The sequence below is a fragment of the Poecilia mexicana genome, unplaced genomic scaffold, assembly GCF_051168715.1.
Source record: "Poecilia mexicana isolate PSO_F unplaced genomic scaffold, ASM5116871v1 scaffold_6, whole genome shotgun sequence".
Taxonomy (NCBI): Eukaryota; Metazoa; Chordata; class Actinopteri; order Cyprinodontiformes; family Poeciliidae; genus Poecilia; species Poecilia mexicana.
The window spans coordinates 24475434-24619152 of record NW_028263375.1 but is presented as its reverse complement, the minus strand read 5'-3'; the positions used below and the strand labels follow the sequence as shown (position 1 = coordinate 24619152).

Here is a 143719-nt window from a genome sequence, read left to right as displayed (position 1 = left end):
CGGTCCGGCCGCCGGCGCTGCTGCAGCCGCAAAACGGAGCGGAAACCCTCCTGGAGGCTGCAGATGTGGAGCACTCAGAGAGCATCTGTCTAATCTCAGCTCAGTTTATTTCTGTTCAAGAGTAATGTGTCTTTTTTTTCTCTTTTTTCTTTTTTTCCCTCCCTCCCCAAGCGTCATCCAAACACTCCCGGCTTGAGTTGCAAAACTGTTTACACGGCGTATGTGAGGTTTTCACTTCAGGTTTATTAGTCTGACAAAACGTTAGAAGTCGTTCTGTAATCAGGCTTCAGGCGGGGCGGGCTCCTCTTTGAATCCGATTTGTGTCGGAAAACACACTCGCGTTCTGTCACACACACCGTCTTAATAAAGCCTGATCAACTCGGAGGTCCAGGTGCGGCAGACGCAGCCGAGTGAGACCGCTCGAATCGGCTTAGACGAGATGTTAGGAACGGTATACGTGACGGCAAGTGTTTACACGAGCTGGGCTTTTTTCACATTTTCTCACAAGATTTTGTGGTAATAGGCCAACGCAATGGAGAACATTATAGTCAGCTGGAAGAAAAACTATACATGGTTTCACGTTTTTTAATGGAATTTTTTTTTTTTTTTTTTTTTGCTGTATTTACTGCAAGTTTGTGTGATATTTCTCCACTAACTTTTCACAGCTAAACACTAAACTTCTTGCTCTTTATACTTAAAAAAAGACTAAACAAAGGTTCAAACCTATCGTATATTAAATGTCTGTAAATGTCAATTCTCAGTTGTGTACAATACTGAATATTGATGCCTTCACCACTTTCCACATTTTTGTTTCTGAAAACCACGTCTTTTTTCCTTCCACCTCTGAATTATGCGTCGGGTTGGACTGTCACATAAAATCCCAATGCTCTGAAGTTTGTCACAAAAGGTCAGAAGTCTGAATCAGTTTTCCGAGGCTGTGTGTTAGTACCTGTCACTTCTGAGAGACCAAAGGCTGACTGTAGGCGCAGGTAGAAAGAAAATGAGATTTTCCAAAAAGACTTTTGTTTTTCCACATTTCTTTTTTTTTTTTTTTTTTTTTTTTTTGAACACGCCTCGGCTAAAGGAAACATTTCAAGATAGAAAATCGGCGTGAATAAACCTGACCTCTGGACTCCTGCCCCTCCTCAGGCTTTACACACATCTTCCTCCCCTCTCACTTTTGCTCCCACTGATGTCTGGAAGCAATCATCCCTGCCCCCCCACCACCATCCCCAACATACCAACAGTTACCATGAAATCCTCATCTGGCCCCAAAAGGCATGTTTTATATCTTAATATTCATGCATATGACAACTCTGAAACCACAGCGCCCAGTGGGACTCATTCCATAGCTACATACCAACTTTATGTCATTCTGACAGAAGGCATGTAGTAAAATGCTTAAAAAGAATCTGGGATACACATTAGGATTTTTGATGCTCGTCTTTTATTATTTGTGAAATGGTTAGTGTAAAAACATTTAAAGAACGTGAATCCCATAACCGACTCACACGAAGCCTGTTTTCCGATTCTTGCAAAAGACTTTCCACTTCATTTGGTGTTTCTCTCTTTTCTGTCCTACGATTCTGCTGACATAATTTCTTATACTTGGAGTTAAAGGAGCAGTCTGACTGTAAAGGTGCTGCGGTGGTGGGGCGTTACCACCGAGGCCTCAGCACTTGAGATCCTGTGTTTAGACTAACATAAAATATATTAGTGAAGTGGAAGGATGGTGAAATTAATAATAATAATAAAAACTTGCATTTTTATTCTGCTTCCCTGAGCCAAGACTTGCTAAAATCGTTTTTTTTCCTATAATCATAGCAGCAAGTCTTTTTTTTGCAATTTGTGCACAGGGAGCCACCAAAGATGACATTTATGTTGTGTTTAAAAATATTTATGAAAAAAAAAATTGCATAGGCTTTCCCATCCCTTGGCATGACGAGCCTCTTTGATTCATATTTATTAGAAGCATTTGCTAATGAGGAAATTTCCAAAGTTAACTCTGTATTTTAGTTAGGGGTAACATATTTAAGGGGGCTGGATAGTAACAGATTACATACTTTTCCTTTATAAAAGCTACTTCTCGTATCGATTCTTCTTCCCACCTGTAAACTATGTTCTGTTGCTCTATCTCATACTGTAAAATACATTAAATGCTTTGCTCATGGCTAAATTTAAAAAGTTTAAGGGAAATTAATGCTTTTGCAAGGCACTGCCTACTTAGATACAAGATTTATCCAATCTTAGCTACTGTACAAGAACTGAGATAAACTCTGAAGAGGTCAAATCAGAGACTGTTGACGCTCCAGATAAGGACTGATATTTATTAACCTAAACATACGTTGTTGTACTAAGAAGCTACATTATGCAGCAAAATACAATTTGTAATTTCTGCTAGCTGACCTTAAATGCTACGCAGCTCTTTTCTTATTTAAGCAGCAGCATGCTATGCAGTTTTGTGTTTCCCTCCTTTGAAAGAAACATAGTAACTATCTTAACCTGTCAGCAGAGAATAAAGGCCTTTCAACAGACGGTTCTGTTTTCACGCTTTATATGTTTTGTTTTTTTTTTGTTGTTTTTTTTCCAAAAGGTGTTTTTGATTTCAAGGTCAGATTTCTTAAAGAGCTTCTTACGTTTTTACCCTAAAACATAACCTTTCACATCCCACCGCGCACTTTGCAACGATAACTTACAGTTGCAGAATAAAACGGATCAACACAAATGGATCTAAAGGTTCCTGGTAATTTGATCCAGCTGCGTAATTTTCAGATTTTCAGGCGGTACGTATCTGATGAGCTTACAAAGGAATCGGCTCGATCAGCTCAGGCTTCACAGAATGCTTCCTCACGGCGTGAAGGTACGCTCGACGGACGACATCAAAGAGACTGCCGAGATAGACGCTCGTCTGATCGCAGATAAGGGCGTTCAGCGGGAAGACTGAACAAAGCTTTGTGGAAAAGTTCAACTCTGTGAACTTTCTGAAAGACGAGGAGAACGCGCTTTCGCAGCTGCGGCAAAATGTGAGAGTGGATTCAGTCGCATGTGAATTTTTGCCAATTGTCTGAGTAGAATAAACGATAATTACAAAGCCTTGTGTTAGTATTGAGCGCTGTTTGGCCACATTGCACATCTATAATGCATTTCAGGAAACTGAGGTGGTCAGTCTGGAGGCTCGCCCACAATGCGGTCATTACATCTCCACTCCCTTGCCTCCATATGTTGTTCTCTTTTTAGGCTAACTAATTCAATCTTGGATTCAGCAACCAGCGCTGGAAGGTTGCAAACCTTTTTCCGACAGACCTAACTGAGGTCCAGGCGGGAAAACTAAACGATACGGAAACACGCCGACGCGAGTAACAAGTTGATCTGTCTGACTTGAGATCGGAGGTTTTCATCGAGCGTTTTAGTTAGCAGTTCGCAGAATCATAAACGATGCTTGTTCTGAAAACTGAAAGGGTTTCTGCTCCGTTTTGCGTTTCGTTTATAGTGCTCCGTCACCTGTGGGTCTGGAGTTCAGCAGCGAGATGTTTACTGCAGGCTCAAAGGTTCGGGACGAGTCAGAGAAGACCTCTGTAGTCCTCACCTACGTCCTCCTACAGTCCAGGTGTGCCAGACAGCAGAGTGCACACGTTACACCTGGGTGGCGAGTGAATGGGAACAGGTGAGTGGAGTTTCTTTTTCTTACCCAGTTGATTTTTCGACTATCTGCACAGTCTCCTAAACGTACAGACAGAACCTTAATTTTCCATCAAGGTTTTATGGGATAGACCAATAAGAATGAACAAAAGAATTATGCAGCTCAGCCACATTGGATGGCAAACATGGATGACTTTTTGCTGCGTAGTTTTAAATAAAGTCAGTTTTGTGTTTGGAATCAATAAAACAGCGCACGTTTCACCGTCTCGACTTGCAGTGCAACGCAACGTGTGGGGAAGGGATGAAGAGCAGGAAGGTGAGATGCGTCGGCCCGGGCCTCACACCTGCCCACGACGACCGCTGTGGACCGTCCACCAGGCCTCCATCTCTCCACCACTGCAGAGAGGAGCCCTGTCTTTACACGTGGACAACAGGGGAGTGGTCACAGGTGGGAATGAAAACTGACGGCCGTTTCTTAAAGCCTGTGCAGTTTCAGTTCTTGCTGTCAAAATTAGGGATTTGCTGAATTTATTTATTTTTTTTACGTTTGTGTTAAAACGGTCCCTAAGGTATGAGGCAGACAATCTGTGAAAACTATGAAGCTCCTCTGCCTCCTCCCTGTGGTCCCACCGCCATCTACACACACACACTAGAGGAAGAGGTGTATTAGCTGTTAATCACGATCGTGTACGATCGCTCATGGCTCTGTGCTATGCGTTCCAGATAGTTCCCCACACCTACTAGCCTCTCTTGAATGCTAAGGCTAATTAGCATGGCCACCGATGAATAGCAGAGAAACAGTTTTCCTGTAACGGTAAGTTGTTTCTCCTCCATCAGCACATGTAGCAGCGTGTACACGAGGTGATTTGCAGCGCCAAGACCTTCCTCCTGACTCTGATTTTTTTTTTTTTTTTTTTTACAGCTTATCTGTCTCATCTAAAACTTTCATGACACAGTGACAGTTTTAACAAATACGTAAAAAAAACCCATATTGTTTATGATGGTTACATAGTACAGATGTTGTTTTGGTATTTGTCCACCCAAAACCGTGAGATAACTCCTAAAACATTTGATCTCAGACTTAATCCAGACCCATAAAAGGCTCATGTAAAGGAGCGCTGGCTCTTTCCTGTCGTCATGCTGTCATGTATTTGTGTTTCCCAGTGCTCCGCCAGCTGTGGCGTCGGCTACCAGCAGCGTTTTGTCTCCTGCTCTTTGATGCCCTCCTCTTCGCACTCCCAGCGTTTCCACGCTCAGCCGTCCTCCGCAGGCAAAATCTGCCCTCAGCCTCACCCGCCTGCCACTCAGCCATGCCTCCTCACCGAGTGCCCTCACAGCTCCTACTGGAAAGTCGGCCCTTGGACCGAGGTGAAGCACAGAACACTAAGCGGCCAAAGAAAATCAGTCCCACTTGTTCCAAATTATCCAAAGATGTTGTCCCTTTTCTTCCCGTTTTGGGTCTGTGTCCCAGTGTTCGCTGACCTGTGGGGCAGGAGTGATGGAGCGCAGGGTGGAGTGTGTGACCTCCAAGGGGCAAATGTCTAAACACTGCCGTCCATCAGACAGACCTGAATCGCAAGCTGCGTGTCAAGAGAGACAATGTGAGCTTCCCGCTTTCAATTCGTAATAGTGTTGAATTTCTGCAGCTCCTCCAGAGTTACCAGAGGATGATTAAGAAGGAGGCCTTTGCTCAATCTGTTAGCTTAGACGGATGGCCATGTTTTGTAAGGTTTGCAGCTATGTCACCGTTAAACGACGGTGGTCTGTGAAGTCTCCAAAGCTCGGGATGTTTTTTTTTTATACCCTAACCTGCTTCAAACAACTTTGTCTTCCATTTTCCTTTGTCTTCAGGATTCAGTTTGTTCTCTAATGTTCTCCAGCAAAACCTCCGAGATTTTATTTAGAGTTAACAAAATAAACGGGTGTGAATTACAAATGAGCTCCTCAGTTTTCAGATTTTTACTTGTTAGAACTTTGTAAACTCGTGCATCGGTTTTGTTTAGCTTTATGCTGCTGCTCTTCAGAGTTTGCAAAAAAATACACAAGTCAGTTTTATGTATTCTAACCCAACTGCACTGACAGGGTTGTGTTAAAAGTCAATGCTCTCTCCCCCTTTCCTTTCCTAAAGATTGAATTTGGCTGTTTCTTATTTGACTGAACCATCTTGTTCTCCTTTCCGAATGTCTTCACTGCCTATGTGGAACTTTTCGCGGGACGGGATTAAATCGGGTGTGCCGTGTGTACCGAGCAAAACCGTATCCGATTGTGTTTACAGAAATCCAACCACGCTTCTCCTCGGTACATTAGGCAGAACGGCGAGGCCCACTTAAAGCCTCCCGAAGTGATAATTTAGCGAAACAACAAACAGCGAGTCAGCAGTTTTCTATCAAAATGCCTTGCGGGGGGACTCTGAGCGCCCACCGGGGCGGCTGTAATTGTGCCGTGCCAAAGTTTGCAGGTTAGCTCAATCGCGTTCCACACGTCTCAGCAACGGCACGCTGGGCCAGTCGCCTCCAACCGGGCCGCTGCCAAGTCCGGCGCCGGCAAAACTAGAATGATATGCTCGGGTGACGGCCAGTTTTGTGGTCATGCTTTAAGTAGAATCAACTAATCAGCTCGATATGGGCTCTCCAGCAGAGACAAAAAAAAGGAGCCACAAGTCACAATCTTTTTTTTAACAACTCCTCCCTCAGGCCAGGCGTTCACTTCTTGCCGAGACATTCAGCTGAACCAGGGTGTGAGGATGGACGGGGAATACTACCTGAAGGTGAAGTTTCGGACTCTGCAGGTGCGTCTTTTGCCGACAGAAATCCTCCTGCGCACGTCGCGGCTCCCGGTCTCACGATCCGTTTGGTTTTAGATCTACTGTGCCGAGATGCAGACGGATTTCCCGAAGGAGTACGTGACGCTGCGCAGCGGTCAGACAGACAACTACTCTGAGGTGTACGGCCACAGGTTTGTGACGTAGCTACGAGCTTTAAGATCCGGTTTTACGGAGCTGACCCTAACGCCTTTCGCCCTCCCCAAACAGGCTGATCAGCCCCTTCGAGTGTCCGTACAACGGCAGTCGCAGGCAGGACTGTGACTGCAGAAACGACTATTTGGCAGCAGGGTACACGCTCTTCCACAAAGTTCGCCTGGACCTGAACTCCCTTCGGATAATGAGTTCGTAATTACTGTGTGACTGCCATACACCGTCTGCCGTAACGAGACCACACATCGCTGTTGGTTTAAACTCTTGCACACCTCATCCCAGAGTGCCAATAAGGTCCAAAGGCCTCACACACTCTTTCTGGTGAAAATAATAATAATAATAATAAAATAAAAAATCTTGAACTTGCAGCATCCACATCACAAGGCTTCTACCGTACAAACATGTGAGCAGGGAGGATCAAGGAATGCATGCGTGCCTGTACAATATGTGAGCTCTCACTCCGGTACTCCCAACTGGACCATCATCAAAGACTTTTTCATATTTTCAAGCAGCCAATCGCACACTCACACTCACACACACACACACACACACACACACACATATCTTCCTCCTCTAAATTTTTACTGTCAGCTTCAACTGTTGGTACGCCTTTGATTAAAGGATAAGGATTAACACAGGATGTACGTATTTGTCTTTTCGCTTTTTGCTCACGTACTGAAGGAGGAGACTGGAGTAGCTTCAGGTTGCTTTGTCCCGTCTGCGTCCTTGACACCATGTTCCCACCTTTTTCTTTTCTTTTTTTTTTGTGCATGGTACTCATTTGGCTTTAAGGTGGCTCGAATCAGATCTGAGGCAGGAAAATGAGTTCAAGATGAGGGAGGCGGGGGTTTGAAGAGGCGCTAATTGAGTGTGACTTGCATATCAGCACAACTTTATGGTGATATAGAAAGTACGAAAGAATGGCAGGAGGAAAAACAAGCCGAGTTGATTGAAGAAGGAGTCGAGATTAAAACAAACTGGTTTAATGGAAACAGTGTGGTTCCTGTATAGATTGGAAAACTGTGGAAAAGCAGCTTCTTCCGGACTTTCCGGTGCCGTTTTCCATGACCCATGTTCCAAATTTGAAAAATCAAATTCTCTTGATCATACTTATTTAATGATTCGTTTATTTTCATATTATGTTCCCCCCCCTTCTAGATCAAGTGTTGACAATCTCACGGTTTCTACAAAACAGTTTCACTATTCAGTCATCGATGCGACTCACGTGATGAAATAAATACAAGAAATCACAGAATATCTGTGCACTCTCACGGTACGCAACGAGAATATGTTACACGTTTGATATTTCGAGATTGGGAATGTCAAAATTTCAAACTGAAATTATGTGGGAATCCTGAAATAATGACTGTTTTTCTACTTAGACATTTTATGCAAAGGTGTTTGTCTTCCTATTCTGATGAAAATTGAAAAAAGACTTAAGAAACATAACATAAAAAAAAACAACCAGTTCACAGAATTGTGATGTATTTTTAATTTCACTGACCTCTCCAGACACAGCCTTCCAGCTTCACTTTACGAACTGCTGAGTGGAAAAATCTCTTACATGGAGCAAACACATCTGGCAAAGTGACATCAGTTATCTGTGTGCCTTTTTTTTTTTTCTTTCCTCCCAGCAGATGCTTACAGTCTGTTCACTTCGACTGTTGCACAGTTTCACTCAAGATTTCTGTCTTTTCTGTTCACCAGTCACAGACCTCCGGTTTTCCCAGACTATTCATGGCCGGCCTGTGCCGTTTGCTACAGCAGGAGATTGTTACAGTGCAGCCAAGTGCCCACAGGTTGGTCAAGTTATGCCTCATGGAAATGATGTTGTGTGCAGAGGGGGGGGGGGGGAACCCCACCTGCCTCCTTACTGATTACATCTGATTTTACATTTTTGTCACATTTCATTGTCTCAGATCATCAAGCCTATTATAAGGTCAGAAAAAGATAACCTAAGCAAATGCAACAAGCAGTTTTCAAGTGGTTATTTGAAAAGCAGTCCTAACCAATCAGACCCAGTCAAAAAAAAAAAAAAGAAAAGCCTTCATTGTTAGATCATTAAATAACTGATTGGCTGCATTTTTGTTTATTTTCCACAACCCACACTTGGAACTGATTACTTTCAGGCCTACAGAATTAAGAAAATGATTCAAATCTGTCAATCTGAAATGCTTACAAAGATATTTCTAAGGTTTTGGGATTCCATCGAACCACAGCTGTTATCCACAAACATAGGAAATATGGAACAGGGGGAGCCTTCGATAGGGACGAGCTGATTACTCCGATAGAGCACGGAGAATATCTAAAGCATCGTTTCCCTCGTCTGCCTTAGCACAGGTCAGAGTTCATAAAATAAAAAGAGGAGATGAGGCAGTAATGGCAAACCCTCTGTTGGCTGAAAAGAACACAGATACTAAGAAATATCTGTGGACTTTGTGAAAATATCCTGAGAACTAACAAGGCAGAACTGGCATCCCGTTCCATCTGGTGTGAAACCCACACAGCTTCAACACGCTGACGGTGGCAGCGTCGGGGGCCCGGCGCCGCTTTGCTGCTTCAGCACCAGGACGACCTGCTGTCATCGACGGAACCGTGAATTCTGTTCTCCACCAAAACAAACACTTCAGATCTCAAGTCTGTGCAGCAAAAACAATGATGCAGGACACACCAGCAGGTCTGCCTGTGAAATCTTCAAAAACAGAAGGTTTTTGGAGTGGCCTAGTAAAAGTTCAGATCTCTGAGGTTGAGAAGTCGTGCTGTTCATATTTAAAAACAATCCAGTGTGGCTGAATCCCTCCGTAGTGATGTGAAAGACTCATTGCTGGTTATCGCAAATGCTTGATGGTAGTTGTTGCTGAGGGACAGTGCCTGGTTGCTTTGGGTAGATTTTCCTTTTAAAAAAGAAAGTCCTCATTTATAAACTGCCATTACCCAGGATAGATTCGTGAGATATGATTTTTTTTTGATAATCAGAAACATTCACACGGTTTTCATGCATTCCCCTCCACATGATATTTTACGTGAAACAGCTTCTCTGTGCTTTTTAGGGCCAATTTAGTATCAACCTGATTGGAACGGGCCTTAAAGTGGCTGCAAACACCAAGTGGACATCTCAAGGGAACTACGTTTCGGTTAAAGTCCACAGATCTGAGGTAAGAGCTTTCATGCGACATCTGATGTTGGTTTTTCCAAGTACTCCCTTGTCGTCACTTTTGCTACCCAAGTCACATTTTTGAGTGCGGGAATGAAATTCCATTGTGCCTTGTTTCTCTTTTAAGCATCATGTTATTTCAGTCTGCTGGTAAACCCACTGTTATTCATAAACTGTTCATTTTTGCACAGAACGCTGCCCTTTTGCCCACTTTCTGCTCTCTCATTCATTTCCATGCGTAGGACGGAACGAGAATTTACGGCCGCTGCGGCGGTTTCTGTGGGAAGTGCATTCCCCACGCTCATCACGGTCTTCTCCTCCAAGTTCACTGAGAGCCGAGTCGAAAACAAATCTCTAAATTCAACTCTGATGACAGTGGGCCAGGAACACACAATAAGAGTCATTTGTTGGATCCAGTCGTCGGCCGCGAGCACGGAGGAGGGGCGTCAGCTGTGACATCTCCGGTCCCCAGACGGCAGCTAACGGATACACTAATGCTGCATGCCGTCACTTCCTTAAAACTGAAGACGGGCCAGCTTTATTTGCTTGCCAGCCATTTTGCTGTGGCACTTTCTTGTGGTTTGGAAATGTATTTACCGATGTCATTATATTACCAAGGGAGTCGGGTTTGTAGCAGGGTGCAAGAACTAGAAACAGAAGGAAAACGGCTTTGTGTTCTTTTCAAGTTAAATGTTTTCATCTTAAAACAGTCTTTTCTGAATTTAACTTCTGTTCCTCCTGGCAAACACGTTGCAGGAAGCGTTATGCACTAAAATATTAAGAAATGAATGGTTCTCTTACTGTAACCACTTTGAGAAAATGTAAAACCATTGTAACTATTATCCATATGTAACTGGAGACGGTAAATCTCTAGACTTTTTCAAAGTAACTAAGTACGGACGATGTTCCTGACCTGCCTCGCATCAGAGGTCAAAGTTTAGGGGAACATTTTTTTGAAGAACTTTACATTTTGATTGCAATGCTACCTGTGTGTCCCTGCTACAGCCTGTGATCTGTCTTTATTATCATTGGTACTGCTGGTAAAAATGTTTAAGAAAAAAAAAACAGATTAGGATTTAAGAACAAAACAGACAGAGAGTCACCTAAAACACACACAGCTTCATCTCTGTCTCTCAAGATTTGCCTGACTTGACAGATACATCTAGAGCACATGTGTCAAACTCAAGGCCCGCGGGCCACATGTGGCCCGCCATGTCATTTTATGTGGCCCCCCAGCGTTTTATAGGTCCATGATTGACTTAAAATAGGTTTTGAGCACGAATTGACGACAAACTACATCTCCCATAATGCATTCCGATTGTTACCAGCCAACATTACAGCTTCTCGCCACTAGAGAGCAGCAGAGTCACCTTAAGCTGCTTATTGATTTTACCAGCGAATAAAACTGAGACTTCGACAAGCTAACATCAAAACGTCCAAGAAAAGAAAAATCGATTTACAAGTAAGACTGAATGAAGATGTGTGTGAGTTGGTGTCAGGGCGGCAGGTGGCGCTAGACTTTTTTTGTTATCCGTTATCTTGACCGACAACATAAAAAAAAAAAAAAAAAATTGGCCCTGTACTATTTTTATCCGTGAAATTATAATCATATTAACATCGGCTATTTAGCCGCATTTTATGCGGTTTAGTGAATATTCACCGTGAATCCTGATACCATCACAAATTAAGCAGATAAATGCATCTACATTTTTCTCCGTAGTGACAAAAAAACCACTGATTGAGGCCCCAATAACTTTTAATAAATTAAATTAAGCGACTTCACTTAAATTAGCATCACTTCACCCGCTGGGGTCTGAACGCACTTCCTTCTGGTTCAAATCTGCAGAAAAATCTGCGCTAATTCATCAGTCAGTTGGATCTGTCTGATCCAAACAGATCAACTGAACTCTGAGTGTTTTACCCTGCGGGGTCCGGTGTGCGCTTTAAGGATTTTTTTTTTTTTTTTCGCTTCTCCGAAACGGACAGATGTCACGTCTGCAGCTCCTCCAGAGCACCGCTCTCCTGGGTAACGTGAACCCAGAAGGCTCCATTTGTTAAATCCGCTGGATGAGTTACTCCCAGCGGTTTTTAATTCTTCGCAGTGGCGTAACGTAACTGCCTCCGCAGTGGTTGAGCAGTGGACTGCGCATCATGTTACAGTCTAATTAACTTTTGCATCGTCATTTATTTCCTCAAGATAAACTACCAGCTCCTCACATGGATTAACACAAAGTTGCATTCTCTTTAGTTTTCTCTGGTCTGTAATGGAGACTTGAATTTAACGCGCCATTTCAAACAAAGGTTTCGAATGCGCTTCCTAACCAGAAGCTCCAAAGAGTTATTTAACAATATGAGGTGTTTAATTTATTTTTAACATTGTATTTTCATACATTTTATGCTAGGGGTGCCCAAGTCTAGTTTTCCAGAGCTACCATCTGCAACTTTAGATGCGTTCCTTCTCTAACACACCTGGATCATTTACTCATTATAAGGCTCTACAGAACTGAGTTGCTGCTAATGAGGGAAGTCAACCTTTTGCCTGGGGTGTGTTTTAGCAGGGATGCATCTAAACGTTGCAGTCTGAAGGACTGAACCTGGGCACTCCTGATTTGTACCGTCAATGTGGCCCTTTGAGGGTGGCCAATATGCTGAAGTGGCCCTCGGTGAAATTGAGTTTGACACCCCTGATCTAGAGTCTTCAAGCTTTGCTGATACAGTAAGCTAACATTAGCATATTTATTTTGATATGGCTTGTTGATAATTCAGCTTTTAACCCGAGTGCAGGTTCTTTTCAGTGTTCATCCATTTTTAGGTCATCCTTGGCCATAACTATGTCTGTCTATGTTTATATTGGGGTGTTGGTCACAGAGTCGCCAGTGATTGGACACCACCTACTTTCAAACCACTTGTTTCGAACTCTTGTCAGGAAACCGTAACATTTTGTCATTTCAGGACAAATGTGAAAATCGTCACGTCTTCACAACATGTGGACGTTTCTGAATCTTACTGTATTTTTTGATTACAGCAATATTTTGGTTAGATTCAACCAAATTTAGCTTTATGGTGACAAACAGTGTGAAACTATGAAGGAATGTGGAAAAGTACTCAAACCCGTTAAATATGGCGGAGAGTCTGTAATGATGTTCGCCTTTTTCCACCCAGCGCCTTGGAAATAGCTTAAATAATTAAATTAAATGTTAAATCAGACATAAAACTGACTTTATTCTGTCTGTCTCAGTCACCAGATCTAAATCCTGCAGATGACCCATAAGAGGGGAACCCTGGACTCTGATGAGTTTATTCAAAGAGGCCAGAGGTCCTTCTCTCTGTGTGCTCCTCCTAAAAGGCCTAAAGATTATGCCCTGATAACAAAAGATGATTTATTCACGTCTTTACCTTTGGTTGCTAATAAATGCGCTCGACACCTCGCTACTCTCAGAGAGTCACCGAGACGTGTTAACGGTGACATGTTAGCGGTGACGTGTTAACGGTGACGTGTTAGCGGTGACTTGTTAACGGTGACGTGTTAGCGGTGACGCGTTAACGGTGACGCGTTAGCGGTGACTTGTTAACGGTGACTTGTTAACGGTGACGTGTTAGCGGTGACGTGTTAGCGGTGACTTGTTAACGGTGACGTGTTAGCGGTGACGCGTTAACGGTGACGCGTTAGCGGTGACTTGTTAACGGTGACTTGTTAACGGTGACGTGTTAGCGGTGACGTGTTAGCGGTGACTTGTTGACGCATTAACGGTGACGCGTTAGCGGTGACGCGTTAGCGGTGACGCGTTAACGGTGACGCGTTAACGGTGACTTGTTAACGGTGACGCGTTAGCGGTGACGCGTTAACGGTGACGCGTTAGCGGTGACGCGTTAGCGGTGACTTGTTAGCGGTGACTTGTTAGCGGTGACTTGTTAGGTGACGTGTTAACGGTGACGTGTTAGCGGTGACTTGTTAACGGTGACTTGTTAACGGTGACGCGTTAACGGTGACGCGTTAACGGTGACGAGTTAACGGTGACGTGTTAACGGTGACTTGTTAGCCGTTCAGGTAAACGCCTCTGCTGTGAGAGGAAACCCAGATAATTTCGTAGAGTATAAGCTCAGTGTAAGAGTGTTATTTCATTGCACAAGTTCTCATCTTTTTACTGTACATGACACACTGTCAGGTGTGACATCTCAGCCACTCCGTTTGGCCTACTCCAAGTCCTCACAGCCCTACCTCTCACTCGCAAGCCTCTGTACTCTGAACTGTGTTGTAATATATTTATGTTCAACCGTATTTATTCTATACTGACCTCTGAACATGTTTGTAATATGATACAATGACTACTACCAGCAGAGGAGACGCTGTCTGCTTTGCCAACAAGGTACTCTAATGACGTATCGCATAACCACTAACTTTAAAGTACTGTGCTTTTTAACTACTGGAATTACCTCTGATCTAAAAATGGAAAATACTGAAATTTGGAGTAACTCTTTCTGCGGCGGAGCCTCTTTTTGTTTTAACCGGCAGAGTTAGAAATGTCTTGAAATGTCTGATCCCGATGCGGGATTCGTAGATACGCCAGCCGAACTCGCCCCCACGGGAAATCATCTCCTCCCCGCGGGCGACGTGACCTCCTAATCCACAACTGTTACCGTGACAACCATCATGTAGCTTAACACGCTGGCATGCAGATGCTGAGCTTTTTAACCAAAGTTGGGAAACGGATCCAGACTCTATTCTCTCCTCAGACAATGCAGCTTCCTCCGATTTAAAGAACGGCCCGACAACGGTAAAAGTCGGCGAGCAGCTAGAAAACCTTTGGCTGTCGTTCAGTTTTTTTGTTTTTTTTATGACAGCCAATTGTGCTATGAGATCTGTATCAGAAGTTTGAGAATACTTTATGCACTATGTGCCATTAACTTTGTAGAAATGTAATCCTGTATGGTTTTTTTTTGTAATAACCATTACACTGTAACTTATATATATGTGTGTGTGTATGTTTTTAATATTCAATACTTGAATTGTAAACATTGTGTGTTGTATTCAGTGGACATTGGTACTGAACAGAGAAATGTTGACTTTGCTTGCCCTGCTTTATCCAAAGATGATTTTAAGAATCACATGTATGGTGCAGTATGTATGGAAGTATATAAACGGTGTGTATGAATGTATGTGTGGATGATGAGGGGTGATTGCTGCTCATAAGACATGCATAATTATGGTGCTATGTACGGTTACTAATCATACAGCTACTGTACGTGTCAATATACTAAAACAGGAAGGAGAAACGGAAAAATAAAATATGCATTTCAGCAAAATAAAAAAAAAGGTTGACTTAAGTTTTCTTTTCACAAAAAAAGTAATCCGTACATTAAATATACTATTAAACAAAAATGAACTATCATTTACGATGCATTCTGTTACACTACTTTTGCTGTGACGTCACTTACTCAATTTTTAATGCTTAGTGGTCGATTGACCCGGTGTGGATGAATGTTTAGTGCTCCAAAGTTGTAAAAAAAACGACCAATATTTTGACAGAGATGGTCTTTTATTTGCAGAAATAATCAGACAATACGTCTCCTTTTAGGGACTGACTTGCTGATATGAGAGAATCTTCATCAGTGAAGACAGAGCGTCTGCATAATGAAGCATAAGAGAATTTGACGTTGCCGTTACGTCATTGCTGCCACTTTTGAGTAGGAATTTGTGTAAAAACTGCAAACAAAACGATACAAGGCTCTTTACTTTTATTAAGCCCTTCAATGTGAACACTTCATTGAAAAACCTCACAGATTACAGATGTGTGCTTTCCGCCATGTTTCTGCCAACTTTGCACATCGTCACAGACCGAACGGAGAGAGTGCGAGAGCAGCCGTTTTTTTCTATCTGAGCTGCTCCACAAGTTCTCAGATTTAGCTCCTGACTTTGACTATACCGTTCCGATACATGAATGTGCTTTGATCTGAATCATTCCCATTTAGTGCTGGCTGTGACTTTAGAGCGATTGTTCTCCACAAAGCGACTGAAAACAAACACATCCCAGACTTTTCACTCTGGCACATAAATCCACTTGCAAAGAAAGGTGATGAGTCAACGTCATTTTGTGGATTTAGCAGAGTAGTTTTATACGACAGAGAAATGCCAGGCAGATAGAGTGTGAGGGGGGCATAAGAGACAGATTCAGAGATGTATAACTCAAGAGACGACAGTGTCACGAAACCACGATGATGATTAGGTGTCAAATTACAGGGTTGACTCTGAGAATCTGATGTCAAACTACAGCAACAATATTTTTAGTGTCTACACAACATTGCATGAAAAAAAAATAGGATACATTTTGTGATCCGACAGCAGTGTCTCTTCAGTCCAGGTTTAAAAAGAGTACAGTTGGTCAGCACCGGGTCCTGCTGCGAACCACATTGTGACTCCATGTGGATCCACTTAGTGCCGTGGACCGAATTTCAACAACTTGACTTTCAAGCACTTATTTCCACTTAGAGTCACATAAAACGCAACAGCAAATACCCTGCAAAGCAGTTTCTCTCTAATCTAGATACGCTCTTGAGTTCTGAAGTTGTCCTTACTACTGGGTGACTCATCCGACTGTAATGCCAAATCAAAGGCCGAGGTAAGCCCCAATGTAAGCGTTGGAAAATTGTCCAGGGAAGAAAAGTCGGATCTTAATGACTTAATAACAAAGGTGCAGGTACTTTAGGAAAAGATAAACAGTTTACGTACCAGGCACTTTTCCACGGCTTATTGCCTCAATATTAGGGCTGAAACGATTCCTCGAATGATTCGAGTACCTCGATTACTAAAATTCCTCGAGGAAAATTTACCTGCCTCGAAGCTTCGTTAATTTATGTTTTTAGTTAGCGCACCGTGTTCCGGCCGGGACTTCATTTGCGTTGTGCGGAGCTCTCACTTCCGCCTCTGAGTTGTTGACAAAAGCTAAGTCTCAGCGGCATAAAGTCCAATCTTCAAGATTGGCCCGTGGGGATTTAATTGATTGATGATAATGCCCGACTTTTTATCGTTTTTGGGGAACCAATAAGCATCCTTAAAATGACTGGGGGAATGCCTGGAGTACGGCAGCATTTCTCCTCCGGGGCTGCTGGTTGAAAGCGAACGGCGGGAAGAGCGCTGAGGTGAGCGGATAGCCTGAACAGGGCGGGCGGCTGAGTAGCTGATGCTTACCGTGTAAATGTAGCTTTACCGACGAACCGCACAATACATTTCATATCCCGGTCTGAAGAAACGGGTGGCGGAGCGCATCATACATGGCTGGTAGATGAGTTTCTGAGTGTGACCAGTGAAGGTGTCGTAAATATCCCGTATTGCTTCCCCCCGTGTTCGTCCCCGGTCTAACGGTTCGTCAGTCCGCTGGTCTATTTCCTCCCCTCCACCCCATCTTACGTTCGTTCATTCGCCCTCTCCTCCCACTCCAGGCTGCATTTCCCGTATTTTCAAACCCAAAGCGTGACAGGTTAGGTGGCAAGGTGAGTTTAATTAATCTATTAAACTCACTGAAGATTAAACTAAAAGCTGGATTGTAGACATTTTTTATAAGCATATTTGTTAGCCTGCCTCTTTGTTATTAAATTCAATATAATTTCAGATTTTTCTATAACTTTTCTTCTGGTTAACTTAGAAAGTGAGCTATTATTGTTACAGGTTAGTTTTCTAAACTACAAAAAAGCAACTGTTAGGGATGCTCAAATATGAAAAATTGGACTGATATTGATATCTGATAGTAACACCGGTATTATGCCAGATTTACCAATATTTCATTTTGTAATTTTTTTTATCCGATTACTCGATTAATCGTAAGAATAATCGCTAGATTACTCGATTACTAAAATATTCGTTTACAACAGCCCTACTCAATATAACTTTGATAGTAAATGAAAACAGATCCTGGGATTCCTGGAGACTTGCTTTGATTTCTGACCAAAAGGCAAAGGTTCCAAAAATTGCCAGCTATGCTCTTAAAAGCATTTTTTTTTTTTTTTTGCAAAAAAATAACTTTAGACTCGTTGACCCACACGCCGATTATAAAAAAACCCAACAAAACAAAAGCAGCTTCCCATGGCACCTCATGTTGTGAGTATAAACCAAGCATCTTTAATGACTTTACTGAAAAACAAAAACCTGCACTGAGAGTCCTCATAAAAGACACTAATGATTGATGTTTACCATGAAGCACAGTCTGTTTCAAGGTAACGGCGCAGGCATTCCAGTGCGATCTGCAGCTGTGACCTGCTCTCAGGAGAACATATACAGAAGAAGAAAAACACTATTCCCACTGATGCCGATATATAAACATCAGCATATATGCGTGAGTGTATTTTTTTGTTTTCACTTCTCGTTGGGTATTAGGTGTTGTACTTATGCAACATCTGCGGCAAAAGATAATGGGAGAAAAATATATGAGAGGTCAAATATAAGTAAGTTTAAGATTCACACCCCACTTGTGGAAAAAAAAAACTCCTCAAAGGTAAAATGAATAGTCTCACACATTGGGTAAACAGTGACACCTTGTGGTTGTTATGTTGCTATGTCATTAAATATGTTTTTAATTATTATTTTTATTTGTCTCAGCTTTTTTTTATTTATGCGCAAAAAATAAGGCAAAACAAGTTAAATCAATATTTGGTGAGAGTAAAAAAAAAACCTCACATCTGATGTTTGTTAGAAATACTCATCTGATTCTCTGTTGAAAAAAGAAAAAAAGATTTAACAAGTGACTTTGTTTACAGTAATATATTTTCAATAACTCAAGAAGTTAACATGTTGATGTATTGCAGCGTCTTGCATAGATCTACTTATGTCATTGTTTTGTCATGTTAAGCTCCACACTTTAGTGTATTCTGTTGGGGGCTTTCTGTGACAGAGCAACCAAAAATAGCAAATGGCTGCAAAGTGAAAGGAAAAGGTCACATAGTTTCTGAGGCTTTGGAAAAGAAAAGTGAGAAAATTATGACCTATACTTTACTTGAATACTCTTAATATAATTTGGTGCACCTGTCATATATTGGGCTCTTAAAGTACATTTAAGACAAACTTGCACTCAGAAGGTACAACAGGGCAAAAAAAACAAAAAAACAGGCAACACACTGGCAGGGAATACAATTGATTGATTGATTGATTGATTGATTGATTGATTGATTGATTGATTGATTGATTGATTGATTGATTGATTGATTGATGCCGCATGCTGGACTCTGATCACCTGACAATATTTCTTATTCCCTCTCCTGTTTGTCTTGCAGAGTAAATAATTACGGCCACACTGTACTCGTATTCTGCTTTATATTTTATAATCTTAACACTGTTTCGGTTTCTGTTAATAAACTAATCTGGACTGGTGTGAACATTTCGGAGGCTTTTGGCTGCAAACCATGTTCTCATGTGACCAGCAGATGGCGGTAGAGCATGCGCTTACCTCAGCAGTTTCATCATGCAGAAAGAACAACATTAGTGATGCAGGGTCTCAAATGTTAGTCCTGCTCAAGTTATTTTCGTGGGTTTCAGATCTCTCCTGGAAGCAGTCATTTGTTCCAACGTTTCCAAAACTCTCAATCATTTCTGGAGTAATTTCACAGATACATAGATGGAGAGGCATTTGCATGGCACACACACAGATGCACAACTACCGTCCGTCCTTTCTTCAAGCCCTCGCACACATCCCAACACTGAAACAGCTGGCCTTCAACAGTATCAGCTCCACCTTCTGATGCAGCACGCTGGCACCAAAAGCCCTGAAACAACATAATGTATCAGCTACCCTGCAGCCTGCTGGGCCATCAGCAGTTTGACGGTGTAAAGAAGCTGCTGGCGCTTTGCCTGACCGGGCCTTATAGCGACCGCACTGTCTCGCCTCGCAGGCCGGCACTATTGAGAGGAAGCAACGTCACCTTTGACTTTAACCGGCTGAGACGGAATGAGGTCATTTTTAGGCATTAAGTTACACGTCTACACAGCGTCCATTTTGGAACAGCTGCGTGAGACGTGTGGGGCACTGCAGGCTCGGCCCCGACGCTGACCACCTTTCTGGAGCTGCACTGTCGGAGATTGGCCCGGTGGTGTAAAGGGGAGGGGGCTGGAGTTAGGGCCCTGGGGTGTGCGATTTACGTGCCAGTAGCCTTCATGCACATGTGGTGTGCTTTAAAAAAAACAACAAAAGAAAACAAAACATGGACTTACTTTTTTTTTTTGGGGGGGGATCCACGAATGCGAAACTGAATCACGACACAAAACTCAAAGGCATGTCTGATCGTTTTTTCTTCTTTCTTCAATACATCCCAGCTTCCTTAAGGCTACATTTGAATGGTCATTATTGTGGTGCTGAAGCCCTACATTTGTTTTACATTTTCAAGTTGTCTCACCAAAGTACGCCATAGAAACCTGCCTAGAGTCACTTAGGAAATGTGCACATAACGACCAGTGGCAGTGTTTTTGTTCGAGAAAATACTTTCCCATTGTAAAAAACGCTGGCGCTGTTAAGCAGCCTGGAAAATGTTGCCCCATGTCAGCACAGTCAGACTGACAGAGGCAAAGGCCAGACGCAGCCGCAGCTCCGAGCTCTGGCTGCTCTATTGTGTGCAAACCCAGCAGGCAGGGCTGTCCGTAACACTAAGAGGTGGGGGTAATTATTTCTAACAGCTTAACACTTCAACCGACTGAGCTTTCGGGATATTTTTACACTAGCTCTGTTAAACCTACATAATGTCCCCCTTTGTTTCAGCAGGTTCCACTTAAAAATAGCTTTCGGGTGACCGTGTGTACAGTAAATGTCACATGATGATTTGAGCAGGCAGACCAAACAAGCAGATTACAAATACTCCCCCCCCCCCCTCAGTGCGTTGAGAGGTGTGCAGCAGGGGTGAAAACATTGTGACATTCTGGATGTGTTCACTGGAAAAAGTTTGCAACAGGAATGAAAAAGATGTTTGTGGTCATGAAAGGATTCTTGTGAGCATAGCTAAAAAGAAAAAAAAAATTATGTCAGTTTTCCCACATAGGCTGTGTTTCTTTTTGCGAACTAAAGAATGGAACGAGTCTGAAAAAGCAGTTGAAATTTCTTTGTATAAAAAAAAACAACAAAAAACTAAATTAAATTAAACAAATGCAGTGCTTTGCTGAAAAAGGCGCTCTGGTCAGATGAGTCCAAAACTGAGTTGTTTCAAAGTTTATCTACGTGTAAATTCTGAAAACTAACAATACCTATCACCCCGAACACATCATCCCTGTGGTGATACACGGTGGTGGCAGCATTGTGCTCTTCTGCAAACTGAACACTGGGACAAAGATTTACCTTCTGTCACTGAAACATACAGCCAAAGCAACAATGATGTGGATTAAAAAAAAAAAAAAAAACGCATTCCCAATCGGGAACAGCACATAGGAATTGTTCACAGGGACTCTCCGTTCTATCTGACTGACCCTGAACTATTTTGGAACAAAAACTGGGCAAAGAATTCAGTCTCTAGACGGGGAAAAACCTGAAGCTGTAACCACTGCGAAAGTTTAAATCAATGTTTCTTTAAAATGGTGTGCTTGCAGCCTGATTTGACCTCATTTGAAGATAAAAAAAATAAAATAAAATCATTGCCCCGTGTGTGATTTTCGTCAGAGAAAGACGAGTGAGAAACAGAGAATCAATCTGGTCTGACAGTAGCAGACGAGACCATTTGGAAGTCATTTGTGTGCTGTTCTGCGCTGATCCATAACCCTCTGCTGACAGGGTTGGCTCACATCAATCACTCCTCCGCTGCTCTTCTGCTCCCAGCGTCAACGTCTTCTCCAACTAAATGACAGGTTCTGGTTCCTCGTACGAGCGGGACGTGCAGGCGGGCCCTCGTCTCAACGAGATACCATCTCTCGACAAGGGAGAGAGGTGGGGAAGGCCACAGAGATCGAAAGTATGTTTTCACGCTTGAGTATTTGGAACGTTTGGCCGTGATTATCAATCATTCTCTCTCGGCCCGAGCGTTCACTCATGTTCAACACGCCGCAAAGCATCGCGCTGCTCTTAAGTCCCCACCGATTTATTCCAACGTGTTTAAATCCTGCCGTCTTAGTTTTGTCTGGAGCATACAAATACATAAATGAATGGGATTATATAAACATATACGGCTTTGTGAAAAATTAAGAGGCCACTTAATAGGAGAAATGATCCATTTCTCTTATTTTACTTTTCATAGGCGTGTGCTTGAGTAAATTGAACATTGTTCTTTTATTCTATGACACGTCTCCGAAATTCCAAGCACAAATTTTGCATTTATATGCGGAAAAAGAGAAATGGTCAAAATAACGAAAAAGATGCTGAGCTTTTCGATCTCAAGCAACGCAAAGATAAGTTCAGACTCATTTAGAAACAACAATACTAACGTTTGAACTCAGGAAGAGTTCAGAAACCAGCATCTGGTGGAATAACCAGGAGGTTTTCAAACTTTGCAGCAGGGTGTAAATTTCAAATTCAAAACCTTCGGGCTGAAGACAAATTACAAATGTGCGTTTCCCCCTTTTGTAACTTAAAAGTTTGGCATGATGGGTTGTGCTGTGGTGGCGCGGGGGTTAAGCACAACCCACATGTCTTCCCCCTTCTCTCATTACCCACTTTCCTGTCAATTAACTATCAAATAAAGGCCACTAGAGCCAAAAAAATCTTAAAAAAAAAAAAAAAAAAAAGTTTGGCATGATGATCACTGGAATCTAAGACTTGCAGGAAATTCACTTGAAATTGCAGTTTTTGTGTGCCACTCCTCTGCTATCTGGGTGCATTTGTGCATAGAAAACAACAAAAACAAACTGAAAGAAATGAATTCGACGTTCAAAGCCTGAAGCATTGTTTTTGTACTTCTGCTTCTAACGTCTTTATAACTTTTCCCTGACCTCTTGATCTTGATGATGCTGTTTTGTCACTAATGTTCTCTAAAAAACACTTCTGAGAGCAGAGCAGCTGTGTTTATACGCCATCTAATTTACTCACAAGTGGACTCTAATAACCAATAAGGCGACTTCTGACAGCAGTCTGACGTTATTTAGTAGTGTCACGTTAAAATACTGACCAAAACTCTGTGCATCTTCCATTTTATTTCCGCTCTATTGTTACTACACCGCTTTGTGTTGATCATTTATATAACACCTCAATAAAATGAACTGGAATTTGCATCTGGAAGGTGTCAAAAAACAACAACCCAGAAGTCTGTGTGTGTGTTTCTCTTTTTTATTATGTACGTTTGCTGCAAACACACTCACACACAGATTCACCCACACATTTGCACAATGTGTCTATTAGCATGGCAAGAGGGGCCACTCACAGCAGTCCGTTTCCTGATGGGGGCCACTCAACGACAGACAAAGCCACTTCAGTGGAGCTATAAAGCAGCTAATGACAAGCTTTTAAACACTCCACTTGCTATTCTGAGGAACTTTTTTTTTTTTTTTTTTTTTTTTAACAACAGGGATCCTTACATCCAAATGCATTTATTAGTTTTAAATCACGTCTGAGCTGAAAGAGTTTGCGCAGCTTTTCTCTTTTATGCCCCAAACGTCTAAACACACGAAGCAGAAGTTGTTTAAAAGTAATAATTTTCTGCATTTTGAAGTGTTTCTTGGCTGCATATGGATGTAAAAGCTTTAAGTAGAAAACAAAAAGATATACACTCAATATGCTCCTCCTCCCCCCCACAATAAGGGCGTAAGATCCATCAATAACTCAGTAAAATGAGCTATAAGCTTTTTCATAGCACTTCTCAGCTCAAAGCCGCGAATCAGCTGCAGATGCATCATCTGAGAGTTAAACTGATCCAACAGCGTTCGTGTTTACACTGTAACAAATGTGTCCTCTTGAGAGATGAAATGGCTCCAAACCCATAATTTCAACCGCTGATGTTCTGTATAATTGGGGAAAAAAAAACAGAAGAAGAAGAAGGAAAAAAAAGGAATCATGTCTGGTGGAGAGTTTTGAGTTGTGCAAACAGACATAGATTAAATAAAAATTACACGTGGGATGTGGATCAAGGCCCCCACTAAATAAGCCTTGTGAAGCGAGCATGTTAACAAATTTCTGGCAAGGAGATTAAACATGTAGCAAGTTCTTTTCTTCCTCTTTTTTTTTTTTCCACCAGAAATGGTCGGTTCTTCAAGCAGAACCTCGTTCAGACTCACTGCCTTTTCAGAAAAACGTGATGAAAGCCAAACAGTGTTTTTTTTTGGGGGGGGGTACTCAGGTTCAAGACCAACCAAGTGTTGAGACCATATTTCAGAACTCTGTGTCTTCATACCCGATAGTTCGGTTAGGGACTAACTTGTCAGATGTCGTTAAGATTATCAGTACAAATTTGGTCTCCCTTCAATGTCGTGATGGTGGACTGAAGATACAAGTCCACCCAGTTAGTTTGGAGGTGGTGAAGAGTTACCACAGGCAGATTGCCTACAAACATTTGCAGAAACAACTATATTATGATTACAGCAATGGCTTTGTAACGGATTTTGCTTTGGTTTGATCTTGATATGTATCGGTCTAGGTGGTCTCCATTCCTACATTATCAAACATCTAATCATTCATTTTGTTGTACATTCTTTGTGCCACCTTAATAAACGAATAACCATCAATAGTATTTAAAAAAAAGTAATAATAAAAATTAAGACACCGTTTACTGATATTGCACATAAAATGCCACCCAATTAGTCAGAGCAGGAAAGTATCTGGTTTTAGCGCTCCATCTGGTGCTGGAGCTCGTACGACATGCTCTGCCCAGCTGCTTGTGACACATTTTTCTTGGCACAAAGTGAAGCGTCGGCAGGCTACTTTGACCAGACTGTCTGTCGGTCGCCATAAGGATGCGACTCGCCTTCGGATTAATTGGCCCAGAAAACTCGTTAAGACGCGGAGTTTGTCGTGTTCCTAATTGGAAAGCCGCGTCGCAGCTTTAACCTTTCGTCAGCTCGTCTAAAGCCAAGCAGGACCGTAATGTTCGTAATGTTGCCACGTCGGCGCGACGCAAGCCTGAAATGCTCTGCCGCTTACTTTTGTTCCAGTTTTTCCCTCTTTGTCACGTGGGTTGCCATGGCAGCAACAGATAACACGTGCAAACACAGTTTTATGGTCAAACGTATTGTGATCGCAACCTCTTTTTTTTTTTTTTTTTTTTTTTTTTTTCTCCTTCGGCAGTTTTCCAGTAAGGAGGCCACACAGAGAGGCTGATGCTTTGTTTGATAAGCACGCCATAGTCAAAGCAAGACGCTGTGCAGTTGGCGCTCTGTCTCACTTTTACACCTCTCTCATCTTGATCCTATTGTTTGCGTGTGGGGATTGACTGACACGCTGTTACCCCCGGCATGAGTCCACACGCAAAATAAGGCAGGAGGGATCCTTCACTGTGAGGCCCGCAGGCCAAGAGAATGGCTTCAAACCATCCACAAACGCCCTCTTTTGGGTTCCTACCTTATTGTTTGAGGTGATACATTGTCGCCAACCCTGACAACTGGGAAGGATGTGCAAATCTAGTCTAATGTTAAGAAATCACAGTTACTGTATCAGACATAGTCATTGTAATAATGTCGATTGTGCCTTTAATGTTTGGGCATTATCTTAAGTAACTCAAATCAGAGTTGTTGCCTCTCATTCGGCATGAGTCCCTTTTTTGTTTTTTTTCCCTTTTCAGGAGAAATGCAGACAAACGTCTGCCCCGCTGTTGTAGGACAAGCGGGGATCTTGCAGCCACACAATTGCGATATCATTAAAGTTAAAATGGAATAAAATTTATTGCAAACTGGTGTTTTTATAAGCTTTTGCTTCTGTTTTTTCATATTTTGTTTTATGTTTCTGATCATTTTTAAGGTGCAGTTGTTGCAGAGTGTGGTCAGGGACTGAAGACTTTCCCATCGTGAAATGACATAGATGAGTGCTTGGCTTTAATTAGGACGGGTTCTCCAGCATTTTCCAATCCCACCATCGCCAATTCTCATGATGTCTGTGTTTTAAAAGAACAGCTCCAATACACAAGAGGTAGTATCAAGCCAATTCGCTCCCCAGGAGGGAAAAGGAAGAGTTCAGAGGGGGAAAAAAGGATGCCAGGGACACAGCTTAAACAAAATCCACATACATGTTTACATATGTGATGGTGGATTAGAAGTATTTATTGGTTTTTAAGAAAACTTGAGGATCCTACGACTCTTGTCTTGCACGACGGCCAAATAAATGCAGGTTCTGTCCCAGGCTAATTGCCAGTGGCCTTTTTGTCAGACTGTACTTAAATTTAAGGGGAAACAGCAATTAACGATTTATGTCAGGTCTTACACACTCCTTTAAAAATCTTTCAAAACAGTTAAGACCAAATTTATAAAACTGATTCAGCTACTTTTTTTATGGAGTCTTAAAAGTGCCAACAAGGGTGCTACTGGTAATTTGCTTTTGACAATTATTCTGTTACACTGTTTTTTCTTTTTTTTTTAATGTCTTGATAGAAAAAAAAATTCCTCAAATTAAAATGTGGATTCCTACAAAATGCTTCAGTATGTGATTATGCTGTTAGGAAATTATTTTCAGACTTCTTCACCCGGGGTGCCAACATTACTTTTTTTTTTTCCTGCCTGCAGCTATCTGGCTTGTTCATCTCGAATATTAACGCCCTGTAGTCAAAGCACACAAAAGAAAGCCTGCAAATGTGCATCATCACCAGCAGGGAGTTGAATTTACCTCTTTCAATGTCAGACTGTAATTTTATGTTGGCACACACACGCATACACACACACGCATACACACACACTGTCTTCACAAGAATGTTGGGGAAATGTTTGATCTTTCCATGAACACCGAGCAAGATGCTTATTAAAGCAGGAGGTGGAATTTTTCTCCCATCTGATTTATATCAGGTGCAAGTCCATAGATGGGTAATTTGTCTGATAGGAGCGTTTTTATTACAGAGTCCAGCCTGCAGCAGAAATGATAGGTCTCCTTTTAAAGCCGCCTGGAGTTTGTCCCTTTCTTTTGTCTCCAGCTGATTATTCTGGAACGCTTTTCTTTAGACTCGACTCCTGTGCATAAAAAATATGAATACTAATTTTCCAGATTACTTTCTTTGGTAAAAAAATTAATTTTGAGCTCAGCTTTATGCTACCAGTCGTGAGTTTTGTAAATTGTTGTTTTCTTTATTGGCGCCATGTCAGTTGCAGAAATATTGAAGAAGATCAAGACAAATCTCAATGCGTAAGCATGAGGATAAAAACACTTCCTGACCTACTGTGAAGGTAGATGTCGAGGTCAAAGGTCAAATCCCATCAGTGTGTTATGTGGGTTTTCTGTAAAATAAGAGAAATCAGATGATAAATTGACTTTGATTTGATAAATGAAAAAAAAAAAAATCAAATCTAGCTGTAAGGTCTGATATGGGTGTTGCATGTTTTTGAGAACCAAGTGGGTTCATGGAAAAACAACGCTTAAAGTAAAAAAAACAAACAAAAACAAATCTAAAGCAATATTTTCATATATTATCTAAATCTGCTCATCTAGGAACCTTTGTGTCTTATTCCTCCCAGAATGACTGCTGAACATACCACTTTAAGTCAATATGCCACTGACCTTCAACAGCAAATGCCCACATTCCTTTTGCGATAAATTAAAAGCGATCAGAAAATCGTGGCTTCGACTGATTTAGTGCATTGTGTGCGTTAAGCTTCAGGGGGAAACGACTGAGGTCAAAGAGTGCAGAGTCCGCCCAAGAATGCTAATAGGTCATAACAATAAAGTCTGGTTTTGGATAAATCTGATATAAAAAAAGAAAAAAAAAAGGCCACAGTGCTGGCCTTTTTTTTTCTGATGTTCTGATTCGTACTCGGCCCAAACTTGGCAGCTCCAGACAATAAGAGGACTTTAACAAGAATGATCTGACATGAGTAGAAATACTTTCCATGGGTAATTGACTCCTTTTCCTGGACACACGCAATCCAACATCAAAAGGGTATATCCTCTAGGCTCCAAGAGCCACTGATTAAACACATTTCAGAAGTATTTCCCTTCCACTTCCTGGACAGATCTGGCATCAACCGTGTCAGATGTGTTTCGTTAAGTTGTAAAATGAATTTCTAAGTCCGGCGCGGAGTGTGTCCGAGAGTACAGTAACTCGGTGGAGGACATGGGAAGAGATGCCACTTCAAACAGCAGTTTTTTTTTTTCTTAGGAAACACCGAGACTTAGACGGAGCAGCAGGGGAAAACGGAGCATCGTCTTACCAGCTTACTGCCTAATCCCCCGCTGGCTGCAATTGAAATTTCAGTCGTGTAAAACAGCAGAATCGGAGCGGGACCCGACAAAAGATGACATTGGTTTGTGAGTTTTGGGTGACGACGCTCAGGGGGGGAACCCCATTATGAAGCTGTCACACAGCATTAGGCCAAACTTCAAACACTTTCATGTCTGAATTACCATTCACCCTTTGGAGATAATACATAGTTGCCTTTGCTAATCCTTTTCTCTATTGATTTTTTTTCTCCCTTCTTTTAATAACTTCTTGCAAGCGAGCAGATTCCGCGTACAAGAATGCCGACACGTGGGCGGCTGGAACAACAGGACGGGTTTAAGGCAGATGAGCTGCCTACTGTACTTGTCCACGTGCGTACGGGATCTCCTATGACATCTTTATTGATTCCAAAGACGATATGTGAAAAGCGCTGTCATATAAAAGAAAGAGTTAAGTATCCAAAAGTCACTCCACTCAACCATAAGTAGGTCAAGTTATTACAGTTTTGCCTGTGACAGCATGTCTGTTCTACTGCCTCTGTCTTATTTTCTGGCAACCTATCGTCATTTCAGTACTGTAGATTATTTTGATGTAAATATGAAAATCAGAAAGAAACTTTATAAATGTTTTTTTTTATTTTTTTTTATGTGAACCTTTTTTTCTTTTTAGCCTATCCAAGCCAAAGCCAAGCCAAATAGTGTCACTGTCGCCTCATGATTGTCTGGTTCAGGGTTGGAAGTAACTATTTAGATTTATTTGGTCTTAAACCCTAAACGGTTTAAGCTAAGCTACAGCATAATAACAAAACACCATGCAGATTCCTTCCAAGTTAATTCATATCTCCTAAACTTTTCACATTGTTTTTGTTAAAAAAAAAAAAAAAAAAAAAAAAAAAAGGATTTGGATTTGGTAAGCAAATATTAGACGTGCTGGCCTTCTGTCCCGCCTCCTGAGTGCGCAGCATTACACGACTGTATCCACACGGTTCGACATTGAGCTCGTAAAGATGTTAATCTGGTTTTCATAACGTGTAAATAAGCGGTGTATATTCAAAAGCTCTTACTACGCTGATGTAAAAGCACGCAATTTTATGTTGTTTGCTAAGTAAAGCCAGATGGTTGGAGTTAAGCAACAAAGACTTGCCAAGCTGCCCAGCCGGCCAGTGTTCGGTCGTCCTGTTTTATCGCTGCCACATGAACCTGTGGCGGCACGCAAGGTTTAAACAAGGATGAATGACTCACTAATGTCTGGTTTTACGCATTAAACCGACATGGCGTATGTCCACATGCTGTCTTTTCCACTTCTTTTTTACAAATAAATGAAAAAAACACTGTCTGTTCTTCTGTGAACACTAATAAAAATATTCTGTCACATCTGTAAATATTCAATAAATACTACTGACAGGTTCATCCACAGCCCTGGATGGATGGTTTAAAAGTTACTGTGATATGCTAAATGTGATATGCATCATATAAATTAATTACACACAGACTGAAGTTGTCAAATCTTTATTTCTGTTTGCTATAATTATTTAAAGCAGTATTTGTTTTCTTAGATTAGAACATTTTACATCAATTTGTTTCCATACAGATGTAATCGGTGATGTGTGGTTTGGTGCACTTGCCGTTAAATTTGCATAATTTGAGAAGCTGGTGAAGATCAGCTCATTTCATGTTGACATGCTGGGCGTTGCAGGCTACTCCTTTTTTACTGACTGTTTAGAGCGAGATGGGTAACTATTTATATTTTCAGCATTTCCCCACCAACATGGTTAAGTCTTTCTGAGGTTCCTACTGTGATTAGATGGAACTACAAATTATAGCATAGCCGTTGCAACTTTGTTATTTTGTTTGTCCAATTTTGGTATTTGACTCATTTTTTTTTCCTTACTCGGTGCATTCCTTAGCTTTAATATTCCTCATGTTTTTGTTCTGTGTGTACTTAATTTGCAGCCGTTAGTTGTGGCCGCTCTTTGTGGATCTTAGTTCCTGTTTTATTTTGCAATTGGACAGTGAGCTTTGATTTTAATTCATGTTGTGTTGTTGCTCCTGTTTTTGAACTTCTTTGTAAGCTTTTGGTCTGAATCTTGATTAACTTTAATGCTAGGTCATGGCCTGTTTATGCCATAATCTATTCTCTGTGTCTTTGTTTCCCTGGTTCCTTTTGCCATTTCTCCCATTTCCTCAATTACACTTCAGTTATTTGCTTTTTTCTCTCAGGGTCGCAGCCTGTTTCTAATCACCCACTTGTTCCTCATGCAGTCAACACTCTTCAAGCCGTTCAGTTTCTGTCGTTCTTTGCTAGATTATGCTGCTGCTCTCAGTCTGGTTCCTGTATGATTTTAGTGTTTTCTATAAATCTTTGAGTTCAATAATTAAATACTACCTACAACACTCGTCTATCTTCTTCCTGCTATACAAAAACAAAACAAGAAAACAGAAAAATATGAGGCATTTATCTTGGCAAAACAAAACTTTTAAACAAACGAGAGTTAAAAGAAACGATAAGTTACAGGAAAAAAATTACAGTCACAGCAGAACCTCTTTAAATGTACCTTATTTTTATTTACATGGATCTGATCCAGGAGTTGTCCCGACTGATCCGGCCACATATTTTAGTTTCTCACAATGATCTCCTGTTCCAGCTGCTGTGAAGAGTAAAAATATGTCACCCAGACAGTCAAACACACCAGCGATGCTACAGTGAAACACGGTGGTGGCAGCTTTTCACCACAAATAAGCTTTCAGAGGAAAAATTCAACTAGAAGTTAAGAAAATTAAACAAGTTCAATAAAAACAAAAAGTCTTCACAACATATTACAACTGAAATCATGCGATGTAAACAGTCCCACGGTCTCTCCGAGAACATTTTATCGCTTTCTTTTTCGCACAATATGTGCATTTCTGCTTGATTTTCACTTCATTATTTCATAATAATAATAATAATAATAATAATAATACATCATTATTTCCCGAACGAACATAATCACACGATTAGCTTTCCTCACATCCATTTCCTGTGACTTAACACTCAGATGTTCTGTGTCATGACATTCTTCGTCCTCGGCTTCGGCACCGGAGACACTCGTTGCCCCTCGGCAGCTGTGGACAGCTGTGGAGACTTCCTGTCCGTCCCAACATCCAGGTTCTGGTAACAGGCCCTTGGTGAAGGCTGTGGACTTGGGGACAGCCAACTCTCCACGCCGTGTACGTTCTCATACTCTGTGACGGGCTCCGCCTCCCGCTTGTGTACAGAAAGCTTCTTGAACTCCACTCTGTCGCTGAGCCGCATGCTAGTTTTGGCGCGTCTGTACAAGAGGCACAAGACGATAATAACGACGAGCAAAATTAAAATCAGACCTGCTCCTCCTGCCAGGACGCCCAGAACAGTTTTGGACTTAAAGCAAAGCATTGGGGCTGTGCATGTGGGCCGAACGGTCTCGCTGCTCTCCTTGCTCACTTTGTTTTCCACGCTGCAGAAAAAGTTGCTGCCTTCCTTTATGTTGCTCAGTGATATGCTGACAGTTTGTCTTGTTTCACTTGGTAAGATCTTTTTATCGTGCGTCCAGGAGAAAACCAAACCCTCAGGCTTGGAGACTTCACAGTTCAGCTTAACGACGTTGGTGCCGCAGCTATAACTGAGTCGAGGTTTTGGTACCTTTTCCATCACACAGAGCTGACCAGTCCAGGTTGTAGCCGGGGTGTTGTTAGCATGCAGGAGGCTTGCTAGATAAGTTCCTGAACTTTGCAGATTTACACTCTTCAGCAGCAGAGATCCAGTTGCATTGATGTCTTCTGGTTTCCCATGGCTCACTCTATTTTGTGCTCTAAAGAAAATAATGGTGGAGTTATGAGTCCATCTCAAAGTATGTGACTTTGTCAGTCCTTCATAATTAAAAGGCAGAGGCACATTCTCCCCGACAGCAGCGTATATGTCACAAGCTTTGTTGGTACTTGCTGCTGTGAAGCCGACGAATCCAAAAAAAAATATTTGACCGAGCGCGACAGTGAAACACGCCATCGTCCGTTTTGGTCTCCCAGAGTCTTTTGGGTCAGGATGGTTTCCAAGATCTGACCAGAACAAAGTCTGATCCAAATGTCTTGTTGTTTTTGAAGGCTGAAATATATGTCAGAGGAAAATCACATCTCCACCACTAAAAGGGAAGTATGTCTTACACAATAAGGAAATGGTTAGGCAAGAATCTGTAGTCATTTCCAAAAATGGTGTGTCAAAATCATGTGACAGCTAAGATTTTCTGCTTAAATGTCACATATCTATTTTTAATTTTTATTTTTTTACCAAACATAACATGACTCAGTGAATTACTAAATTCACCAGAGTTTTGTTTAACCTTTTGTCCAGCCAAGTCAATTGCATATTCACCCTACGGTTTAGCAGACTGTTTAGCAATGGTTTTACATTTGAAATTAAGTTGATGAAATGAAAATCTGGGTTTCCTTTGAATTAATTACTTCCACTTATATAGGAGGATTGATAAAAGGTGTAAAACAATGTGCTCTGCAGCATGGGCGGCCAGATTTAAATGATTTTTGTAAATAAAAAAAACAACACAGAACTGTTCTGGAAGTTAACAGAAAAAGAAGCCAACAAGACATATTTCAGAAAAGTAATATACATACAGATCATGAAATTACTGAAATCATACAAATCAATATCTGACGTTTATCAGATGCCATTACTTGTAGTATTTTTCCTGGTTATTGGTTTTGGCTGTACAGATAGTATAAAATACCTTCCATTTCAGTTTTTTTTTTCATGAATGTCTGTTCTGATAAAATAAGTGGCTAAAGATTAACTGTGGCCTTTCATAAGACTGTTACACATATATGTTAACATTACTGACTTGAATGAAGATGAAGAATATTAATGAAACGGTCTCTTGAGAAATCAGCTCTTTTACAAACATTTGGAAACTTGTATTTTACTGAAGATTTATTCATCGACAAAGGCTCCAGCTTTCTCAGCTTTTGCTCAGATATGATCGTGATTTATCCTATGGAAATGTACAGTTTGACTTTTAAACCCTTCACAAAGCGTTTTCCTGTAAACCGTAGTCACTGTTGAGCGAGCTTTCCCAAAAACTCCTCCAATAACTCCACCACCCCGTGCTATCTCCAACCCCTCCGAGTTTCAGCCCCTCTTGGCTCGAGCTCCACCGGAGCGAGTTCATTTCGCACCCCCTCAAACTATAATTTCGCACAATTAGCAGTGATTCACGCTCTTTCTGTAACTCTCAGCGCCATCGTCAAAGCATGAACAACACCTGTTTCTTCGAGCTTCACCGTCATTTCGCGTTTTCCCTCCCTGAGGGGACGGATTGATTGAGGTGTCAGCCTTTCGAAGGGGGGAGGACTGAGCGCTGAATGTAATGAATTCCTGCTTAGCACCGTTGTAAAGATTTTATGTAAAAAAAAAAAAATTAAAAAAAATCCCCTTGACCTAGTTACAAAAAAATATGGAAAAGAATGTAAGGATGAGGCTCATTTAAAACTCTACTTTTTCTTTTTCACTGTCCATATTATTGCAAACAATGCTCCCAGTAGAGTATCAGTAGACCTTGAAATACTTCCCCGCTCTGCACCCTACATCACTGTGAAACACGCCTAAAACCCAAAAGTCACCCTTGTGACCCCACAGCATGTGTTTTCCTTCAAATTCTTTGTCTCTGGAGCGGAGCCAGGTCCATGAAAACGTATTATTGCCCTAATACGTACAGACCGCTCAGCGCTGAAATAAATCTGGGACATTTTATTTGGAATGTTAATGGAAGCACTCAGTGAAAGTTAAATCATACTTCCTGCGTCCTGTTACACTGGAAATATTTCTCCACGGCCGGACAAATCTGGTGTTTGCATCGCGGTGCTCCGACATGAAAGGCGATTTATGTAATCAAGAAGAAATATAATGATCGACAACTTTTCCCCTCCGTCTCTACGGAGTCGCGAACTATCAAGCTTCCACCAAGCAGTGGCATTTGTCGAACAAAACTTTTTAGGGGACTAGAAGATAAACAACTGTAAAAGAAAGTCTGTCCTGAAGCCGCTGACTTCTGCTTTCCCCCGGGCGCCGTCTGGCGGCGTTACCTCACGGCGTGACAAGAACGTGGTTGCATGCTGACGCTCCACTGACGACATTGTGGCATCATGTGACCTTCCACTTTTTCCAAGCTCAGTTTTTATTTTTTATTTTTTTATTAATTTTATCTTCTCGTCACAAATAGGAAGTGATTTTGAACATCTACTCAGACTGTGTGAGTCATTAAAAACGTTTCTGTAAAAATAGTTTCATACAAATGCAAGCCAGTGTGCTGATGAGATCAAATCCTTTTGTAAATCCTTAACCTTTCCTCTTTACTGGCTACGCAGAAACATCTAAAAAGGTTAATTGGCTGGCTACCTTTTTTTTTTGTCCCTGAAGCTCTGAGGCAGGGAGTCCGTCTGGCTAGCTGATGTTTAATTCAGGGGCCCAGATGGGGCCCCGACATCCTGGCTGTGAGATCTTCAACTCGCTCTCTCACCAGAGCGGCTGGGGCTCTGGACGGCCCCACGGGATGAGTGGGTCTGGACGGTTCCCTCCGCACACCAGAGACAACGCAACCCGACGGTAGTTTTGTAGTTGGTCTCTTTGAGGATCTCGTAAGATCTGTTTCCGATTAGGTGGAAACTATGTTTCCAGAATTTGTGAGTGTTTGGGACAACAGTTACTCACGGATATATAAAAACACCTGTAGCTGCATATTGAAGAGTTAAAACATGAAATATACCTTAATTTGCATTAATACAAAGGTGAAAACCAGCTTAGCAGAGTCTAATATCTACAGTCTTCCATCTTCTCTCGGGGGGGGGGACAGCCAATGAGCGGCAAGGAAAAATAAATGGCACTTCCTGTCATTGCTGACTTGTATCTGGCAACATGAAGTAGGCAAAAAATAATCTTCTGCAAAGGCAAAAACAGAAGAAATCCTCAAAGGGACAAAAACTTTTTCACAGCTCTGTTAATCGATAAATCAAGCTTGAAAAATACAATCACTGCGAAGAAAAAAAAAAAATAGGCAACTATTCAAAACTTGTGCAGTCCCTTCTGATTCAACAGGAGTGTGCGTGTGCTTAATTAAAGGAAATATATTTATGTAAAGGTTGCAGGTTCAGGCGCAGAGCACAGGTTTACATAATGAGAGCATTACCATAGTAATCTTATCATGCAACAGTGTGTTCACAACATAATCACGTTAGCTCCGTCATTTCCATAAGGCTGCATAATCCCCCACCCCCCACACAAGTCTAGCCTATTAACCTCGTGAAATTTGTTTAGGTTATGCAAGAGGACTGACATTAATTAATTCAAATGTTTTTTTCCTTCTCTTTGGCATAAAACAGCAGGATTAGACTACACTCCTTTTTTTCCAGGTTAGCGATATAATCTTTTGAATCCTTGTTTGCCTTAATAACACCAGTATAAAGCAAAGCGAGGCTAAGGGTTAACCTTCTGGTTTGTTCTCATTCTGCTGTTCTTTAATCAAAAGTAATTATAGTAGTTTGTGTTTACAAACGAACCAGTTGGACACACACTACGAAAAGTCTTCTTAGTTTAAAGTTATGTTAACGCCCATAATTTAAAGAAACAATTTGTGCTGCTTATGCACAAATTCTAGGCTGGATTGGTTTAGGCTCCGCGTTGTTGACGTTGGCATGGATACGTTTTTCCCAAATAAACATTTTTTTAAAAATTACTTAATTTGCTCGAACACTTCTGGCTTCTGGTTTTGTTTTTGTTTGTCAGCCCAACGTTGACATTTACTTGAGTTGCATGTGATTAAAAAACATGTTCTTAAAGCCGAAGCAGAAAGAAAAAAAAAACAAGCACGCACACACACACACACACACACACACATCCTTATAATATACGACTTTGTATTGGCGTCCAATCATTTTACTACTTTTATTTATGACTAACCACAATCATTGGAGTGACTCATAACCTTAACCAAAACTTAATTCACACCGTCCCGCTAAACCTAACTAGTAAACCTGAGTAAAACAAAAACAAGTGAGAACCAGGAAAATGTCCTCTCTTCTCAAAAAAGACCTACTTTGTTTGGTTGAAAGCATTTGCATGTTTGCAAGAGCACAAAGACTAAAGCATTTCTATCCCTCAGACGCCTAAGCATATCGTTTTTATGATTGCTTTTACCCTTTGCCACTGCTTCATAACTTTGGAGACGACATTAAGAGATCTTGAAAAGCTTTCACAAATCATATTCTTTTATAAGCAACAGTCAGTACCTCTACTTCCCCGACACGGCGTGCGGACAAAACCCAGGCCTTTCTCTTTCGACTGGGTTCAAGAGATCACAGTTTATGTTTCCTCTTGCGTTACACCAGGCTCTAAATTGTCTGGTTTTCAGGTTGCTGGCTGGCGGGTGGAAGGAGGGCCGGTGTTCTGGGGCTTCAAACACAATATAAGCTGCTCCTTATCATCGCTGACCGCTCCGGAGCCGCCACTGAGGAGGAAGCCACTTATATCATCTTTGTTTTGCTAGGGCCCAGCTGTTTTCGCTCACTCGGCCCGAGCGTCTATCTGCCGATTCTGGCGATCTTTGATGTGCGGCGGGAGGCGCTGACCCCGACCCCCCTACCAATCGGCCTGCCGGAGTTCAAGTTTAAACATTTGAGGGGGATTGTTTTTGTTTCCCCGGGGTATCTGCTCTCTGTACGTGCCCCCTTCACAGGCCCGTTTGTAACTGAGGGGGGGTTACGTGAGACGTTCTGTGGCTGACCGCAACGCTTCGGACATGAGCAGCACTTCATTTAGTTAATGTACTCACGTTGAGTTAGGTCCAATTACGGCGAGGTCCAAACCCAAACTCTCATTTTGGCAATTACTGTTAATGCAAACGAGATTTTTTTTTTAGATCCTTCAAAGCCAAACCGTAAACTAATGTAAGATAGAAACGTGGAGCAGCTGGAAACAATGAGAAAACACTTATTTGCCTAAAGAATATCCTGTTTGCTTTTTTGCTTTCAAGACTAATGACCATTCAACCCTCCACAGATGGTTTATAGCACACCGTTTTTAACTTAATGATGAAAACCATTCGCGATACAACACAATTTCTTTTCGTTTGCTCGCTTTGCCATTTTTAATACGGAGGACGAGCAGCGAAGCAGCAAAGCTGTGGTGACTTAATGGACGCTGGAGGAGACGTTAATCTTCCCGGGCCAGAAGTATAAAAAAAATAGCAGGTTGACGAGATGCAATAAAAATTTATAACCAAATCATTCTGAAAAGTCTGGAGAAGACAGCATCCGCCGTATTTATTGTCCAGGCCCATTAACGTTAAGACTGCAGCGTTGCCCTTTTGCTTTTTCACAGCGTTTAGCTGTTGTTAAAAAGCCCTGGAAAAATTCTCAGACATATAAAACCATGCTGTAATTTGTTCACTGTTCCAGTTTGTATTATTATTATTATTATTATTATTATTATTATTATTATTATTATTATTATTGCTATTATCACTACTATAATTGAGCTTGCTGCTGGAGATGACCTGCAAAACTTTGCTAAACTTGTAAGTAGGACAGCATTGAAACTGAATACTGCCTTCCTTTCCTGGAAACACGGAGAAAAGAAATCTCTGATGAACTGAAGGATCTACATACCTTACCAGAAAACTACAACATGTGGCGATACAATTTGACATTTAATTTAGATTCTGTCCTTTGACAAAGAGGAAGCCAAAGCAATGACTTCATCGCTGATGTAATGTGACCCATCACCTGGTTCTGGACAACAGTCCAGCTCCAACGTTCTGGATGAACGACAGCTGTCTTTATTTTTTATTTTGCTTACTCATTTTATTTTTTCTCATAACTACAATCTGACGTACTGAAAACAAAAGCGTGTGCCACGTAGTCCACCCCTCATTCTGCTGATGTTTTTACGGCGACAGCAGTTGACTTTTTGTTAAGGTTTCGTTTAGTTAAATTATGACATTTTTAAACAAAAACGCACTGGTTGAACATACAAGACTCACAAAACCGTATATTTTGGCCGGAGCCCTGAGCTACATCTGTACATCAAGCCTCTCATCAGTCTTCATTCCTCCCTCTGTCTTCCACCTGGCTCGGATTAGCTCACATGAAGACCGGATGCCATTTTCTCCACCTTCTTTGAGCAGCTTTGAGCCTTTTGATCTGGCTCAGAGTGTGAAAAAAAAAAAAAAAAAGATAAAGGGAAATGAAACCTACTCACACACCAGCGATAAAGCTGTTGGTCATGTATGTCAGTCGAATCTGATAAAGCAATAGGAAAAGCCTGCTAATCCGAGAGAGAGGCTAGACGTTTTTGTCTGGGCGTGGACACAAACGATCAGATCTGGACACATCTATTCGTGCACAAGAGAGATTCCTCGGAAACAGAGATAAGGCACAAGGAAAGCAGCAATTGGGGATTTTTTTTTTCTTATTCCTGTTCTTTGAAGTGCTTGCTCAGCAGTGGCTGAATCAGTTTCTTCACTTTAAGGATGAAAATGACAAAATGTCTTCAGAGAGGAGTTTGGATCTGATAAAAATAAGAAAAGAAAAGAAAAAAAAACACTACTATGCACTTTTCAGTGTTCCTGGATAGCCTAGAAAAGTACGAGGTTTGATTTGAATGTTTCAAAGTCTGGAAAAGTATAGAAAAAGATAAAGAGATTTTGGAAAATGTAAAAATCTTTGTTCCCTCTTTGTTGTTTCCTTCCTTCTTTCTTTCTTTGCTTCCTACTGCAAGTGTTTTCGTGATTCTTATTTAAAGTCTGACTGTAGAACATAGTCTTAGACATTTTGCTACATATCTCTGTTTTTTTTTCAATGTCTGCCATGAATTTATCATAACATTTTAAGCAGAATAGGTTAAACAGATTAACACTCGTCAAGGTTTAATCTTGAAAAGTCCTAAAGAGAAACATTTCAGAAGACTCCCTTCTGTCCATCTACATAACCACTACTTTTCCTTTTCTATTGCTTATTAATAACTATAGTCTTACTGTTCCAAACATAATATGCTTTCCTTCCAGGTCTTCCTCACACAAAGACAGCAGGCCTTCAGTATCTTATCTATACAGACCAGATATTCATGCAGCAGAGACGATTTTTTACTTTATTTTTATTTTTTTTAAAGGAGATGATTCTCATCAAGACGAGGTTTGTCTTTGCTTTTTTTGGTGGGGGGTCTGCTGTCAGACTCACCAATTATCTAAGCGGCTTAACGCAGCCCGCTGTGGGTATATGCATCTCACAGTGTAGCTGTTTGTGGACACAGACAAGCAGAAATGACAGCAGGAAGAGTTACGCAGCAGGTCAGTACGGCGCGCATGAAAACCAACATTCTGCAACCGTGTGACCGCGAGCCGACCGTCCGGTGTCGGCCCAACCGCGCTGTGCCCGTAACAAAAAAGGTTTTCTGAACCCTGAACTTTGCTGTTGTCAACTTTACAGACTTACATGGAAAGTTGTGAACATGAGTTTGTACAGTTATTTCCTAGAGGCGGCACTAAAAGACACCAAAGAACATCCCTATGCTACTTATTTGTCGTAGCATATAGTACTTAACTAAAGGCACTTAACACTAAACGGTGAGCAGTTTCTCTGCTCCTGAGCCTTGAAAATCTAGAATACACTTTATGGAAATGTCATGACTAATGTGCGTTACGCCCCTGGAAAGGATTAAGAAGAATAAAGATAGGAGATCTATCATTTTCATTGGTGAGCTAATGACAGACTACATTTTCAATTTGCATGTCTGCCAATAGAAAAAAAAAGAATGTGACCTTACAGAAAGACTCTTTTGGATAAATGACATTAGATTGATTGTTTGCGGCTAAACTAATTTAAACAAATAAGTTTTCTTAAATATGTGAGTTTTTTTCAGCTGTTACTGAACGGTTATGTCGAGAGCAATTTGGATTTGGAACTCACACAGCATCAAGCAAACACTTCCAAGTTCATGACTACCAACACGAGTTGAAGCGTAATCCGGGGAAAGCAGGAGTTGAAGAAGCTTTCAGCTTGCTGGGCCTGTGATAACATTTCCCTAATCCTTAAAATAACCTCTATGGCTTTAAAATTAGTCTACAGGGATTAGAGGTTAACTTTAGTTTTTCTTCAGAAGGTGAAAACGCAACTTAGATCTCGAAGTAGTCAAAACGAAGAAGAAAAAGAAATGGCTGTGTGTGCTTGCAACAGCGCTATGAAGTAACCTAATCCTTTGAATTAATTGTGGCTGCAGGGGCTTCAAAGTGGTAAAGTGCACCAAAGGGTGACGTTTAATTATGCGGTTTTCAACAACAATGTCGATGGAAAAACACATAAACAGTCAACTATTGATAACAAGGTAGAGAGAGGGTTCCCAGAAAAGTTAGAGATGACTCTATTTTTCCTTCACCGTTTACAGTTTTAACCAGAGAAACACTTGAAAGCTTAGGGTTTTTTTTTTATTTGTTTTGTTTTACGCGCTGCTGATCCTATTCAGTGTATTAATTCAGGTACACTGAATAGGACTTTAAAGCAAAATACAGAAACACAACTAAGCAAAAACTCAGAAACTAAATTGTTTGGGGGGTTTTTTTTTGTCGTTTTTTTAAGAGCAACATTACCCCAATATCCTTCAGTGTATCTTTATAAACTGGAACTATAAGCCACACTTTCATCTGATAGGTATTCACATTTCCTGTGTGTGTAAGGTAAATGTAATCCAAGCATTAAAAATGTGGATGGCATAGACTTGAAGAAAAACTGAATTGGAAGCAGCGTGTTTGAGGCGTTACCTTAAAAATCGCCCGCGGATCTGTCTTTAATTAACTCGGACAATGTGATTAACCCATCAAAATGTCAAAAGGTTTTGATGTTAATGTTTGTAAGCGTCTGAATTTAAACAAAATAAAAAATAAAATGAGGCCGGTCATTATTTTTGGCATTTTGCAAACTACATGCAATAACATGGGCACTTATAAAAGTTTGTGATAAAACCGAACTACTTCTCTATGTATAGGTTCAAAGCTAATATTACTCAGCGCGTTCATGGCCCTCTATATCCCAGTTTGCAGCGACATTATCCCTGCAGGAACCTGCTTTGACCTTAACTAAATAACCTTTGTTACCTTTGAAGTCAAAAGGGCAAAGAGAAGGGATGAGTCAAAGATCAGCCTCGTGTTTAACATCAAACCCAGGCAGCTCAGTGGAGACAGCCTTTTGTTGTTTCTGATTAAACATGACACCTGGTGAAATCAAACCACTTTGTACATTTTCTGTTAGACACTAGTAAAAAGGACTTGGATAAGTTTTAAGTTCTTTTGGCTATTATCAGGTTGAGAGGATGTGTGATGAATAAACTTGGTTGACAGCTAAATATAGACCATTACTGGAAGCTTGAGTTTTAAAGGCACATTCTGACCAATTTATTTTTCATATTGATGGACAATGGAATCTAAATAACTGCGACAGAAACTCCATCTTTATGTAAGAAGAGAAGACGAACGCAAGTAACTCCTAAAAAGATAGCATCGCACTTAAACTACATCTTGGCAGTTCTCCACGAACTGAATGACCCCCCCCCCCCCCTCTCGGCTCTGGCCCACCCTGGACACTTCCTGTCGGGCCACTCCTCTCCAGTTTAGCTGCAGGGAATGCTGGATCTCTGCGGAGTCTGGCACAGTTGTACTTTAGCGTCATGCAGCCTGGTTGGGTCTAAATGTGGTGGTGGACGAGCAGAGGTGGGTTTGATGTTATCAAAGGTCCTGGTTGGTAATGGTTAAGGAACAGAGGAAGGGCCCTGTCTGGAACGTGGGCAGCTGCTCCCTGCCTAATGACTCTCTGTCGGCTGGTAATTGTTGCCTTGGCTTATGCTCAATGCTTTGTACATTCCAGCAGCCAGTAGTCATGATCAAAGTGGTCCTTAATTTAGGGATGCCTTAATCCTCTACATAATAAATGAGGTTTGATGATAAAAGATGCTTGGTTTCACAATGAATTAAAGTCCTCATCCAGAGCCTCCCGTTCTTTAGCAGTCAGAAAGCTGAAGATTTCCCACTGAGTGATGGAGTCTCATCTGGATCTAAGCCACATTGAGGCTGCCGGATGGCCAGTCACGTTTTAATGTCAATGATGCATACTTAGGTGAGTGGGAAGATTTCTAATCTGTGCAAACAAAATGAGCAGAGGTATTCTTTCAACGTCAACATGAAGAGGCAGCATTGGGATTTCATCACATAATCCTAGGCTGACTTCTTTGTGTCTTGATAAATTACATTTAATTGTTTAACAAATCTGTAAAAACAATGCGCATAGCTTCAAAAACTACAACACACGTAGTTTGATCCCAAGATTGCAGTCCTAAAACAACCTCTCCATCTTATTTGCCAATATTGATCAAAAGTTGCAGCAACATAACGTGACTCAATCTAATGATACTTTATGCAAACACTCAGTCTGCACTGATGAAAGACAATTGAAGTGGCTCCAATTGACAAAGCAATCTGCTCCCTGATTAATTCACGTAATTTCTTTTTCAATCACTTGGTGACAGTCGCAGATTTGCTGTAGTTCATAGAGACAGTGACCAAGTGTGGCTCATACTTGGCTTTTGTAAGCACAGTTTTTTGATTAAATATTTCAATGTAAAGCTGCCAATCAAATTCAAGTAGGTATACCAAGAGAAAATGCTACAATAAACATGACTGTAGAGCTGCAGATACATACAGTCTGTATACACAGATGTTGACAGTATGACCCTGTACCAGTTGAGGCACCTGTTTTCACTTACACAACATACCAGATACCAGCCTGCACGTACGTGAGCCAATAGAAAGTTAGAGCATACAACCGTATATGATAGCATTCAGCTTGTTTTAAGCTCTTGGTCTTGTTAATAAAGAAAACCAATCATTTACCATTTCTTTTTGTTTAAAGACATGCAGTTGTTTTTGAAATACAGCACGAAACATTAAGCAAATGTAAAAAAAAAGAAAAAAAGTATGACTTCCAACTAAACTTAACAATGAAAGACAACTGCAAAAAGTCATGGAGAGCCACAGCAATTACTGAAATTTGTTTTAAAAGTTGATCCTGACCCCTATGAGTGCAAATTAATACTGACTGGTTTAATTCTGTTTGATGGTGTGTTAAAAAAGTTTCTCATACCCAAGGTGTGACATACACAGTTTGATTTATTCAGCTGGAGAGAAGAAAAAAAAAACATGCTGGTAGCATATGACAGCTTCAACATCATGTGCTTTTCTTGCATGTAGATAATAACAGGAAAAATCATTTTCTTCAACAGTGAAAACCTGGATAAAATAATGAAATACTGTGAGAAAATATTCTGATTTATGGGGATCTTGCTGCATTCTGAGGAGAAGTAGCATCGCCCCAAAGACAACGCCCCAAGAGTGAAGCTTAGAGCTGAGAACATGTTAACCTAGACATGTTTTTCAGCACAGCTACTGTATAATCGAAGGACAAAATCTACAGAATTAAAACAGAAGGTTGATCATACATATACAATAGTAACAAGCACAAAGTTAAGGAAACTCTTTCAGTTTCACGAAAAGAAAATAAAGCTCCTGGAATGTCCCAGCTGATGACTGGACATGAATGAAATACAAGGGAAGAACAGAGTGTGCTCAGATTCAAAATATGATGCCAAGTTTATTTCCCTCTAAATGTTGCCTCCGTTGTCATTTCTCCATAACAAAAGACAAACAAACAATCTTTCTGGAGTACCGGTGTGTTTGAAAACTAAAGACTTATTATCTCGCAGACCTCGGTTATGATCTTTCCTTTGGCAGCGACTCAAACTGACGAACAGCAGCAGCGGTGGCTGACTGGCGACTGGATATTTATGTGGAGCAGAACAAAGCAAACAAATGTCCTTTTGATGTTCTGCAGCGTCAGACGTGACATCTCTGTATTTATAAGTTTGTTTACATGGTTCTTGCTAAATTTCCGCAGTGAATTAATGCAAATTCGGTTTGGTCAGGGGTTAAGTGCATGCACAAAGTCCAAATTGACAAGTCAAACAATCTGTCCCTCCGACAATAAGGTCATTAAAATCAGCCTGATCACCATCCAGTGGTGTGGAGTCGCTGCAGCCAATAGGGACGGTGAAGGTTGTGTTTTGTTTGCAAACTTCTGACCGTGGAGCAGGGGCCCTCGCTTCGGTTCTTAACCCGAAGGTGTGCACATTAAACTTTGCTCGGCTAATCCCCGCTCCGCAGAGAATAGAGGCGGATTAAGACTTTAACTCCTTCAGAGAGAAAAGAGAAAGCGCCAGCTTCTCTCTGCAGGAGCTCCCTTTGGATTCATTGTCCGGTCACGGAAGCCAGCTGTCAATGTTTCTGGGATGACGAGATGAATGAGCAGCACGTCTGCTCCCTCTGTTTACCTCTCGCTGGGTAAATCACTTTAGGGCCGAACAGATCCACGCGATAAACGAAACACATGGAGCGACTCTGGAGCTACAAGAACAACTTATTGTTTGTATATGATTTGGATATACAGCATTATGTTGTTTTCCTGGCTGTAACATTTGGTAGGAACACTGGTAAAATAATAGAAACAAATGATACTGGGATGGACAACTAACCTCTATGGGGCGTACAATGACTACTAGAGATAGCTACCAGCAACCATCCCACAGCCCTGTAAGGACAAGTGGGTATATATAATGGATGGATGGATGGACGGACGGACGGACGGACGGACGGACGGACGGATGGATGGATGGACACCATATTCCATGTGTTACACAATGTCTTTGTTCATATAGCAAACTAAGTCAAAAGAAAGAAGCAATGACTGGATTTTTAAGATGACGAAGAGCTAAAATGTGATGCATCTTTGATCTTGAATTAGAACGTAATCAAATGAGCGGCGGCTATATTTTCTCTTCAAAGCAGGAGTTTTGACAGCTTGCTGATCTGATGTCTCTTGGTGAGAATAGCCATTGTGTAAACTCAGCACTCCTATTTGCAGGCAGAGCAGATGCAGCTCTAACAAGCCCTTGAGGGTGTGTCGAAACTTTTCATTTCCCAAAGCCCTCAGAGAGCCCTTCAAACTGTCTGGCCCGCAAGCGCCTATTGAAGACAATTGTATGTCTCTCCAGGCGTGGATGTTCCTGCAGATTTACCCCACTGTTAGATCTTGGGATATTTAGAGAGACTGTAACAATGAAAACTGCAGAAAACGAATAGGGAAGCATCTTTGGTTGCTTGTAATGCTTGGGTTAGGATAGTTACATTTGCAGGAATCAAAATACATCCCAGCAATGTGGCCAAGCTAGCAGAGAAAATAAAGATGAATAGCCTTCTTTTCAGACAGGTACAAAGTAATGGTTCCTGTCACTGAGAAAATGAGAGAACTAGTGAGGTCAAACAGAAGCCATACTGATGGAAGACTGTTGTTGGTTTTGCCTGAATAACTTAACTTAATGAATCTGTTCATATGCAATTTATGAGATCATGATGCGTGGTGCATGTAAATTAACAACTTTATTTTAGTGGACATTTTAAACAACCAACGTAAAATGGGTCAAATATGACTTTCTATCGCACAAACCCTTGCTGTCTGGTTAAGTGGATGAATTTGTGGCCTCGGCCCAATGTCTGATCCAAGAATGGCATCAGAATCGGGCCCAGTATCAATATTATAATGGATCATCCACATCTATGATGATGATATCGGGATATTCGTGATTGTCATTTCTAGAAAACGTCTTAAACGTAAGTAGAATCAGTCAGTTCTGCATGCTTTGCATTCTGACATTAAGGACCTGTTAACTACAAATCTTGGATAATTGCTGCAGTTTTCCGGCAGTTGAACAAATTCAAATAATCACGAGGACTTGTCGGGACAAATTCAAGTAAATCTGAAGTGAACTTGACAGAGTTAATGCCATCCACTTGGACCGTTTCTGAAAGACTGAGGATTTTTTTTCTTTACTGTAATTGTGTGTACTCTCAGCTTGGTGCGTAGGTGGTCCGGTCTTCACACCTGCCTCTGACTACTAAGCCTGTGAGCTGCACAGCTGCACCAAAGCAATGTCACTCACTTAACACCATGTCTTTACAGCATCTCTGTGACCAACATTCCCTCTGTGGGCTTACATGTTGCTGAATATGCTGAGTCTTCACTCACTGACTGCTCATAAGCCCCTCTGTCATCAAGCTGAACCCCTTGGTTATAATACCTGTACTTCAGATCAATTAGCAAAGAAACAAATGTAATCCGTTAGGTAATTTGCCGCTTCTGATCCTCTATGTCTCTTGCTAAATTCTTCTTACAGCTACAACATTTTCTCTGCCACCTTAGGCCCCACATGGTCACTGGCTTGCCAATGAAATAGCAGAACATAAAAGCTATATGAAGAGATGTCAAATAGAGTTACTGTGTCGTAATCTAAGACTGTAAAAGCTTCCACTGATGGAATAACCTAGTGACGATGGTACACTGTCAAGGCATGTATTTGTCAGGAAGACTTCTTCTAGTTGAGTCAAACTTTGCTAAGTGGGATAAATGACAGGAATGGATTAGGGTTGGGAGAAAAGCTTAGTACCAGCTGTTTTCTTGCAGTTTCCAACAAATCTCTGAAATCTGTGGATGGCTTTTGCTCATGCTGACCCGAACGCCAGATCCGCTGTCAACGGCTCTCAGGAACAAACATGTTCACCTCAATCGCGTGACGTCTCTGAAGGGTCGACATCATCCACTTTTCCCGGACTTCTGTGATTCAGAAAGGTGTTGCCTCGAGGTTAAAGGAAGTTAACTTTGCATTGTACTCAAGTGGAAGAAGAAGTGGCATCTTCAGTAAAGAATTCACTCTGCACGATGCCAAGACGTTTACTCCTGCTACAGTTTAGTTTTAATGTCCTGGAACATGCCTCGGGGCATGTCACTGATACCTTCAGGAGGGTTAACCATACGCTTCCCTTCCCCCAGATTCCTTTTAGATTCCTTTTCTGCCCACTGTTTCCAGTGCAAGTGCTCTCCATTTGTCTCGTAGGATCAAATGTCCTACCGACTGCTGTGTTGACTGGTGAGCCTCCTTATAAGGTCTGATCACAGACCACAGCCCTCAGAGAGCCTTACCAGCTCTTTCCTCTTATTTACAAAGACATTCGGTGCACAGGGGCATGGAAAATTCGCCCTATCAGCCTTTCTTCAAAAAGCCCTTGGAGTACTTTTATCATTGATCACTTCAAATGTGGCGCGACCCTGACAGCTCAGTCTTTGCTTTATTTCTTTATATGTCAAAGAAAATGAATCTTTCTCTACGTCTCACAATTTAACGCACTAAAGTTTACCAACCATCGTTGCTTTTTTTTTTGTTAGGATGCATCATATTCTTGAAAGAAGTGTTCCTTACCTTTGATCTTTTTCAAAAGTGCCATAAAAAAATCCATAAACTTGAATGTGTTTTGTTAAACTTGTGAGAGACCAACGCAAAGTGACATGCTCTTGTGAAGCGGAAAGAACAGAATTATTCTTTTTTAAAAATCCACAAAACATAAAGGATGTTAATGTTAAAACACTAACATTTTTCAGCTCAAACCATTCCGTCATAGCTCTGGCCTTATAATAAGTCTGGCCTTCCGATAAGTCTTATTATTCTGCTTGAAGGAGAACTTTACTCTGGTCTGAAGTCTTATGTAATTCCCAACAGATTTTTTTTAACAGGACTTTCTTGTATTTAACTCCATCCACCTTCCCATCAACCGTACCCTGCTTCGCTGCTGATGCTGAAGAAAAGCATTCCCTCATCACAGCAGGACACCACATTGTCATGAGTCAAAACGTTCAGGTTCAAGTTCAGTCTCATCTGACCAAAGCATCTTCTCCCACATGTCTGTTCCTTACACGGGTTGTGACAAATACAAATTCTTCTTCCAGCTCTTTTGTTGGTGTCTGTGACTAATAGTCACCAAATTGGTTGTTCGGTTTGGAAACTTGAGTGTTCAGAACAAAAACTGCTTAAACAAAATTCGTACTGAGGCAAGCAAGATTGTTGGGAAAGCCCAAACTCCCCTTAACGACATGTTTTTATTTGTCACAAGCAAGGCTCATCCTGCACTGCTCAGACCACACTTGCTTTAAATCTGGAGTTTCAGCTTCTTCCCTCTTGGCAGACAATTAGGATTAAAAGCAACAGATGGAACAACTCATCCATACCCACAGCAATCAGGTCTCTACATTTGTGAGTCTTTTTATGTATTTTTGAATTGGCGCTTGCGTGCTTTGTCTGTTTTTTAACATTATCTTACGTATTTTATGTTGTTTTGTATGTTTGAAATGCTCTCACTGCAGAGATGTTTTCCCCCAATAAAGGCACCGGACTGAACTAGTTGTTCTGTCAACAAATTTTCCCACTTGAGCAGTGTGACTCTGCAGGTCTTCCCAGGCGGCCTCTGGGATTAATGCAAAGCCTGTCATATATCTTCAGACGACAGATTGAACAACAGTCAGATTAGAGGGATAACAATACACAGTGTTCAAATTTATATTAGTAAGCTAGTTCAAAAGTCACTTTTCTTCTACTGCCCTTTTCATGTAAAAGCCCAATGATATGCATAGAAAATTGTGGTTGGAACATGAGAAAATATGAAAAAAAACAAAAAAAAAAAAACCTGAAAACATTGGATTATGATTTTTTTTTGGGGGGTTTCCCCCAAGTTGTGTATGTGTCTCAGTAAATTGATAATAAATCAAACTGTCTAGTGTGTCATTTGCACAAACACCAGGAGCATTCGAGTTGTCCTAAATTTAGAAACTTTAGAAGAACAGTGTCGTAACACGAGCTAACATTTATTTTGCGAGCTGGCCCTGTTACCGTGTGAAACAGAGGCATTTCCTGCACTAGAGGGCAGTTAACCTGAATCTAAAGGTTAATCTATATGTGGAAAAAAACTTCAATATGACTTTTTTTTAATTTTTTTTCCTGCTTAGATTTGGACATCTGAGCGGTTGAGTCAACATGTAGTTAGAGAGGGCCTTTATATGAACAGTACCTGCATTCACCCCTGCTGCCTCCCCCATGCCATTTAAAACACATTTTTTCCTACATTTGGCAACAACATGGCACTGTAATATCAAATTCACTTAGAGAATTTTGTGAGTTAAATTTTAATAAAAAGGACACGAGTCAAGTTTCCTCTGTTTTCAATTACATGCTCAGTTGCTTTGTTTTCTTTTTCCCAAAACGTTTTTTCCCATAACCTCTCGAGGTAGCTAACATGCTTTATGACTTCTTCAAGCTCCGTTTTATTGGTGAACCGCTTGTGGAACTTGTAGGAACAAGCTTGTGGGACTGTGCCACAGACACGGTTTATTAGACGAGGCTTTGCATTTTCATTAGCGCGAGTGCCAGACCAAACCCAGCCGGCCAATTAAAAATAATGTACGGTTTTGTTATGATACATGCTAGCTCTCTAAACTAACACCTTCATTTAATACTTAGACTGAAACGGACCGCCCTGATTGGCATTGATGATATGCCAACGAGAGCAACATTATTGGACACTGGTCCCTCTGCAGCCATAAACTGCATTAAAGTTAATGCAGTTTAAATAAATATATACTTACGTTTTGTTTCAGATAAAACTTTTCAATAAGAATCTTTTAGCAATCTAGTGTTTTTTTTTTTTTTTCTTTTGGTCACATAAACACCCTTCAGGGCAAAAAACATGTAGAAGATCATCCTGATTGACATCTAGTATGAAAAAAATAACAGTTTTTTCATACTTAATGGATATTTACTTTACTAATTACTATTACATATCTACTTTCTATTTCACTGCCATGCAAAATCCACAACTTTAAAAAGGATATTTAAGGATTTCTGTTAAAGGTTTAGGCCATAGTTATTTAATTTATTACCAGAGATTACACAAGTACTACTTCAGTGTTGCAAGAAATATCTAATTTAACTTAATCTCATGCTGTGCTATGTCATGCAGACTCTCTGTCTGCATTAATGAAGATCTATTCTGCTTGCACAATGCCTGCAGGGTGCCAGGCCAACTTACTTTGATTAATTCAATTAATAATTAATACTTTGTACAAAGCACTGAACTCTTAGCCAAGGATGGTCAAGGAAATGATCAAATATGGAATGAGAAAGAAATAATTTGTATTTCTTTCTTTGTCTTGATGTAGCAGAGTTTACACCCTTCATCCCAATACACACTCGCTACACACACATACACACACACACTGTTACAAAATTGACATTATTTTCCTAATTAGAACCTTGGGAAACAGAATTTTATATATGTTATCCTACACAGGAAAATGAGACAGAGTGGCATAAGGTTTACTCTGAATTCCTATATTTGCAAGAAGAAATGGTAAAGAACTGACTTTTCCTGCAAAATTCAATGAACATCTCAGCAGAATAAGCGTTTCAATGAAATCACCTGAACAAACAGGCTAGTGTTGCGAAGTTTGAATGTTCATTGTTGGCTTTGTCTGTGCCTTGGTAAAGGTCCCAGACATGCAGGGATGCAGATAATAAGGGAGCGGAGTCAAACGGCGAATAATCAGATCTGTGTGCGTGAGTTCAGATCAACAGTACCGTCTGTCAGTCCATCAATCCTGCGTCAGTGATGCCAGACAGTAACAATGTTACATCCCGTACACATTATTAGTGGCATGGAGAGAGAGATGCAGCTTTATCGCTAACCAAAGCCAGGATACGACGCATGTTGAGCTCTGGTTTTATTTCTTCAGTATACAGAATTTTACGCAAAGAATCAAAAATCCATCCATTACAAGACCCATACACGCTGCGTCCCATTAGGCAGAACCCGCCCGCTTTGAGTCGGAGGTTTATGACAGTGAATTTACAAGCCTCTCGTGAACATACCTCTGCAATGTTAACGTGAGGTAGAAAGGTTTTTAGAAAATTCATACGTGCTCCTTCGAATGTCTGTTTCCAAGTAAAACCAGCCAGTTAGCGGGGCAGGGAGGCAGTAAGCAAGGCCCTGGGGCTGAGTGGGTAATTGCTGGCAAGTCATGAAGGCCAAATGGAATGTTTATTCTCCCCCCGGGTCGGGAGGCGTTACGACGGCGCTGCTCAAAAATACAGGACAAGATTCTGAGAGGGTGCACTTCCTTGTTGCCATCACTATTTAAAAGATAATCTCTCTAACCGTGTAAAAGCCTTGACTATCAGTTCCACACACCTTTTGGAAGAGGCAAGTAGATGGCAATGCAAGTGACTTAGTGGCCCCATCCATACAGGCCACAGAGTCATTGCTAACAACATTCCAGGTTTAAAATAATAGGTTGTAAATTGTGTACCAAGAGATGGATGCAGGTAAACAGTCAGGCTATGAACAGCGTTGTTTGACAATTCCTCCCATTCTTTGTGTAAACCTCACAAATCAGGTTGCAGAGTATGATCTTAAAGCATAGCTGTCAGCTGTGCAGACTGTGGCCTAGCCTTTGGGCTCTTGACCCCTGATTCTGTGGGGTTCATGGAGTGGTGAACCCTGAGTCTCTGAGGGCAGACCCTCCAAAACTGACTGGGAACTGTCCAGACACCCCGAAGGCCTAAAAGAGACATCAGGTCCCCTGTGAGTTAGAGCTGCCAAGACCCTATGGGAGTTTTAACCAGGACCCTATGGGAGTTTTAACCAGAAGCCTTTTTTTTGTTTTTTTTTTTTGTTTAACACCTCCAAGATCTTTCAGGAAAAAATCCATCATCCCTCTTGGTTCAGGGGGGTTTACAGAAACAGCCCAACTCAGAGTGTCTTCCCAACCTATTCAATCCGTGATATGTGAGATGCTGCAGCGGTTTCTTGGGAAAACCTTGACACCCAAACACAAGGATTTCTTGCCTAAGAACTCATTGGCCGTCAATGTCTGCCCACAAGTCCAAATCCAATCTCCATAGTAACCAGCAGATGTTCAATGGTTTCAATGTTGCGCCGAGCTTTAAGTCAGATATTCATCAGGATGGAGATTTTTCATTTTAATGTCTGTATGAAAGGATGTTAGCTGCCTGAACGACCACAGCGTTCAACTATATTCAGAGCTGTTTCCTGCAGGTAAATCAGAAATGCTCTAATTCAGGCGACTTGCCCCATCAAGTCATCCCCGGAGCAGTTGACCATTCAGCTTCTCCGCCATTGAAAGCCCATCCTTGTCTCCACTGAAAACTTTAAAAACCAGCATCTCAGCTCATGGTGCGAAGGATAAAAATAGCTTTCTTGCACCAAGAGAGACTGCTAACAATTTAAAACACACACCAAAAAAATGTAGGTAATGGAGACAAAGGTATGCTTTTAATTACTCAGCTTGTCTAATTTACTTAATGCTCATTACTGCCATGTATTTTTGTTCTCTATGCATATGTCTCTCCACTTGGCCACTGGTTTAAACCTGTTGTATCATTTTTTTGTCTTCTTGTCAATTATGCATGTATCAATTATTGTACCTCAGTTTATTTAATAAGAAATAATTTAACTCCATTAAGTTATTAAAATCTAGCTTTGTTACCTTAAAAGCTTTAATCACGACATGTTAGGCAATCATCATCATCACTACCTTCCCCCCGCCCCCTCTCAGTGAAAATTCACTTTAGCTAGTTTAATCTTTTTCTGTCTTCAGAAAAGACGCTCACTGTGTTTTATAAATAAAGCATTAATTCTCCAATCGCAAACAAAAGTCATCAGTCGTGGCTATCGAGTGATTTGTGTGTTTGTGTGATGAAAGGTGTGTGTATCTGTGTATATCTTTAGGTCAGAGGAATGTGCGTCTGTGTGTTTCTCAGTAAGCCTGTTGCCCCTATCCACCCCGGTTCACGCTGATGACCTCATACCAGAAAGATGCACTGTGCTGACGGGAAGCTCAGATTCTTGCACCACACAGACAGCCCTGAGCCGGGCCAGCCTTTCACAACACCGCCTGTTCCGCTTTCCTCTTGCTGATGGTGTGATCTGTGGATGTGTGGCCTTGTGTCCATTGTACCAGCGGCAGGTCATTCAAAACTCTGGCTGAACTCTGCCCCTACTGTCAAACAACACGATCTGGCTCATTTTGAGAGTCTTATATTGGAGATCTGAGAAGCTCTTAAACATTATCTCGACATAATTGTAAGGCCCGGCTTGAGTGCATGTGTGCTGTTGTAATTTTGCTGTTCTTCAACAGTAAAGCCCTGCATAAACCATGCATTTCTCTCTTGTGGTGCATCAATGGCCAATAAAAACAACCGCTTTATTCCCACAGTAAAAGTAGTGAAAGCTTCCCCTATGCATTACAAAAGAACATGATCCTATCAGATCTTTTATTGGGATTACCAAACCCCTATTTAACTATGTTGTGTTGCAATTATTTGTGTGTGGAGAAAACTGTGACTCATAATTACATCAGATGCAGATAGTAAACAGAAAGCAGCAGCACAAGTCATCATGATGTAGGCAGAAACTTTTTGAATAATCAGACTATTGAACAACACAACACAATCAACCTCTGTCTTTCAAAACAAAATGTCCTCAACAGGAGAGGGACAATAATTTGTTTAGTATGACAACAAATTGTGATTTTCTTTTGTGATAGAAAGAATCCAAAGTAATGTGAAGATGCAGGAAAAAGGACATGTGACAAATTTGCAAATATCGAAGTGCAAATAGACGAGGATCCGCTGTGAACTGCAACTTGTGATTGACAGGTGACAAAATGTGAGAAAGGGGGATAAAAACGTTTACAAGGCACTGTGGGCGTGGCTTGTTTTTTACTTTTCAAAAATAGCAACACTAAAGACGAAACCAGATCATTCTGACATCGCCAACACTGTATTTATGTTTATATTTCATTTACATGGTTGCTAATTGCATTGAACTCATGACATCAGTCACTGCAAGAAAGGCTTTCTTGAACTTTTTTATAATACATCATGGTAAATTATATTTTAATATGAGCTGTGTGCACAGGTATGAGTCTTAATACCAACATTTACGAGGATCATCTGGAGAGCAGATAAAGATGCATCACTTTTGTGCTTTTTTCTAAAAAAAAAAGGGAAGTATTGGTTTGTTTTGTAATAATTAATGGCATAATGTATCTATTACGTTATTAAAACCTTCTAGTACTCATTTTTTGATATATGTTTTGTATTTTGTTGACTGAAAACAAGATTGTGGTTTTGACGATCTTATAAAAACTAAAGTTTTCCACCACTAGTGATCCACTTTATATTTTTGAACAACTTCTATCTTTCTTTGTACCAAAATACATATCTTGTACCAAATGTACTCACTGAGGCTGAAATATCATGAGTTCCATCCTTACATGGTTTTAGATACAGCATCAAAAGCCTGGAAGGTGCTACACTACAGACTTCATCGTCTTCTTTTTGGATGCTGTTATTAAGAAAACTCACTAATCCACTTATGTCCGTTAGAAAAGGGTCACGGAAATCCGTCATATGCACACTCAATCCACATTTACTGATCTCAGAAACGTCCAAGAGAGAAGGACAAGATTAACGGCAGATTGTTCTGGCAATGCGGTGCGGTTTCCTGAGGGCAGAAGTCAACTCCGATTCAGTCAACAGGGCAATGAGATGACACAACACGTCCGGCTCAAGTGTCTGCAGCTCTGCTGGCCTGACTCAGAATATCTCCCAGCATGCAAAATTGTTTCCTGTTGGCTCCTGGGTCCAATCAAATGGCAGTTTGCATCAACACATAATGACAGCTTTTCCCTTTTATTCTTGATACATATCATGGTTTGGGAGCAAACTATGATATGTATAGTGCTAGCTTCAAAACCTTGACTGATTATGCATTAAAGTAGTGGGAGGGGGGAAAGTGCTACGTCTTTGTGGTATGTCTAAAACAAAATAATAAATTAACAAACTGTGGTAGAAAACGTCTCTATCTTTCACTTGGGCTGCACTCGGATCAGGAATTTGGGTTCACTTCCTTGCCTTCTGTGTGTGACGGTAATTATAGACCTTTATACTTCCTGAGTTACAGGGCCCGTCTGCAAGAGAAAACTGCTCATTCATTTATATTCAGCAGTGCTCTTCTACTAATGGCTAATAAATGCACTGTAGATTTCCCTGATAAATGAGGGGCTAGGAAATGTGTTTATTAAAGCATCACCTACAGTTTGCCTGCGCGTCCAGAGTGCCAAAACCATTTAGTCCTGAGGGAGCAAAAGCTTCGTATCTTCAGGGCTGTGCTGCATGACTGAAAAATGTTGGGTATCAAATGAACAGGCACAACCCAGGTGATGTGTGTAAAAGTAAATCCTAGCACTTTTCTTTTTTTTTTCTGCTGGAATGCAGTCTTGAGAAAACATTTTTTGCTCACCTAGCAAAGGTGGGGGGACTGAAAACGACATGGAATGAATGCAGGGCCTCAGAACGGCCTGTCCAGCATGTGCTGACGAGAGCCAGAGACCGAGGCCCTAATCCGCAGTCCAGAACACCAAATTCTGCACACGTGAGAAATAGTGTGTGCCCAGGCACAAACACCAACGGAGAGCTGCTGATGCTGCTGAAAACTCCCCCCAAATTTTCTGTATCCAGCGAGGTAAAGAAACACGGCAAACGATAAAAGGCTTCGAATTTCACGGAACAACGGTTTTACCTGAGTCAGTCATTACGGACTGGTGTGGTGTTTATAGAGCTTCATTCTTCAGTTTAGCTTTTTGAGTCATTTTCTCCCCTGAAATTACCTTCAGTAGAACTTAAGTGTTACATTTATTTACATAACTTTTTTCCCCCCTTGTGTTTAACTGAGGTTTCTCATTACACACAAAAATCGGTGCATGATGAATCCTTTTTGACATGATCAAAATGAGGACAAAAGTTTTTAAAGGTTGTATGTATTTATTTATTTATTTATTCCAGAAATAACTGTGTCTGGACAAGGCATGTTACCTTTCTTCAATGAAACTGGGTTATTTAGTGAATATTGAGAATAACAAAAATATAAATGTATTTTTTTAATGAATAAATTGGCTAATTACATGGTCCTTTTTCACAGTACTACAACAAACCTTGATTTATTTTATTAGGATTTCATATGATAGGCCAACACAGAATCGTGAAGTAGAAGAAATACTGTAGTGTTTTCAACGACGATGTTGGGGACACCGAGTTAAACCACAAATGAAGACCCTGGAGTTTAGTTGCAGCATGTTTAATTGTCTTCATGAACATGTGGTGAAAACTGAAATGACAAAAAAATACGCTCTATCTCAACATGTATGACATATATACCCAAATTAAGTGGTTCAAGTTCGCTAAAATAACATTACAGGAAAATCAACAATAATATCCAACTAAACAGTACCATATAATGTAATTTACGGCGCTCCTGCATGACAATTCAGAGTAGATGGAATCTGATAACATTTCCATGCTGCCTCTTGCATGTGAACCTTTGTTTTTGAAGCAAAAACGGGATACCGGAAGTGCGTAACAGTAACCGGAAGTACGTAACCGGAACCGGAAGTAGAATTTACCGATAATGTATTTTATTATACAAACTTATTTAAAGCATGAATTGTTTGTCTAAACAACTTGCAATTATTTTTAATTACACCGAAATACTTTTAGAATTATTTATTTAACCTTATGAACTTACTTATTTATAAAAATGTCTTAAAGACAACACAAATACAATACTTGATTTTTTTTTTTTTTTAAGAAAACACAAACACAAATCTGAGGAGTGCATTTGTGTTTTAATCATAATTGAAGGGAATAACGTGAAAATCTCATCTGAATCTAGAATTTTACTTGCGTGGAAATAGCCTGTTGCGTTTTGTTGTGATCCATAAGGAGGATCCAGAAAGCAAACACCTGTTGCTGATGAGGAAAAACTCTCACTGGAAAATGTATTGCTAACTCTAATGTCAAATGACGACAAAATTGTAGTCATGAGTCAAAACAAAACATGTTGCAAATGGAAAAAGTAGCATCGTTCTGTTCGCTTGTATGCATAATAGTCAAGCTAGTCATGCCCCAATAATATGTTTTGGAAACACAGTGACACCTTAGTCAATCTATTTGGTAAAAATAGATTAGGTTGATCCAAGACCATGGTTGTGTAATGTTGAGACATGCAGTAAACTACATTTACTGATAATGTCTAATCAGTAAAGTGCATAAAAAGTTATCTTGAGCCCAAAAAACACACCAACTTTATCCTGACCATTCATCCAGGTACCCACATGCCTCAGTAGGCAGGAGATCGGCCTTTGAGATGTCTCACAGGAAACTGAACAGTGGGTTTAAACATTATGAACATCTGCTGACAGTTTAGAGTTTTGTAGAGGCTTCCAGGAAGGTAATGATTGGATGATGACACACAAGGAACTGGAATATCTTTTGTTTCTCTAAGATGAAGTCATGAAGTCACTCCCTTTTCGCCTCTACACCCCCCACCTTCCCACCCTCCCTACATGTTGCATTTCTCTGTAACCAGACGAGTGCTTATTTGTTGCAAACATCTGATCAAATGCCCAGATTCAAAGCACACTGACGTATAGAATCTTACAATCTCAGCCATGTGCCCATTTAATAAGCCTGCCTCGTCTTTGTGGACTTTTTTTGTCAATACTTTTTACTTGCTAATAGCCGTTTGGCTGTCTGAGGAAAGCTTTATTGCTATGGTGTGTGACTGGCCAAAACCCTCCAGGACCACAGGCCATAAAGTATCCTCTTTATTCATCAGGAATAGCTGTCCTGTGGTACGAGTGGGAGCTGTGGCCAGACCCCGTCTTCCTCCCTGTGTTCGATTCCATGAATACATTTTTTGATACTTATGAAACACTATTTCGTATGCAGGTTATGAAGAACCAAGGATGTGTGAATCAGAAGTGGGCGATCCCGCTTTTAAAACAGCTGTCTTAATTTCAACCCCACTTTTTTTTTGTCAGCAGTTAAAGCAGGCCCACTTTTGTGTCAGTGCCACAAAAATAAATAGCCAAACCATTTTATTTTTCCACAAGTGTTCATATATTTTTTGGGGGGGATGTTTTTATTCTTTTTTTTTTTTTTTTTTGTGAGATAGACTAATATTACTGTTGACAGAAAATTATGCATGATTTTCAAAGGTTTGGGGCCAAAAAACATGTGTCGACATTTACCCAAATCAATACTTGACACGTCCAGATTTTACTAAAATTACAGCTGCAAGATGGAACTTTCTGCTCCCTCTATTGACAAAAATAACTCTCAGCTCAACCAGAATGAATGGAAAGCATCTGTAAACATCCATTTTCCAGTCTTTCCATGGATTCTCTGTTAGATTTCGGTCTGAATCTTCATTGGTCCATTTCAACACACACACACACACACACACACCCACACACACACACACACACGCGCGCACACACACACACACACACACGCTCTGATTTAAAGCATTCCTATCTGTGGTGCATATTTCAGGACATATTTATGCTTTAAGGAGAAGTGTAAAGTTCTTTCCACCCCCAACAACTCTGACCAACTTCGTATCTTTATAATACACACCAGAGCTATACAGGTGAAGATTTCAACAGATTTTATTTACGGGGCATCATCATCACGGATGTTAAAAATGCACTTTTTCTTGGCTGCATTGTTTTTCTTCGGCTTCCTAATTACGCACTGCTTCGCGTTGGTCTACCACAAAAATCCCAGTTGGACGCATGGACGTTTGTGGTTGCGATGTTGCGTCACGCGAAGAAGCTCAAGAGGCGTGAATATTTTTCTCAGAGCCCTGGGCTCAACCGCGCCTCGTCTTCCCAAAGCGAAGCGGCGAGCGGACTCATTAAAGTCCTCTCTCTCTCGTGGACGCACAGGGAATTCCTCTCTTCTTAGTTCTGTTGTGACCCAAATAGAAGACCACACCTTTGGAAGTGGAAACCTGAGCTTCGCATGTAGGAAAGGATAATCCTCAAAGTGAAACCATATGACTGCCGCGTTTTTTTGTTTTTTTTTAGTTGCAAAACGGCCAGTGGAGGGGGAGGAGGGGGGGATGAAGGTGTTGGGCGAACCCAGAACTATTCTCAGCACACGGTCTTGTGAATGTTTATTATGGTCTCGCACGTTTAGTCCGACGGAGCATGGGTTATTTCTCTTCTGCAGCTCTAAATACTGTACGCCGAAACCTCACTGTGAGGAGAGATTGGATTCAGACAGACTTCTACCCAGCCACAGGTTTCTGTGTTTACATAGTTTACAAATGCATTGAAAGACTCCTGTCAAACAGTGTTGAGGGGTAAAGCCACCATGTGAGTTCGGCTATTGCACAAGCACAGACTGCGCTGCGTGGTCGTTTGGCAAATCAAAATATCTGCTCATAGTGTGTGAAGGTATGTCAGTGTTTAGCTGTCTGGGGAAAAGCTATGCTGGTAGTGTAACAGGATTATTATTAAGCAAACTACAGCCCGTTCAGCTCTAATGTTTTATGAGGTGTACCTATTTTTAATCCATAGCTTAAAAAGAAAAAAAAAAAAAATTGTAGTCTTCGTCTCCTCCCACACTACAAAACTTGCAGGAGAGCGCCCTGACATTGAAAAATTAATTTATAATTTATTAGACAAAGGACGAGCTGATTATATTTCATTGGTTGTTTTTTTCTTTTCTGTTCTCTAATTTGAAGATCAACTTACAGCTTGGTCCAACAGTCTGAAATGTGCGTTCTCCCAAAAAGTTTCCCTGCTTAATTTTTATAATGCAGTGATATAAGAGCTGTACGGGTTTGTCATAGAGAAGAGAGAGCTGAGCCAAAAGCCAAAGCTCCCAATTTACTGCTTGATCTACGTTCCTACCTCATCTGCAGTCACGAGCTCTGGTGAGGAGTTCTGGGCACGTCGCACCAGACCCAGAGACCCAGTGGAGGACCCAGGACACTGGAGGGACTGTGCTTCTCAACTGGGGAGACCTTGGGATTCCCCCAGAGCAGCTGGCCCACCTGACTGGGGAGAGGGAAGCCTGGGCCTTCCTACTTAGGCTGCTGCCCCTGCTATCCGATCCTAAATATTCCAGACGAACGAAAGAGAATAATAACTATGGATGAACAGTACAATCAGTTAGCATCACGTCAAAGAGAAATGTTGCTGGAGTAAGTGGCAGCCACAGTAATCCCTGATCATGCTTTGTGAAATGTGAAGTAAATAAACTATTACTTTGCTGGAGATAAAGTGTTTTAGCTGATCTCTCCTTGGCAACAGTAAATAATGGGTTGTTCTACGTGAAAGCAAATACGACTGTCCAGTCCAGATGCTTGTACAGTTTAGCTCTTTGGAAACTCCTTCCAAAACTGTGAGTGTGAGCAACCTGTGTGTTCCAGTTCTATAATCTGACTCTCAGGGGAATGAAACTTAAGATAATGCTAACAAAAACCAGAACATAACATAACAAAAAAGAGAGAGAAAGAAATAGAAGGAGAACAAGAAGATAACCAAAAACATAAAATCCAGAAACTGAAAAAACAAACAAATATCCCATGAACAATGGCCCACCCACTGAAACTCAAACGTGTCTGTTATTCCTCTCATGCATCACTGCATTTGGAGATGCTCGTATCTGCACCTTACTGTGGCTCTCACAGTCTCTCACAGTCGCTTTGCCATAACTCATCGGTGACATTCAATTTGTCAGTGCAATATATAGAGTCATTCAATAATGCCCGACTACAGATGTTCCACAGTCCCCAGCTGGGAATTGTCTTGTTCTCGCTGCTGCTTAAATTAAAAACAATCCAGAACCAGAGCTGGATGAACTCATATCTTCTTGGCTGAATATGTATAAACTCCCATATTCACAGTATATACAGTTATATTTATAAAGCCTCTCGGTTTGATCTGAAAGTAAATTTCTTTCATTGGGAAAAGAAACCTTCAGTCGACACATTGTCATTTTGTAATTAGTAGCCTTTTTTTCAGGTTTAACCTGCTTACATTTTAACTATCGTGTATAGCTTGTCTTCCACTAAATATCTATTTGATTTTTGTACCAAATTCATCTTTTTGTCCTTGATAAAAAAGGCTAAATTTATGATGCAAAATGTGTGAAAAAGTCAGCCGCCACATTTCTACCTCAGTCTGTAAAGTCATCTAAATGTCCGGTAAACACTTTTCCTCCAAATCCCAAACACATGCATTGTCTCAATTATCAATTCTATGATTGACAAAATAAAAAGCGGGAACATGTGCGAGCGCTCTTCTTGGGTACACCTGTTCAACTGCTTGATAATACAAAGAAGTGAACGAGCCAATCGCATGGCTCTGTGCACTTTTAGACACTATTTAGTCTGTTTTTTTTATTGAAAAAGTAGTCTATGCAACTGATCTACACCGCACCGTTCCTTCAGTAGTACGACCATAAGACAAAGGTACGGTCAGTTTTTATTGTTTGGAGGACATAAAAACGTCGTCGCTTGCGCTTTGGGTGCTTTGGTTTAACCCCAAGTGTTTTTACAGATGATGTGGAATTGATGGGTGCTGGCTAAAACTGCAATCAATTCAATGTATTACCAAAAACAAAACACAAAAAAACAAAACAGGGTAAGAGGATAGATGGGGTCAGTGCCTGTATGTCAAAAGCAGAATCCACATAATCTGCTACTCGTTCATCCCGATCCAATCATCAGGTTCAGTCCAACCGCAAGCAGAGAGTGAATGTTGGTCAGACAGAGCGAAGGGTCCATCCACAGAGTCTGTGAAGCAAAGCAAAGATTGCTATTCTATCCGTTGTTCTGCACTGCTTCAACGTTTCAGTTTCCATTTGTTCAGAAACAACACTCCATATCCTGCGTTTCTTGGGATTTGTGGGCTGATGACGGAGCGAGGGTTTTGGACCGCTCTGAATTGTTTCAGCTGTGGTCTGTGTTCAACCAAATGGGTGCAAAACCTCAAAGCAGTGAGCCAGCATAAATCTTTACAGAATGTCAGACGATGTTATGTTTCCGATTTCACTTTATGACACCCTACGCCTGGTATGCTTTGTATTCCTCAGAGAAGCGATACGCAGAGTGTATCTTGGAGGGGATTAGAGGAACAAAAGTGGTTTTACAGAAACACAACAATGAAAATACTACACCTCTTTATTTTTTATTTTTATTTTTGGTGATACTTTGCTTTTAAGCTACCAAGCGGTCTGTACGTTTTTATGATGTGGGTGTTACCGTGGTGTAAACAGTATCGTTTTGTTTCTTTTTGCACTCTGATACTTGTGGTTTCATTTGCAGATGTTTAAACAGGAGACTGCAGTGCAGTCATTACACCGCCTGTCCGCACTACAGACGCTGACACACTCGGCTCACGCACAATCATCTATTGTGTATTTTCACTGCGGTGTGCTTTGTTCTCTCAGGCTCATCTACACAGACGCTGTATTTCCTCCCCCCCCCCCCCCCCTGCCAACCAATGATAATATCGCTGACAGCTGCCGGTTTGGTACAGGAGCGAGTCGAAGCTCCACCAGCAGCATGAGACAGAACGGTGAGCAAACAAAGTCTGCAAAGTGACTCACGTCTCTTCAACTTTCATTCATGACACCGCTTCAACCAGCTCGTCTGTGCTCGTCTCATTCGCAGTGACTTCTGTCTGGCACTTCGCTGTGTTGCCGCCATAATAACAGACTATAGCGAGGCTTGTGTATTTTTTTTTTTTCTCAGACGCCAAACGGTAACGTTATCCAGGGCTTTTCTGCCCAGAGGGTGCTCATTAATCGAAGCTCGAGAGCAGATTTTATGTAAAGTGTTATATTACAAAATCCAATGCCATGTGTTCCAAGTGTCAATTTTGTAAATAGTTTAAAAGTTTGTATTTCCGTATACTAGTTGCTTTTCCTTCTTCAGGTGTTAGAATGAGGCTTGGAAGCTTGAGAAAACCTTAATGAATTAGTCATTTTTACTGACGTTATAAGACAAAACGCTGGATATGATTTGTCCAGATAAAACAACCTGATGAAGCAAAGTATTTATGGACGATCTGAGGTTCTGGAGCGTTCAAAGTGTTTTTAGGCTTATATGACAAAGTTTCTCTACACATACTGTATTTTTTCCCCCTTGTTTTAAGAAAGACAAGTCTATAACTCAGTGGTGCAGAGAAATCTGCAGAGTTCTCCCAGCACAGACGCTAAGTGCAAATTTAAGAGGAAGTGGTGAAACCGTCCAAGATTTATGGCGACCCCTGAAGAGCCCGCTGCCCAGCGATCTTCACACAATGACGTCCTCAAACAAGAGTACATGCTCAACTGGAAGACATGTTAACTCTTAATGACTGATCTGAAGTGTTTAACCTTCTCTTTTTTGTTTGCAATTAGACATTTAATCATTTTTATTTTCTGCTTTGTGGCAGGTACATATGCAATCAAAAGCTTTTGTGAGTAGAAATGGTTATTTCCACTCATGTTTATGTCATGATGTACCCTATTAGTCATTCAGCTGTTTTTATTTCTATCATGAAATGGTCACATATTGATGACCAGTCACATTTTTGGTTATATCTGGAGAGAAAGTTGAACAAAAATATTTCAACAAGAAAGTGTTTTTGAGCTGAAGACAAAGCTAAGAGATAGCTTCTGCTATCCCCTTTATATGAAACAGCATTAGTGAATTATTTTTTTTATTTTTTTTCCATTTAACAGCTTCTGACATCAGTCTAAGAAAAGTTTCTCCAACTCTCTTAAATCTCCAACATGAGTTGCAAGGAGTTAATCGCTGCTTCGGGCGGGAGTCGTCTGCTGAGAGCACAAAGTCTGTCCGACAGTCAGCCAGAGCGCTCAGGTTGTGCTTCTGAGGTTTCACCCGGCGCTAGTGAATCCTCTCACCTGACTCTCTGTCATTTAGTCCATTGTTCGTGAACAAATATTGAGTGTTGCAGCTTTAAAGCTCACAGCTTAGGTTTTTGAAAGAGATCAGGTAAAGTGCCTCTTTGTTTACTCCGAGTGAAGTGCTTCTTTATTCAACTCAAGTGGCTGGGTTTGCTCAGGATTAGGGTGACTACTCACCAGCGTTTCCCTGTAATCTAGTTAAAGAAAAAAAAAAAAAGGTGATACCTTTACACTTAAAGCTTAAAATGCGGATTCAGATATTCTTCCATTGCACATATTCAAAGACACTGAAATCAGCTGCGTGTGTTCCTCAAAGGTTGCGTATTTGTCTCCCTTACCGGCTTTACTTTGAATCCTAACCCATTATGTTGGTGACAGACTACGTGATGAACATCGCTCCTGCACTCTGACTGCCACCTGGTTGACCTGAAGCTGTTTAGCCGCAGTGTCCTGTGAGCCCTTGCTGTTCGTCTGAGTCAATGTGTACGTGATCTACGGACGTGTAGATCCGAATACCAAATGTCTGACTCAAGACCAAAAAACAAAACAAAAAAAAAAAAAGCTACCATGGGTGATGACATTCTCTTTTGCTCCAGGCAGTTGATCCCCCCGCTGTTTTCTCGGATCGCACAACTCGTCACTGATTGTGAGGAAGACAGTAAACAAGTGAGATGGATAAGCACTCAAGGAGTTGACAACGATGTATACCTTGAGGTTAAACTGCACAACCTCAGTGGCAGGAGGCTTTACTTTTGCTGAAATTGAGCTGCTTATAGAATAAAAGAGTTGCACAACAAACAGTCGGTTAATCAAAGTGTTTTTTTTTACCCCACAGCTATGCAGGCTGTTTGGTTCTAGAGTCTAAAATCTAAAAATGAGGAGAAGGGAACAATTTGAGGTAGGATTTGGAGGATAGCTGTGAATGTGATGTTCTCTCCATCCACATTCAATAAACATGCACGTTAGGTCATTTTTCACCCTAAGTTGCGACTAAAATATGACTAAATATCACTAATTATTTATTAGTGTCATGCACAATAATATGGTGCCCAGTCTACACGGGCTTACAATACACAATACCTTATACACAGCTATAAGGATGCCAAGATGGATGCTGAACAAGCCTCCCAAACATTACAAAACGTTAACAAAAAATTTGATTTTGTTACAAAAATGGAGTGTCGAGGACAGAAAACGCTCTATTTTTGTTGCCAAACATGTTCAATAAATGTCGCTAAAACAAAAGTCTCTTCATTAATACGTGTGCTTCAGACAACCAAAAACAAATGATGTAAGTTGGGTTTCCTAAAAAAATGTCCTTCCATCTTCATACATCTTGAATGTAAATAGTTTAACTTTAATAAAATCACAAGATAAGGCATTCCTCTGAATATAATTTAAATAAGAAGGGGTAAATTGTGTAACAACCTCTTTAGACTAAAGGTGATTTCACAAACTCAACATTTTATATAAGGAGGTAACAAGGTTGGGATTATTTGTTAAATGGCAGATTATTAGTCAGTTATCCCCCAAAAATTACACATTAAGTTGGACAATTTTGAAATATTGCAACATATTCACGTATGCTTTCATGATCGACAGAAATTTCTCATAGGCGCTGACTTTCCTCTGTCGTACCCGCAGTGATGAATGCGTTGAGGGTAAGGCAGGGTTTAGGTTTTAACCCAAAGACGGCTTTGAACCGTGGGGAGCCACAGTGGAACCACTGACCTGTCAGCGTGCTCACTCTACCTACCGAGCCGCAGCTGCGTGTGCGGTTGGAAATATTCAGTGTCAAAAAGTTAAACCGACGCCTCCCTCATCAGACAGTCGAGATCCATCACCGTTTCTTGAGCCAGAATCACCCACAAGCCATTTCTTCAAGAGACATTTATCAAAATCTCACACCAGTGGCGGCTTGTGAAAATGAGTCATAAATATGCTAGCAGTGTTTCTCTGTTAACGTCACAGAAGACTGGCTGTTAATGGGGCAGACTGACCCGTGACTCTCCTCTTGACTATGTGTGTGTGTGTGTCACCCTGTCTGTCTGTGTAAGCCTGCGTGTGTGTGTGCGTGTGTGTGCGTGTGTGTGTGTGTGTGTGTGTGTGCGTGTGTGTGTAGGTGTGTGCGTGTGTGTGTGTGTGTGTGTGTCGCCACCTGCAATTCAAAACCCTTCATTGCGCGTTCCACACTTAATGCCGGATCAAAGGTAATAATGGCTCCTCTGGATATCAGATCCAAATAAATCCCTGCCTGACACAGGTGTTGGGTTGTTTCCCCAAATCTCTGAAGATTGCGTGCGGGCTTTTAAGAGGCTGACCTGGAGAAGGAGAGAGGCTCCTCTTTTTAATTAATTTGGAAAATCCGCTCCTCAAAGGCCAGAAGTGCGCTCGTCTGAGGCCGGAGAAGTTAATTCTGCTCGGTGACACCTTTTAACGAGCGCAGACGCACAATGGGAAGCACACACTGCAAGTGGGTAATGGCCTGATGTGACAACTGCTAAATCTGGGCCATTAGGAGAGCGACAGACGCGCCGCACATGCTCCCGACTTTCACTTGCTCTTCCCACCTCATTAAATTGTAACTGAAAGATGCAGATCATTTGGAAAGCAAAAAAAAAAAAAAAAAGGCCCAAATGATATTGGCAGATAGGAGGGTGTCTAATTAGCAGATTGTTGACTGACAGGCCAGCAGGCTGTTTGAGGAGGAGACGTCCCCACTCAAGTGGTTGATGTCACTGGATTTGCCTGTTTGCAAGCGTGCATTGATGTAAATCACAAACCAAGCTTATCTGACATGAAATGAGAAGTGGTTAATTGGGATTTTTTATTTAATTTTTCAGTCGTCTTTGTTATAGGTTCCATCAGATTGCCAATGTGTTCATCAGCTGGCGGTATGCTGAAGCACATCTGAAGGCGAAATTCGTTTAGGGGGAGGCATGGGCAACATTTCAGAAAAAGTGGAAGTGGGAAGGTTACATTGAAATTACTGACGTTATTGACATGATATGAAAGGAAATGTCTTCGATCGCTAAGAGGAACAAAAACATCACTGGAATCAAGTCAACAAAAGAGACTGTAGTTGCATTTACAGATGAAAAAAAAAATACAAAAACACAAACGAAAGTTTTTGTTTTTTGAAGAATGCAATAATTGTGTCTGTTGGTAAATGTGTAGTACACAAAACACTCTACATCTGATCAAATTTAACAAATTTTATCAAGATCCTTCAAAACTATCTTTGACTGGCCTCCATGACCTCATGTCCCAAGCTGATGGCATCTTGAATCTTCAACATCAGTGACCTGCACTGTTAGTCTTAAAGAGTCTAGCTTGAATATCTTTCAATCCTAATCTGACGTAGATGTTCTTATTTCAAATAGAATAGAAGTAACCATTATTGTCCCAAAGTGGGAAAATTCAGGTCTACTGGCTGCCAAGCAAAATAGAAGCACGTAGTTTCAAACAAAGGTAAAAATGTAATTACGATTAAAAGATTAGGCAAAGGTTTATAACATACAAAAATATGCTGTTGAGTGTTTCAGCCAGAAATGGTTGCAAACAAAAAGCATCTGGTTTCATAATTGTCTAAAGGTCTTAACCCTAAAAGAAATATTGAATATTTCTGGATTCTGGAAACAAACAAAAAAATCAGATGTGAGACAGTTTTTATTAACCAATTTAAATTTTTGTTGTGATCATTTCAAACTTCTGCACTCTGGTCTGTTTGATTAAATCACTGAAGTTGTACATTGCATAGTTTTTCAATTCTGGAAAACCAAATAGCGTTCAAATGTGTCCCCTTAGCAAACATGACAATCATGCAAACAGTGAATATAAATCGTCTGGCTAGATCTGTAGAACCATTCCTCTTTAGATTGTTGTTGCAACACCATCAGGGAGATGAAGTTGCTTTTTTACTGTTCAATATATTTTCCATTTACCATGACCATACAAATGGGCCACAACGGAAACAATCCCTTCTCTACAAACATTATCAACTAAATTCATCTTTTTTTAATGCCTGATTCCAACATTTACATATCTTTAAAGTTTGGTAATTGGTTATTTTCCACCCACTTTTCCACTTTGCCTCTCGTTTCAGCTCTTGTCCGCTGCTTGTTTTGACATTCTTGTTCTTTATGTCGTCCGTAAGCAAGACAATCTGTGGCTGGCGAAAAACCGCAAAGCGCCTTTACCCAGGCACGGGTTCATGTTCTTATCATTCATTGCTACAATTTCAGAATGGAAAAGGATTGTCAGAACCACAGCCACATCAGTTTTACATTAGGACCTCAAAACACACACACACGCACACACACGCACACACACAGGGAGAGAGATCACCGAAATCCCTCATCCTGGCTCAGCACTTGGTGGGTGAAGTAAAACAAAGTCAAATTGTGAGCCCATGCAGGGATGAGTCTTCTGATAAAGATCTATTGATGGCGCATTTCCACAGGACAGAAGCCTGGAAGGAAAAGGAGATGAATGTAAGGGAGTTATTTAAGTAATTGTGGAGAGGGATGTGAGGCGTAGGGGGAGGGGGATGGAGGAGAACCCAAAGTTTCCAAAAAAAAGAGCTGTAACAAACAAGCATCTCTGAATGGATGGCTCTCATCTGGAGCTGCTTGCCTCCCGAGGAATTTAAGTAATGGGGCAGATTTTTTTTGAGAGGCTACTACCCTTTAGACTACCTTTGAAAGCTCTCCTGCACATTCCGCCATGAGCCTCTTTTACAGAGGTGCAGACAGAGATGTTCTGGCTCAGCCCCAAGTTGATGATCCTCGGGATACCAATCTACCACAAGACAAAAGGACCTTGGAAGGAAAAGACCCTTTTATCAGTAAAAATTCCATTACCACGGTGCTGCAAGTTGAAGCAAAACACAGAAACATATGCTCGCAAGTGCCGCTGCAACTGCGACGGTTGTAAATCTGGTTATCTGGCTTTTTGGAGCTTCTAACAAGTCATTAAAGAGCCATATATTATTTGTGAAATGTCACCAAGACGTGTGGCTGACCTCATTCTGGTTATGCATTTCATTGTGGCGGGACAAAGCTGTTGATGGCATTTAAGTCCAGTAATATGACCCAGAGCTGAATTCCAAAGGCACACATTAAACTGCAGCCTGGTGCTGCTGAAAGCTGCAGGAGATTGCAAAAGGAAAGATACTCCATCCACTGCACTGACCGTCTGAAAACGGTGCCCAGTGCCAAGGAAATACATTATACGGGTGAATGAGGATTACTTAAAGATGGGTTATATCTTACATCCAGCAATTTTTCAGCCGTGAAAAAGATCAGCGTTGTTCATTGTGAGCAGTGGTAGGAAACCTCTACTAATGTCCCCGCTTCCTGTAATAGAACCAAAACCTTCTGGGAGAGTTATTTTTGTGAGTAGCCTGGTAAGATGAAGAGGTGCGTTGCAAAAATGCAATGAAAGTCACTCAGAAAAACCTCCATTGATGTCAGAATTTTTGATTGAACATGATTGAATGTCAGAAATGTTCTTTTCAAGGAAAAGGACACATACCACCTTGTAAAATTAGTTGTTTTTTTTTCACATCATAAGCAGAAACCTCAAATGTTTTGGGCTGCGTGACCCTGAAAACACCACGGTGGTGGCATCATCATGCTGTGGGATGCTTCTTGTGTACAGGGAGGCTGGTTCTGTTCCATCCATCGTTGTAATGTGGATGGAACAAAATTAGTTCTGTCAATCGATTTAAAATTTTAATCAGATTAATCACGCTCTGTCACTGTGATTAATCACGATTAATAGCTATGTTTAACTTTGTAAGCGTGAAATAAAAAATATGCAAGTCTTCAAAAAAAATGTTTAAGGAAATGTTTTAATGTCTCGAACCAAAATGTCTGAAGATTCTCAGTTTTCCAAGTGTTTCTTATTCAGGAAGGTTCATAAGGAGTCGTTTTGTTTTTAACATTAATTCAGCAACGATAACTACAAACTGCTTGTGCTTCAGTGGAAAGATAATTCATCATTCCAATATGTACGTGCTACCTTCATGTTATCCAAACTTCCTTCACAAGGTGTTTTTTTCAAGCAAAATTTGCCCCTGAGCACAACACATTAACTCTCCTCCCTCATCTTTCCACTTGTGTTTGTGATTCTGCATCGTTGATTCCTCCATGCGGGTTTGAGAAATCCTTTAATCTCCCATGGCAACCATTCAGCTGTCCAAAACATTTGGGTGGACCTAGCACCGCCTTTGAGGCGCAGCTCCTCTTCAGAGCTGCAGTTTCCAAGTGTCCAAGCTTCCGCCTCACAGAGCAGCTCTGTCCCGCGACACGCCCACTCAGCTCCTTCAGACTAGCCAGCAGCAATTAGCAAACACCTGGCTGAGCTGTGCACCTGCTGAGCTCATCATGCGAGCTACTTCTCAGTGAAATGTAGGTACAAACATTGTTAAATTACTAGAGTAGTGATACCATTATGACTTCCTGAAGGCGGAGTTTAAGAAAGAGCGGGAGCTTTTAAAGAGACAGAGGCTCAATTTCAAGGTGTTCAATCGGGAAGTAAAATTTCTTGTAAGTCACATCTGATACATATAGCATTTTGATTACAACTGAAGGTAATATACTTGACAGTGCTTTAAAATTGCACAATGTGTCTGGAAAACACATAACGCTGCCACCTGAATAGTAGTTCAAGTTTTGTTTTGTTTTTTACTATCTCATTGGCGAAAGAGGAGTCAGTTTGAGGAACGCCTCATGCCTACAAGAGCTCAGCCCCTGTGGACTCAACCACAGAAGCACTGCAATATCTGGGATGAAAATGAAAGGGTCGGAGAGGATGGAGAAATGCAAAAAGATGCATTGGAAACCAGAGAACATGAGGGTTTGATCCCCTGACAATTCATGCCTGAACTGAAGCACAACATTCAACGGGGGTGTGATGAATTCAGCTCCCAACTCACCCACCCAAGCAAAGATTTAAAGCCCATTAGTGATGGGAGAAGGCGAGGAAAGGGGAGAAGGGAGGCTCAAATCTATTTACCGGCTTGGCTTAGTCAGTTCCCCGCCTCTCTGTGTTTGTCTTTCCGTCATTTTCTAGTCCCTAAACGGCTACCAACTCAGCAGACCTTGTACTGGATCAAAACGCTGACTTGTGCAACGTCTCATTTTAATATCATCCTCACGTAACCTCAATATTTGGAAGATTGCTTGTAAGACACAGCTTGTATTTATGGGAGATATACTCATTCAGTACATGAGTGTTTTTTTTGTTTTGTTTTTTTTTTTCAAAAAAGTTTAGGACTTTTTTTCTACTTTTTGCCCCATTAAAACCACTGGTTTTATTGCATTTCATTAAGATTTTCTGTGACGGACCAACACAGTGCAGAGCCCAAAAATAAAATGTGAATTAAAGGAAAGATGGCTCTCAGTTTTCTTTCTTAAAGCGATTATGCGTCTGTTAATTTAGCTTATAGTGTATTAGGAAAGCATTCACAGTGCTTCACTTTCTCCACATTTTGTTATATTACAACAGCCTTTCCCTAAATTGTATTAACTAAATCTCTCTCCTCAAAATTCTATCTACTCATTACTCAGTAAAAAATAGAGAATCAAGAAATCACATTCATGTAAGTATGATGCCAAAAACTCACCTGTCTCCAGGCAGCTTCCTCCACCCTTCTTTCCAGTATTTCACAAGCTCCATCAGGTTGGATGGTTCGATTCAAGTCTGGACTCTGGCCTATCCACTCCTATGAGATTATAGTCATGCGATTTGGGTCGCTGTCCTGCTGGAAAGTGAACTGCCACCACCGTCTGAGGTCAGGCTCCAAACTTCTCCCATTTAGAGATGATGGAGGCTCTTGAGCTCATTGGGATCTTCAAATCAATAGGAATGTTTCTGCGTTCTTCCCCAGATTTGTTCCTCAAGACAATCTTGCCTCAAGTAATTCCTTTGAGTTCATGCTTGGTGTTTGACCTCTGACCTGCACTGTCAACTGTTGGACCTCTTATGGACAGGCGTGCACCTTTTAACTGAATTTGCAGCAAGTGTGTAGAAACGTTTCGAGCACGATCAGTGGAAACAGGTCAGTTTTGAGGTTCTTGACAAAGGCTGTGACGATTTATGTAAATGCAGTTTCTTGGTTTTCAAAAGAAAACTCAAAAACCTTTTTCTTTCCATATTGTCATAACAGGGTTTTTGTGTTTGTGAGGAAAGAGATGAATTTAATAGAATTTGGAATAAGGCTATACAATAACAAAATGTGGAAAAAGCGAAACATGGTGAATACTTCCCATCCATCCATCCATCCATCCATCCATCCATCCATCCATCCATCCATCCATCCATCCATCCATCCAATTTCTGGAAAAGTCTGGAAAAGTAATTTTTGGAAATTACAAATCAGCTGTCATATTTGGCCGCCTTCTCTGTCCATGCTAAGGACTAAGGACACACATTGTCACATCATGATGCTACCACCACCATGCACTGAGACTACAGTACATTCAAACGGACAGGTTTCGCTAATTAAGTGACTCCCAATGTTAACAAAACAAGCATAACTACCTTCAAAATGTTACAACTATTTGTTACTTTGTGTTGGTTTATATAAATACGATAAACTACACCACATGGTGGTCATCTAAAAAAAAAAAAAAAAAAGCCAAAAGAGTTACGAGGTATCAGTGCTGTTGCAAACCGCAGTAGACAGCGTAGACACAGACGTGCCAGTCACTCCTTCCTACCCAGCTTGGAGATAATTGCAGAGCAACGTTAATACGGACAAGCTTTAATGCAGACAGCGAATCCCATTGACTGAGTCCAGTGGATGTAATGACACTGCTTCAAGTGCTCTGTTTCCACTTCTGCCAGGCAGCAGTTCCATAATTAGCATGCTGTCAGTAAACAAGCCTTGTCTTGTTTTAGTGGCTGTTTGTAGTTATTTTGGAAGCGCTCAAGCAAGCACCAATTAGAGACTACAAAGGCTAAAGTGTGTCCGTGATAATGGTCTGGTATTCACAGAATGTAATCAGCAAGCCAAGAGAGTGTCCATAACAACTGTCTCAGTAACAGTTTAGTGGGACTGGAAGTCTGAAAAGTCTTATGAAGTTCATTCTAAGGCTGGTCTCTAATTGGTTGGGTTTTGTGTGTGTGTGTGTGTGTGTGTGTGCGTGTGTGTGTGTGTGTGTGTGTGTACGTGGAGGCTCGGAGTCTGCAATGGCTCTGTGGACCGGTCAAGCCTTTTTGCCTTCCTTCTCAGTCGATTGTTTGTTGAGCTTTCCTGCCTTTGTTTGGGTTGTAGATTTCCTGTGTAAGCACAGAAAAATTAAAAAATAACAGCCCAGCATCCAAGCTAAAAGCTGGCACCCTGTTGTGCTAAAGGTATATCCATTAAAACGGGTGTGTGTGGTGATTTGTGTTCCCTGGGCCGGGCGCAGCTTTTATCGCATCGGTTTCTGCGTTCACATTTAAGGCGAAACTGCAGGTTGCATAAAACAAATAAACTCAGCACAATTAGTGAACACAAGCGTGTCGGCTTCTTATTCCCTCGGCCTCAGTCGGCCTAAGGGAACATTCAGTCACGCGGAAAAAGGAAAGCAAATGGAAGTCAAACAAACCACTCGGTCTGGATGCTCTGAAGACAGGGGGAGTGTGTCGCATCACGTTGCAGGTAGAAGCTCATTTTTGTGCTTTGGATGGATGGATAGATAAACGGTGGACAAGCATTATTCCTATGGCTTATCAGCCATTTAGAATATCTTTCTCTTCTTTTCTTTTTTCATATTTCTATATTTCTTCCTTGATGTGACCAAAAATGTACAGCATGAAGTCTATTGGACACATTGACACGGTGGAATTAAAAACCTTTACAAATGGCTTTTTAAGATTTTCACTTAATTATTTGGAAGTAAAACAATTGACTTTGACTTTACTTTTCAAATTATTTAGCCATTTGTATCAATTCAGTTAAAATGACACCTATTGAAAATCATCGAGTCATTTTTACAGTCATTGTGCGGTGTTGTTATGTTATGTTATGTTATGTTATGTTATGTTATGTTATGTGAACATTATAATAAAAAAAAACAGTTGTAGCTTGTGAGATCCTCTGGTAAAGAAAATCATTGCTGCTATTTCTAGCAGAAACAATAACTGCAGTGCAGAAATGTCTGCTGGGCGACTGGGTCCCAAAAGCAAATTGGCAAGATTAAATTTGATATACTGGAATCAAAACCAGGTTCTGCGTTATTAGGAGCGCTGGAGAAAAGTCCTGCTGGTGCTGCAGCCGGAAAGCATGCGCAGCATCTTTACGTGTGAGCATTTCCATTGTTTTCTTCTTCATCTTTTACACTGCCATAAATATCTCACTAGATAAGATGCTGAAACGAGATTAAGACGATTGCACAAGTAAATATATTTGCTTAGGTTCAGCAATTCTGACTCAAGTCTGACTCAAACTCAACAAATGAGTTGACCAAAACCATTAAGATTCCTTGTTTTTTCTTTTTTCCCCTAACTGATTTTCAGTGAATATCCTAAAGAGAAAGTGAGAAATAAAGAAAAGAGGTTCAAGTTTCTCTAAAATGCTAATTCATTTTTTGGTTTCATCTGCTTTGTTAATTTGCTGAGGTCAGGCACTTTACATCATGTAAAGTCAAAAAACTGAACTAGGTCAGGCACTTTACATCATGTAAAGTCAAAAAACTGAACTGGTGTCTGAGGGCGGTACGGTGGATAATTAGTAAACTGGCACGCCATGGAGGAATTTAAAAGCTCCATTTGGTGAATCCAATAGCCACTAGTAGTAAAAACTGCAAGTTATTACACAACTTGCAGTTTTTTTGTTTTGTTTGTTTTTTTTTGGGGGGAAGGGGATTTCTGCTGCCGATTTGCAAGGCAGAACTTCGACTTTTATGTTTTTGATCATTTATTCAATGTTGCATGACTGTGTTTTTGTGTTTAATGATGTAAAGCACTTTGAAATGCTGCTGAAATGTGCTATACAAATAAAATTTGATTTGAACATTTCTAGCCGTATTAGCAGTAAATATTGCATTTTCTGCTTTAATTTTGATCAGAATTGTCACTGATACCCTACAGCCATCAGCTGAAACATACATACGTACAATCAGAAGAGAAAATTAATATTAAACAGCCATGTAGAAATTCACTTTTTCCACAATTTTTACCAATGCGTTGTTAAAAGCTTATTTCTAAACACTGGCTGTCATTGAAACGCCGCTAATCTATTAGCACTTAGCTTTCTCAGAACATGTCTCATGGTCCCAAACAAGACGCAACAATCAAATGCCAGAACATGCGGTGGATGAAAAACACTGTGATGACGGCTGCAGTCACACGCAACATTGCATTTCTTCACCTGATAAACTTTATGCTCACAAATAACCCTGTGCAGTTTCCTTGGTGGCTTGACTGTTGACTTCCCTGCAGGAGGTTTCTGTCATTGCTGGGGCTTGAAATGTCCTGCGTCCTCTTCCCTCAGCGCTGGGTTGTTCCTTCGCTTCAATCCAAAGTTCCATTATTTTACAATCATAGGGCAAAAAAAAAAAATATATATATATTACCAATGAAAAGACCGATTTTATTGGTGGGCGAAGAGAAATATGTTCTCTTCATCCATTTGCTTCCAATGAGCTCACACATATTTCAAACTTTGATGATCTTTGAAGCAGATGTTCTGTCTTTGTCCTTTTTCTGTTGCCAGTAAGTGTTCAGACATCTATTATTAAAAAAGCATTTCAACTTCTGTCCACTGTCATGGAGAGAGAGCAACGTCAACATGGTACCGGCTCAAGATGCTCGTTATCATTCATAGCCATCTAATGACCCAGAGTGATCCTTTTTTTTCTGAAAAATAACATTTTCAAGATTTTCAGTTTTCCAGATCTTAAATATCCACCCTCCCAAATATCTTTAAATGTGCAGCCCTGAAAAAAAAAAAAAAAAAAAAAAAAAGACTGAATATGCTTACAAACTGAATCAATGCTAATGAGTGGTCTCATCCATCTGGTTCATATAAGCTGTGTCACAAAACTCGCTTTGCTTGCTTAAAGTCAAAACTGTTTGGAGAATGACTGACCCCTTCTAACTTACAGAACCTGTTCTTGCTTAGGACACGTTCACACACACACACACACACACACACACGCACACACACAAGCACACACACACACACACAGGCACACACGCACAAATCGACGCAATGGTGATTGGGTTGTAACCTGGGTCAGCCAAAGACATAACACTATAAAGGTCAAAGTGCGTGGATTTATTCAGATACATTTAGGTCAATTTTACGTTTTGAGCCGTCTCAAGTGTCACAAGAGGGCCCGGATTTCACAACCAATTTAAGATCCTAATTTCAAAAACGGACGAGCGATCCAGATTTGGCTCAATTGTTGTGGGCTTGCTGTCACTCCTAATGTTACGGAGATCCTTTATCTGGGTCGCAGATGGCTGGCTCTCTCTGTTATGGTTTACTAGCGGAAAAACATGTCTTTGTTGGCAAAGGATGTCGGCACATGAATGTTCAGAACACAGAAAGCTACTCTTTTTTTTTTTCTTTCTTTTTACACGAGCCTCAGTAGCTTAAGTCTCTGTGTGTATTGTGGTCATGCATTATTGATTAATGGGTGGCTGTTGTTCTTTTCAAATCTTTGATCGTCCCCTTGCATTTTGTGTAACTCAATGGACATGTAGCTTCTTTTCACTTCAATACATATAGACTTACCTTTCATTCTACGCATCGAAAAGGAGTTGTGTTACATGGGAGAACACAGAAAATGTTGAAATGGTGTCAAAGCAACCACACAGAATATTTTAAAAGATCACATTTCTACATTTTGCTAAAGATGTGCATTAAGTTAAAAAAAAAATTGAGCCCGATGACGGCTTGCAAAATAAATCCATACTGTTTGAATCTTTCAAAGTGTTTGGGAAGTGCGTTAAACATGTTTTTTTTTTTTTTTTTAACATTGTCAACATTGTTTATTATTAAGAATATGAACCAGTAAGAGGCTGCACAAGAATTAATGGTGGGGTGGAGATTATCCATCCATCTGGATGAGAGCCTTAAACATACAGACAGGGCAACAAAAACAATGGTGTATGGTTTCGATCTAATCAGACTAAGCTTAATCTTTTCTGCAACAACTGGGGAAAAAATGTGCCATATGTTAGAATGTCCTAGTCAAAGTCCAAACCTACATTCACTTAAGAATGCCTAGGAAAACTTACTAACGTGTATCTCTTCAAGCCATCTCAGTGAGCTTAAGCTGCTTTGCAAAGACATGGCATGCAAGGGTGCTGGAAAAATACCCCCAAAAGACTAACTGTAAAATTATAAGGTTGATTTACAAATTATTAACTCACAAGCTACACTCTTCAGGGCGACATTTCTCTTCTTATTTTTTCTTTTCTTTAGCACATTTGATGTTTGTGATTGTAATTTGAGATGCACCGATCCGATATTAACATCTGTATCGGTCCTGATTCTGAAACAAATTCAATGGCAGGTCTTTCAAGTCCAATTCTATGCTTTGTTCTGTGATCAATATAATGCTTTATTAGTTATTTTACATTATATTTAGAATTCATAATAGCACTTCCTGAACAATTTGAAAGATGGTTTGTTGCAGTTTAACTTTTACATGTTTGGTAGTCAACCTATTGTTTTTTTTTTTGTTTGCTTGTTTTTGTTTTTATCAGTTTCAGTGTTTTCACTGTTTATTCTACATAGGCTGTTAGAATCTTAATTGCCTGAACAAATTAAATCGGTATCATAAAATAAGTGAACAGACACCCTGTATGATGCAGAACCAGCAATAGTGACTAAGAAGTTTTTAGAGTCTTACAAACCCCCCCCCCCGCCCCCCCAACCCCCCTTTGCAGCAGCAGCATCAAGAGTTAAAACTCTCGGGGGTGTTTGTCCACTGTGCTGCTGAGACTGGTCCGTCTCTCCATGAGCGGTGGGGGCTTCTAGTTTAAGCCAATAGGCAGGGAGGAACACTAATGTCATTCCACTGTGACCGTGGAGGAGCGGCGCAGATTTCACCGTGCCGCGCTGAAGCGACTGCGATGCGGTGACGGCGCGTAAAGTCACATCGCCCCTTTCCAGATCAGCCAGTTCCTGGGTTTTCAGCGTATCGCTTTGCACAAGCTCTTTGTTCGATCCCAGCGGAGCTGTGGTTGCCTTTTTTTCCCCCCCCTCCTCTTAAATTTTCTTCCTGGACTTTGCATCTAATCCAGATGACACCCTCTGCAATCTTCTTCCGCTTCACCAGGAGTATTGGCTCTGGATACGCGGTTTGCTGCGACTGAACTCTTTTCTTGGTGAGTGGACCAGTTTGATCAACTCTCTGCTGTCTGCGTAAATAAACGGTCATATTTAAATGGCAAACAGATGAAAAGCGTTCAGTTCTCTTTATTGACATGGTAAAATAAACACTTTACATCATCATAACATACTATGCGTACCATACTTTGTTTTGTTTTTTTTGCATAAGCTCAAAAACGCTGCTTACTGGTTTCTCAGTCCCTCGCCGTGCGCTTTTACGCAGCATGTTTCCAAAGAGACACGTATCACTTTTCCGTGCGCGTGCCGTGAGAGTAACTTCATACCCTGACAGTGGTGGGGGACGGGGGGGGGGGGGACTTCAACCCTGAGCCGTCGGGCAAGCGGGAGTGTGGACACTGCCCCCTCTCCAGATGCATGCATTCAGCTGTCGCCTGTCACTTCGGTGACAACTGGTCTGCGCTCCTTGACCGCTGCCCGTCCGCCACGGGTCCATAGCTGTCAGGAGAGCTGTTGAGTGGGAAGAAATGTGGTCCCACAACACCACCACGGCCACATGTAGTACAGTATGAGAAGTTTCTTTTACGTTCTACGAACTCTAACCATGATAGATAGGGTGATAATGACATGGGAAGTGGAGGGGGGAATGTCAAACGAGACATTTTACAAGACCTGCAATCTAAAACGCTGGCTTTTTTTATTTTATTATTTTTTTTATTTTAGTGCTTTATGATCTCTGAAATAACATCTCATAAGCAAACACATCACTCTTTTCTACACTTTTAATATTTGTTTTCATATCCTCCGCGCTGTTCCTGAAACTGGGTCAACACTAATGCAGAAACGCATACACACAGATTTGGTTTCTTGAAACAAAAAGAAAACCGAAACCAGCTGCTTCAGCGGATTTATGACTCCTTATAGACCCCTCTATGAACAGAGGTGAAAATATCATAAAATGTTTCCTCTGCAGGGCTCTGACACACCCTCCAGAAGACATTTACATCCCAGGCTGTCAGGGAACCTGCAAGACACAGAAGAGTATCGCTGTTTTTGTGTAGCCAAAGATGTCCAAAATCATGTTTTGTTATTGTCGGTGTGGGCAGCAGAGCAGGCTGGGATTTCAGAACAGTTTATTATTATTATTATTATTATTATTATTATTATTATTATTATTATTATTTTAGCCAGTCACGTTTAAGAGATTTTCAGGACATAGACATCGGGCTTGTTTCGCAGCAAAAAGAACCATCTTAGTAGTGCTGCCTTAAGATGTTTATCCAAAAGTTAGCCAGAAGTTGTTTTAAAACTTCTCCGTTCTTATGTGGCACCCTTTTTTTTAGGCCACAGAAAGTCTGCTAGTAAGTACAGGAACACTTCACGTAAAGAGAGAGAGCTTAAGCGAAACGGGGTAAAACACGACGAAGACAAAGAACAGGAACAAGGTGGTGGTGTCACCTAGTGGTCGGATTACAGGTTGACAGCCTCACGGTCTTTGAGCCCCGGCGTTCATCTCAAAAGTGTGGAATACGGTCAAAGCTCTTGTTAAACAAAGCTCACTTAGACCGAAGTGACTGAATCATTGTGTCATTTTACAAGCTCAGCCTGTGGCTGAATAAATGTTACGTGTTTCTACACCCGTGATCTCCCGGCTCTTAATGCGTCCCACGATGTCAAAATCCAGGGTTTTATTCTCATCAAATGCACAGCGCAGCATTTGGTCCGCGCTCCCCAGCTGCTGGCTGCACTGCAGCGATGATGTAGCAGAAAAGGCATTTGCTGGGGGAGACGTGAGCTGAGCTGAGTTCCTCTGTGATCTGCTGCAGGTGAGAATTTCGTCAGAATGTTAATAATAGATTTGCGAGTGATGTTTTTTTTTTTTTTTTTTTTTTGCAGCGGCCCGCCGATTCCTTGTGTATGTCTCCTCTCCGGTTTCCGAATCAAAAGATGCCAGTAATAGAATTGAAAGGGTTGTTTAGTTTTGCAGGGAGACAAAAGAGGGGAACTAAGAATAGGTGACCTTCTCGTTGTTTTGTTTCTGGAGACAGAAATGGAAAACGGCTCTGTGGCTGCTCAGTCATTCTGATGTTAAGAAGTATTTGCTTATTGTATCGGGACTATATATAGATGTATAGTCGAAGTAATTTATAGTACCTTGCTAAAGTATTCATACCCCCTTGAACTTGAAGTTTTCTCAACTTTGTGTTTATACTTTGCCGCATTAGTTGCTATTGTTTGGAATTATGTCCCTATCATTTTTGCACATCTAAAAAAAAGTGACATTTTTGTCAATTCTTTGCAAAAATAACTCACGTTCAGTCAGATTGGATTTCAGTGATTTTTGGAGTCTCACACAGGTTTTCTCCCAGGATAACTCTTGCGTTTAGTCCCATCCATCTTCTTCTTCTTCTGCTAAAACCAAGCAACCCACAGTACTATGCTGCCATTACGGTGTGTTTTACACCAGACACAGAGTTTTGCATGTAGACCAAATGAGCAGAGCACCTTCTTGTCATTTGAGGTAGGCACCCACGTGTTGGTAGCTCTGTGACTGCAGTGTGCTGTTTGCATTTTCAGGTGATAGATAACAAAAAAAATGTTTATAATCCAGTCGTTCCTTAAACTTTGCTACAACTTTATCCCCAATCTTTCTCATGTTGATTTCTTTGAATTTTGTTCAGGGGAATAACAATAAAGAAGGCTCAATGCAAAATGAAATGAAAGCCATGCTTTTCAGATTAATGTTTGTGGGGAAAAAATAGATATGTGTTTGTTGATTTCTCATAAAATCTCAATAAAAAATACATAAAAATGTGTAATGGTGTTGTAGCTAAATGTAACAGGACGACACGGCTTGGTCTATAAAGCTGTAAGTGTCAGTATCTTAAAATGCTCTGTAACAACTGCACACTTTAGCGGAAAGAGAAAACAAATAATGGAAATGAAAAGAGTTTTAAGCATAAACAATGAGGCTTGTCTCTCTGTGTGTGTGCGTGTGTGTGTGTGTGTGTGTTTCTTTCCTGACATGGACAGGGACAAACTTGTCCAGATGCATGTGAGTGCAAGCACTTAAGGCAAGACACTGAGTCGGGTTTGAATGGTCAGAGTGTAAGTCCTGGTACCAGTGTATACGTTCGCCACTGTTGATTTAAATGGTCAGCGCAGAAGAAATGTTCACAGAGGCCTGTTTGTGCAGGGACAGAATGAATCACCTTGCGCCTCGTGTAAATCGCCTGCAGGCCAAACACTTTGGCAGCCTTTCATCCCCCCAGACGCGCTCCGGTTTACCGCAGCGAGGCTAAAAGCAGACCAGGACAGGGCCGAGTGTTGTGAGGAGCTGTCAGAGGAGGCCTCGTCCCCTCCGCAGTTCTGGACACGATGAGATGTGGCGCGGAGTCGAGTTGCCACAGACGAACTCCAGAGGGCCGGGCCCGCTGACTGTAAACTGTTTGGGGTAGGCTGGCAGAAGGCTGGATGAAATATGGCTTGTTTAAACGCCGGTGGTCCCTGAATGTGTAGTCACTGTTGCCTTGCGGGACGGATGGTGGCTGGGATGGTAAAAATTTAGGACACTGTTACAGTGTGGTCGTTTAGAGGGGAGGAGGTGTGGTCGTTTATAAGGGGGTGAGGGGTGGAGGCGTGGTGGTGGGGAGGGGGGGGAAGGGATGACTGTTGTGAACCGATTCTAACTTTGTACATTCATTGTGTGTGAGACTGAGCGGGGATTTGCCTGGACCAGCGGCACACACTGGATCCACATGCTAAGCATTATTCCGAAGTGATTAAAAGTAGCTATGGTTACTTAGCGCTTCCAGGCACAACTGTGTTTATGAGGAGCTACAGGATGGAGCGAGAGGAAAATGGGTTTGGCTCAGCAGAATTCTTGTAACCGCACAGCATAATTGCGGGACCAACCGTCAGACCACCGCGATGATGAAAGTCACGCTCGACGCACATGTTTCATTATCACCACCATGTATAGGCACGATGCTCGGCTCTGGATGTGTACTACTTAATAAGCATTGGTGGAGTTTCACAAGAACTGCTTATTATCACCGTGCCTGTCTTTGATAAAGGGGAATAACAGACATGAGGATGCGTCAGCGACTTCAGCGACGCAGATTTGGGAAAGTTTATCTGAACTGACACTGAGAATGAGACTAAGATAATCCGATCAAGCACAAATGCAGTTTATAAATAATGTGGAAGGAGGAGTTCTGATTCCTTGTTAAATCATAACAGATTGACCACATTGTTATAAAGCTGATTTACATTTTACCAGACACATCCAGGTGAGTTTAAAGTCGGACCTGTGGAATCAAGGATTAACTTAAATAGAATCTGTCAGACAGTGTAAAGCAGGATGAAAGATCTCGAAAAGCAAAACCTGATCTACAGAAAATCGAGAAAACTGTTATTTTTAAGTGACAAAAGAACCCAAAGCAATAAGAGAGAAACTGGTGAGAAATGGCATCATGGGAGGTTTTTTCTAACAGAAAACCACTGCCGACCAAAACGAACACAAAACGCTCTTCACAGATGTGCCGAAAAACATCTTGGTGATTCAAAACATTAAAATAAAACGGTGTACTAGCAAGGAAAAAGTGGAGCTTCTTCAAAGGTGTGCATCCTGTTACATGTGATGTCAAACAAAAACACAGCATTTCTGGAAAATAACATATTTGGCTTAAAACATGGTGGTGTGAGTGTTCTGTGGAGTATTACTTGCTGTAAATGATGGAACCATGATATCTGCTGGAGATAGACACCAGCACAAGGGACAAGGGTGTACAGAAGATGGATGGATGGATGGATGGATGGATGGATGGATGGATGGATGGATGGATGGATGGATGGATGGATGGATGGATGGATGGGTGGATGGGTGGATGGATAGATGATATCTGCTCTCATTTTCTGACCTTAAGGTCAAGTGCACTTGGCTTCTGTAGCAGAACGATGAATCAAAGCACATCAGCAAGTCCACTCCTAAATAAGTCAACAAAAAAAGAAAGAAGAAAAGTTTTGGAATGGCACCGTTAGAGTCTGGACCTAAATCTGATTTAGATGCTCTGGCAGGACATTAACGAGGCTATCTATGTCTTATTGGTTAGTGCTAGAAACCCCCAGAGCGGCTAAATTAAACAACTCTGCGAAGAGGAGCATGCCAAAATTCCTCCACTATGATGTGAGACACTTGCTTGTTTTATTTCCTCTCAATAAGTGACATCATCGCCTTAAAATCGCTCTTTGTGATTACTCAGGTTATCTCGGTTTGACAGTAGAATGTATTCATTCAACCAAAATGTTTGAGTGTGACAAAAAAAAAAAAAAAAAAAAAGCAAAAACTGTCAGAAACTGAGGGGTGGGCGGCTAAATAAGCACACATTTACATCAATATAGCCATTAAAAAGCAATTCTCATTTCCTTCGTCGCACAACAACAGTGGATCCAGTTAAACGTTTCAGGACCTTTAGTGAAATATGCTAAACAAACACTCCTCCCACTCCTTCCTCCTGTGACTCAGGGCTCTCCTGTGTTTGCATTATTACAGGGATGGAGCTGGGCAGCACGGATGATGTACAAAAAAGGTCAACAGTGTTTGGAAATAAGCCGTGCGGGGACTTTTGGACTGGCAACAAAAATGTTTCCTGAGATTTTAAAGAAAGGTTTGCAGAAGCGGAGTTGAGTGAGAGCGGCTGGATGCCAGCCAGTATATTCCCTTTCTTCTTTCATTTTTTTCCCACAGTGTCCTTGATTAGGCCTCATAAATAAAAGTAAGAGCACTTGGTTTCACACCAAATGGCAAAGAGATTGCCAGTGATGTCTTGTTGGGCAAGTACTGAAAAATCCGAATATGTTCCCTGTTCATTAATTTTACGAAAAAAACAAAAAAAACTCCCACCATTTTCAGTCCTTAAGTAGACCAGCCAACAGTGTTTCCATCAAAACTCTTCTCTGAGTTTAATAAAACTCAAATCCATAAATAGGAATTTCTTGATTATCTGTTAAAAATAAAAGTTACGACTTCTATTACCATCCAGAACTTTTTAGAGTTTTATTTTATTCAACTTTCGGCTGGCAAGCGTTCTTACTTGCAATAAGAGTTATTCACCTCCTAATTATTTTTGCATGCAATCGCTGCTGCTGAAATACAATAAAGAGGGGCTAAAATAATTTTTGTTCCAATTACTGGACCAAGAACTGGCCAGCAGATGTGCATGATCAACAGCTGCTAAAACAAGGAGGCCACAGCGAGACTAAGAAAATAATGCAAACGCTAACATGTCGCACTAGTTTGCATAAAAACCCTACAGAGGCTTCAAGTCCCTGCGTGGAAGTTATTGATTTTTTTTTTTTTAAGGCAAGTTTGATTTCTCACTCCACTCATCCCCCCACTGCTCAGTTACTCCACACACAGCCGCCTAGGGCAACATAATCTGTCATCCAGATGATGGCTTCTTTAGAGAAGGACTTGCTTCTATCAGCAAGGAAATTCCAAACATATTACAACAGGATGGCTTTGTAGTAAAAAAAAAAAAAAGAGGATTGGTGCCCAACTGGTCTGTCTGCAGTCCAGATATATCGCTGGTTGAAAACATGCAGAGCGTTGAAGTGGCATAACGTTGTGAGAAACGCTTTGGCTCCATCATGCAGACCAGCTGTACCTGCATCAACCAGGAAAATGAAAACATTTTGCTTTTTTTTTTTTTTTTTGGAGCTATGGTACTTGGTTTCAGTGTGTTGTAAAGAGAAGCAGTCACGGAGCACAGAGCTGCTCCGTCTCAAACACCTTGAGAGAATTTTGAGGCGTTGCAAAAACGTGGTTGTATTTAATATCTAAATATTTCAGTTTGTAAAGGAAATTTTACAAAGAGATTTTACATGATGGAGCAATATTGTCATGCAGAGACAGAAATCAGTTCCCAGTCTTCTTTACAAAGCAACCCAAGTGTAACGCAATTGGATGGAGGGAGTCTGCGAACATCAGTTTTCATGTCTTAACAGGCGTTTATCGTATTGTTAATCATTTATCGCGATACATTTCTTATTGTGATAAGAATTTTGGTTTATTGCCGTCATTGATGTTCAAACTCACACAAAACAATCCGTACTGATTGTTGGTCTTATTATTAGTCTCCACTGTTCAATGAGTATCTATAAAAATCAATAAACTTGAAAATATGATTAATTGCAGTTACTGTGTGCTGTTTAGTGAAACAAATCACACTTCTTTATGTGACTGGTGTCCTGAAGAGGCACATTACAAGTGCGTATGTCTTTCAACGCCAGTACTTGTGTTTGTGGGGCAGTGATTCCTCCTTCAACCTTACAATTACCTGAAAAAGAAAGAATAAATAGTCATCATCTTCGCTTTTATTGTTATCACAATAGCACCTCAAAATATCTTAATAAAACATAAAGTTCATATCGCCCACCCCTGAGACTTAACATAGACTTCTAATCTCATTTAGGTCTGGACTTTAACTGGACCGTTCAAATACAAGTATATACTTTGGACCATTCCATTACTGCTCTGGTTGTTTTTAGGGGCTGCACTGCTAAAAGGTGAATATTCACCCCCATCTCAACTCTTTTACAGCCTTTATCTGTTTTTTTTTTTGTTTGTTTGTTTGTTTTAGGTTTGCAGAGGTTTTAGCTCCATCAGTCTTTGCATGAACCATGACTAGCCTCCTTGTCATTGCTGAATGAAAGGATCTCCACATCATGACGTTACCACCGACAGATTTCACTGTGGGGATGTGCAGTGTTTGTTAATTTTTCTGTCAAAAAAAAACATTTTACACGTAAACCAAACGTCCCTTACTTGGCCTAATGAAAGGCTCCTCATGGTTTTCCTTTCACAATGACGTTCTTCTTGCCATTTGCCTTGTTCGACAAACAGTTTTCATGTCAACAAAATGTCCCAATCTGAGGTTTGGATATCTGCAGCTCCCCAAGAACCACAACTGGGGCTCCTGACTGCTTCTCTGGTTAATGACCTCCTTCCCCATGAGTTTACAGTTGTGCCATTTTCTTTCCATTTTCAGATGAATTTGATCAGTGCTCTGTGATGTTTACAGAGAAAATGAACTGTTATTAATGTAGGGCAGGGGTGCCCACAGCCAATCCTCGAGATCTACCATCCGATCTACCATCAGTTGCAGAGTGGTAGCTCTCGAGGACTGGACTTTGGCACCCCTGGTGTAGGGAGATGTTGCCGGACAGCGTGCCGATGGATTAATATTGACAAAAGCCACCTGAGGATGTGTCTTGCAGAGCAGCAGGTTGCTCCACAGTCTGGGCTCTGTGAGCGACACAGAGAAGAATCATTTGGCTACAACAACCTGACGGGAGCTCCTCCTGGGGAGAGGCCAGTTCAGTGATCCAGCTCTTGTTTGCTGTGCTTGCTCTGTCTTCCTGTTACGGGGGTTGGGCTCCCAAAGAAAACAGAGCAGCGGCACAACAGATGTGTGCATCTGGATCTGTGTGTCCTGCCTGCAGGAAAACAGTTTTCACAACTCAGGGTTGCATGTTGAGCTTTACTTCCTTTGCTTTTCCAAAATAAATAAATACAATCTTTGCATCTGTTTCACGTGAGAGTAGATTCATTTTTAAACTAAATGTAATCCCTCATCATAGGTTCCGAGGCTAAATGAAGTTTGTTACTATTAGCTTTCTCAGGGTTAGCAGTCCTAAAAATAACGCACTGATACTGACTGAAACAGACACATTACATGCACGGCTTCTAAGAATAAACCCAGCTCTGGGAGACTGCTATCCAAGTGATAAGATGGCTAGTTGTGCTCCGTTTCCCATTCCACACATGCATGATGCCAACAGATGGATGCAAACCCATTTGCAGAGAGCAGCCAATGAGTAATGTCTGGTTTGTATATCTGATAAACTGACAGAGACCTCCCTGGGTACTTAGTTTGGACCCCAGGACACAGTTTCACATGCACACTTTGAAAATACTTTATTTTTCACAAGTGACTTACTCTATTCTTTTTTTTTTTTTAAGTACAAATAATTTGCTACGAGAGAAGTACATTTTCGCATTATTGAATTTATTCAAATTCAATTAGCACCGGTTCACAACAAATGCAAGGCCAAGACATTTTAACAGACACGCCCAGTTCATATTGAAGACTGCAGACTAGTCCAAAGTCTGTTTAAATCAATCCAAATCATTCCAATACAATATAGTCATATAGTAAGATTCAGGATTTAATTACATTAAGTTCTATTTTGAAATTTTGTCTGAGATTTCATTTTCTTCAATGTAAGATCTTCCCTTTTGAAAAACAAGATCTCACATTGCGCATTTTTCTGGTGACGTCACACCGGCTGTATGGCAGCTGATTCTTTTCTTTGAGGTTGTTTGTATTTTTTGTTTTGTTTTGAACACTTGGATTATGTTTCTGGAGAAAAAGCAATGTAGGCTGAAATGACCAGACTTCAATTATCTAAGAACTCGTGTGACGTATAGAAGAACGACACGATGATTCAAAATCAACATTGCTCAAAAGTGTCTCGTACAGCATAAAGTTTACTGATTAGCTCGCTTTGTACTTTGTGTGATGTCTTTGTTCAGCAAAATTAGCACTGTTTTCTTTGTTGCGCTTGTAAAAAACTTTGTATTTTATAATATCCTGCAACTGAAATCTGTTGTTCAAAAACCCAGCTGCGGTTTTTAATAATTAGTTGACATGTAGTTGTAAAAAAACCTGATGCAATATGGTTTCGCAAGAACCCATGGCTTGCATGTTAAGTAAAAAACTCCTACGATGCACTTTGCAATATAAAGCTGAGAATGCACATCTAAAAAAAAGACAGCTTACAGGTTGTGGAAAAAAATATCATATTAACTCATGCAACTTAGGCCAACAAGACCGTAGATTAGTGCCAAAAGTGTATGACATAATCCACCAATATTTTCATATTTGAAAAAAACAAACAAACAACAATATCTCATCTGAATTAAACATCCATTTGGATTTCAGGATTTTTATTGTGAGTCACACGTGGAGGTGAAAGGGTCAAGAGCATCGGATCAACGGAAAAGTTTACAGGGGGAATCACGGGGTCTCTCCTCTGCTCTTTATGCTGCTTTACTGCCACCTTAATGACTTAAATTGTGTCCAATTAAGCAGAGCAGGAAAGAAGCATCCCTGCTCGCAGTTGTCAGAGTCCTTCTATGCTCTGGCACTGGAGCATGTGTTTAATTAGAACTCTTTAAAAAGACTGTAACAGAGCGTTCCTTCAGGAATGTTAATGATTAGTGGGATCCTGACTGAGCAGCTCTTAAACGTCTGAGTATTGTCGGATTCCTTGGATTGCTTTTTGAAGTCATCCAGTTCAGGAAAGTGCTTCCACATGTTGGAAATTCACAACCTTTTTTTTTTTTTTTTTTTTTACTTTTTTCCTGCTTTCCTTAAAACTAGATTGTTCCTCCCAACAAATGATTCTCCTGTGCAACTCACACCCAGGTATTCCCTGTTTGGATATGCAGCCATAGTTGGTTTGCAAGTTACGCAAGCCCAGGGCTGGATGCTCACAGGAAATGGTTGCGTTTAAGGATAGACTGTTCAATCATTTAAGCAGGGTTCAGGGAAGAAGAAAAAAAAATCCAGATGTGTGTGAATCACTGAGGCTTGAACTTCAGCAAGAAGATATTAAACCTAAATACAGACAAGAGAGCTTTTTTGCGGAACAATGAAACTTGGTTGCACTGCGACACTCGAGGTAATTGGAGATCTAACAAAAAGAAAGAGAGCTGGTTGAGCATATTGTTTGAGCTCCTAATGTCCCCTTTTGTATATTTATGTCCATATACATCCCAGTTTGTCCATGGAGACCACACATTCTGCCAATCCCATGGTTTTGTCAATGCGGCTGTGAGATGTTAAGACCAGCCCATTCATCCAGCGACTGCTTTGTGGGTAGACAGCCACAGGCTTTTGTTGAGTTGTAGCATCCTCAAATAAAAGGGCTTCCTCTGTTTAACATCCCCAGGAGCAGTGTTGCTCCACTTCTCATTGTTCCCAATGAGCTCCAGCTTTTACAACTAGGTGAATGGGTGTCAAATCAAGAGTGAAATATGACCCGTCGCAATCAATGAAATGTTAGGCAAACCGTTGGACAATAGAGTACAAATAACTCGATCAAGAGCCTTTTTTTTATTATTTTTACACTGTTAAAACTGCCGGGTTATAAAAACAAACAATTTGATTGTTTTGCTAAACCCGCCGTTGGGTCAAATATAGATTGAATGGATTGAGTCATGTGTGCTGGGTTTATATTCTGGAAGTATTCAGACGTTTTAATTGTATAACTATGTATAAAGAGTGAAATATGTAACAACACCATGGGTGAAAAATGAAATCCTTTTTATTTTTAATAGAGATAACTGATAGACAACAACACACTGTCTAAACAGAGCTTTGTTGTAATGTACGTTTTGCTAACAAACATTCAGAATTAATATATAATGATACAGACAACGTTTTCTGTCTACGTGCAGCTAACGAGCAGTTCTTCTATCACAGCGTAAATGTTTAAGCTTGTGCTATGTAGCAGTTAAAAACCTAATGTGATCTCATTATTATGTTACTTTCCAGACACATTGTGTCATTTTACAACACAAACAAATATTTGTTACCTCCAGTTGTTATGAAAGTGCTGTATGCAATAGCTAAAAGAAATTTGACTCTGCGTCATCTGACACCTGGAAATTGGCCTCTGTCTCTTTAAATAACTTTGTTCCCTTTCCGACATTCCTCCTAAAGTATGTAATCACAGCGATACCACATGATGACGTTTGCAACCGTTCTTAGGGACATTGTGGGTTTTGTATAATAAGCTCAACAGATGCACAGTTCCACCAGGTGTTTGCCGCTAGTCTGGTGGAGCTGTGTTGGTGAGGCACAGGGGACGGGTGCCATGTGGGAGCACGGTTAGAGGCTGATGGTTCTGGGTGGAGTTTTGAGTAAATAGGAGGCCTATTGGATGAGCAAGCATTAAGGCAACCCACAAGAAACTCAATGATTCATTTCTCAGTAGCCAAGGGTCCAGACCCTCTGTATGACAAAGTGTACAGAGGGTCTGTTTTCGTAATATCCTGCAATATCCTGGGTCTATTTTCTGCTCTATTTGCTGTTTTGCTGCCGTCTTATTGACTTAAATTGTGTCCACTCAGCGAACGAAGCATGTTTACACTGATGAAATATAAATAAATGAGACATTGCTTATTTTTTTGTTGCCTTTATGACTGGTTCTTCTGGTCATGCAGCTGTCAGCAGGTGTGAATGCTGAACTTCCACCTGGCTGCAATAACTACCTGGGAGGTGAACAGTAAATGTTACCTCAAGTGAAAAGGCTGGTTCTCTGTTGTACAGTCACTAACACAATCCACTGACATTCATATTTTCATTATGCAGTTCAAAATAGCTGTTTGTGAAAATAAAGAGGCTCCTTCAGGTTTTCATCTTTTTAATCCAATCAGGAATCACAATTTTCAACCCGATGTTTTGTTGAAACCACCAAACTACCAAACTTCTGACCTGTCAGCATAATCCCCATGTTTATATCCAAGAAATACATAGGTGGGGGGTGGAGGGAGGACACATGTTGCTACCTATTAGTGATCCAATAAATCCTGAGTTCTATATTTAATTTGGACATTTTTCAACGTGGCACTCAGGAGAAGTGCATTAACTTTTGGATCCGCATCAAGTGAGCCAGTATTTGTCTGTGACTCTTAATGCTCTTATGCCTCTTCTGAGAAACTCTAAGATCAGATCTAGGCTTCTACCCACCCCCTCAGCTACCTTCAGTGTCAGAGTACAACAGTTAAAAGGGGTTATATGAGGGTTACAGGGCTAACAAGACCACAGTCTGACCTGAGTTTGTCAGCGCCAATCTAGCTAAGTCAACATCAGTGCACCGACTGCTCCACCAGTTGACCTTTTCCTCCCTTTTTCACGGCGTAAAAAGGAATTGTTGTTACAGTAGGGTGATAGGCTTTTATTGGGCTTTATAGCTGATGCTTTTGTTGGGCCTGAGTCCTACTCATACCCATTGGCGAGTCATTCAAACCTTGAGAATGCCTAATGTTTTATAGGCGGCTCACGCACCAGTGAGAACTTTTTTGGGGGCGGCTCTCGTCAATGACTGTAAGTTGGGAGCTGATCTTCTCTTCGCCCTCTTCAGAATCCCAATTTATGACACACTTTTAGAACAAAAAGTTCACAAACCTAAAACTGATTGTCAATGCAACATTGGAATATGGCCACACTGTCAGCTTTGGCTTTGACCAGGTCTTGCTTGTTTTTTTGTTGTTTTTTTCGTTTTGTTTTGTTGTTTTTTTTAGGTCAGTGTCTCCTAAGACGTGTTGAAACTGGAGAAAAGTGCAGCTTCATCGGTTTGTGTTGGGTTTGATGATCATCATCCTCAGCCTTTTGTTGTTGGGGCATGCTGGTGTCAGACCTCCTTCGCTTTTAGCAAAGGGCATATTATGCTCTCCTTTTAAAGCGGTGAGATGAGGTGCAGACCAGGTGTGAGATGAGGTTCGGGTCGTTGTAGCTACGGCTGGGGGGAATGGGCCATAAAGCCCCGAGGCCACAGATTTATGGGTCATCTGCTGCTCGCTAAGGTCAAAGTTCAGGGATGCAAGACGTGTCCAGTTTTCTGTTGTTCAACTACCCAAGGTGAACCTTGAACCAGCCATGTATGTCATAGTATCGAGTGGTTTGATCGCAGAGGGAAATGAAGCGTTGGTATTCTTTTACAGATTCTTGTAAGGGTCTTTAAATAGATGCCCAGATTTTAGTGCACTGCTAACATCCCAACATTTAACACTAGGTTGGTGGTAGGCAGTTTAAAAGCTACTTTGCTAAAAAAAACACACAAAAAAACAACTGCTGATCTAAAACCACTGGCTTTTGAAATTTATTACATGTTGGCAGCATTTTACTATAAGAAATAACTGCTGCTGTTGTTGCTCTGCAACTCTTGGGTAAATAGGCTGGTCAATTCTGCATTGCATTCTGTAAATGTTGCCTTTGGGGGCATGCATTGTGTCAGTTCTTCTCTCAAAGACTTGCTAATAGAGCAGGGTGCTGGGTCTTTCTGACCAACACAAAAGGCTCAAGTTTGTTTCCAAAGGGTGGCTTTCTTCTCTAGCCTTGGCTGCTGCAATGGCTTTGTCCACATGCCCATACAGCGCAAGAGTGCATTCTATTCTTCTACACCTGTCATCATCGTGCAGTTTGCTCGGCCGAATTCTTCAATTTGAGATGGAGGTTTTATTGCGAGGAAGATTGGCAAAAGTAGGAATTGTGGTGCGCCGTCAGAAGCAGACAGTAAAACACAGAAGCTGCTGTTTCATCCTTTGTAGCTCACATTTTTCCGCCTTATTTGGTTCAGCAAACACAGAAAAGTGTGGACATTTCAAAGAACCTTCAATAGATATTTTGCTGCAGTCAAATACATAGCAAAAGTCGCATCGTCTAGTCCTCGTGAACGAATACGTTTGGTTCAGTGTTCGTTAATACTCACTCTGAGAAGTTACAGAAGGTGGAGAGAGAAGTGGGGTTACATCTGGAATACTAGATCCAGATGTCAATCCTTAACAAAAGCATCCCCAGAGACAATAGAAGACATAACACAGTTTCCAGTCTAAATGTGAGTTCAAACGTGATGGGTTATTTGGACATTTATCAAGAGAGTCAAAGGAAATCAGAAGAAAGGCTATTTGCAGTAGCTTGTAGACTTAACAAACCTGTTCCCTACAGAGGAGAGGGTGGTTTATGGAGTTTCTGATTTTCCTCCAGAGGGGAAAGTGAGGCAGAGGTCAGCCTTTATTCCTTGAGGGGGAGTTTAACTTGACGGGTGGAAGTGTACATTTCATGGACCATGTCTAGTGTTAACAGCTGGAGTTGGTCTAAGACGCAGCTGAAAGTGGGAGCTTCGGTAGCGGGATAAATGAAAACATTTAATAATTTTCATCTGGCCCATCACTCATCAGAGTGTGAGTCAGCAAACGCCACCCGCTCACTTGGTGACACTGCAGTGCGAGAGGCAGGAAAGACAAACCGCCAGATTAACCAAAACCCAACTCCGACATTCAATTGCAATAGTGAGCGAGGAGCGAAGAATGTCATGCGAAAGCAGTTGTGGCTTCGAAGCGGTTATGGTGGTAAAATGAGCTCAGCCATCGCCGATGCGCTACTTTCAAGATCTGTTCCTGTGAGCTCTGCCGGTGTTTCTAATTTGCGAGCGTAAAGTTTGAGACGCGAGGAGAAGGGTTTGCTGAAGGAGAGAGAGGGAGAGAGACAACTTGTTCCGCTACGCTCTGCCATGACTGGCTGCTGTGAGGGTGAGGGGCCGGGCCGGGGTTCAGGAGGCTGGGAAGGAGGTGGAAAAGGCGGAGGAAAAGTGATGGCTCAGAGAGAGAGAGAGAGAGAGGGAGAGAAGAGTGGGGTGACCATCTGGTTGGGCTTATTATGTACACACACATGCAAATGCAAACACCACCGTGCTCAGACATCTCTCTCACTTCTTACAGTCTGACCTGAGACATGGGCTGCTGTTACACTGACAGCTCTGGCAGATTTGTCCTGGACTCGGAACTCACAGAATCTTGCATAGCTATGGACCCTAAAGGCTGGAAGAGAATCTAGGACTGGATGCTGGTGATTAGATCTGTTTCCTGAGTGCCTAGTGAGAGTCGGCATACCCTGAGGTAAGAACAACTGGAAAGTGACAGAAGATGTTAGCTGGTTTCGAAGTCCTTGTAGACATTTGATGAGATGCAAATGTTAAAAGTGTTGCTTTGCTTGAAGTTTGTTGTCTGCATTCACAAGTTGTACTGTTTGAAGAAGTCATCTTAAAATGAACCGTGGAATGTGTCATATGAGGCTCTGGTGATTTTAAATTTTTTTTTTTTTTTATAGTCAGTGGTCTAATAATTGTAAATCCTCATGTAAACATCATTCCCATTGATTTGGCTCTGGCAAAATGTACCGTCAGGCACTAAAGTAGGGTACACTTCTTGTCTGCAAGCTCTCCGTGAGACTTTGACATGTACATTGCATGTCAATGCTGCAAATGAACACGCTTAATGAAGGTTCTTATTTCATGGTTCTATGAGCATCAGTTTGTTTACTCATGTCAGGGATATAAAGATCCTTCAGTAACAAGTTGGGGATTTAACTGGGATCTGCTTAAGTACACAGAAGTGACTACTGGTTCACACAAGGGTGCAGCTGTTTAGCAGATCACTTCTTGCCTTTAACGTATTATGCTTTGTGTTTTTAACAACTAGGAGCAAACTGTGCACCAAAGGTTGACAGACTCGCCTTTGAAAGAACGTGCATGTGCAAGGAAACGATGAATGCGCCGCATATTTTTTCTATCTTGTCTGACATGAAAAATAAACTCATTTTCTGAGCTGAAGCTCGAGCAGTCAGGCGCACAGAGGAGAAATTCTTGTTTTCCTCTCCAGTTAGAGTTAGACCTGCATCACTGAGGCAGCAGAGGCCAAGTTAAACATGCTAGGTGAGTGTATAGTGACAGAGGGAGAACTGTGTTTGGCTGTGTGCGTGTCCATCACCCACTTCCTACAGGAACATAGACAGTAATTCAGACCAGAAGCTGCTTCACTCTCTTAAGGGTTGTAAATCTAAAAGCTCCAAGGATTTGGGTTTTAGGTGGCTCAAGCTCAAGTGCTGTTGAATCCTACAAAAAAAAAAAAAAAAGAAAAATGCCACTTTGTCTGTTTTTTTATTATTCTGTTTCTCTCTGTAGTCCTTTGAGAGTTTGTATCCCACAAAGCGATAAATAACTTGACCGCTGCAGTTTAACTTATGCTGTGGAATCAGGCAGCGCAGCAAGGCACCAATCCTCCACAGGGTCCGAAACATGCAAAGAGGTCATTTCGTTCCCCAGTAAATCATTATTGCACTCATTCACTTACCAAGCCCCCACTAATGTAAAATCTCTTGGAATATAAGGTTCATTGTAGAATACAAGCCTTCTTTCATGCTTTACATAACTTGTTGGTTGCTTACTGCCAGATCTGCGTTGGATGAAGGCAAGAATCTTTCACCTAGCCAAAATTCAACTTCCTCCCCTTTTGTTGAGAAACGACATTAACATTTCCATTCATGTTCGTCGCCCTGTTTCAGTGTCAGTCTGATCGCACCGCCCTCCAGCCCTTACGTGGGCAGATCAGTCAGATATGCAAGGCCTCCGAACTCCCCAAAGCCATGTTAACAAGCACCTTTACAAAAGAGTGAGAGGACTGTTAAACATTCGGGACTGCAGGGGTCTGGAAAGTGTGGGAGGAGGGCAGGGACGGAAGGACAGGGGCCAATGGGAGGGAATTTAAAAAAAGTACAATCACAAACCATGGATCCCTTGTCTGAAAGACCTCCGCAAGTGATGAGTCGGTGAAAGCCTCTTAAAGTTTGCTGGCTCGTTGCTTCTCTTATTGATGATGGAAAAGGAAGTGTTCTGGGCAAAGTCAAAGGAAATGAGCTGGAGGACATCTTAAAGAAGAATTATCATGTGAGCAGATGTGGCCATTTAAGAAGCAGAAGGAAAAAAAAGCTTTTGAGGTGCATACATCTGCTTGAGAACTTGGTAAAGTTCAAGCTTCACATTCCTGTGATTCAGGTCCGACTGTGTGAACCATCCCCGCCGATACTCGGCCGACGTTTGAAAGCAAGAGTTTGTAAAGCCGTGAGTACGGCTCGGTCCTAGGGAGATCCTCCCCTATAGTCACACATGTTCCACGTGAAACCCAAGCTGCTCTCGAGCAAGGCTGCATTTCTGCAGGTTATTTTGGTCTCATTTGCAAGTCAATAGATCCGACTGGAACAAAAGAGAGCGTCTCATTTCTTGACCCGCTACCTCAGCTGAAGACAGGTTATCTCTCATTTTTTTTCTGTCACACTTTCAATCTAAAAAAAAAAAAAAAAAGACATAATTGAAACCAAACAAACTCTTGACTGAGCCACCAGGTTCAGTCACAAAGGCGCTATTGTTGAGAACATCAGAGACGTTTTATTGGGACGTGTTATGACAAAAATCCGCCTGACCCGAAACCCTCGGGGCACAGTGCAGTTCCAAACGAATCCGCAGCCACCGCCATCCGTCACACTCGGAGCTGAAAGGGAATCAGATAGCACAGAGGCCACCGTGGCTGACTTGTTCTTGGGGACGATAAGCTGATCTGGATGGCCAGTTACTGTCTGGACTGTCTCGACACTGTCACAGCTCACAGAGAGGCCTGTTCCCATGCGTCTGCACACCTGCATCCATGTGTGCATTCCCTCTGCGAGAAGCAGCCAGACATATAGATATATCACTCTTGGAAAAAGAGCACAGATTTTAGACCCTTTAACTGTGTTCAAAGGTTGCGCTCGACTGCGTCTGGTTTTCTCAGCTGTCTCCCTGTGGCCCTCTGTGTCCTGGCCAGCTACAGGGGGCTTAGGGGGGGTTGAGGGAGGTACTCGTCCAAGGGGGGATGTGAAGCAAAGACCAGCTTGCTGGATCCTGGTTTGAACTCCCATTTGATCTCAGCTAGAAACCCTCAGCCTGTGAGAAATGACCACAACTGGACACACACTCATTGTAGCCACACTTACTCAGTTCCAAAAAAGTTTGACTAACAATGAATTACGTCTCACCTCCAAAAACACACAACTTGGCCCAGCTCAGGGTTCCACGGTGACCTTAAGAGTGAGAGTTGAGTGTGCACAGATATTTGTTGTAAGGACCTCAGTGTTTGCCTTGTAAAGCACTTTGAGTTGCCTTGTTGCTGAAAAATGTGCTATATAAATAAAATTACCTTACCGTACCTATAGGCAACATGCTCTGCTTCTTACCCAGCTCTGACTGGTCCTATTGCAATTAGAACAGACTCGGGTTGAACGCGACCCTGAACAGTAGGATTTAGAAAACTGCTGTTTGAGGTACAAACATGCCATCTTACTGTAACATCAATAATAATAATAATAATAATAATAATAATCACAAATTCAAAAGTAAATATCGCAGAAATCTGTTTCTGTAATGAGCCTTTTACTATTGGTTGGTGTTTTGCCACATTCAATTAGTGGCTGTAAACAAGCAATTGAAAATCTGATGCAGACGCATTAAACAGTTTGAGTCCTCAAGCTTCCCCTTGATTAATCTGCACCCTGAGCAGTGAGATATGTCTGCCAATTAAAGAACTGCCAGTACAAAGATTAACATATTAGCTTAAAGTTGTTATTCTGTGCTGGACTTTGAAGATTAAGTTTCTTCATCGAGTTTATTGTGTAAGTTCCCACCCCCCACCCCAACACTTCTTTTTAGCTGTTGATCTAAAGAAAAGTTACTAACTGAATTTACCACACTGGTCAATTCTTTGATCTTCGTGCTATACGTCTTTCCCTGGTGGTGTGCTGTTAGCATAAATCCACTCCGACCCTCCCGATCCCAGCAGCTACACCTGTCTGGCACATCTTTGTTCAACTGGAAGATAAGACGAATGATCAGACACTCACTGCAGCAGGTTGGAAAACAAACGGGTCAAAGAGAAAAGGGAGATGAAGGGACAGAAGCAGGGGCTGTGGACATTTCCCATATGGTGGGCCTGTTTTAAGGCAAGGGTGGTGTTTTTACAGACCTCCAACTCAACTGATCAGGCCGGCTTCAGATCCCAGGTGGCGGCCCCTTTTGGGGAAAAAAGAAAAACGTAGAATTTCAGCAACAAAGCACCCCGTGTGAACCTACACCACGTCAGTGATTAAAATGTCAAAAATGCACAACTTTAAATAAATGTTTCAACTAAAGTATGTAGCTCTTCCTGTATCTTCATTTTGCATAAATCTGGATTAGCAAGACCAGGAGGCTAAAACTAACAGCGACTTTTAGATCAGACCACAGTGGACTTTAATTCTCTGTAGCTTCGGTCTCAAACAGGTCACGGTGATTGATGCGGATGTTGTGCTGCAGACCGTGAAACCGACGTCATTTTTGCATTGCACGGTTATTTACTCAGAAGCTGGTGATTACAGTACTTACATGGAAAATAGAGGTAGGTGGCGGTGCACCACCCTTACTGTGTGAGACGCTTATATACAATGGAAAGATATACAGTGGAACACGTGAAGCATTTCTAGTCAGAGTATCGGTTTGATATAATTACAGTGATGTGAAAATCTAAAATATTGACGCAGTCTTGTTGAATGCTGCTTTATAGAATTTTTTCAAATACTTGGATGTTTTATTTCAGCATACATTTATGAGTACTGTTGGATATTGTTACTATGATGAGATTTGGTGATTGACCCATCAGGATTTTGGAATTTCCTAATTGTCTCTCCATCCACAAAAGCCACACGAGAACCCCATATGTTAAGCTGCCACCACAATAGCTGTGACAGGGTGTAGTCGTCTTTATGACCATCTTTATGAAGTTAGTCTTGTCGACAGAAGTGAGCCAAGAAAAGATACCATAATGGGCTTTGAGGGAAAGCCGTGACCCTGATTATAGACTCGATGAGTGTGATTCAGCTGGTTAACATACAGCCCAAAGGAACCTAATTAGATGCATGAGGAAAGTACAGTCTTCACATCTAACCTCTAGATCTTCTTTCCCTTTCCATGTCTTTTCAGTGAACAGAGTCTGATGAGCCTGGCAAGTGCAGCTGGACCAGCTGTCCACCTCCAACGTGGGAAACAGCAGAGGGACTTTATGATGGACCAGAAAGTCAGTAAGCTAACCTCTGGCTTTCAGCGCAGCTCTACGTCTGACGATGACTCGGGCTGTGCACTGGAGGAGTATGCCTGGGTGCCACCTGGCCTTCGACCAGAACAGGTAAGGAGAAAATGGCCGATTATGGATGCTAGGGATGCTTGTTTTCTTGGCTTAGCAGAAGCTATCTGACCTAGAAGTGAGGCCGCTCTCTGAAGAAGTGACGTCCATTTCTTTACTTAGCAAACCCCGACTTTCTCCGGAATACCACAGTGAATGTTCATCAATCCTCCTGATGGAGAATAAAAAGAACTCTGACCTGATTCTATCTCCCTTTTAGCCCATTTAAGTGTCCCAGATAAATGGTATTCAGCACACTTTGTGAACAACACATCAACTCACAGGAGAATGATGCCTATGGGATGAACAGCATATTTCATGAAGCCCGTTTAGCTCTTTTTATTAGACACAGTTTAACAGGCCATCACGGAGAGGCAGAATGCAGATAATTGAAAAAAAAAAAATCCCAACCCCTTAAACCTTTTCGCATTTTGTCTTGGTATCACCTCAAACTTCAATGGTTTTAAAAAGTTTTTTAAAACATCTTAAATGTTTACTTGCATTTGTATTTGGTCGTCTTTATCCTAATACTCCTCAAAACAAACAAACGAAAAGTCCATAAACTAGAAATGAAGAGTTCAAAGTTGAACCTACCATACATGGTTGTCCACACAAATCAGCAGGCCAACCAAGATTAGCCTCAATCAAAGAAGCAGCATAGATGTGAAGATCCACTGCTCAGGAAATTGGCCTTCATGGAAGAAGATATAGTTTGCCACAAGCCATGTGAGGGGACACCACAAACATTTTGTAGAAGCTGATCTTTTCAGTTGAGTTCAAAACTGAGGCTTTTGACCTACCCGCAAAAAACTGTGTGTGTGGTAAAATAGTGAGATCCCACTTCTGCCTGAGCACACTGTCCCCATGGTAAAGCATGGTGGTGGTAGCTGAGTTAAGGAGAAAGGTGGGTGGAGTGTTCTCCTTAAAGAAAGCCTATTAGAAGCTGCACCTTACTTCATAAACTAAAAATGAAGAATTCAAAGTTGAACCTACCCATACATAGTATTACATTCTGTTGCAATACATAGCATTGGTAGGTTCAATACCATGTATTGGTATTGAGCCAATACATAGATTCTCTGGGGCAGAGATTCTCTTTCCAGTGGGGCAATGAGCCCAAACATACTGACTGAACTATAATCAAGTTAAATAGTTGATACGTTAGATTGGTTAAGCCAGGCGACCTATTCCAAGACTTGAAAATTGCTGTTCATAGAACTTGTCTGTTTAATTTAACTAATCTTGGGTTATTTTGCAAATACAGCAGACTTGGTGACTTGGTACCATGATAAAAGCCGAGGGTGGTTGTACAAATGATTGACTCAATGGGGCCTAATGCAAGTGCAGGGTGTATTTTTCAGGTTTGATTTATAACACAGCTGGAAACTGTGTATTATTTTCTCTCCACTTCACTAATTGATTCATTTCTCATAGCATCTCAATAAAAAAGATTCCCATTTGTGATAGTAATGTGACAAAGTGGGAAAAACTTCAAGCAGTTTAAAAACATTTGCAAGTGGAAGACATCTGCTTGAGATTATTAGGGAAACTTGCTGTTTCTGACTGCCAAAGAAGACAACAGGCTTTCTCTTATCAAGTCCTGTTAGTTGTCTCTGCAATGCAAAACTTCTTTTATACTTCCTCTACATTGTGATTTTTTCCATGTTTCCCTCTTGCTCCTAATATCCCTTTGTCACCAGACTTATCAAAACCAACACGTAGAAGCAGTGAGTGGCAGGTGATATACAACAAAACATCAGAATGGAATCAAAGAGAGCTCAAAAGCATTTTTTATTGGGAAAATGCAGAGGTCAACTGTAATGCCTTTACTGCAGTCAATTGTCTAAATGGGCTTTGCATTAGGGGTCATCACTACAATCTAGAAACAGATAGGTCTTGGGTGATAACTGACTGTTCGCAAGCCCCAGGGGAGCTGGATGAGGGGTAATAGTGGTATAAAGATGTGCATAATTTACGGTGTTTGAGGAGGAATAGGGGGTGAATGTGAATGTAAACTGCCTCAAAACCCCCAGACGCCCCGAAGCTGCAGGAAGTCCCACAACACACAAAACAGGCACAGCCCACCTCTTTATCTGGCTGATTGTAATAGCCCCTCACTCATAAAGTTTAGATTTCATTGGCCAACCCCAAGGGTCAGCGGCCCAGCATAACAGGCTGTTTTTGTCCTGCACAAAAACAGCAAGCTGAGTACTGGCAAATACAACTGTTAAGCCGATCTGACCTGCTGACCTGCTGTGGTTGGTGTAATTTATGAGGACTCTGATACCTGCAATTGTATAATCATGACTATATGAGGTGTCGTATTGTGGTAAAATTCCCCAAGAGTCCTTATTCCAGACATTTTAGATAACACTGTCCCATATAGAGTACATCCAGAAAGTATTCACAGCACTTCAACTTTTCCACATCTTACGTTATGGTTTTATTCCAAACTGTATTAAATTAATCTCTTTCTTCCAGATTCTACACTCAATTACCTCATTATGACAATGTGGTAAAAAATTGAGATTTACCAATGATGGAGGCCACTGACCTTATTGGGACCTTCAAAGCAGCGGAAATGTTTTTGTATCCTGTCAATCAATCCTGTCTCAGAGGTTTAGAGATAATTCCTTTCATTTCATTTGCACTCTGACATGCACTGTCAATTATGGAGCCTCATATAGACAAGTGTAAATAGACTGAATTTACCACAGGAGGACTCCAGTTAAGCTGTAGAAACAACTCAAGGATGTTTCAATTAAGGATGTAACATAACATTCAGAAAAAGTTGAAACACTGTGAATACTTTTCAGATGCACCGTATGTCTTTTATCATCCTTTTCTTGCTCAGACCTTTATGTTTGTTTGATTGATATGTAGTATAGCATCTGGTTTGTGTTAGAGTTATATCGCTCTGTCCTATGGTTCCCCCAGGTCGGGGTCAGACTCTATTGAGGATTGACAATCAAGTGTAGAATCTTACGATTCCGAAGAGATAAAACTAAGTACGGTTAAAAACAGATAAATCAATCAGTACTAACAAAAAAAAAAAAATAAATAAATAAATAAAAAAAAAAAAATATATATATATATATATATATATATATATATATATATATATATATATATATATATATATATATAAATATAAAAACACTGTATAGGCTAGTGAAGCTATTTGCCTTACTTGCTATGCTTGCATTCTCAACCAATACTTGGGTCATGAGTCTCTTTTGCTCTTACTTTATAGGTTGGAAGCAGGAACATTTCAGAACCATTGATGTGTTCTACGCCATGATTTGTTTTCAGGTGCAGCTGTATTTCTCCTGTTTACCTGAGGACAAGGTCCCCTATGTGAACAGTCCGGGAGAGAAGTTCAGAATCAAGCAGCTCCTCTACCAGCTGCCACCACACGATAATGAGGTGAGGAATATTGTTTGCAGCGTTATGAACAGCTTATTCCAACTGGGTCGTCTTACGTTTAGCAATTCCGATGATGTCGAACACTATTCCGTCTCACAACATGTCGACACCCCACCCGGGGGATTTTTGTACCGCAGTCTTGAAGGCAGGCAGTGTAGGCACAATGTGACATTTGACTTGATGCCTTTATGATATTTGCTGGAAGCCCGCACCAGCAGGATTCCTGTCATAGCAGTGGTTTTTACGAGGAGCGCTCAGCAGGAGAGAGGGCTGCTGGTTGAAAGAGACTTTATGTGATGCCACCACCGCAGTGGCACCACGGCTCAACTTGGCCGTCTCTCTGCCTTTGTCTTCTACCCTCTTGAATCCACTCTAAACACAGACCTTGTTTGTGTAAACGTCTGCTTTCCCTCTTGTTAGGCCTTTGGGGAACATCAAAAAGACCCATTGTAAAAAATTAGCTTCTCAAACAGGGGCGGTGGGTGGAGATCTGTTGTGGGGTGTAGGAAGGGCAAGCTGGGGTCAACAGTTGCTGTTGTTCAGCACACTCTCGTATTCTCTCTCCCTTTTCCCCAAACTTACAAATTTTATTAGGCACCCACATTCCTGCAACACGATATTTCGACAAGCATCAAATAAAAGATCAAATCAGTGCAAAATTTTTATGCCCCTTTGCTTCCAGAACGGGAGAAAAAGTCAAATTCTGGCTTAAGTCTGATGCATCAAATGGTTAAATTAAACATAGCTTATTTCCTTCTTTCCCAGGTTCGTTACTGTCAGTCACTCAGCGAGGAAGAGAAGAAGGAGCTGCAGATGTTCAGTCTCCAGAGGAAAAAGGAAGCACTGGGAAGGGGAGCTGTGAAACTGATGCCTCGCAATGCTCAAAATGGCATTTGTGAGCAGGTGAGTCATATTCACTACATGTTTTTATTGATAAAGAAGTTGCTTTGTGATCAAGAATCAAGCCCATACTCGTCAAAAACGACTAAACTCGTATACAGTTTCTTGTAACAAAATATAAGCAGCAATTCTCAAGTCTTGACATAGATTCTTAATTGGGTGTAAGTTCAGATTTACAGTGGACTATTTTAACGCGCAAATATATTATGTATGTTCAGAGCTGTCCTGTAAGAGACACACCCGCTCTAGTCTCAATTTCTTTGCAGTTTCCAACACACTTCCAATAAAAGCACAGCATTTAACTATCTTTTCTGTTATGTGGGGTTATGATGAATTGCCATCAGCACTCGGTGCCTTACAAGCGGTAGTATCACCCTTTGAATGCCCTAATTTGGAATACATGGATGTTTGGGCTGGAGCCAATTCCAAACCAAATTTCTACCATCTTGAAACAATTCTAATGTAAAAAAAAAAAAATATATAAAAAAAATCCATATTTCAATGAACATACAAATGGGATTTAATTAACCCTTTACACTGCATCAATTTTGCCAACGATAGCCTTGACTTTTCTCTGAATAAGGAAGTTGAAGTACAAGTGATATGTAATTCCATATGTTAAAATCAGCCTGTTATGCCTTTAACTGCAGTGCGGTGAGGATATGAACGGCGGGGAAATGGGAGTGTTTGCCTCAAGGGCGAGTCCTGGGCTGTGCTGGCACCCAGCATGCTTTGCCTGCTCAACATGCAACGAACTGCTGGTGGATTTGATCTACTTTTACCATGACGGAAAGATCCACTGTGGAAGGCATCATGCTGAGTTGCTCAAACCACGCTGCTCGGCCTGTGATGAGGTACAACCGCAAGAGTGATATTTAGTAAAACCAACTTCAAGTCTTTATTCTGTTGGTAACTGCTATTTCTCTCTTTCAATGCATTTGTGGGGGGTTTTTCTCACCATAGATCATCTTTGCTGATGAATGCACAGAGGCGGAGGGCCGTCACTGGCATATGAAGCACTTCTCCTGTTTTGAATGTGAGATCATTCTTGGAGGGCAGCGTTACATCATGAAGGACGGTAGACCGTACTGTTGTGGCTGCTTTGAATCGCTCTATGCAGAATATTGTGAGGCCTGTGGAGAACACATTGGTAGGACATGTATTTTACATAAATTCACAGATTTACAAAAACCGACGCACTCCACCTTGCTTATGTTCATATTTCCTTCTGTTCAGGCGTTGATCATGCTCAGATGACCTACGATGGGCTCCACTGGCACGCCACCGAGAACTGTTTCAGCTGTGGCCAATGCAAGAGTTCTCTCATCGGTTGTCCTTTCCTGCCACACCAGGGTCGCATTTACTGCTCCAAGGCCTGCGCTCTTGGGGAAGATGTCCATGCCTCCGATTCTTCCGACTCCGCCTTCCAGTCAGCGCGTTCACGTGAATCCCGCTGCAGCGTTCGGTTGGGCAAGAGCAGTCGCTCAGCTGACCAGTGCAGACAGTCACTTCTCTTCTCTCCCTCTGTCAACTATAAGTTCCCAGGAATTAGTGAAAATGCTGAGGACACCTTGACGAAAATGACTCACTTGAACTTGTCAGATGAGCATTTGTGGAGGGAGCGTGGAGAGGAGGCCGAGGTACCAGAGGACCAGGAGGAGGAGTGGGCTGAACATGAAGATTATATGACCCAGTTATTATTAAAGTTTGGCGATCATGGAATTTTTCAGCAAACTACTGACTCTAGACCCACAGATTTCTGGATAGCTGAAATGGACATTAAATCCAAGCAGGAGTCATCAAAAAAAAAAGGCTTGGTCAGTAAGAAGTACCAAGCCGACATGTACTGGACACAATCACAGGATGGCTTGGGGGACTCTGCGTACGGTAGCCATCCGGGACCAGCGAGCAGCAGGAAAATCCAAGAGCTGGAGCTGGATCAGAGTGCCGGAGGAGGTCTACCTGGAGAGGAGCCACAGTGGTACGCCAACTCTTTGGAGTGCATCACAACGGAGTTCAAGAAAACTGATCAGAGTGCTCGGGACTCCGTGGAGTCTCTTGCTCTCTCCAATATCACTGGTGAGTAGACATAAAAGAAAATGTCTCGACAGACTCCTGTCTTCATCTTGAGACTGTTTGTAATTGGTTTGTCTCTTCTCCAGGGGCTTCGGTATGTGGTGATTATAAAGCAAGGCCTCAAGTGTATTCTCTCCAGGCACTTCATGACTATGAGGCAGAGGACTGTGATAAAACCAGCAACATGGGTACCCTCAACTCGTCCATGCTACATAGAAGTGCAAATTCCCTAAAAAGTCTGGAGGAAGATGTTACAGAAGTAGCAGAAGTCCCATTGCAGGAAAGGCCAAAACCTCACGTGCCTGCCCTGAGGAGGGCACGCTCACAGTCTAGGCCCCAGCAAGTCAAGTTCTCAGACGATGTGGTGGACAATGGCCATTATGGCGGCCTTCCGTTACGTCAGCCCCCTATGAGTGAAAGAACTCGCAGGAGAGTGTACAATTTTGATGACCAGGGGCACAACCTTCAATCTGGTCGCCATAGTCACCACCACAGGAGGCGTCGCAGTCGCAAGTCTCGATCTGACAATGCTCTTAATCTGCTACCCAAGGAAAGAGCACCAGTGTGCTACAAGATGGACCATAGAGGCAGTTCGCTTGGACCAAAGGGACACCAAGTCTTCCATGGTCACCTCAATCCAGCAGCTATGTCGGACTACAGAGTACAGGGCCCGGATAGGGGAAGGTTCTTGGGATTGTACGGCGATGATGATGACTGGTGTTCTACATGTTCTTCTTCATCTTCTGATTCAGAGGAAGAAGGCTTTTTTCTGGGACAGCCTATACCTCAGGCAAGACTGCACAGACATTATTACACTGACGACTTGGCCAGCCCCGTTGCAGGCAAGTCTGCTCCTCCTTACGACCAGTGGACCAAGTCCAAAAAGAAAAAAGGACGAAAAGGGAAAAATTGTATAATTTCATAGGCTTTGCTGAGCTTTATGTAATGCTGCCACTTACAATCGTTTCTTTCATTAATCATTTAAAGTACAATAGCAGTTTGCTTGCTATATATTGCCTTACAGCACTCACTTTACCCAGGTAGTGGTGTTGGACACTATATGTCTGTGGCATTACAAAACAACCAGTAAAGTTATTTTATTGTAATACATATTTATAACACACAATCTAAACAGTGCTAGTGCTTATTTAAAATGCTATTGTGATATATAAACTGCTGAATGGAAAATGAGATTACTATTGATGGTCTTTGGAACAAATAGCATAGATCCCAAACTACTGGTAGTTGGTTCGGGATCATTAAATGTGGATTTAAGCAGGCTGCGACTCTTCAATTGTGTTGCTTCCAGGCTTGCGTGAGTAATTCAAAAGCACTGTGTGTATTACACTGCTTCACCAAGGAGTGTACCAATGGTTTCATTGTATCGCAACCATTCAACATATACTGTGTCATTGTACAAACCGGAAAATAAGGCCATAATTGATAACGGTAATAAAATATGTCTACATAATGATTTTTGTGCTGTTGCAAGATATATTAAAACTTATAATGTAAAGGAAAAGGGGATTTGTTTATTTCAAAAGTTATGAATTTGAAACAAAAAGAAGAAAACTTCAATTCAGAATCAGACGAAAACACATGAACACTAAAGGATGCTCACATTGCAAGCAGCAATAAAGTTGTACACTAATTATTGAAGTTAATTGCACTTACAGCTGAACAAGCAAAGACAAGAAAGAAAGAAAAAAAAATTCTCCTAAAAATCATTATAATACATCATTAAGAAGTTCTGCTAGAACCTGAATGTTATTTCATCTCAAGTAGTTTTGGTAACACAATTCACGGTACAAATACAAGTAAAAGTTCAAAGTTGGTATGGATATGATTTGCTAAAAATATTTTTTTTTAGATTTGGTTGCTTTCTAATTCATCAATACTGTATGTACTTCACTGTAACATTTTTAGTTATTCACAAAACCTTCCATCTGTAGAATTATGATTAACAGAATATGTGAAAAACATGAATAAAAGATTAGATTTTTTTTTTCAGTCCTCAGATTTCCAGCTCATGTCCAAGTGACTTTACATTGTCATTTTTAGCAGCCTGCCATGACTATGTCAGGCTGTCGCGTCCGGCTGCTCCAAGATCTCGTCCAGCTCCACCACGAAGCTTTTAATGGCGTCTAGGCAGTGTTGCCGGATCTCCAACAAGTTCTTGTCCAGCGGAGCTTGCAGCAGACCGTCCAAACTGGGCTCCTTGTCTACCAGCATCTTCACCACTGTGCGGAATGTTTCACAGTCCTGCCTGTAATTCTGCACAGAATAAAGAATAAGATTAAGACATGCAAAGTCAATACAGAACAAAAAATGAAGTCACAGTAAAGTTAAATCACAATCTATTGTTTACTTGTCAAACCCAATATTAAGTTAAGGTAAAAACTTACTTTGTACATATCATTACTTTATTGATAAAAATGGCAACAAAAGCTTTATTATGATCAATGGGCAATATGATCACAGTATTGCAATTCTCCAGGATAAAAAAAATTTCTCTGTAAATTTCTGCCTGTTTATGAATTATAAAAAACACACACACACACACACACACACATATATATATATATATATATATATATATATATATATATATATATATATAATGCTTAAATAAAATTCCAGACTCCTCCAGGATGCTAAGAAATCCAGAACAAAAAATTGTGGCAAGGCAGAAATAATTTGTAAACCAGTGCCTCCTGGATGACAGATGGATTAAAAGAAGGACAGGTATCAAGATTTATCACCAACCAAGCATAAACGTTAACCTCATAAGTGAGTGCCTCTGTCACACCACTGCTTAAATTCAATGAACCGCCTCATGTCTAACCACGACCCTAATGACCCCAGGTCTGCTTTATGGATGTATTCCGTGAAACAGGTGTGTGAATGAGAGTGTATGCGCCGATTCCAGGGCATGTCTGCCCAATAAGAAAAGGAGCGCAAGGTGTCAGTCTGTTAGTAGCATTCTTTCACACTACTTTGCCAAAAGCTTTCACATCCCCCTCAGATTTTACTGCTAGCCTAAGATGGTTGTTAAGTTCTTTATACAGAGTTCCAGGTGCAATCTCGCGATGTCTTTATCACCTGGGGATGGAAAATGAGGTCCTTTATTGAAGCTGACAAGAGGTTTAGGGCTACGCCATACGACCCAAGAGCACTACGGGACCTCAGGGCTTAAATGACCTCTTCATTTAATATTTATTACTCAAACCTTGCATTATAAAATGCTCTACTCATAAAGTCTACATTATTTTTCCTTTTTCCTTTTTGTCATCACCTGCCAATAGCAGTCGGTCTGGTCGAAAACAACAAACTTATCTTAGCGTGTCCCGCTCAGAGCGAGTCAAATTTTATGAAGGACGTTCAAAATAAAGAAAATCTGAGCGGAAGCTCAAAAAGGGTTGGGTCTTTAAATACACAGAGAAGGACAAAGAAACACCAACAACGTGACGTTTAACCTGGAACAATGAGGATGGAAACTGTTCACCACAGGACAACCCAAAAAAAAAAAAAAAAAAAAAAGCTGCATTTAAGGACAGAACAAGTCAGGGGTAGACAAAAACACAGCTGAGTTCTTTGTTATTATAGAAGATAAAAAGAAAAAGTAAGAAACAAATCAAGCCACCAAGAGATCATACAACAGTTTCATTTTAAGCTACTCATAATACGTCTGCAGAGACATTTCCTTCTTCAAGCCACCTTTGATTGTTTGCACATAAACTCCAACAGGCCAGCTTAGTGAATGGATGATGGCTGTTACAGTGGAGGGTTACCGGTGCCCACCTCGCTCTTCACACATACCTGCCAGGTCAGCTGTGAGACCACCTCGCTTGGCAGTTCAGACGCATAAAGGCACAGGGTTAACCTCGACCTGCCACACTTGATGTACTTCACTGCACCCTTAGTAAAACATTACAGGGCTATACTTATCAGTATGTGAATTTCTTTAAGCAGAAATAGGGATTATTGCTATTTTTCTGCTCAAAGAAATGATATAACATGTTTTTGGATCCTGTTTCAACACCGTGATAATGTGTTATCTTTATGTTGACATAGCAGCCAGGTGTCATATTCTGTGGCGTTATTTAATTAAGTTCGTCACTTAATCACCCGAGACGTCAGAAGAAAGGAATGGGAGCACTGAATGGAGCGGTTGTGACTGTTTTCCCTGGTTGTTTTTGCCGATACAGCCGTGGCGTCAACTTGTTCAAGTCGAGCGAATTTATCTGTGGAAGAAGCACGTCTAGTTGTTGCTCGTAGAGAGCGGTACTTAGAAAAGCTGTGAATAGCTAGCTTAGGAACAGACCGACACCTTCTTCTTTTTGACAAGCTTTACAGTAATGCATCCGCGGTGCGTCATGGCAGAGTGGGCCACTTTCCGAAGAGTGGGACGTCACTTGCAAAGGGTCAATATCCTCTGCAACACTAAAGAATATATGGGAAAACACCAATTGCTTTACTTATTATAGTAAGGTTAGCATGGCCGTAGGACAATATGCACTGTACACGAACAACCACACGCATTGGGAAAGGCGAATCCAATCAACTCTGACAGAAATATTCCAGACTGTGGGAGATGTTTGGACTCAAATGCATGCTTTTATGTCTGCAGATCATGTCGAGCGATTTTGAGGCCCTGCGTAATGACAGTGTTTAGCCTGACCACAAGGAAGTGGGGCACTCACAACACGTGTGGCCAGCTGAGCTCAGGGTCAGCCTCATTCAGCAGTGCAAGTCGACTCCTCGGTTCTCTCTCAGCGAGAAAAAAAGGGAATGGCCATTGCGCCATTGCTCATCGTCTCGATGTCCTCGCAGAAATTAAGCACAAGGACGACAAAACCCGTTTCTGGTTTAGAGATGAAAGAGAAAACAGATGCTAAGTGGGACACAAACATCATGTCCCACAAACCAGTAACCCTTCCAAATCACTTCACTGTTGATTGTATGTTTGCCATCTCTCTAAACAAAGTCTTCTCCTTTTATCTCCCAAGCTACACTGCTGAGAGTAATTAAATGTTCGCTTTATTATTTGCCATTACACAGAAAAGCAGTCAAACAACTTTGGACTTTTTTCACAGGCACATTACAGCCACAAACGTCAGTGTGTTTTGTCATGTGATATATACCAGCATAAACTACCACATAACTGAGAAGTGACAGAAAAACAACACATCGTTTGAAACTTTCTTTTTAGTTCATGAATAAGACTCTCGAAAAATGCGGCATAGAGTGTGTAGAACCACTTTTTTTTTTTAAACCGAATAGTTCTGGCTCAGTCAAAGTGGATGCAGAACATCTCAACATTTTTGACCCACCCACTATACTGCAGTATCCTTATTGATTCTGCCACTTTTCCTAAAGACTTGGGGGGGGTCATGTCTCGTTTGCAGTTGTTCCAAACTCTTTTCATCTTTTATTATCCACAACTTTAAAGTTAACCTGTCTGCCGTACTTTTTGGTCTTGATGGTACCAGTTTTTTTTTTTTTTTTTTTTTTTTTTTTTTAACTCAAGTTTTCAAACAAACTTCTGAGGCTTTAACAAACCATGTTTACAGTGAAATATAATTATGCGCAGCTGGTGACGTCTGAAGCCACGTTGCACAAGAGATGGCAGAGTCAAGGCGCATGAATACAAATAAATAGAAGAGACTTTATTGCCCATAGGTAGGGAAGTTCAGGTGCAACAAGCAATTTGTCAGGTTTAGATCTAAAAAAGTTTGAAAAGCATTTGCTGTTTATCTTCCACTTCACTTTAATTATGGTACACTTTGTGTTGGTCTATTCCACAGAATCCCAACATGACAAAAATATGCACATTTAAGAGGTGCGCATACTTTTATGCACATTTCAAAGATTTAACACTGCTTCACAAAAAGAGGCTTCAACATGACTCAAGAGTTAAGATATTTCACTAGTCTGCACAGTTTGTCCTACAAGTCATTTTTTAAAGCAGTCTGCACTCCATGTTATAGTTAGGGGTGCACCAATTGCAGTTGTCTGGCCGATCGCCGATTACCGATCTTTTAAAAAGTCTAATTTACCGATTCCGATTTTGGCCGATACCAGTTTTTAGTCTGAAATTTTGCTCAATATATCAAGAAAGTTGCTGAATTGGCAACAATGGTTAACAATTGTTAACTGTAAATGTGCAGACATGACCTGGTCAGCCGGTTTGTCAGTCAAACCTCTCTCAGAGGAGAAAAGAAAAGCACAGCGGTAGATTTTTAGACCTTTGCCGAGGTTGATAACATCGGTGGATAAGATCGGCTTCACATGTAAAAATCGGCCCAATCACCAATCTTTCAAAATTAAGGAAATTGGCACCAATAAATCAGCTGGCCGATAAATCAGTGCACCCTGTGGTTGATTTTGTAATAATTCCAAACAGATTTCAAGTCTCGTGAAAACCCTCTCCCGTGTTACTCAAAAGAACAAGTCAGGGTGCTTCGGACTAGGCCTGTCGCAATGATAAATTGTGCTGGACAACAAATCGTCCCAGAAATTACTGCAATGAAGGTAATATTGTCGCTTTGAGACAATTTTCAATTAATACTAACACTGCAATTGGAACACATTTTAAATATTCAAAATAAAACAATGAAAAACAATAAATAAAAAGGAAATAAGAACCAGACACACAACCAAAACTATCAATAAAATGGATTATGAGGTCGAAACAAAATTGCCCTTCAAAAAATATCAATCATCAGATTAGAAATTATCAAAATCATTTTTAATTTATCACACGATTAATTGAGACAGGCTTACTTAAGACCCTCGTACACTCTTTAGGAAGTGAGAAAAAAAGTTCTCCTTCACTAGTTCCCTCTTGAAACTAGGAGCCACAAGCTGATCTTAGAGCTTGATAGAACGGGGCCACACAGGACGGACAGCGGGCCCCTGGAGCAACGGCAAACCTGGGGTCCTGAAAGAGGAACCTCGAAAAGCGGGCTTGTACGCAAATAGGATGTTTGCCGAGGTCCAAGTCGTGAACATGCTGAGGAGCGTTGCTGGAGTACCGTGTGGGGGTTGGGCAGTTCAAGATGCACACATGGGGTCCTGCATGGACTTTTTTGTGAGTTCAAACGAGCAGCGAGGCAGGCAGGGGTCCTGGATAATAAGGGAAGTAGGGTAATGATTTGAGGGCTGGGACGCATTATGGGATATTAAAAGAGCCGTTTTAATCTCTCAGGCTTCAAACTGGACCTCACAGTGGTCGGCGTAATAGTCCAAATGGACATGTTTCATTTGCACCGGATGAAAGGAGTTCCTGGAAAAATATTCCCACACTTTGTTTAGGTCATGATTTCTCTTTCACTTCGCAATGCTGTACTAAAGTTCGTCTCTTAAGAAAAAAAAAGAAACTGCAACTACTAACAATTATTTTAGTTATCGATTAATTAGTTATTTTGACGATTAATCAAATCAAATAAATTAGTAAAGTAGAAATTCAATTTTGTCTTTTTTTTAGACAATATTATAAATACATTAAAAATTAACAAATAAACAATTCAATTTCTCTTTTAAATGAGAAAATAAACATTTTATTGCCTAAAATGCAATTCGCAATCATTTGTAGCAAAGGATACAAATGAAATACCATACTTGAAGTGAAATACAATACTTTTCCAAAAACATCAAAATATGAAAAGCTCAGTTCTTCCTGCTTGATCTGTTGACTTTTTTTTTTCTTTTTTCTTTGATTAACTGATTAATAACCGGATAGCAAAAGGCGATTAATACATTTTCTTTCAGAGAATTTGAACTGGGCAAAGCAAAAACTATGCCACATGGTTTTTGGGTAGTTTTTTTCTTAATTCATCTTAAATAAATACAAAATCTATATATTTTTGTACAGATTTGACCTTTTCTTTGCTCTGAATGTGTCATTCTTTCAGTAAATAGCCTCTTTTTGTCTCCATGCTTCAGTTAACAATAAATAGATTAAATATGGATTAATCATATCAGCCCAAAACCTTAGTGAGGATGCTTTGGTCCTGTTCTCCTTGACAGCAACCAATAGGAGCAACTCTTTCAAACCAAAGTGAAGAGCCGGTGATCCGGTTCTGCCCACCACCTGATCAGCCCGTTCAGAACAGTAACATATGTGTGTGTGTGTGTGTGTGTGTGTGTGTGTGTGTGTGTGTGTGTGTTTCACAACACCTGGGCCAGATGTTACAGTAAAGGAGCAGTCAGAGTTTCATTCTCTCACCATGTCTGTGGAGACAGCTGGAAAGGAAAGGGTGAGCATGTGTGCACTAACGCCAAGGGATGCACCACAGTGTGGGTGGGCCACCTGCATCCTGCAGGGCAATTCCTGCCCCGCTTTAACGGGAACAGATAAGTGGTACTGTAGCGTAAAGTGATGAATGAGCGGGAAAAACGTGCAGCTCCGAATAGCACGGCCTCAACAGAAGTCTCGATCTGAGGAGCTGAGAACTCTCCTGCTTCCTTGTCAGACTTTTCATCAACAGGACACACTTCTCATAGGCAATTTTTTCTTTTTTTAGAGCCTTTAAAAATTTTACACTATTTTCTTTTATACAGTATATAGTCATTTTAATGAGCGCTGTGCACTGCTGGTCAGTTGACTACAGGTAGGCTGCAACATGTATCAATAATGCAATAAAAATGCATTAGAAAAATGTCAAAATGAGTCTAAATTAATGCTAGAAAGGAGGATAACGATGTATTAATTTGCACCCGCTGGATAAATCAAGTAGATGGAAGTCATATTTCATATTTTATAAATATGACAGGTGAATTATGTTGGATTGGATTTCAGCATTTTGTCAGGATTTGATTAAAAAAAATTCTTTAAAAGATAAGATGTTCTGTTTCCGTTGACCATATAATTACGCAAATTGGAATTCCGAAAATAAATACATTTAATGGAAATTGATAAATAAAAAAATAATATGAAAAAAAAAGAAGAAAACACACATTTTTCAATAAAAAGCTTTTGCGCTAGGATGAGGTGGTTTTTCCGGTATCGGAATTAGACTTTCACAAAACTACAGTGGGAACGCTTTTTCCGTGTCACACGAGTCACGTGATCAACAGCCAGCTGTTACCACTGGCAGAAAAGACGAACAAGACAACAGGAAGTGGTAGGGGGACGGTGGCGCAGAGTGTTACTTAACGACTTGTTGCGTGAAACAAACATCGACAAAATTTTGCCAACATTTGCAACACAAACATAGCCGAAATACACAATGGTTATAAAACGTGGGGAGAAAACAGTTTGTTTATGGGTGCAAAAACACCATCAGAAGGGTCAAAATGGCAACATGTGGGTACGGAGTGCAAGCAGGAATTGGGGAAGAGATTAATTGGGGCTGAGTTTACAAAGACAGCAACGTCATTGGTCACATTCAAGAAAAAAGACAAATCTGAAGGTAAAAATGAGCAACGGTATTAACTTACTGGCAGATTTGTCCAACATTTCTGGAGAATATTTCAGTTCTAAACATTTTCCATTCTAAATCAAAAATACAGTTCAGGGTCCAAAAGCTTCAACAGGAGTCACAAAGGTTTTGCCACTTTCCTAGTAAATGTTCTTACCTTCTCGATTTCGGCAACTTTAGCCTTAATGGCCTCCGATCGACGTGCCTTTAAGTCCTCCTCTGGCGTCAGCTTTGGCTCCGTGCTGGCAGCCGCGACCTCCTCCGTCTCTGCTGCAGATGCTGATGGTTTTTCCTGGCAGGCCAAAGGTCGAGGGTCAAAGCAGAGGTCCACAGGTTTAGAAACTGGCTCCGATTTCAAAGCCTTTCGAATAGAGACAAGTCTGCTCTCTTACAGGTGCCAGTGTCTTGTTTGCATGTGTCTCTTATTAAGCGGTCTGCACGCCAATGGAAAGGCCTAGGAATAGCTTTCTGATAACAGCATCCTGACAGACATTATGCAAAAAAGTTATACTTATGTTCAGCAAAAACTTTGTACATTAAAGAGATTATTTTGGGTGTTATTTAGGGTGACTTTAGGGTGCACAAAGAGAAAAATATGAAGCAAATATCAAAAGACTTTGCATCTTTGACAAAGTCAGTGTTTGCATAGACTTATAAATGCTTTTGCTTAATATCTCACCTACTTGAGCTGTCTGAATGTATGCAATAAGAACATTTTAAAACTTCCATTTTTGCTGAACCAATCAGTAAAGTGACAAAACAAATTCATGTGACAGTAAACATACAAATTACCCCCAAAAAACTGTTTTCATACTTTATTAGTCACAAAGGCAACATTTTTCATTATTTTATAGTTGAACCAAAATGGATCCACATAAAAAAAAAATTAAAAAAAAGTTTAGATCGGCATCTATTTTCCCCACAACATTCTGCTGAAAATGCTTTCATAGTTACACATAACAACAGAAAACGAGTGAAAAAGCAGCGAGAAAACCTACAGAAAAACGGCAGAACTAATAATCAACGTCACGGTAAACGAAACCATGCGAGTCTGACTCTTCGGAAGAACTAAAGAGTGGCTTAAAACTTTTGCACAGCGCCGTATAGACTTGTACAGAATGCGTGCAGATCAAATATTTTACCTTGGCAGAGAGCGAGCGGTGAGGAGAGCCCTCTGCAGAGCTGCTGGGAGTGTAGCTCTTTGCTGTGTTGGACTTGTTGTCTACGGAGACAAAATCATGGAAGGGCTACAGTTCATAATCACTCTCATATTCCAACAGTAAACACAAAGGTCTGACAAAAATTAGGCGACTACAGTCAGGGTGGCCGCAGCGCTCTCTCAATTACTCTTCTCCCTATTAAAACGAAGCCCGGAGGAACGTCTTTGTGGGTCGTCGTCTGGAACGAATGTCGCATTAAACGCAGCATGTTTCTTCATATAGGGACTGCAATGCTCGTTATGGCTTTTTCTTCCCTCCTTGAACTGCATTGTTTGACATTAGCCCACAATGCCTCCTTTATCCCTCCACAATAATAAAGTCATGGCATGAAGATGAAGTTGCAAATGTCTCTCATCTGTTTTTTTTTTTTTTTTAACTCTAATTGTGGGGGGCCTCTCAAGTCAAAGAAAAATGATTTTGTGCAATTCAGCCGTTTGGAAATTGTCCCCGTTTGGCCACACCGCTTTCACTTAAAAGAGAACGTAGATAAACGTCGGCCGTTTTGTCATCGTTTGAAACCACGAAAAGTGTTTTATTGTGATTAGAGTGAGGTAATGTTGAGGTTTTCCATGCGTAGTTAGAGGCACAAATACCCGATCGGGTCAAAGTTTTGCTTCAAACAAACTGTACGCCGACATCTTGGTGAAAAGTTACCGATTCCTCTGAGCTGCTACTTTTGTTCCTTCGCAAACTAAGGCGGGAAAAAAAACAAGCAAAGAAACTCAAGATCCAATAATGAAGATGTGACATAGAGACAATACCCTCTGTTACTGGGCGGGTTAAAGATTTCCGAGTATTCTATTATAATTGTTATTTGTGTTTGGTGGTGGTAACTGTAATCGGTCAAATTTTTCCAAAACAAAAACCTACCAGTTAGTCTTTGTTTATGAATGAATCTCGTCAGAAACAATAAATCGCTTCCAAGTAAAGTGATATCTGCTCCTAGTTCACACACGACGGAACCAAAATCCACAAATTTAAATATGCGTTGTCCTCTCACCTGTTTTGAAGTAAACAAATCTTTGTGGAGGTTATTTAACCTATTTTATTAGTCCAGCTACCAAAGCCAAAACAAAATTAAGTAAAATAACAGACTGAAAGTGATTGCGGAGACATGGTTGAGGCTGCGCGTTTACTGCTCGCTCGGTGAGGAAAAGGTCACGTTGTGCATCCCATGACAAACCACCCCAATAAACCGAAGGTATCCTTTTTCCCAGCCTTTAACAGAGCCTTTGTGTGTGTGTGTGTGTGTGTGTGTGTGTGTGCGTGTGTGTGTGTTTGTGTTGTGTTCATGTAATTAACATCCCAACATGTTACAGCCCACCCTGACCCTTCACATTACACACCTCCTCTAAAAACAGATGCCTTATCTGGAATGACTGAATTCCTTTGTTTTAATTGTTGCGTTTCTGAAACATGGGAATGTTTTTTTTTGTTCTGCTGCTGCAGCTGCAACAGGAGAATTATTTTTCACTGGTTACGTGTCGTGTAAAGTGTTAACGTGCTGTGCTCCTTCTGTGATCTGCTTGCGCTTTAAGTCTTAAGTCGAAACCTTCAGGTTGTGCCTTATAACCGAGTGTCAGATGGTTCAAAGTGGCAGTCTGTTACGAGATGTCATAAAAGCCATTGGTCACCGGGTCAGGCAGTCAAATTCATTAGTGCCGGGCTCCGAGCACAAATTTACAATCGAAGACGAAACACAGCGGAGGAGAGAGTTCACGATGGGTTCAATCGGGATTAACACCAGTTTGACTCGTGTTTCGGTTCACCGGATAGTTTTGCTCTGGCGTAAATGAAGTGAGAAAGCCAACTCTGTGTGATCTTTAAGGCATTTGAGAAATTGTTTAATGAAAACCAAATCAGAGCAAACCTGAGGGCTAACCGTTTTCAGGAGCGTCACTCATCTGGCCGCACTTACGCTTTTGCTGGTACGTGTAGCCTTTGTCCCTGTCGGGAGAGGAGCTCCTGTTGGTGCTGGATCCGGATCGGACGGGCGGATGGCCTTCCCTCCTTCCAGGTGAGCGCTCCCGAGTGATGACCAAGGATTTAGAGGACCTGTAGTCCTCATAATCCTCCCTAGTGCATAAACATTAAGCAGTGCAGTGACAAATTGACCTATTTACATCTGAGGTTCAGGACATTTTTTTTTTCATATCAAATATTAAATGAGAGTAAATTCATGTTACATATCAAAGTTAGTGTGTACTTGAAAAGCACATCACGCCGAGGCTTTTAGGGAAAGGAATAAAGTGAACAACATGGATTTTGGAGCTAAAAAAAAGAAAACATGCATGTGGAGAGAAAAAAAAATTCATTTTTGGTTTCATCCGACCCGAGCTGCATGGTTCTGAAAACTTTTGCAAGGCATTACATAAACAAAGGGAAGTTGAAAACTAATTGGTAATTTCCCTTCACAAGTAGAAAAAAAACAGCAATTTATCAGTCCTGTTAACAAAACCAACTATTTGTGAACTCTGCTGCTCACGATTCGTGAAGTTAGCGACATGTCTGACACCCACCTTGGTGGAGGACCACTCCCTCGACCTCTCTTTCGGAGATTATGACCTCTGCTCCTGTTCCTGAAATCAGGGACATTTTTTTTAATAAATTGAAATGGAAAAGACAAGCATTCTGGGTAAAATTAGGTTCATCCTTCAGGGTTGAGATTAAAATTTTAGCCAAAACGTTTTACTTTTTTTTTTTAAAATAGTACCCACATTTTGCCACCTACAAGTGGTGTTCGACAACACATTGCTCTTGCTAAATGGCAGAAAAAGAGTATTTCATTTCTAGTTACTCTGTTTGAAAGCCTTGGGAATCTCTGTAGGTAAGATCAGATCAAATTTCCCAGTAACGTTGAAAATGAATGTTGTTTAAATCTTATTGAAATGCCTTTGAGAGCTAAGCAGGCCAAAGTCGACAGATAGGAGGTTAATCCTCAAAACCATACATCAATTTTTATTTAAGAAGTCCACAGACACACACGTGTGTGTTTGCCTGGAGAAGAAGCTGTCCAGCTGGTTCTCCTCTCAGAGAGGGGCAAAGTGTGGAGTGGGGGTGAAGTGAGTGGAGGGGTGTTTGGCTAAGTGAGTAGACACTAGTGCCCTTTGTCCTCTTCTTTGGCCTGGCATGACTCCTATACTGCTACCAGAAGCTGCTGGTATGCACAAGCAGCAAGGAAAGAGGTTTGTTGATGGAGTCATTATAATTGCTGAATCGCTCCGATGCTCTGAGAGGGATTTCATTTCTATTCCTGAGTTCTGCAATTAAGAACACTTTATCTGTATACATAAACATTTTTTTTTTATCTCGATAGCTATCTACGAACCAATTTTTAAAGTAGCAGAACCATATTCTTTCCGTTTAGCGGAATGCTAAAAGAAAAATGCAAAAGAAAAGTAAAGCTTGATGCAACTATATTTATTAATAAGCTCCATGCTTATTACATGAAAAGAAAAGGCTCATGAATGCTTCTCATGTTCATCACCATAGAACAGAAGTCTCCGGCCATCTAGTGGACAAATTGGTGAATTACAACATAACTGCAGTGGAGGTTGTACTAGCCAGGAGAGAAAAACAAAGTTACCTTGAGCTTAGCTGATGCCTCAAGTCATCTCTGCTGTAACTCTGCTGGGGGTATGAGGCTTCCTGTAAAACAAACAAACAAACAAAAACATTTTAATATGACAAAATATAACCACTAGAAAAATGCAGCTAATTTAGATTTTTAATCGTGTTTGAAAAAAATTCCTGGGTATCTGTGAAGAACATAAGAAATTCCACAGAGAGGAATAAATGGGCCGACAATCATCAGTCACTTATTTCAATTATTCAATTCAGTTCAATTATTTGTTAGCCCAAATTGCAAATCAGTTAATGACATGGCAGCGACTACATTCATTTATCTTACTTGTTATTAATTGCCGATTGATGGTTTCTTAGATAAAAATTTGTCACAGTCGATTAGCTAATACTTATACCTCCTTTTAGTGCTGTAATTTTTTTACAAGGTGCTAGAAATGCAGTAAAGGAAAAAAAAAGTTTGATTCAATCAGTAGTGTGTGTTCTATTAGCATGCCATAAAAAAATTTTTTTTTTTTTTAAATCAGAGTACTCCGTTCCAACCATGGTCATGTCCTTTCAGTTGACTTACATTTTGATGTGGTGAAGAATTTCTTCGATAGCTGCCATAGTTTGGGTTTTCGTCATAGTACTGACTGTCGTCAGGTGGATAACCGTCTTCGCTGTGATATCCTCTTCCACTCTGGTAGCTGCGAGGGCCTAAGTACCGCTGGTCCTCATATCCTCTGTCAAATTCCAAACCCGGGTGTGGTATAGGGTTCCTCTTGTCAATAATATTGACAACTCGATGAACTATTACCTGAAAGGACCAGTTTTGACATTTTATTGAAATGACTCTAGTATAATGCAGCTATAACGCCAGTAACAACGACAACGCTGCATGCCAACAGGCATGGCAAAGCCACCGTTTGGCGTACCTCTCTCGCATCCGTTGGGGCAAAGCGCTCTTCATATGCCTCTCTGATAGATTTTCGACCATGCTGATAAGCCACTACAAAAAGCAATGACAGAAAACATAAGATGTACGCCTGTAGTACTTGTTTAAAGGTTGGAATCCAATGATAAATTTTAACAGTGCTTATGAGGAAGAAATTTGTATTCAGTTTGTCTTTTTTAAAGAAATTACAACCTCCTTCTGTCTCCAAGTTGCTGGATATTTTCTGGAAGGTGTTCATGTTTTGAAGATGACCTCTATGAGATTTGGATGCAAAAGCAAGTAAAATGCTGTTAATGACACTTACTTTCAGGTTAGTTTCTCTGGTCCGTCTGCTGACGATGCCTCAGTTGAGAAAAATGAACCTATCAAGTAAATACATAAAGATGAAATTATTTTTAAATAAAGCCAAGTTATCACAGTGTGGAACTTGCAATCTCACACAAGTGTCTCAGCTCAGTTCAACACAGCAGGACACTATGGCTTGTTAATTGTTGATTTCCTTCAGCGAAATAGTTCAGATTTATCCCAGTAGCTAAACAATCCAAGGACTATTGCGCTACAAGATCCAAGGAACTCAGTGAAAAGACTTATAGATTTATGTAATTTGGGGAAAGTCTTTTGGATCAATTTCCAAACATCTTGAGATTGAACTGTACTTAAATACAAAGTTTTTAGTTGAGTCTTCAAATTTCCCCAACTCTGTACCAAGATGCAAAATGTCACCACAGATGAAAGACCTTAGGTTAGGGTTTTCAGGAACAGTTACAAATGTTCATGTCTGCCATTAACTGAAACAACTGGCTTGTTGTAACAGCAGCGTGATTGCAATTTCAAGTGGAGGGTCAAAATGCTCTGAAGAAATGTTTTATGTAGAGATGTGAAAAAGATTATTAGGTTACAATGACGTGAAGCATGTATGGAGAACAAGGCGGTGCTTTTTAACCACAGCTTTTAAGTGTGGTAGTATCATGCTAGATGGTTGAAATTTGGATACAACTGGTTGTTCTAACAGGAACCAAATATCAAATGTGCATCAACGCTGATTTTACAGGAGATAACACAGGCTAACTTGACTCGCAACGAATGGCACTAGCTAAAACCTCGACTTTAACTCTTTTGTAGGCCTGGACTACACTTAAAAGCTAAACACATGCTAATAGACGAGCTACTTTAAATGAAGTCTTGCAATTATGATTAAAAGTGTGATAAAGTATCAATCCAGAAATGTGAGAGGAGGCCATTGATAGCTACCAAAAATTGCAAAAATCTCTGCAGGAGTGTTAAAAGTATAAATGTAAAACTTTAACTTTGATTACATGTTTGATACACAATTATTCCCAAAGAAAAAACTGATCCAAATGCTTCAGTAACTACTATGACGTTAAGCTCCATTATAAAATTATACATGTCAGTGTTCTGTTTTATTTGTAAATAGTTTGAGGTTTAAAACCTCAACGCAAAAAGCGAGACACTCTCTGATGAATACCTGACGAGCGTGTTTTAGCATCATTAGCAAAAACATCCCGCTACAGCAGCAGCAGCAGCACATACGGAAGTCATGTGAAACTCACCGAATAATGAACTCAGTTCGCCCCTTCCGGAGAGGTCTGCCTTACATTGTCTTTCTGTCGATCTGTGTTTGCATGTAAAATTCGTGTTGCTTTTTGCTGATTTTTCCCTCTCTGTTTACAACAGAAAGTACATTAGGAACACTGTAGAAGCAACACCATTATTTTTCTTGTTTTCTTCTTCGGCGAAGAAAACGTGTTTTAGAAAAAGGTGAGCGCCCTCTAGGGGTCTATGTGACTCATGTTTCACTGGACAACGTCACGATATGGCATTGTTTTGGAGGAAAAAGGTAAAGTGAATTACTGCGAATAGTTTTTGCGTGCATAAAGAATGCATCAAGAATTATCTTGATGCACGCAAAATAAATCTTTGTATACCTATAAGTATATAAAAGTAATATATAAGTATAAAATATATACTTCAATATTAGCTGAAGTATTCCTCTCAAAGACTTTTTTTAGTTTTAGTTCATTTAATTTGAAGGTAGTTTTTTTTCCACCTGTTTAAAAGTAATGTAATTCCCAGTTTTAGTTTATATATTTATTTACCTAATCATTTACTTGTATTTTAATTTTTTTATTGTATTACAGTTAAACAGTTTCATTTTATTTCTATTAATATAATTAACTTATATTACAGAGTAATTTGTGAATTGCTTCCTACATTTCAGTATCTCCTCATGTTATAAAACTGAATTTGAAACCCATATGGTAAAATAATACATTTATTATTTAACCATATGGTAAACCACATAAATATACCATATATATTTTACATGTTTATATGTGTTGCAGTATTTATTTTGCAATTTGATGCATTTCATGCATAAGCAAGTACATAAATGTGGTTATATAAATATAAATCACATAACATACAATAAGTAAGTAATAAGTAAACATTTCTTCTGTAATAATTGTCATAGACAAAATCAGTTTTGATCAAGTGCAGGAAATCAGAAAATATTTTTAAAAATAAACGATTCAATGTTTAAACATTGATTTAATTATGTAGTTTATTGTAAAATGTATTTCACCCTTGAAAAATTATTCAATTCAACTTATTTATATAGTAACAATTCACACATCCTCTATTCATAAGTAATTCGTTCAAATTAGTTCAAAAGGCTTCTTTTTAAGGAAACCCAGCAGATCGCATCAAGACCTCCTGGACAAATGTGCAGCTAGTCGCTTGCTTTGTGTCGTTGATTTTACAACAATCCCTCATACTGAGCATGCATGTTGCGACAGTGGAGAGTAAAAACTCCCCTTTAACAGGAAGAAACCTCCAGCAGAACCTGGAAGTACCAACTGCCATCTGCCAAGATCAATTGGGGGTTTGAGACAACAGAGCAAATACACAAAACAGATACAGACTTTTTATGTAAATGACAAGCAAGCAGGAAGTCTTTCTGGACGAATCGGTCCACTTATTCAGATATTATTATGTATGATAATATTCAAATTAATTTAACTGACATTTTACATTTATCAACAAGTGTATTTTAATTTTTATATGAATATGTTATAAACCATAAATCCATTTCTGAACTGTGGCACATTTAGCCCTCTATACAAAGAAAGTTATATTGATGTTTTGATTGGTGTTCTGTCACAGCAAGGGCAATTCTCCTCACAATTGAAGTCTCGTCTGCTCAGTTTACAGCGCTGTTAATATTACAAAAGCCTTTCATCAGTGTTGTCACATTTATTGCTGTTGTGATTACATCACATGTGATTGGCTGAACAAGGATCACGTGACCAGCCCACCAGACTGGAGTTTCCGCGACAGCTGAAAAGCTGTTAATGCGTGTTTTTTTCCCCGCACCTGTACGGTTGATCATTTCTAACTCCTCAAGGGCCTAGTTTTGTAGAATGGGAGACAAGAAGAGTCCCACAAGGTAAAAGCTTCGCTGGTATGTTTCAATAACGACTTTAACGGGCTTTTAGTGAACAGAGAGCACGGTGAATGGATGGAGCTGTGTGGTACTGAAAGTGTTCATGGCGGCAGGCTGCTTGCTGCTTGTGTGTGAATGTGTGGCTGCTTTCCGTGCCTCCCTGACCGGTTCAGGCCAGGAAATGGTTTCCCAAACAATTAAATACTGTGTTTATTTTTCACATAGCGGTTAGTGTTCAAAAAGCACAGCTGTCATTGTTAAAATTTCCGCTGCCCGTGTGTGTGTGTTTTTGTTTGTGTCTGAAGGCCGAAGCGGCAGTCCAAGCCGTTCACCGACGATGGGTACTGGGACTGCAGCGTGTGCACGTTTAAGAACAGCGCCGAGGCGTTCAAGTGCTTGATGTGTGATGTCAGGAAGGGGACGTCGACCCGGTGAGTGCAGCAACTTTAACACTGAGAAAAACGCCTTCACGTGGCAGTGACTAAAGATGCGTGAGGGATTTAAATTGCATAATGAAGCATACCTTGGTTGTATATCTTAGCGTAGCTATTAAGGGTTAGATTGTTTTAACTTTTGCTAGAAGATTGCTTTTTCTTGATCATATACATACCCTAATCCAGTTTAGCTTTTATTGTGTGGACATGGATGCTTTATCTGAATTAATCCCAGAGCTGTGAGCTCTTTTGGTTTTTGATTAGTAATATCTTATGTACACTTACAGTTAATCACACTTTACACTTGTTTTCAGGTGTATTAGGACATACACAACCTCTTTTTAAAAATAGTAAGGGTTTTCAAGAAAACATGCCCATATCAGCCATTGTCCCAAATATTATTTTATTCTTCTCAGAGTAGCACTGAGTTTGTATTAAGTTGATAGTAATTTATTGATAATAAGTCAGGCTACCAGTCCGGGCAGCCAGCTGGCCCGCTAAATATGCTCATATAGCTTGGCGAGCGTAGCATTAAAGCAGTCTCAACTCTATTAAAAGTGATGGTTGTTCCCTTAGTTTCTGTGCCATGACTGTTTATAATGATCATGTCTGGAACATTTCCAAACAGCTGGTCCTTTCTTGTTATTGAGGAAAAAGTAGTCATTCTAAATAGGTTAATATCATCCTTAAAGGTTCAAAAAACAAATGCAACAGTATCTACTTTAATGCAACCCTTTCCTTTAGACCTCTGCTGTTGGCTTAAAGACAAGAGGGTCAACTCAGAAACATTGCTTTTTAGCACTGCTTCATTTAATTTCCCCCCCGTTGACAGATGGTCTGCTTTGATTGTTGAATCACAGCCGCTTACTCTTTGAATATGTTCAACTTGACTTCTCTTGAACACCTGCACTCCCACTGCTCTCTGCTTGGGTAACGGATGATGATGTTTGTTATTGTCACAACAAGAGCACCTCCACATAAGAATTGACATTATATTTGATTCTCTGCAAAAAGGTGGGATAAAAACGTAAGCTACCCTTCTTTAAAGGAATTGTTTTAGCAAGCTAGTGACACAACATGCAAGCTCTGTTTGCTTTGAGCTACATTGACCTGATCAGTAACGTTTCCGTTCCTCGTGACAGTAATTTCTGTTGGCCTACCAGTTTTCTTTCATTTATTGTAAATTTAGCAAGAAATTAGCATTTGTTGGAACAAACCCTTTACCCTCTGTGGCCACGGTGAATGTATCGCGTAAACAACCTGCTCCCTGTAGCTACAGTTCCAGTAACATGCATAAGAGTTGTTTTTAGAGAAATATAAGTGAGGTCAGGATGCATAGATTTTAGTTCCATACACGTGAAAGCATTGGAAAAAAATTCAGCTTTGAATGTAAATTAAACATCAGGGAAAACAATTTAATTTACCACTCAATAGAAGGCGAGAGGAATGTTTTCTTTTTCGTTTGTTTTGTTTACCAAATCAAACGTATATGGCATAAACTGAAAAAAAAAAAAAAAAAAAAAAAAAAACTTCATGATTTATAAAGTTATATTGGTCATTAAAGCACAGCTTCTAAGAACTACACATCTGTGTTTCTGCAGTTCCTCTGCATTTTGTGGTTTTCCCCTCCAAAACATGTTTAATTTCCCTTGACAAGTTTACTACTTGATTAAGGTCTGCGGATTAGGCTGGCCTCTCCAGAACATTAATCTTGTTGGTCTGGAGCCAAAATGTCATCTGCTTAATGGTGTGTTTCAAGGGCGTTTCCTCCTCAGCATAACGCAGCATGACCCCTTCAAGTATTTCAATTTATTCAAATTAATCCATGTAATGGCGAGGCCTAATACATTACCATAAGAAACAACCTCATGGCGTTGTAACTGAGCTACCGTGTTTTGTGGCGTGAATTGGAGGTTGCCTGACAAACTGTCCCCCGACTTTTTGATGTACCTCTGCTTCAACACACCTGAGTCAGATAATGAGGTCATTAGCTGGAATTTGAAGAGCCTGCCTGCACACAGTTGATTAAGGTTTGTTGAACCAGTTGCAGAATACTGATTTCTGGAGAGGAGTTTACTATAACCAGCAACATTTGCTGCCATCCCTTCAGAGGTAACTGTTTAATGTATGTTTTCCACAGGATATACTGTGGAGATTTAATTTTCCAAAGGATCTGATTGTTTCTGTTAACACTGAATCGGCAAGCAAGCATGTCATGACTGCTGGTTTCCTACTGGTCTTCTACACGTACTGGTAAAGGATTTGCTGTGTATACATGTATAATTTGTGATGATGCTGGAAATCCTTGTAAAATCGAGAAGGTATATTTCAGCAGATGTGTATTTTTATTTTCTTTTATATTTGTTTCTAAAGGTTAATGATTAGTGAAGTGGCAGATTCAGGCTCTTTTCCTACATCAGAACGATCTCTCTTGGGTGCAGACTTGCTGCAGTTAAATTGCAGATTCTTCCTCACTGTCTCAGGCATGTATTCTGGATCCCATTCAAATCATTCATGCCAACTCTTCAGCCAGGACATGTCATTCTAAAACAGGAAATGAGGCATTTTGAACACAACTGTATAACGAAATGGAAAGAGATTTTTAAAAATTTTTTCCCCCTGTCCTTTTCAGAAAGCCACGACCCGTTGCACAGCTTGTTGCACAGCAAGTAAATCAACAGTTTGCATCGCCGACGCATCCCAAAAAGGAGAAGAAAGAAAAATCCGAGAAGGACAGAAGTGACAAAGATACAACACTGAAAAAGAAAAACCAGAAAAGGATGAGGTAATTATTAAAATGTGAAATATTTAGTGTCCTCTCTAAGCCAGTGTTTCACAACCCTGGTCCTCAAGGCTCACTGTCTACATGTTTTAGAGGTTTCCCTGTTTTAATGTGCCTAATTCAACTGATTGCAGTTCACCAAACTCCTGTTAATCAGTCATCGATTGAAATCAGCTGGACTGAAGCAAATAAATGCCTAAAACATGCAGGGTAGCGTTTCTTGAGGACCAGGGTTGGGGAAACACTGCTCTAAGCAGTTCTCACTGGCTGACCTGTTTGTTTTGCTCCCTCAGCAGGCCCAGGTTAAAGAACGTAGACAGGAGCAGCGCCCAGCATCTGGAGGTCACGGTCGGAGACTTGACTGTAATTATCACAGACTTTAAGGAGAAAGTTAAATCCACGTCTTCCTCAGTGAGCACCGCCTCAGCAGACCAGCACAGCCAAAGTGGCTCAAGCTCCGACAACACCGAGCGAGGAGTCTCCAGGTGCTCCTCGCCCCGCGGGGAGACTTCGTCGATTAACGGAGAGACTCACTAGCCCCCCACGCTCCCAGTCGGCGTAACACACTGATCTGCACTCTCCACAGTCTCGGTCAGAGAATAAACTTCAACATACACATTTTTCTTCATCTAAAACCTTAAATATCAGTGATGGCATCCAGGTTGTACATTTCTCTGCCTTCCCCATGTTTTACCCTGTGTGATCGGTTCCAGGCTCTCCTGCAGCCATCATGATTAACTGAAAATGGAGCAGTAGCATTAAAACTCGGACGTCTGTGTGTAGCCATGTCACGTTTCTTGGTGCTTCAACAGTGTTGCATCAGCATCACAGACTGATGTTGGTCGCTGCACACAATAATTAGGTCATGGTGGAAATGTGAAGAAATCATCTCAGAATAAGTTTTTTTTTTTTTTTTGTTTTGTTTTTTTCTCAACATAATTTGCACTTGTTGCCAATCCTGTGTTAGTAACATTTATTTTGCATTATTTTCATGTTGGTGTTATAACACTGTTGGTTACCTGCCTTTTCGGCGCCCATTTTATGCCATTGAATGCAATAACAGTTTTACCATCTAACATCTAAATACAATTTTACTAAGCAAGCTTTGCCCTCAGTTTGTAGAGACAAGTCTGATTTAATCTATAGAATGGTTTATATTGTAAGAAATTGAATAAAATGAATTGTAGATATATTAAAGTTTTTGTTTTTTTAAATGGAAGATTTCTAATTACATGTGATGTGTCTGTTTGGTACTTGCATATCTCCTTGTTCAGCAGTCATCTTCAAGCTTTGCAGTTTACATTACATTTCTTAACACCTGTACTTCACAGTTAAAAATTCTGCTCAAGTTTTATGATGCATAAGCCCTATTTAATGTAAAGTAATGCCCAATCGAAGGTTTTGGGAAGATTCACAAAGTGTGGCATTTAGCTGGGTTCAGTGCTTTAACTTTTGCCTTACAGTGGCATATTCAGAACATGGGTAAGAACTGTTGCATTATTTTGTTTCGTTATATCCGAGATGTCAGAAGTGTCCTAAGGTAATAAAAATAAACTTAAAGGCTAAATGGTTGCTCGGCATCTTTTCAGATTTTTTTTTAATAGCGTTCTCAAGATCCCAGTCATCAAACTGTGGCTTTGTGGTCACATTTCCAGACTATGTAGGTCAGTTGTCAATCTTCCAGCTGTTTTATGAATGTTGGTATACTGATGTCAGTTCTAGGAAAGTCATGCAACCTTCACCTGGAGTCTATATTAAACTGTAAAATTGTTTCATTCACAGAAGAAGGTCTCTATTTGTTCTGACCTGATGGCGGGGAAAAAAAAAAAAACTTTCTCCCTAAGCACTGGTCCCTAAACAATATTCAGGCAGAAACTAGAAGCCTCTAAGCCTGAGGTTTAGGACTGTGAGGAAGTGGGAAAAGGAGTAAAAACAAAAGTTACAGATCTGCATTAAGTTTTTACAACATCTGTGCGGAAACCTCACGTGAAACGGAAGTCAAAATGTAATGTTTACTAGCAGAAAGGTTGGTCCTGATTCTGATATTAGTACACGTTGGCTAACCTTGTGTATAGTACACATCTTATGGAGGTCTGTGTGTACAAAGTTTGGCGTTGGCACTTGGCAGACGGTCCTTGTTAACAGGCAGGAACACGTGTAACAGAGGAGGGCGGAGCGGAAAACTGTAAACACCAACTACCGCTCACTTCTACTAGCTATGACTTGACTGCTATAGCCGCTAGTACCACACATGGTACCTAGCTAGGATCAGAAAAAATGTTTTTTATTTGCACATAACTGAAGCGCAAAATGCGATGCTATCTACACGCTTATCTCCTGTGCACGGTATTTACATTCTTCTCCTTACTGTATGTGTACAGTCAGCTTGCCTCCACCTTGGAGGACAGGGACGAGCGGTCTGGAGGAGGCAGGATATCCGGCAGCAGCAGCCATGACGCCGGGCACGCTCTCAGGAAAAGACCAGGACTATTAGGCCTCCGGGACCGAGAGTGGGGACAGAATAGGTACCTTTTTGCAAGCCGTGACTTTTTTGTGTGTGACGATTAACGTCATTCGTAACAGTGAGCTTTAGATGTTAGTTAATCCTCCTAGTGTTTAGTTATTGACTTAGCTCATTAACTAATAAGATAATGCTTAAAGTTTACAAGTCGTACAGGTACATTTTCAGTTATATATTCGTTGCCAGTTTGAGCATAAACTCGGAAAGTTCGTGGTTATTCATGTTTTATATTAAATTAGCACTAGTGCTAACATTGTAATTGACAGGCTTAATGTGACTTCTAACTACCTCATTAACGTCAGCTTAATGCTGGATTTAGCGGACAACCATCTGTTAATGAACTTTAGAAGATATTTCAGCAACAATCTGATCTCTAAAAGCTATGTTCAAGAAGTTGATTACTAACTAAAGATCACAAAAAGACCCATGTTCTTATTCTGTCAGGTGTAAATCACTGTCAGTCTCTTACTGGAATCCATATTGGAGACCACCTGCTGATGATGTTTGTGGAGTGAACTGCTTATTGGAATCACCTCTTGGGTATGATTTGATTTTGTGAACATCTAAGATTATTAGTGATCAATTTTAGAATGAAGAAAGTCACCCAGACATGTCCAGCTTTCATACTGTTCCCTGTGATGATTCTTGAATTACCGACTGTCGCAATACGGTGTACTTGTGGGTTTGGTTCCATGAATCACATTGCTAGTCAATGATTGTTAAATATTCTTCAACACAGCAAAATCTTATCCGTGCACGGTTATTATATGAGCTAACATCCATTACAATGAGATTCATCATAATTCGGTTAGTCACAGCCTACCCCCTCCCTATTTCAGAGATAAATTGTGGGCTTGATTTTCCCTCTTACTCATTTCTGAAGGGATCGGTACAGTGCCTAGTGTACTATTAATTGTTGAATGTTTCCACATGTTGTCATGTCACCGACAGAAACTTCAATGTCTCCTACGTAATGAGCAATGTAGTGCATAAAATGAGACACGAAAAGCTGGTTGTTAACGCGGCATACATTTGTGTTCGGCTAGTTTCTTGAACCTCCTGTTGCTACTGTTAATTCTTCAGGTTATGTCTCTACTCTAGACCTTTGCTTAGTCCTTTTTGCAAAAACTATTAAGCTCACACAGAATTAGACAGAGAGTATCTCAGAATGTCAATTTTCAATTTGTCATCCAAATCTTCAGTTTGATTTAGGTTTGGTCTTTGACAGGACCTCTCTAACACAATTTCCTCCAAACCACTGCATTGTAGCTTTGGCTGTGTGTTTAGGGTCGCTCTAATGCTGACAGGAGACTCTCCACCCCAGTCTCAAGTGCTTTTCTTTTTGGCCTTTATTTCATAACCCCGCTTCAGATTTCTCCTCAACTTTATCACTTGCAGTATCCTTTTCCTGTGTTCACTCTTCATGAGGCATTTTGTTCAATAACGTTCTCTCAAAAAACTTCAAAGGCCTTCAGGAAACTAAATAGGATTGAATTACACACAGGTGCACTCTGTTTACTAGCCACTTGTGAAGGGAATGGGTTCGACTTGATTCTTTTTAGGGGTGTCAGATTATAAAGGTAGAAATTTTTGAAAACAATGATGCACTTTTTTGTGTTTATCTGTCCAATAAAATCTGAAGAAAGTACATTGAAGTGTGTGTTTGAAATGTGACAAAATGTGAGAATGACAAAACGGTGTTAATATGTCTTTAAGGCACTGGTAATTGCTCTAGGTCTTTAGGTTTCTCTCAATTTAGTCAGTATTTGTATTATTAAATGCAAATTTGAGGTGATGCATGTTCAAGTTTTCACATAAATAGAAAAAACCCTACATTTTCCTTAAATTGCTTGTAAATAAATTACTTAATTTATTTTATAAGGAGAACTTTTACAACGCAACCATTAACTCTTTCACCACTCCTGGGTGGGTTGTGGCATTAGCTAAGCTGAGGGTTTTGGTTATTGCGTTGTTGTAAATGCCCTGCTTAATCTTTTCAGCTGCAAAATGACTAAACGTATGACTGATGTAATCATTGTCTTGGCTGTCAGTGAGAAGTTGAGCTCTGCTACAAAAGAACCTAAAAATGACAGAAGTCACCTGGCCGTGGTGGCCTGCGGCGCCAGGCTGGAGGAAACTCTCACCATGCTGAAGTCTGCCGTCCTCTTCAGCAGAAAGCCTGTGCACTTCCACATCTTCGCCGAGGATGATCTGCATGATGGCTTCAGAAATGCTGTAAGTGTGCGACCGTACAGGGGGGAAACTTTCAAACTCCTGGATTTGCCCCAAAAACCTTTACGACCCTGAGACGGGAGCGCATTTTCAGTGTAGATTTAATTGTTGAACTAAAAACAAATCTTAGAAGACGATCATCTGTCGTTGTTTTATTGTTTTATTCCTCCGTTTGTGTTTCCTGATAGTGTGGGATAGTTTAGTGGATTATTGCTCTGCGAACGGGCATTGGTGTTTGCAGCAAAACTCAAGCTCAGTTGTCTTATTTCTGGATGTTCTTTGCTTCTCCAGTGGTTTTTATGAAGGTCTTTTTAAGTTTTAAACTCTAAAACACTTTAAAATGAGACATTCGAAGCACAGTAACGGACAGATTTCTGTGTCCTATTTTCATCCGTCAAGTTGGAAATGTGGCCCGTGGCAGTCCGGACAACGTTTACATTCACCATCTATCCAATCGCGTTTCCCGAGGAGAATGCAATCGAGTGGAAAAAGCTCTTCAAGCCTTGTGCCTCTCAGAGGCTGTTTCTGCCGGTAGGTCTAAAGACGTTTTAATCAGAAGATATTCATCAGAAATTCTTTACTGTTTTAGAAATTCTAATATTGTTTCCTGTTTGTTTTTTCCTTCTCCAGCTAATACTAAAGCAGGAGGAGTCTTTGCTTTATGTAGACACAGATATTATTTTTCTGCGTCCAGTGGAAGACATCTGGGGCCTACTTTCTCAGTTTAACGCGAGCCAATTGGCTGCCATGGCACCGGAGCACGAGGAGCCTCGTATTGGCTGGTACAACCGTTTCGCTCGTCACCCTTACTACGGCAAGACGGGCGTCAACTCAGGGGTCATGCTCATGAACATGACGCGCATCAGGGAAAAATTCTTCAAGGTAAAGACTGCGATACCTACCGTCATCTGTAGAAATATTGATCGATATTATTGAAGTATTTATTGGAAGCGTTGGCAGCAGTCTGTTATGCTATTGATTTATGCTGCTAATTTCTGGCCTCGGATGGTTTGAATATGGTTATGTGCTTGTTCAAACAGTTAATGACTGAAAAAGTGTCAAATAATATTTGAACAAAATACCATTTCCAGTGGTTCTGCTGCAGTACTCAGATCAAACAGTTGAGGTCACTCTTGTACTTTTGCTTTAAATCCCTTCAGCTTGCATAGGTTTCTGCATAACAACTTCCTTGATGTAAAAATGACTTGAGAAAAAGACTGACTTGCCTGAAAAGCAGATTTGTTGGTTTCTTGACGTAAATTGATATAAATTCTTGGGTTGCTGTGATTTTTTTTTTTTTCCGTCGCTTTAGAGTGACATGACAGCTGTAACGCTCCAGTGGGGGGAAATTCTGATGCCTCTTCTTCAAAAGTATAAACTCAATATCACCTGGGGGGACCAGGATCTTCTTAACATCATATTTCATCACAACCCTGGTAGGTGCGGCCTTATTATTGTATTGTTTATTGTATCCCATACGTTGGAGTTTATGTTGTTTGTTTTGTAGTAGACTGTTATTAAAGAAGCAAGTTTATGCCTTTTTTTTTTTTTTCATTTTGTTCCTCTACAGAAAGCCTGTATGTGTTTCCCTGCCAGTGGAACTACCGTCCCGACCACTGTATCTACGGCAGCAACTGTCAACAAGCTGAAGAAGAAGGTGTCTTTATTCTCCATGGTAACAGAGGAGTTTATCACAACGACAAGCAGCCTGCTTTCAGAGCTGTCTACGAGGCAATCAAACAGGTAGAAAGACACCATTACAGTAAAAAAAATAAATAAATAAAGTCATAAAAATCATGATGGAGCAAAAAAAAAAAAATCCTGTATAAGGTGAAATGAGTTGAAATTCTACGGCTCTGTTTTCTTAGAGAGCAGTTGCATGCAGTGGCAGTTTTTGATATGTCCTGGAGGGCTGTCAAATGCACTCAATAAAAAAAAGAAGGAAAAAAAACGATGTTGGGCTCCAATAAACCCATTGCAGCGTGACATCACAAGCATCAGCTCCACCCTTCATTCTCCCTCTGGTTGGGAACAGAGTCGCACTGCTGCGTTAAAGAAACTCAAAGAGAACTCTGAGAAGGGAATGAAAAACCGAGGGGAACGCTTTTCTCTCTTGGGGTCCGTTTGAAGCTTTAGAAAATCTCCTAAGGGCCAGCTGGTTGGAGCTGCTGCTTCTCGCTAGCCCGGGTCCCAGTGGCCTCCACAGTGAGCCAGTCTGCTTTAGATTTTAAATGTTGGGCCTTTTTAGTAATAATCATCTGTAAAGTTTACTCTCAAATGCAGCGTTCAAAGCTGCATTTTTACCGCAGTAATTCAAACGCACTAAAGGAGGGGGGAGCACAACCCAGCTTGCTTATTATTATGCATTGCATTTACTTGCAGTTGGATAACTGATATGTGCTAATTTCAGCACAAATTGAGATGGTATGTTGGTTCACACGCCACAGTGTGATTAAGTGTAGTCATATTTGTACTGTTCCAACCCCAGTAAATGTATAAATACGAATAAGTAGATTTGTTCGTCCATTTATCTATGTAGCAAAAATAGTTTTTATGAAGCAGAAGACCTAGCATCGAACAGATCAGTGTTCGATGATCAGAGCGCAATGCGTGCAAGAACCACCACTGATCGTGTGTGTGTGTGTGTGTGTGTGTAAACTATTTGTAAAACCGTTTGCTAGTCATTTTCTTATCAATACGCCCTTCAGGCATCTTCCCAGACTCACCCGCAGCAGTGGCTACATCTGTCAAGCGACAACATCAGACGTCAATTGCACAGTTTGATTCGCCTTTTAAAACGAAAGGTTAAATATACATTATTTTTACACCTTCTGCCGCCGAAGGCAGCTTTGTGATGTGTGAACATAGACTGGTGTAATTTAACCGGGAAGCACAGCTGCTGTCCCACGGGGTGTGTTGTAATCTTTCCTGTTTCGCTTTGTGTTGCGGGATCTCGGATGGTCACAGCAGCAATATAATCTGGAAGGATCCAGCTGGGATACACAGCAGTGAGAAATGAAAGAAGACAGGAAAAATGAGCTCATTCTTCGCTCTGCAAAGGAGGACATAGCTCGTTTTTTTTTTTTCCTCACTACCTCACACCATAGGCAGCGTCTGCTACAAGCGACCTCAAGGTACGGCGTGCGCTGAGCTGAACTTTGCGGGCAAAGAAGTTGGAGCTCAGCTGTTATATTTTGCTGGCAGTGGTGGTCAGGAGCAGGTGAGGTTAGATGAGGCGAAACGCATGTTGTCATCCGTTTCTGCGAGAGATGAGACGTGATGGAGCTGCCGCCTCACACGCGCCGAATGTCTTTTGTTTTGATGGGAGTTGAAAACAAGACTCCATTTCAAGGACGAAACGGAGGACAAACACTTCTGGAATAGCAGTGGAATAGATAAAAATAAAAGATAAAATCAAACTTTGTTAATGGTATGTTTTGAGGTTTTTTTTAGTTTTTTTTGGAGGGGTGGAGGGAGTTAAGGCTGTTATTGCATTAAAAAAAATGAAACAGCCACAACAGCATAATGGTTCCATAAAATATATTTTAATTTGACTTTGCCAAATAAGACCTAGGTTCCAGTTAGGAGGTCCATATGAGCTGCGTACAGAATGTCCCATTCTTATTCCCTTGGAGATGCTTCGAATCATAATCTGATGAATTTAATCTGATTACTTTTTATGTGCCCCCCTGCCACATCAATGTTTGATCAGTCCATAACCTGCATCATATCCATATCCCTCAGAGCACAGAGCCTCACTTTGGCTTCTGCCTCTCCATAAAAGCTTTTCCCGCCCACAGCCACCCCGTTCTGCACTGTCAGCTGTGAGCCGAGAGCATCCAGTGCAAGGCGTCATGAAAACGGTGTTAAAGCTCACAAACGTCTCCAGAATAGGACTGATATCGCATTCCCCTCATAGCCTTGTTTTAGTAACAGCAGGGTGAAAGTGCTTTTGCAATTAAGCAAAAGATTCCTGATTAATTGTCGATATCATGACCAACTTCATGTCTTTAAGGTTGTGACGTGTTGGATCAGATGGTTATCAAATGGACAGTTGGATATTTGAGCTTGTTTATATGGAAGGTTGACATAAAAAGCCACACTCGTGCGCTCACAGTTTGTGTTTTTGAAATTCATTGAAATAATTTCCGTCTGGAACAAAAACGGGTAAACTTACAAATACTGGCATGGTGACATCCTTACCATTTGTAGAAGGTAGGAGACAAAATCTACACAATTCAAGAACTGAATTTAAGATCTGCAGACCATAAGAATATGCATCATTTTCATTCTCCTAGAATATAAGTTATGGTCAGCATAACCCTTGTGTCACATTCATCGGTTCAAACATATATATTTTGTTTGGCTTAGCAAACATTCGTCGTATTGACCACCCTGCTTTAAACCTATGATCTCAAAGGCTCAGCACATTCCACATCCCGAGTAAGGAAGTAAATTGGCCTGAAGTCTCTCAGTCTCTCTTTATTGTTGCTCTTTTTCGATCCCTCTTCGTTGATTTGAGCTCACTGGTCAACCTGCGGGCAGCAATCCATGGGAAGACGGGAGGAGCAGCGTCATTAGGCGGGCTCCATCCATTACCAGGACAGGCCTTACCTGGCCACTATCAATGCAGGCAATGTTCTCAGCCATTAAGTAAACGAGCGGGCTTCATTATGAGGCACTCGGCCAGCTCCATCAGTCTCTCCAGCAGCAGAGAGGCACGCACTGCTCATATTAGAGTCCTCGGATTTTAGGGTCTTTGTGGAAGGAGGAAAAAAAAATAGCTTAATTCATCAAGTAAAAATTGTTCTTTGTTGCAAAATTATCCCATTAGTTCAGAGAGAACCACAAAGCTTTCCGTCCTTTGTTTCCCTCATTGTGTCTCGGAAGTTTATTATCCGCCCTTCTTTCTCCAGTTCCCTCGGCACCCTCCCACTTTGTTCCCACTCGTTCCTTTGAGAACAACATCCTAAAGCCCCGTGTGGACGGTTCTGGGAGGAACTCCTATTTCCATCTCGCCAAGAGCTCCTTAGTCAGCCCTGCTCCCAAGGCAGGCTCTCTCAGTCGGCAGAGGAGCTTGCAATAAAGGCCACTGCCATTACCGAGCCACGCTCACTGAAGAGTTGTAAAATTTTTAGTGCTGATGCTAGTTTGAGACATCATGATGGCTGTGTGGACAACGCAACAGCCACATCCACATAAAAATCGATAGGCGGCCGTTAATGGCACTATATTGCCTGCCGCAGTTTATGAAAAATAATAAAGAAACAGTTTTGAGTAATGCGATGCTTCGCCAAACTGGAGTCAAATAAGACGCTGTAAAATACTTGTTCGTTTTTATTTACTGGAGCTATAAACAATTGCTTCTCCTCAACGTGAAAGTGAAAGGCCAGGATCTTTATCTTGTCACACTAGATGGCAGGAACCTTGGTTTCCCTCGACTAGCTGGAAATCTGGAAGTTTTATCTCTGCTGTTGGACTCAGACGGCGAGGAATATATGAGGAAGCACATTAGAAATGCTGCAGATGTTGCTGTGTCTCATACTGCCGGACTTTACTAACTATTTCTGTTCTTGCGATAGATATTCATAATCCACGTACAATGTTAGTTGAGATATGCAAATTAATCCATGTGGATGCATTATTATTTTGTATAAGCCAACACATAAAACAATATCTCTCTATCTATCTATCTATCTATCTATCTATCTATCTATCTATCTATCTATCTATCTATCTATCTCTCTTTCTCTCTTTCTCTCTTTCTCTCTCTCTCTCTCTCTCTCTCTCTCTCTATATATATATATATATATATATATATATATATATATATATATATATATATATATATATATATATATATATATATATCAGTATCTCTATACCTCTTAAGGAAGCCTGCTCATTTACCTAATGGTTAAGAACATTGCCTGGATTCATAGTGGCCAGGTTAGGCTTCCCCTAGTAATGGATGTAGACTGGCTAATGATGCTGTTTTTCTCCTCGTCCCATGGACTCAAATCAACCAAGGAGGATTGAAACAGAGCAACAATTAAGAGAGACTAAGAGATTTCAGGCTAATGCTAGAGGTGGAAGCGGGTTTCTAAAGACGTGGCGTTATGACCCTGTTGTGGCCCACTCAAAGGTAGGGTAGACCGATGAGTTGATAGTTGTCCAGCCAGTCAATGACACCCTCCAAAAGGAGGGGTACGGGACAAAAGCATGTTGATAAAGAAGCTGGTTCTCCATAGAGCGCTGCATCCAGGCGTGTTAAGAGTAGAATGCCTCGAAAAGGTGCTTAGGAAGCAAGGATTGTCGCAGCACTGGGAATATTCTGGAAAAAAAAAAGACCCTTCAACAGTTTGGAGGAAGATTCACAATAAATGAATGTAATTGTCACCAAACAGAAGGAACAGTACACAGTGGCAACCCCTGCAATTAATGACCTATTCAATACATAGGCTATGTAGTGTCCCTTGTGTTAAGTCAACCTTGATCCAGAGGCAACATCAGAAGTTGTTTTACCTGGACTAAAGTGAAAAGGAATCGGACTGTTGCTTTGTGAATCAAAAACATTTAAACTTTCCATTTGGGGTTTCTCATTGTTGTTCTAGTTTGATATAGAGTCTGCCTTACTTCATCCAGTAATTAAAAGCATGGAATTTGATTGCACTATTTTCTAAGTCTTGATAAATATGGGAAGAAAATAATATTTTTCTGACTTTATTACCATTGCCTTCTATAAATAATCCCATCTACCTACCAAGCACAGTTGTTAAGTAAATGGTAACCATGGTAACCATTTTTGTTGCAATCGGTAAAAACACGCTGTTGTCAAGTAAAAGGTTTGCCAAATGGAAGTGGGTTGGGACAAAATGTTAAAATGTGGGTACCAGTTGGAGCACGAATTGTTGAATTGACCCAGACCCTCCAGAAACCGAACCGTAGAATAAAGTAATATCTTCCTTGTCAGATTTCTGACAACATAATAATAACCCGTCCATGTCTCTTCTGACCCCAGTACTCCTTTGGCGAGGACATGGAGAGCTCCCTGCTTCAGCCACTGGAAGCGGCGTTGCAGGCAACTACGCGTTCCTACTGCGGCCTATCCAGCCACCTGTTTACCAAAAGGTTAAGAGAGAGCGTCAGGCTGGTTCAACCAGAAGACATTGGATCGCAAGCTAATATCATTCCAGTGCCTGATGCTGTTGACTGATGTTCCTCCTGTGGAGATGACCTACTGGATGTTGTAGTTAAGACCAGACAGTGATTTGTTTACATTGTGTATGCTGAGATTGTATTGTTGAGATTATATGAGTGGAAAAATAATGAGCAGAATGTGTTTTATTTTATTTGTATTTTTATTTTTTTTTTACACATAGATAGTTTTGGTACACATCTGTCTGATGAAGACGCAATAATGACACAGTTACTTCCTCACTTTCCTGGAAAATACACTGTCTTTACTTTGCCCGGCAGAGATTACAGACTTGATCCTGATAAGGACAACAATCTCTGTTTTTAATGACAATCACATTTTTGTTTTACTTTTTTTTTCTTTTTTTTTACTTTTAAATTCAGAGAGAGCTTGAAAAGGAGTAAAGACATTTATTTGCTTTGAGTTTCATGAGAAAACTTAAATTTTGACCTAAAGAGAGTATTTTATTTAGTATTTTAGATTCTTAATATAATTCTGGACAAGTATTTCCTTTCTTGGTTTTGGTTAAAGACTTAAAGCTTCTCTTGATTAAACATTTCATATTAATCGGATCAGTATTTATTGGACATCTATGATGTCAACCTGAAGTATTTGTGGGTATTATTGCAAACACTCCGCACTTCTTCATTTACTGCATATTTTATTGGACACGTCTTGTTTGTGTTTATTGCTGCCCGAACAAAATCTGTTTGTGTAACTGATGTAACTTCAAAGGGACTGTGCTCTGTCATCAAAGCACCAAACATCATGAGGAATTTAATGATGTATTTGATTATGTTTGCTTCAGAACTGGAAAACAAATATTGAATGTTTAGGAGACTTTTTAGAATAAATCAAAAATATATTTCTAATGCTTCTGTTGCCGTTGTTTTAATCTAGACTGTATAGGCTTGATGTTAAAATGGAAAGTCAAAAACTGTGGGAACTGCAGGTTGGAAGACTAAGAAGGTTTTCCTGTCAAACTTCTCTACAACAAAACAAGCCGCAGCTGTTTGTGTTGTTGTAAAGTCGTGTTTGACTGGATGATACATTCACCCACCACTTTATTAGGTGCATGAACCTGGCCAATCAGACAGCAGCAGCTCAGTGTGTTTAGCCTGCGAGATATGAAGAAACAGTATTGTATTTATTTAAAACGTGGAATGATTGTTGGTGTTGGGTCTGTGTATTTTCAGGCAGTACGTTTTTTTTTGTGTTTTTTTTGTGAGAAATGAAAAAACTAAAATAGGCTCGTTTTTAGTTTATTAAACCAAAATCGGAAATTGGATAACAGCTTGGTGCGTGTATTTTCAAGCAGTTCGTTATTTCGTTTATTTCTGATTTCCCAACGAAAAACGGAAAAAACTAGTCTATTTTTGTATTTTCATTTTCCAATTCAAACGAAAAAACGAACTGCCTGAAAATACACGGACCGTCTTAGTTCACCCACAAAATCGTCTCAGGTTTCCAGAGGAATAGTTTGGAGATATATCCAGTGACCATCTGTTTATATAGATGTAAGTACCCTAGAAAGACACCAGTAGCTCAAAGGCTTCTTGCTACGTCTACGACTAAGGTGTGCAGAACACCATCTGGACTAGAGGCGGTCTCATGATTGGAGAATATTTCCTTGGCGCACTTTTGCGTCCTTGTAATCTGTCTTACTGTCGTATCTGGCAGAAAATATTGCTGATCGGGTCCATCCCCTTGTGATCACATCCTCTTATGGTTTCTTCCAGCAGGATAACACACCCTATCATCTCATTGTTGCTTCTTGACCATAATGAGTTCGCCGTACTACAATGACCTCCAAAGTTAACCAGATCTCAATCTACGAGCACCCTTGGGATGTGGTGGAGCAGGAAATGTCTATCAGGCATGTGCAGCCAACAACTCAGCAGAAACTTATCCATGTATATATAATGTCAGTTTGGACCAAAGTCACTAAAGCAATATTTATTCATCTTGTTGTCACAAAGAACCAAGATAATTCCTATAAGAGATAGGGTAAAGGCAATGAATACTCACAATATAAAAACTCTGCAGGGTTGTAGCATTGAATAAATGTTCTTCCTGCTTTTAGACATAACCTCTCAAGTAATGGAGAATATGGATCATTGGTTGTGTTTACTTTTCACAAATAATCTATGAGTAAAATAGTAACCTGAGGCTGACGGTCTCTTGTTTTCACTCCAATCTGTATGATTTTGACTTTTCCACCCTAAACACTGCGCCTACTTGTTGCTCATTCATGCCACACTGCGACCGAGCATAGACTCAATCCTTGAAGGGTGCAGTGAGCCGAAAATGAGAAATCAATGTGAGAGGAGTTGAGAAACTGTTGTTAGATGGCCAAAAGAGGAGCTGATGTGTCTGGGTCGGCAGCCTGTGGCTCTTCATTTCGCAGACGCATCGATGGACGTGCCCCGAATTGGCAACGGTTCTGTGTGATGAATTTAAAATGGACTATGCTAAGAACCAGCTTGATGTGTCCGTGTTCTTGTCGAGGAGTGGCTTAGTGTGCAGCAAGTGTGGAAAAGGTTTGAAATGTTTTTAGAAAAGTGATCATATGTTTACCTCTGAATCTGTAAGTCAATGGCAAATGAGTGTGAAACAAAACTGCAGCAAGTCCCGTGGATTTATCAGGAAATGAATGATTTTATTGTGTGTTTGCTGTGAATGCCCGTTAGCTCTTTTTCTCCTTCTGTCCGCGCTTAATAAAATAACACAGGGTCTGAAAAAGGCTTCCAAATGAGCTTTTGCTTAACTCCAGGACAGGATTTGTTGGATGCTGTAAAAGCATTGCCAACTTTCATTCTACTTATCTTCATGAGATTAAGCATTAAGAGTGGCCTATTTATCTCACATAACGAGCTCATACATCTGCAGGGGAAATGCCCGGTGATGGTGAATATATTTAAGTGCAACCCTTTGAAAGATAAATGTTTTTTTTTTCTGCTTAAAAATGCAAAGTGTTTTCTGTTTTTAGGTGGACAGGCTATTGCTGCCTCAGCCTGCTTTTACTCTCCCCGAGTATAATGGTGATTGAGACCTCATCCGCCAATGGATTATTCATGTTACGGCCTGCTCTGCCTGCTCCCCATGCGGTATTCAGCAGGAATTTAAACACCTGAAATTGTTTAAAAAAAATATATATATAGGGCCAAAGTGAATCAGAACAAAGCAAAATAAAAAAAAGAAGGATAATACAATGTTCGGAATTTAAAGGCATCAACATTGGAAAAGAAGCAAGAATAAGATACATTAGAGTTGTAGCAATTCTCACTTTTAATTTCCTTAAGCAGCTTTTTACACATTTTACACAGGTATCCCCAACCCTGGAAGTTTAAAAAAAATAAAAAATTCCTGTCTGTAACTTAAACCTGCATGAGTTAAGATTTATGATAGACGAACAAAGTAATGCATCTTTGTCCTGTAGACAAAAAGGATTTTCATATTTATTATTCGTCTCTTATTAAATCACACAGTGATGGATATGCACAGGGCGGACTGAATAATGGCAGTGTAGAAGAAGACCACAGCTGCTCCTGTGGAAGTGTTGTCCTGCTAGAGTTGGCTCAGGAAGTTTCATTTGTGCTGGGTTTTCCTCCAAAAGGTATCTTGCATGTGACGACCATTTCAGGTCCCAGGAGAGAGTTGTTGTTAGGAACCGGAAGCGATCCGCTGTAGAGGGCGAGCTCGTATTTTATTTATGGTGATGTAGATTTCTTTTATTAGTTTCATAAAGCGAGATCTTGTTTGCCTAAAACTTGGGGAAATCCAATTTTTCTGTGTCATTGTATTATAGGATAACATATAAACAAGTAATGCATACGACAATCACGGGCGCAATATAAGATTCAGTGTTGTTAAGGTGGCTAAGGCGAGCATCCAGCATGCCGAGCCATTGACTAGGCATGCAGACAGTATGACAAATATATACCAGTGTGCCTCTGTAATTGCCCAAAAACTAGTTATATCTTAGAAACATTAACCTTCGATGTCCTGTGAAGCACTTTAGATTGCCTGGCGCTATATAAATAAATTTGCTTCGCCTTGACAGTTATTTGCTAATCAAACTAAACAGGCTGAAAATCTTTTTCTTTCCCTCACATTCACTTCTCCCCTCTCTTCCTTTCCCGCAGCCAAAATAATTTAACCAGCGAACATTTTGATCAATAATACATTTTCCAACAGTGCTGAGACAAGTATAATTGCGCTGGTACGTCAGGGCTCCAAACAATTATTGTGATTTACCATGCAGCATAAGTTATGTATGGATCATTTAGTATAATGCTGAGAAGTAAATTTGCCTCTCTTAGCAGAAGAAAATTAGAAATATCCATAAGAAAATAAAATGAAAGGCTGTTTCAGGGTCCCCCATCAGAGAGTGATGACAATCTTAGAAAGTTCAGCTTAGTGTCTTGCTCTGGTGATTTCTGGCTGATTTAAGTTCATCGACGCTTTGCCAGAATAGATACAAAGTCTCATTTGGTGATATATATTCTACTTT

The 143719-nt window shown here is 40.8% G+C and overlaps 6 protein-coding genes across 11 annotated transcripts in view; 4 read left to right on the top strand and 2 right to left on the bottom strand.

Moving 5' to 3' along the window:
- LOC106907901 (A disintegrin and metalloproteinase with thrombospondin motifs 20) overlaps positions 1-11218 on the top strand; it is a 91704-nt gene extending 80486 nt beyond the window's left edge. The window contains exons 30-39 of the mRNA XM_088006473.1: positions 3491-3664; positions 3917-4087; positions 4804-5007; positions 5111-5240; positions 6333-6427; positions 6500-6594; positions 6671-6804; positions 8321-8412; positions 9664-9768; positions 10010-11218. Of these exons, the coding sequence (XP_087862599.1) occupies positions 3491-3664; positions 3917-4087; positions 4804-5007; positions 5111-5240; positions 6333-6427; positions 6500-6594; positions 6671-6804; positions 8321-8412; positions 9664-9768; positions 10010-10099 (1290 nt within the window). The 3' untranslated portion in view covers positions 10100-11218. The remainder of the gene's footprint in view (positions 1-3490; positions 3665-3916; positions 4088-4803; positions 5008-5110; positions 5241-6332; positions 6428-6499; positions 6595-6670; positions 6805-8320; positions 8413-9663; positions 9769-10009) is intronic.
- Positions 11219-22370: 11152 nt separating this feature from the next.
- Positions 22371-32170, bottom strand: LOC106903297 (T-cell surface antigen CD2-like). 3 transcript variants are annotated; one of them, XR_015763079.1, is made up of 3 exons: positions 31012-32170; positions 30559-30651; positions 22371-27066 (listed from the first exon to the last, which is right to left on the bottom strand). XR_015763079.1 is itself a non-coding variant. In XM_088006472.1 (2 exons), exon 1 carries the CDS (start codon positions 32022-32024, stop codon positions 31035-31037), a length of 990 nt encoding a protein of 329 aa, XP_087862598.1. In that variant the 5' UTR covers positions 32025-32170; the 3' UTR covers positions 29928-30651; positions 31012-31034. The 3 variants fall into 3 exon arrangements, 1 of the variants encoding a protein (XP_087862598.1); XR_015763078.1 differs by having other exon boundaries at positions 30559-32168; XM_088006472.1 differs by lacking the exon at positions 22371-27066 and having other exon boundaries at positions 29928-30651.
- Positions 32171-77764: 45594 nt separating this feature from the next.
- Positions 77765-106934, top strand: prickle1a (prickle homolog 1a). 2 transcript variants are annotated; one of them, XM_088006470.1, is made up of 8 exons: positions 77765-78176; positions 98812-99013; positions 102323-102436; positions 103202-103339; positions 103987-104190; positions 104300-104486; positions 104573-105415; positions 105499-106934. In XM_088006470.1, the coding sequence occupies exons 2-8, from the start codon at positions 98825-98827 to the stop codon at positions 106335-106337; spliced, it is 2514 nt and encodes an 837-aa protein (XP_087862596.1). In that variant the 5' UTR covers positions 77765-78176; positions 98812-98824; the 3' UTR covers positions 106338-106934. The 2 variants fall into 2 exon arrangements, with proteins under 2 accessions (XP_087862596.1, XP_014822490.1); XM_014967004.2 differs by lacking the exon at positions 77765-78176 and adding an exon at positions 92996-93886.
- On the bottom strand, positions 106925-122343 carry LOC106909530 (uncharacterized). 2 transcript variants are annotated; one of them, XM_088006471.1, is made up of 10 exons: positions 122148-122343; positions 120881-120938; positions 120557-120630; positions 120211-120438; positions 119644-119705; positions 118577-118636; positions 117976-118133; positions 115980-116059; positions 114995-115198; positions 106925-107686 (listed from the first exon to the last, which is right to left on the bottom strand). In XM_088006471.1, coding segments are annotated over exons 2-10 (1062 nt in total). In that variant the 5' UTR covers positions 120882-120938; positions 122148-122343; the 3' UTR covers positions 106925-107491. The 2 variants fall into 2 exon arrangements, with proteins under 2 accessions (XP_087862597.1, XP_014831402.2); XM_014975916.2 differs by having other exon boundaries at positions 114995-115129.
- A 1555-nt stretch (positions 122344-123898) lies between these two features.
- On the top strand, positions 123899-128822 carry LOC106909531 (YY1-associated factor 2-like). The gene is made up of 4 exons (XM_014975919.2): positions 123899-124042; positions 124345-124470; positions 127106-127258; positions 127549-128822. Exons 1-4 carry the CDS (start codon positions 124017-124019, stop codon positions 127790-127792), a joined length of 549 nt encoding a protein of 182 aa, XP_014831405.1. The 5' UTR covers positions 123899-124016; the 3' UTR covers positions 127793-128822.
- Positions 128823-129287: 465 nt separating this feature from the next.
- On the top strand, positions 129288-140080 carry gxylt1a (glucoside xylosyltransferase 1a). Of its 2 annotated transcripts, XM_014975914.2 has the most exons (8): positions 129288-129780; positions 130221-130316; positions 131828-132011; positions 132408-132539; positions 132639-132890; positions 133321-133444; positions 133579-133751; positions 139030-140080. In XM_014975914.2, exons 1-8 carry the CDS (start codon positions 129566-129568, stop codon positions 139222-139224), a joined length of 1371 nt encoding a protein of 456 aa, XP_014831400.2. In that variant the 5' UTR covers positions 129288-129565; the 3' UTR covers positions 139225-140080. The 2 variants fall into 2 exon arrangements, with proteins under 2 accessions (XP_014831400.2, XP_014831401.2); XM_014975915.2 differs by lacking the exon at positions 130221-130316 and having other exon boundaries at positions 129293-129780.
- Positions 140081-143719: the final 3639 nt, after the last annotated feature.

Excerpts from the sequence above, each read along its gene's own strand:
- LOC106909530 (XM_088006471.1), bottom strand. Across the intron at positions 120,439-120,556 it reads CCCCAACGGATGCGAGAGAG|GTAATAGTTCATCGAGTTGT; the intron begins GTACGCCAAACG and ends TGGTCCTTTCAG. Across the intron at positions 118,637-119,643 it reads AGGCATCAGCTAAGCTCAAG|GAACAGGAGCAGAGGTCATA; the intron begins GTAACTTTGTTT and ends CCCTGATTTCAG.
- LOC106903297 (XM_088006472.1), bottom strand. The coding sequence starts at position 32,024 with ATGGCGTGTTTCACTGTCGCGCTCGGTCAAATATTTTTTTTTGGATTC.
- LOC106909531 (XM_014975919.2), top strand. The coding sequence starts at position 124,017 with ATGGGAGACAAGAAGAGTCCCACAAG. Across the intron at positions 124,471-127,105 it reads AGGAAGGGGACGTCGACCCG|AAAGCCACGACCCGTTGCAC; the intron begins GTGAGTGCAGCA and ends TGTCCTTTTCAG. Across the intron at positions 127,259-127,548 it reads AAAAACCAGAAAAGGATGAG|CAGGCCCAGGTTAAAGAACG; the intron begins GTAATTATTAAA and ends TTGCTCCCTCAG.
- gxylt1a (XM_014975914.2), top strand. The coding sequence starts at position 129,566 with ATGCGATGCTATCTACACGCTTATCTCCTGTGCACGGTATTTACATTC. Across the intron at positions 130,317-131,827 it reads TTATTGGAATCACCTCTTGG|TGAGAAGTTGAGCTCTGCTA; the intron begins GTATGATTTGAT and ends CTTGGCTGTCAG. Across the intron at positions 132,891-133,320 it reads TCAGGGAAAAATTCTTCAAG|AGTGACATGACAGCTGTAAC; the intron begins GTAAAGACTGCG and ends CCGTCGCTTTAG.
- prickle1a (XM_088006470.1), top strand. The coding sequence starts at position 98,825 with ATGAGCCTGGCAAGTGCAGCTGGACCAGCTGTCCACCTCCAACGTGGG. Across the intron at positions 104,191-104,299 it reads GCTGCTCGGCCTGTGATGAG|ATCATCTTTGCTGATGAATG; the intron begins GTACAACCGCAA and ends TTCTCACCATAG. Across the intron at positions 105,416-105,498 it reads TGCTCTCTCCAATATCACTG|GGGCTTCGGTATGTGGTGAT; the intron begins GTGAGTAGACAT and ends TCTCTTCTCCAG.